At 42.5% G+C, this 144,179-nt stretch overlaps 1 protein-coding gene across 1 annotated transcript; it reads left to right on the forward strand.

The window, feature by feature from the left end:
• The first annotated feature begins 24,146 nt into the window (after nucleotides 1–24,146).
• On the forward strand, nucleotides 24,147–86,342 carry ABCC12 (ATP binding cassette subfamily C member 12). Its single transcript, XM_039241814.1, has 29 exons — nucleotides 24,147–24,265; nucleotides 27,152–27,307; nucleotides 29,811–29,958; nucleotides 30,249–30,482; nucleotides 31,763–31,936; nucleotides 32,388–32,535; nucleotides 35,910–36,058; nucleotides 38,512–38,619; nucleotides 40,673–40,948; nucleotides 45,142–45,213; nucleotides 47,520–47,644; nucleotides 53,963–54,035; nucleotides 55,737–55,940; nucleotides 59,383–59,517; nucleotides 59,625–59,706; nucleotides 59,781–59,855; nucleotides 62,681–62,770; nucleotides 63,457–63,560; nucleotides 65,471–65,668; nucleotides 66,453–66,679; nucleotides 70,637–70,774; nucleotides 74,676–74,832; nucleotides 79,122–79,211; nucleotides 81,283–81,472; nucleotides 81,900–82,059; nucleotides 83,084–83,162; nucleotides 84,157–84,270; nucleotides 85,854–86,018; nucleotides 86,123–86,342. Exons 1-29 carry the CDS (start codon nucleotides 24,147–24,149, stop codon nucleotides 86,213–86,215), a joined length of 4,083 nt encoding a protein of 1,360 aa, XP_039097745.1. The 3' UTR covers nucleotides 86,216–86,342.
• Nucleotides 86,343–144,179: the final 57,837 nt, after the last annotated feature.

Here is a 144,179-nt window from a genome sequence, read left to right on the forward strand (position 1 = left end):
AATTTCAGACAGAGACTCACTTTGGAATAAGAGCCTCACAGAACCACAGAGCTGTGGAAATTCTCAGAAAAAGTGTTTCTGAAAACTTCCATCTAGCACCACCATCAGTATTTGGGCACACAGACTCCTGATACATCCATATATATTTATTTACAAATGATGTACAGCATGTACATGCATATCACTGTCCTATTATATTCATACACAAAAATATAATTTTTATAATAATGCAGAAAATATAGAAAGGATTTCTAATATTTTCTTCCTGTACTCCAATGGGTTCTCTTGCCCCCCTCAACCCCAGGGGTGTGTTTACGCCCTGCTCAGTGACCTGGCCTTCCAGGGTATATGCGCTGTCTGAGACAGGAACTTGTCTGCTCATTTCTTCAGGCCCCCTTGGGCAGAGACTGCACAACCCCCCTCCATCATTTCACTTAGTTGTCTGACAGGCCAAACAATCGTCTTTATGTAGTACCAAAATACTGTGTCTCAGTAGAGATCCATCTCTGCCAGACCTTCTACGAACTTGGAGAAAAACCACTCATCAATCTGCTATGAACTTGACAGCATTCAAATCTGTTTGGATTGTGAAAGTAAGTCTGGGCTGTGTTTCAGAGACCTCCCGAGGAGGTTCTGAGATCAAGTGATAAAAAGGGAGAAGATCTTCATGACACACAAAGGGCTCTACAAATGTCAAGTGATATTATTAGCAGTGATTTGCATTTATGGAGGAAGGAATGGAGGCAAACAAAAGAGAACACAGACCTGCACAAAGGGAACCTCTGCAAGGTTGCTCACCCCCAAGGCCAGGGAAACTTCCTCAGGGATCTATTTTTCTATGAGCAACTGTGTACAGACCCTCCCCACTTCCCACCTCCCTTTTGGGCAGGAAGTGAAGTACCTGTTGGGGGGTGGCAGCCTTCTTAGAGAATTATATCCCAGGAAGCGGAGGAGCCAAAAACGGCCAGCGGGGGGAGGGACTGACCAGGATAAGAACAGGAATAGGCCTCGGGCAGGCTTGGAATACTATAGTAGAATGTGACGTAAAATCTGTGGGAATCAGGTGAAGGAGGTCTTCTAAGGTGTTTAAATAATTCTTAAAAATGAATCCAGATTTGTTATTTCTGAATTTAGAGAATTGCCTGCTCCCAGCCTTCCCTGGCCACCATGGAATCCTTCAGCCACCTCTGAGCAAGGCCCCGTGGCCAGGCACTTGAAGGATCTCAAGACATAGGAACAGACCTGCACTCTAGAGTTATCTCTGTGCGTGAGATAAACAGGATATTTCATAAGTAAGAATTAGCAGTCACTGTCGGTTTCTGATTAGTTTCCTTATAATTCAAGAGAAAAAAAGAGGTTAAAACACCTTTTATATTTGGTTAAATGAATGAGACTTTCTCTGTTTTGAAGGTTGGATCCACGCCCGCCCACTCTACCCCCTTCCCTTGACCTCAGAGTTGCTTCACCTTTGCAGGAACTCTGAGGGGCAGATGCATGCCTTCTGGGAAGGAGGTCTCAGCCTTGCTCCAGGCCAGTCATGGAGGGGCTCTCAATTCCTGACCCTCCTCACCTGTAGAATAGGGACAACTTGGGGGCATTTTCTTCTTTACTGATACAAAGCTGTGATATGACAGGCTAGGAGGGGTGGCCTTGCAAGCACACTGCATGAATTTGGCCATCACTGAAAGAGTAGGAAACCACAAGTCATCCGGGGAGGGGGTAGTGCCCTTTTTTTTTTTTTTTTTAAACATTAAGTATCTTAACTGTTGTCTTTTTGGTGCTAGGGGACAGTGCCCTTTAACGAGGCAGAGGGAATGTTGGTCCCCCAGAGTTCCCTCTCTAGGCGTGGTAAGAACGACAGTTGAATGGGGCAGTTGGAGAGGAGGGCTCCAGGCAGGTGGGACAGGGAAGCCAAATCTGAGGTCTGTGGACTAAAGAAGACTCAGGCAACAAGCAGCAGGCAGCACCCACTGAGCCCCCTGACTGTGGACCCTTCCTCCTCATCCACTCCTCCTCAGGACGCTAGCATTTCCTGCCCAGGTAAAGCTGTTCTCTTTAGCAATCAGCCCTGAATGTCCTTGTCTCCATCCCCAGGACTGGCTGTGGTGAGTGACACCACATCGAGCTGTGGCTGCCCACGCGGGAGTAAGCAGGGACAGGGGGCCTCCCAGAGCAGAGGTGAGGCTTGGGGCTCTTCCATTTTTGGAGCCCCTGGTATGTAAAAGAAAAAGTAGAAATGCCAAGCCAGGGTCCAAATCTGTGATATACAAGAACCTACACTGAATAAACGAAGTCTTTTAACATACTCATATACACCCTGCATGTACTGTTCACAATTTTGTCACAGGATTTATTGTTCTAAAAAAACTTAAATTCATGGTACATTCCTGTGTGGTTCACACAGATTCAAAATAGCATTTGTCATTGTCCTTCCATGTTGTCAGAATATCTCTGTGACTGAATGGGAGACCTCATTTGGAGACATCATCACAGGACACTGCATGGGGCTTTCTGGAAATGAGAGGCCTTGGGCAAAGCCCCTGCCCCCATTTCTGAGCCCCAGGCTTTGTATCTTCTTCCCTTGTGTGCTTTCTCCCACCTTCTCTCCACTTCCTCCCTCCCTCTCCCAACGGCAGCCCCTTCTCGGGGGTTTGACTACCCAGTTGGGTGCTGGGGACATCTGGACAGAGCTTCTCCTCTGAGCTAGAGGCTGGTCAGGGCCTGGAGGAAGGGGCTATGGGAGTTGGGGAGAGGGCACAAGACCATTGGATATTGGTAATTTTGGTGGCTAGAAACTAAGAATGGATTTATCAAGAAAGCAACAGGGAGCACAATCTCTTATTTGGGAAGGATTTTATGATTAACAGGGTATCTGCATTTGATTGATGCAGAAAGTCCTAAGGAAAGACTTCCATTATGGGCACAAAGAAAAATAGAATCCAGGTCTCAAACAAGTATCATTACTTGTTAATTTTCTGGGTTAGAGAGGCAGAAATGGAACACAATTGAGTTAAGTGAGCAGATGTGGAAAATATTGCTTCTTGAAATGCCCTCTAGATATTTTTTGTCCTCCCCCTTTGGAGAGCAAGAATAGAGAAAAATGAATCTACTATAAGGAAAACTCAGTGCTAATGTGAGGGTAAATGCAAAGTCCCCCAGATCCCAGGAGTCAGGGAAGTCAATAAGGAGAGGTGGGGATTGCAGCAAACTAAAGCATGCCTCCTGGCCAGAAAAGGGTTGCTGCTGCTCAGTGTGAGGTGATTGTGGCCACACAAGCATACAGAGCTCTTTGATAGTTTGTCACAAGCCAGGGTCTTTTTTTTTTTTTTTTCAATATGGCACCTCCTAATTCAAATTCAGAAAAATTAAAAAACTGTGCAGACCAAATAAAATGGACCTGAAGTTGTACGTGGTCCATAACCCACCAGTTTGTGCCTCAGTCTCCATTTAGAGACCTTCCTGCTTCTGCCTTGTCAGGCCTATTGAGGTCAGGTTGGGAATGTCCTGCCGGAAAACAGAGGGATGCACCAGGGACCTTTTCCTATCCCCTGCCAACCCTCAGATGCTCTGAGTGGAGAAAAGCTGCCAGGAACAGAGTCACGGTGGCTGCAGGGGCCCTGGCCCTGTCGGATCTCCGCTCCGGTCAGCTCCCATCAGGGACCCCCACCCCCACCCTCTGACTGCCAGCAAGCAGATTTGCCACTCCAGGCAGCTCCTCACTCCTGGCAAAGGATGGCACGACAGACGGGGATAGAGACGTTAGCCAAAGCAGACTTCCTGATTTAAAAAGTCTCATTTTCCCTCCGGGGCTGCCAAATTTAGCAAGGTGCCATTCCTGCTGCAATGCTTCCAAGCCGTCTTAGGTAATCATAACTCCGCATTCCCTGTGGGGTGCTCAAGGAAATTACCTCCCAGCACCAGTTTCCTATGCACTCTGATTACCTGAACAAGGCCAGGGAGGCCTGGTCTCCTGTGTTTGGCATCTTTGAGTCCGGACCCTTTAAGACAAACTGATGAGAGCTTGCTGCCAGGATTCTTTGCCATTAGGAAAGTGAGAAAAATTATAAAGGTCATACTAAGGGTTCTCCATGGAAGCTGAAGCCCACACTCTCGGGGAGAGGATCCAGATCATAGGGACCAGGCCCATTTCATTTGGACAAGAGAGAAATCGCAGATGGGTTGCTGGGGGTGAGCAGAGAGACGCAGTGATTGTCCTCATACATCCAAGGGCACATAAAGAGGCATAAATGTAGCCTGCATGGCACCTGAGCGCAGAGCAACTATTGCAGGAAAATCATGTTCAGTTCCACAGAAAGAAAACAATACATTCCCTTTAGGGCTACTTCTTTGAAAAAGGCTTAACTTTTTGTTTTGAAATGATTTTAAACTACATAAAAATAACAACAATAATGCTAAGAAATTCTAACTACCCTTCACTCTTTGTGTGAATTGCAAATTAACATTTGGCCACATTTGCTTTAACATTCTTTCTCTATGCATAATTATTATTTTTCTGACACATTTGAGAGTAAATTGCAGACATTTTGCTCCATTATCTCTAAATGCTTTAGTATATACTTCCTAAGAATAAGGATGTTCTCTTACATAACCATAATTATCACAATTATTAATTGTCAAATTGTACAATTATCAACATCAAAAAATTTTACTTTGATATAATACTGCTATGTACCCTACAGTCCATATTCTAGTTTCCCAAATTGTCCCAAAATAGCGTCCTTAATTTTTTTCTTTTTGGTTCAGGATCCAGTGCAGGGTTGCATATTGCTTTTAGCTGTCACGTCTCTTCACGTCTTTTTAGTTGCCATTAGTCTGGAATGTTTCCTAGCCTGTCTTTGTCTTTGATAATATGAACAGTTTTAAAGAGCACAGGCCAGTGGTTTTCAGAATGTTCCTTTGGGTTTATCTGATATTTCCTCATGATTAGATTCAAGTTATCTGTTTGCTGAACTACACATGAAGGCCATCTTGAGAAGTGACTGGGGTCTGTTGCCAAAGCTTGCTGGATCATGGTCTGGTTGGCTCCAAGGAAATTCTCACTCAAGACACTGAGTTTTTCACAGTTAATGTCTTCTTGGATTCTTTTAATTATTGGATTCTGTGATTCTTTTTCCCCCAAGTAATTTCAATTAGGTTTCAGAGCTGGTAGTGAGCTCTTTTTTCTCTTTCAGCTGCTCTGCTTTCTACCTCTAATTTGCTCAGACTAACCTTCTGTGAAGCCCTTAGGACACTAGAGGCAGGGGAAGTGGCCCAGAGGCAGTGGAAAGCCACAGGCAACTGGTCAACGACCACAGTTTAGCTGTTCATGCTCATGCTGTGACAGCAATGAGGATAAGAATGCACTAGAAAGACTCTGCATGCAAAGCTATGCCCATGTCCAGATTTCCCTCCTCCTGTCTCTCTGGCCAGAGCTGAATTGCATTTATTCAAGAAGACAAGGACCCATCCAAGAATGAGAGACCAGTTTCTTTACTTTTCTCTGTTTGAGCATCCCTGAGCATCCTCCTCCATTGTATTCCTGCAACAAATCTGGAAAAGCTGAGGGGTGGGGACAGGGCATGACTTTGGGTAGAGGAAGCTGTGAAAGACTTTCTGGTAAACAAAGGGAAGTCCCTTGGGGTGGGAGAGGGGACTTTTGCCCAGGGTTGAGTCTATGCAGGGGCCAGCAGATTGATGACTACATAAGTAGGAGGAGATCTAGAGCCCCTCACTGGTGTTTCCAGTTTTGTCTCTCTTGATTCTTGCCAGTGCCCTTGCCCACATGCTGCCCTTAAGAGCCCCACTGGGCAGGTGCCACACACCCCATCTCAACTGATTGCCTCACCTGGGCTTTCTCTCACGCTCTCCTTCGGGTCTCTCCTCTCTTTTCTAGCCACCAAGTTCTAATGTCCCTTCCTATAAGAGGTTCTACCTAACTTGAGTCTCCTCCCACACTGTACTGATCTCTCCTTCCTCAGAACTTGGGTAGCACAGGTGGTCTGCATTACTTAGTGACACTGAACGCAGCCTGACTCCAGGGTTTACATTCCTTTTTTGTAATGTTTATTTATTTATTGAGAGAGAGAGAGCATGAGGGAGGGGCAGGGGGAGAGGGAGAGAGAGAATCCCAAGCTGAGTGTAGAACTTGATGTGGGGATCAATCTCATGACTGTGAGATCATGACCTAAACCAAAATCAGGAGTTGGGCCTCTTAATCGACTGAGCCACCCAGGTGTCTCTTTAGGGTTTACATTCTTAAATATATGATTCAGTATTACAATGTCATGGGGCAATCCCTGCATAGCTTCCAGATCTCATTCCTTTGTCACCAGATGTAACTATCATCTTGAAATTAGTGTATATTTTCTCACTCATTTTAAAAAAGTAAACTATATTTTAAGGAGAACTTCAGGTTGCAGAAAAGTTGTGAAAATAATATGGAGCATTCTCTGTTACTGCATCTAACATTAGTATTAATATCTTACTTATATGTTAAGATGAATGAACAAATACTGATATGCCATTATTGACTAATATCCATACTTCATTTAGCTTTCAGTAGTTTTTGCCTAATGTTACTTTTTTTCCCCCCAGGATCCTAGTCATCACATTTCCTTAGGCTCCTCCTGGCTGTGAAAATTTCACAGGTTTTCCTTGTTTTTTGATGAGCTTGGCAGTTTTAAGTAGTATTGGTCAGATATTTTGTAAAATGTCCCTCAGTTAGGATTTGTCTGATATTTTTCCTATGATTAGACTGGAATTATGGGTTTGGGGGAGGAAGACCACAGAGGTAAAGTGCCCTTCTCATCCTATCGTATCAACATCCCAATAACAAAGAACACACCTAGTACCTGTATCTTAGTTTCTAATACTATTCTTCAATAAAAGCAATCAGGGCTACTTGGAAGAGTGGAATTTTCCTACAAATATATTTATCAGTAAATGAATATATTATTTTGCAAGTATGTGAACATTTCACAAATGGTTATCAGAGTGTATGTGTTTTCTTGCAATGCATTTTTCCTTTCAATTTATCATGTGTAATAGTCACATGGATTGATGTGTGGATAGACATTCATTTTTATTGTCGAATAGTCATATACAGTATTCATATTATACAACACACCTATTTTCCTATTGATGAATATTCAAAACACTACAGAGATGCTACAAATATTTCTATAGAGGGGCCACTGAGATATTTTTGCATGAGATTCTATCTTCTGCAGATTGTTTGCTTGTGTTTTTCTAGACTGAAGTTCAATGTTGACATTAGTAAATATTACCGAAATGAGGCTAGCAGAGGTAGGTGAGAACTCGTAAGGACAATAAAAAGTTGTATCTCAGTCTTTCATACTCATCATTATTCATGCATTTATTCATTTCATTTTTTATTCAATAAATTTGTGTTAAACATCTATATATACCAGGGATTGTTCAAATGTTAGAAATGTGGCTGTAAACAAGACAAATGTGAAGCCCACAGTTTGTTTGGGGAAATAGTTAAGGAAGTAGGGAAGTTTTCCCAGAGGAGAAAATGTCTGAATTGATCTTTGAAGGCTGAGCAGGAATTGGTCAAGTGAGAGAAGGATGTTAGATTTTTCCAGGTTGTGACAGTGGTGTATGCAAAGACCCAGAGGCAGAAGTAATTGGCAATTTGTTTAGGCAGCTGTAAGACATGCAGCATTGCTGGAGTGCAGTGTTAGGTGGTGCAAATGGAAGGTGGACTGTGGAGTACAGGGAAGATTGACAAGATGTTTAGGGAGTTCCTATTTGAATTAGGAATCTAGAGTTGGATACGTTGTATTCATGTTAGATAGAGATATCTATTCTATCTTCATGATAGAAGAGATTTTGAGCAGAATTCCTGACTACAAAACATCTGCCCCCTCCAGTTGTTTATAATGCCTGTTTCCACTTTGGAATATTTGTCATATATTATTATATATAATATAGTTTATTGTCAAATTGGTTTCCATACAACACCCAGTGCTCATCCCAACAAGTGTTCTCCTCAATGCCCATCATCCACTTTCCCCTCTTCACCCCATCAACCCTCAGTTCGTTCTCAGTATTCAAGAGTCTTCCATGGTTTGCTTCCCTCCCTCTTTGTAACTTTTTTCCCCTTCCCTCCCCCATGATCTTCTGTTAAATTTCTCCTGATCCACATATGAGTGAAAACATATGGTATCTTTCTCTGCCTGACTTATTTCATTTAGCATAATATCCTCCAGTTCCATCCACATTGCTAAAAATGGCCAGATTTAATTCTTTCTCAATGCCAAGTAGTATTCCATTGTATATATATAAATCACATCTTTTTGATCCATTTGTCAGTTGAAGGACATTTAGGCTCTTTCTATGATTTGGCTATTGTTGAAAGTGCTGCTATAAACATTGAGGTACATGTGCTCTTATGCATTAGCACTCCTGTATACCTTGGATAAATTCCTAGCAGCACTATTGCTGGGTCATAGGGGAGTTCTTTTTTTAATTTTTTGAGGAACCTCCACACTGTTTTCCAGAGCAGTTCCACCAGTTTGCATTCCCACCAACAGTGTAAGAAGGTGCCTCTTTCGCCCCAGCCTCACCAAGCATCTATAGTCTCCTGATTTGTTCATTTTAGTCACTCTGACTAGCATGAGGTGGTATGAGTGAGGTTTTAACTTGTATCTCCCTGATGATGAGTGACGTTGAGCATCATTTCAGGTGTCTGTTGGCCATCTGGATGTCTTCTTTGGAAAAGTGTCTATTCATGTCTTCTGCCCATTTCTTCACTGGATTATTTGGTTTTGGGGTGTGGAGTCTGGTGAGTTCCTTTTTTTTTTTTTTTTTTTTGATACTAGCCCTTTATCTGATATGTCATTTGCAAATATCTTTTCCCATTCGGTCGGTTGCCTCTGTTGATTGTTTCCTTTGTGGTCCAGACGCTTCTTATCTTGATGAGGTCCCAATAGTTCATTTTTTATTTGATTCCCTTGATGTGTTGAGTAAGAAATTGCTACAGCTGAGGTCAAAGAAGTTGTTTCCTGCTTTCTCCTCTAGGGTTTTGATGGTTTCCTGTCTCACATTCAGGTCCTTCATCCATTTTGAGTTTATTTTGTGTATGGTGTAAGAAAGTGATCTAGTTTCATTCTTTTGCGTGTTGCTGTCCAGTTCTCCCAGCACCATTTGCTAAAGAGACTGTCTTTTTTTCCAATGGATACTCTTTCCTGCTTTGTAAAAGATTATTTGGCCATATTTGTGGGTCCTATTCTGGGTTCTCTATTCTATTCCATTGGTCTATGTGTCTGTTTTTGTGCCAATACCATACTGTCTTGATGATTACAGCTTTGTAGTAGAGGCTAAAGTCTGGGATTGTGATGCCTCCCGCTTTGGTTTTCTTCTTCAATATTATTTTGGCTATTTGGGGTCTTTTGTGATTCCATACAAATTTTAGGATAGTTTGTTCTAGTTTTGAGAAGAATGCTGGTACAATTTTGATTGGGATTGCATTGAATGTGTAGATTGCTTTGGGTAGTGATTCATGAGCATGGAATGTTGTTCCATTTCTTTGTCTTTTTCAATTTCCTTCATAAGTTTTCTATAGTTTTCATCATACAGATCTATATCTTTGGTTAGGTTTATTCCTAGATATTTTATGTTTTCTTTTTGTGCAATTGTGAATGGGATTAGTTTCTTGATTTCTCTTTCTGTTGCTTCATTATTGATGTATTAAAATGCAACTGATTTCTGTACGTTGATTTTGTACCCTGAGACTTTGCTGAATTCATGGATCAGTTCTACCAGACTGTAGAGTGGAGTCTGTCGGGTTTTCCACATACAGTATCATGTCATCTGTAAAAAGTGAAAGTTTGACTTCATCTTTGCCAATTCTGATGCCTTTTATTTTCTTTTGTTGTTGGATTGCTGGTGCTAGGACTTCAGCACTATGATAAACAACAGTGGTGAGAGTGGAAATCCCTGTCATGTTCCTGATCTCAGGGGGAAAGCTCTCAGTTTTTCCCCATTGAGGATGATGTTAGCTGAGGGCTTCTCATAGATGGCTTTTATGATGTCTAAGTAAGTTCCTTGTAGCCCAACTTTCTCGAGGGTCTTTATTAAGAAGGGGTGCTGTATTTTGTCAAATGCTTTTTCTACATCTATTGACAGGATTTTTATCTTTTCTTTTGTTGATGTGATGTATCACATTGATTGATTTGTGATTATTGAACCAACCCTGTACCCAGGAATGAATCCCACTTGATCTTGGTGGATAATTCTTTTTATGTGCTGTTGGATTTGATTTACAAGTATCTTATTGAGGATTTTTGCATCTGTATTCATCAAGGATATTGGCCTGTAGTTCTCTTTTTTTGCTGGATCTCTGTCTGGCTTGGGAATCAAAGTGATGCTGGCTTCATAAGATGATTTTAAATACAGAGGTGAGAGTGGACACCCCTCCCTGTCATGTGTTCCTGATCTCAGGGGGGGAAACTCTCAGTTGAGAGGATGATATTAGCTATGGGCTTTTCATAAATGGCTTTTATGATGTTAAAGTATGTTCCTTCTATCCTGACTTTCTCAAGGGGGTTTATTCAGAAAGTATGCTGTATTTTGTCAAATGTTTTTTCTGCATCTATTGACAGGATCATATGATTATCTTTTCTTTTATTAATGTGATGTATCATATTGATTGATTTGCAAATATTTAACCAGCCCTGCAACTAAGGAATTAATCTCTCTTGATCATGGTGAATAATTTTTTTTATGTGCTGTTGAATTAGATTTGCTAGTGTCTTGTTGAGGATTTTTGCATCCATATTCATCAAGGATATTGTCCTTTAGTTCTCTTTTTTTTTCCTGGGTTTCTGTCTGGCTTGGGAATCAAAGTGATGCTGGCTTATAGAATGAGTCCAGAGTTTTCCTTCCATTTCTATTTTTTGGAACAGAGAAAAATAGGTATTAACTCTGTTTTAAATGTCTGGTGAAATTCCCCAGGGAAGTCAACCAGTCCAGGACTCTTATCTGTTGAGAAATTTTTGATAACAGATTCAGTTTCTTCACAAGTTATAGGCCTGTTCAGATTTTCTATTTCTTCTCTTTGAGTTTTGGTAGTGTGTGGGTGTTTAGGAATTTGTCCATTTATTCTAGGTTGTCCAGTTTGTTGGCATATAATTTTTCATGGTACTCCCTGATAATTGCTTGTATTTCTGAGGTATTGGTTGTAATAAATCCATTTTCATTCGTGATTTTATCTATTTGGGTCCTCTCTCTTTTCTTTTTGAGAAGCCTGGCTAGAGGTTTGTCAATGTTGTTTACTTTTTCAAAACACCAATTCTTGGTTTCATTGATCTGTTCAACTGTTTTTGTTTTTGTTTTTTTGTTTTTCTGTACTGTTTATTTCTGTCCTGATCTTTATTATTTCTTTTCTTCTGCTGGGTTTGGGGTGTCTTTGCTGTTCTGCTTCTAGTTCCTGCTATTAGATTTTGTATTTGGGATTTTTCTTGCTTCTTGAGATAGGCCTGTATTGCAATGTATTTTCCTCTTAGGACTGTCTTTGCTGCATCCAAAAGATTTGGATTGTTGCATTTTCATTTTCATTTGTTTCCATATGTTTTTAAATTTCTTCTCTAATTGCCTGGTTGACCCATTCGTTCTTTAGTAGGGTGAACTTTAATCTCCATGCCTTGGAGTTTTTCCAGACTTTTTCTGGTGGTTGATTTCAAGTTTCATAGCATTGTAATCTGATAATGTGCACAGTATGATCTCATTTTTTTATATTTATTGAGGGCTGCTTTATGACCCAGTATGTGATCTATCTTGGAGCATGTACCATGTGCACTTGAGAAGAAAGTGAATTCCACTGCTTTGGGATGTAGAATTCTAAATCCCTCTGTCAAGTCCAACTGGTTCAGTGTGTCACTCAGGGCCATTGTTTCTTTAATGATTATCTGTCTAGTTGATTGCTGTAAGTGGAGTATTAAAGTCCCCTGAAATTAGCACATTCTTATCAATAAGATTGCTTATATTTGTGATTAATTGTTTTATACATTTGGGTGCTCCCGAATTTGGCATGCAGACATTTATAATTATTAACTCTTCCTGATGAATAGACCCTGTAATTATTATATAATGCCCTTCTTCATCTCTTGTTACCACCATTACTGTAAAGTCTAGTTTTTCTGATATAAGTATGGTTACTCAAGATTTCTTTTGACTTCTAACGGCATGATAGATAGTTCTCCAACCCCTCACTTTCAATCTGAAGGTGTCCTCGGGTCTAAAATGAGTCTCTTGTAGACAGCAAATAGATAGGTCTTGGTTTTTTATTCATTCTGATATCCTATGTCTTTTGATTGGAGCATTTAGTCCATTTACATTCCGTTACATCCATCCATTAATAATAATACATTATTATTGAAAAATATGGGATTAGAGTCATTGTGTTCTTTGTAGGTTTCATGCTTGCAGTGATGTCTCTGGTACTTTGTGTTCCTTGCAAAATTTCCCTCATAGAGTCCCCTTAGGATCTCTTGTAGGGCTGGTTTAGTGGTGATGAATCCCTTCAGTTTTTGTTTGTTTGGTTTGGGAAAACCTTTATTTTTCCTTTTATTCTGAATGACAGGCTTGCTGGATAAAGGATTCTTGGCTGCATATTTTTCCCGTTCATCACATTGAAGATTTCCTGCCATTCCTTTCTGGCCTGCCCAGTTTTAGTAGAAAGGTCTGCTACTACCCTTATGTGTCTACCTTTGTATGTTAAGGCCCATTTATCCCTCGCTGCTTTCAGAATTCTCTCTTTATCCTTGTATTTTGCCAGTTTCACTATGATATGTCATGCAGAAGATTGTTTCTAGTTACATCTGAGGGGAGTTCTCTGTGCCTCTTGGGTTTAAGATTGGGGAAGTTCTCAGCTCTGATTTGTTCAAGTACCCCTTCAGCCCCTTTCTCTCTCTTCTTATTCTCCTGAAATTCCTATGATATAGATATTGTTTCATTTGAATGCATCACTCAGTTCTTGAATTCTCCATTTGTGCTCCTGGATTAATTTATCTTTCTTTTTCTCAGCTTCCTCTTTTTGAGTAATTTTATCTTCTAATTCACCTATTCTCCCTTCTGCCTCTTCAATCCATGCTGTGGCCACCTCCCTTTTATTTTACCCCTTATTTATATCATTTTTAATTCATCATGACTATTTTTTTAATGTTTATTTTTGAGGGAGAGAGAGACAGGGTGCAAGCCAGGGAGGGGCAGAGAGAGAGGGAGACACAGAATCTGAATTGTCAACACAGAGCCCATGTGGGGCTTGAACCCACAGACCGTGAGATCATGACCTGAGCTGATGTGGGATGCTTAACCGACTGAGCCACCCAGGTGCCCCTCATCATGAATATTTTTAAGATCCTCGATCTCTGTAGCAATGGAGTCTCTGCTGTCTTCTATGCCTTTTTCAAGCTCAGCAATTAATTTTATGACTATTTTTCTAAATTCTTGTTCAGTTATGTTGCTTATATCTGTTTTGATCAATTCTTTAGCTGTCACTTCTTCCTGGAATTTCTTTTAAAGAGAATTCTTCCATTTCAAAAATTTGGTTAGTTTTCCATCCCTTATAAGTTTTAAAGCTTGTTATGTGCTCTGCATCTGTGAGTACTGCTATATTAAAGGGGGCTCGTACACTGTCCAGGGCCTGGCCATTCAGAAGGTGTTTTTTGGAGAGTGTGACTTGCTCTCTGTTGTTGTGACTTTGGTTATTTTATTTCCCTACTCATAGTGATGTTTTGGACTCTCCACCAGGTGTGCTTTGGTTTGTTCCTTGAAGTAGCCCTGGAAAGGAAAACAGACAGACAAACAAACAAGAAACAAAAACATGCAAATGCACAAACATATAAAACAAACATGCAAACAGATAAAAAAGAACAAAAGGCAAATCAAAAAGCATAAAATCAGAAACCCCAGCTATAAGCAAAGAGCAGGGTGGAGGCAGTGTTGATGGAAGAGGATATACAAACAGAGAAATGACAAGTGCAGGAAGAAAGAGAAAAAGAACATTGTCCAAGCAGAGAGACTAAAAGACTTAATCCAGAGAGAGAGAGAGAAAGAGAGAGAGAGAGAGAGAGAGAGAGAGAGAGAGAGAAGAATAAGGAAGGAGGAAGGAAGCAAGGAAAAAGAAATGAAGATAAAGTTACCCAGAGAAACTATATGGCCTGATTATTCCAGAGAGAGAAAGGAAAATAAAGAAGGAGGTGTAGAACACGTATCAGGAGAATGGATTAAATATGTCTGTTTAAGCAAACCAATAACCAGAGTAAACAGCCTAGAGGAGGAAAGAGACAAGAAGGAGAAAAGGGAGAATATATCTGAGCAACAAGAATAGATCTAGAGTTAATCCAGGCAGTGCCACAGTGCTAGTCTGGAGGAGGGGGCTCTCTGGTTCACAGCATCTATCCAGCTACAGTAGATAAGAAGCTCCTCAGTGCAGCGGGGAGGTGTGGTTTGGTGTAGGCAGGTCCCACGTCCACTGTGGGTCCCTGGGACAATTTCTCAGGCCCTGCCTTGATGGTTGTGGGAAGAAAAATGGCGACCATCCTGTCCCTTCTTCATGGACCAGGTGTCTCAAATCACTCCTTTGGATCCATCCTCACTGTGCTGTGGGCACAGACGAGGTGGGCTGTCTCTCTCCATGGTCTCCTATGTACCATGCTTAGCTGTGTTTTAAACTCCCACTCTGTGCGCATTAATGATGCTGTGTGAAATGTAATCCTGTGAGCTGCAGCAATTCAGCGAAGGGAGCTGGATTCTCCTTCTGCACCCTGCACCCCTGGCCTACCACCGAACCTGGAAATAACTTCCCTTTTCCCCAGGTGTGCAAACAGGGCAGTCGGTCCCATTCAGAAGAAAGCCCTGCAGTTAGATATGGGATGATAGGATCACTCTCTGTCCAGTCCAAGGTGTTTCTCTTGTCCTGATACAGACCTGTGCTTTCCCAGCCACTCTTTCTCTTCCCTTTGTCTCTCCCCACAGAAGGGGATCCCTCCCCTCCATGCCTCCGCAGCTGGTTTTATCTCTCTCAGTTTGCAATTACGCATCTATGGGGCTGTCCAGTTTTCCCATTTTCTTCCTAGGAGACTATGTCTCCTTTCTTCCAAAACTCTTAGGGTTCAGAGTCCTTTGGCCTCAGCCCTTTTTTGTTGGAGAGACGCAGGAAGTTGGCCTCCAGTCTCGGATTTGTCTTTTTGAGTTGAAGACACTTTAATTTTCAAATTCTATTGTAAGAAAGAATATATTATTCCAGAGGAGTGATTTTTGTAATATAAGCAAGGGGTTTCTAGGCTTATTGGAAAAATAAAAGGGTATGTCAGTTTCTCTGCATCTATGAATGCCATTCATTTTTTATATACTTTACTTTCCCCACAGCTTTGTTGAGATATAATTGATGTAGATGTAGATGTGTTGTATAATTGATATGTAATACAAGTTGTAGATGTGTACAACATGTGGATTTGATAGACTTTATTGTGAAATGACCACCACAGTAACATTAGTTAACACCTCCATTACCTCACATAATTATCTTTCTCTTTTGAAGTGAAAATGTTTAAGGTGTACTCTCTTAGCAATTTTCAAGTATATAATATAGTATTGTTAACTAAAAAAACCATGCTGTACATTAGATCCCAGAATTTACTCATGACTAGAAAATTTTACCCTCTGAGCAACATGTCTCCATTTCTGCTACCACCCAACCCCTGGCAACCACCATCCTACTCTCTCTTACTATGAGTTCATCTTTTTTATATTCTACATTTAAGTGAATATCATATAGTATTTTTCTTTCTCTGTCTGACCTCCTTCACCTAGCATAATTCCCTCCAGGTGCATCTTTGTTGTCCCAGTTGGCAAGATGTCCGTCTTTCTCAAGGCTGAATAATATTCCATTGTATATGTATACTACATCTTCATAATCCATTCATCCATAAGTGGATACTTGGGTTGTTTCCATATCTTGACTATTGTGAAAGATGTTGCAATGGATGAAAAGGTGCAGATATCTTTTCAGGATCCTGATTTCATTTCCTTTGGATATATACTTAGAAGTGGGATTGCTGAGGGGTACCTGGGTGGCTTTGTCGGTTAAGCATCCAACTTTCGCTTAGGTCATGATCTCGCGGTTCCTGGGTTTGAGCCCCGCATCGGGCTCTGTGCTGACTGCCAGCTCAGAGCCTGGAGCCTGTTTCAGAGTCTGTGACTCCCTCTCTCTTTGACTCTCCCCTGCTCACGCTGTCTCTCTCTCTCTCTCTCTCTCCTAGAAATAAATAAAACATTTAAAAAAATTTTTTAAAAAGTGGGATTGCTGAAACATATGGCAATTTTATTTATTTATTTATTTTTTTTGAGGAGCCTCCATACTGTATTCCATAGTGACTGTACCAATTTACATTCTCATCAACAGTGTGGAAGAATTCCCTTTTCTCTGTGTTTTTGCCAACACTTGTTATCTCTTGTCTTTTTGATAATAGCCATTCTAACAGCTGTGAAGTGATATCTCTTTGTGGTTTTGATTTGCATTTCCTTAATAATTAGTGATGTTGAGCACCTTTTCATGTACTTGTAGGCCATTTGTATATCTATTTTTGCATAGATGTCTATTCAGTTCCTCTGCTCATTTATAATCAGATTTTTCTGTTTTGTTTATTTTGCTTTTGAGTTGTATGACTTCCTTATATATTTTGGATATTAACTCTTTATCAGGGGGTACCTGGCTGGCTCAGTCAGTAGAGCATGTGACTCTTGACCTTGGGGTTGTGTGTTCGAGATTGGGTATAGAGATTATTGAAAAAAATAAACAACAACAAAAAAAAGGACTGAGGTTAACCCTATGTCAGACATGATTCGCAAATATTTTTCCCATTCTGTAGGTTGTCTTTTCATTTTGCTGATTGTTTCTTTTGTTGTACAGAAGACTTTTAGTTTTATGTAATTCCACTTAATTGTTTTTGCTTTTTATTTTAATTTGCTTCTAGTGTCACATCCAAAAGATAATTGCCAAGACAAGGAACTTTCCCCCTGCTTACTTCTAGGTACTTTATAGTTTTAGTTCTTATGTTAAAGTCTTTAACCCATTTCAGGTTAATTTTTGTGAGTAGCATTAAGTTAGGAGTCCAATTTTATTCTTCTGCTGTGATTATCCAGTTCTCCCAACACCATTTATTAAAGAGAATATCCTTTTCCCATTGAGTATTCTTGGATACTATACTTGGATGCTTGTCAAATATTAGTTGACTGTATTTTCAAGGATTTATTTGTAAGCTCTCAATTTTTTTCTGTTGGTTTGTCTATTTTTATGACAGCACCATTGATTACTATAACTTTGTAGTATTGGAATCTACAGTTTGAAATCAGGAAGTGTCACACCCCCAGCTCTATTCTTCTTTCTTGAGATTGCTTTGACTATTTAGGGTCTTTTGTGATTTCATACAAATTTTAGAATTGTTTTTTTCTATTTCTGTGAAAAATATCATTAGAATTGTGATGGGAATTATGTCAAATCTATAAATAGCTTTCTATAGTATGGACATTTTAATAATATTAATTTTTCTGATCCATGAACACAAGATATCTTTCCATTTGTTTTTCTCTTCAATTTCTTTCCTCAAAGTGTAGTTTTCAGTGTACAGATCTTTCACCTCTTTGGTTAAGATTAGCCATGAGTATTTTATTGTTTTTGATGCTGTTGTGAATGTGATTGTTTTCTTCATTTCTTTTCAGATATTTTATTTTAGTGTATAGAAACACAATTGATTTCTGTATGTTAAAATTTTGTGTCCTGAAACTTTACTGAATCTATTGATTAGTTCTAACAGGTTTTTTTTTTTTGTTAGTCTTTAAGATTTTCTATATATAAGATAATATCACCTGCAAGCAAAGACTGTTTTGCACATTTCTTTTCAATTTGTATACCCCTTATTTTCTTTTCTTGCCTAATTGCTATGTCTAGGACTTCCACTACTATGTTGAATAAAAGTGGTAAGAGTAAGCATCTTTGTTTTGTTCCTGATCTTAGATGAAAAACTTTCAACCTTTCACCATTGAGTATAATATTAGGTGTAGGCTTGTCATATATGCCCTTTATTATGTGCCAGTATATTCTTTCCAAATCCAGTTTGTTGGGAGTTTTTTTTTTTAAATCATGAACACATGTTGCATTTTATCAACTGATTTCTCTGTACTTATTAAGATGTATCTTTTAATGTATTAGATGTATTATTTATCTGTATTTATTGAGATAATCATATGACTTGTATCTTTTATTCTATTAAAGCAGTGTATCATATTTGTTGATTTGCATATGTTGAGGCATGCTTACACTCCAGGGATAAATTCTACTTGATCTTGGTGTATGATTTTTTAATGTGTTGTTGAATTTAGTTTGTTAATATTTTGTTAAGAATACTTGCATCTATATTCATTAGGGTACTGGCCTGTAGTTTTCTTATTATGTCTTTATCTGGATTTGCTATCATAATTATGCTTGTCTCATAAAATCAGTTTGAGGGTATTTTCTCCTCTACAATTTTGTGGAAAGAGTTTGAGAAGTATTGGTATTAATTCTTCTTTAAAAGTTCGGTAGAATTCACTGGGAAAACCATTTGGTCTGGGATTTTATTTTGGTGGATAGTTTTGATTACTAGTTCAATCTCATTATCTTGGTCTGTTCAGATTTTCTATTTCTTCATTATTCAGTCTTGGCAAGTTGTGTGTTTCTAGGAATTTATCAATTTCTAGGTTATCCAATTTGTCAGTGTACATTTATTCTAGTGATCTCTTATTATTTATATCACTGTAGTGTCAGTTGTAATGTCCACTCTTTCTAATTTTTTTTAAAGAGTTTTCTCTTTTTTCTCCTAGTCTAGCTAAAGTTTTGTCAGTTTCGTTTATTCTTTTTTAAAAAAGCTTTTAGTTTCATTGATCTTTTCTACTGTTTTTCTTGTCTCTACTTCATTTATTACTGCTCTCTATTTTATTTCCTTCTGCTAACTTTGAGCTTAGTTTGTTCTTTAGTTTTTTGGTTCATTGAAGTGTAGAGTTGGGTTATTTACTTGAAATCTTTTATTTTTCTTAATGTAGGCATTCATCACTATAAATTTCCATTGGGGACTACTTTTGCTGCATCCCACAAGTTTGGTATGTTGTATTTCCACTTTTATTTATTTCAAGATATTTTTTCACTTTCCTTTTGATTTCTTTGGCTCATTGGTCAGAAATATGTTGTTTACATGTTCATATTTATGAACTTTCCATCTTTCTTTTGTTATTTCTAGTTTTATACCATTGAGGTCAGAAAAAATACTTGGTATGATATCAGTCTTCTGATTTGCTAAGATTTGCTTTGTGACCTATCATGATCTATCCTGGAGAATGTTGCATGTGTTCTTGAGAAGATGTTGTGTATATGTTTGTTAAGCCCACTTGGTCTAAAGTGTAGTTCAAGTCTAGTGTTTTCTTAATGATTTTATGCCTGGATGATCTAGCTAATGTTGAAAGTGGAATATTAAAGTAACTTCCTAATATTTTATTATTAGTATTAGTTTAATATATTTAAGTGATCCACCATTAAAAGATGTTTATATATTATCTATCTATCTATGATTGCTATAGTTTCTTGATTACTTGATCCTTTTATCTTTATGTAGTGATTTTCTTTGTCTCTTGTTATAGTTTTTTTTTTCCCCTTAGAATCTATTTTGTTTGATAAAAGTATTAAACAAGACCCTTGCTGTCTTTTGGTTTCCGCTTGCAGGTTTCTATCCCTTCACTTTGAGCCTATGTGTATCTTTAAAACTGAAGTGAGTCTCTTGTAGGCAGCATGTAGTTATGTCTTATTTTTTTCATTCAGCTAGCCACTCTATGCCTTTTGATTGAAAGACTTAATCCTTTTACATTTCACGTGTTTATTGATAGGTAAGGACTTACTAATGCCATCTAATTGTTTTCTGGCTGTTTTGTAGTTCCTTCATTTCTTTCTTCTTCTTTTGCTGCTCTTCATTTTGAATTAATGATATTCATAGTGGTATGTTTTGATTCCCTTCTCTTTATCTTTTGTGAATCTGCTGTAGGTTTTGGTTTGTGGTTACCTTAAAGGCTTACATAAAATAATTTATTGAAGACTGGTCTATTTTATGCTAATAGTAACTTAATTTTAATCACATACAAAAACCCTATCCTTTTACTCTCCCCCTTTTGTTTTTGATGTCACAATTTGTCTTTTTATATTGTTTATTTATTAAAAATTATTTTCTTAAAAATAATTTGTAATGTTTTTTATCTTTTTCTGAGATAGAGACAGCATGAGCAGGGGAGGTTCAGAGAGAGAGGGAGATACAGAATCTGAAGCAGGCTCCAGGCTCTGAGCTAGCTCCCAGCACAGAGCCTGATGCAGGGCTTGAACCCACAAACCGTTAGATCATGACCTGAGCCAGTCAGATGCTGAACCGACTGAGCCACACAAGCACCCCCAAAATTATTGTATTTTAACCTTTATATTAGAATTGAGTGTTAACATACTACCAAATTCGATATTAGAGTATTCTGAATTTGACTGTATACTTACATTGTTACATATATTCATGTTACTAATTAGTGTCAGTGTGTTATATATTTTAATGTTACTAATTAGTGTTCTTTAATTTCAGCTTGAAGAATTTCTTTCAGCATTCCTTGTTAAGGCAGGTCTAGTGGTGATAAACTCCCTCAGCTTTTGTTTGCTTGGGAAAGTCTTTATCTCACTTTTGTTTCTGAATGATAGCTTTGCCAGTTAGGATATTCTTAGTTTGTAGTGTTTTGGTTTTGTCTTTTCCCCCAGAACTTTGAATACATCATCCCACTCTCCTGGCCTGTAAGATTTCTGCTAAGAAATCACTAATAGCCATCATGGGGTTCCCTTGTAAGTTAGAAGTTTCTTTTCTCTTGCTGCTCTGTTTGATATGTGACAGTTTTATTATAATGTGTGTTAGTAGTTACCTCTTTGAGTTGAGTTTCTTTGGTGACCTATGAGCTTCATGAGCTCGGCTATTCAAATCTCTACCTAGATTTGGGAAGTTCTAAGCCATTATTTCTTTAAAGAAATCTTCTGCCCCATTCTCCCTCTTTTTTTCCTGAAATTCCAACAACTTGAAATTGTTTCTTTCGATGGTATTCCAAGATCACATAAGCTTTTTTCACTCTTTTTCAATTCTTTCTTTGTTCTCCTCTGACTAGAAAATTTCAAAGTTCTTATCTTTTAATTTATAGATTCTTTCTGTTGTTCATATCCTCTATTACATTTTTCATTTAATTCACTGTATTCACTTCATTAAATTCTGCTTGGTTCTTTTAATAATTTCTGTCTTTTTTGGGGTGCCTGGGTGGCACAGTCAGTTAAACATCCGACTTTGGCTCAGATCATGTCTCAGGGTTTGTGAGTTTGAGCTCCATGTCAGGCTCTGTGCTGACAGCTTGGACCCTGGAGCCTGCTTCAGATTCTGTGTCTCCCTCTCTCTCTCTGCCCTTCCCCTGCTTGTGCTCTCTTTCTTTCTCAAAAATAAACATTAAAAAATAATTTCTGTCTCTTTTATAAACTTCTTATTTTGTTCATGTATTGTTTTCCTGATTTATCTGAACTGTCTTTCTGTGCTTTCTTGTAACTCACTGAATTTCCTTAAAACAGCTGTTGTCAATTCTCTGTCGGGTTTGTTGCAGATCTACATATCTTTGGGATCGGACACTGGAAGATTATTGTTGTCCTTTGGTGGTGTCATTTTTTTTTTTTTTTATGTTCCTTGAAGTTTTGCATTGCTGTTTTCACATTTGAAATATCAGTTACCTCCTCCAATCCTTAATTACTGGCCCTGGGAGAGAAATACCTTCCATGATCCTTGCTAGGGAATCTAGAGCTTTCTCAGACCTACTATGGATACACCTGATTCATCTTCTTGCTCTTTTTTGTGGCAGAATTCTTAAACCTATATGCTTTCTTTCAAAACACCAGGTTGGGTGCCAACAGCTTCCCTTGTGGTTTCCCAAAAGTGGTGCTAAAGCTCAAGCTTGTGGTTTCTTCCTAGCCCATAGATTTGGTGTGGCTTTCTGTGTATGTTCACTAGCTGTCTCTCAAAGCTTCTTTCCATTGCTGCCATTGGCAACATGCACAGGGACCTGGCCACAGGATGTGTGTGTGTGTTTGTGTGTGTGTGTGTGTGTATGAGGCATGTAGAATGCTGAGGATGCCTGTGAACCAGTTGGAGGCATGTGTGAGTGAGGTATCCCCAGCGACTCATGGCAGGCTTCTTAATTTAGTCTCTGATGCAGTTAGTAGGATCCATGTTCCTTTAATGCTTTCTAAGAGTCCTACAGGCGTCTCTCCTAGCCTTTTCCTGCCCCTGTCATGTAGATAAACATTTAGTCCTCTGAATGTGGTGAGAGGAAATGAGCTTCTCTGTCAGCATCCTGCACAGCTGGATGCCAGCTTTGGAAGCCAGCTCTCACCTGAGAGAGAAATCATGGTCTGAGAAGATGTCTTTGTCCCTAAGCTGTGCTGCCTTGGGGAGGGGTATTATGAATAAAGTCAAACTATTCCTTTTCCCTCTCCAATTTATCCAAACTATTTGCTCCAATGGTATGGTAGAATTTCTCCACTGGGAGAATTTCCCAAAGGTTCTCTTGTCCATAGTGATTGTCTCAAGTGATATTTTCCAGGGGCCTCTGAACCATGGCCAAGAGGGGCTGGAGACAGATCAGGGGCCACTCCAGGACACACAGCCAGGGCCACGGCTGTACATCCATTACCTGATACATGGTTGGGGGCAAGATTCCTCTTGGGTTTCTTGGCATATGGTGCTGGATCCCACAGCTCCCAGAAAGGCACTTTTGCTTGTAGATAGATGCCAAATTGTTGTTTGGGAGGGGAGACACAAACAACAGGTATTTTATTCAGCCATGATGCTAGCATCACTACTACATATACTCTTGAGGAAGTCCCTTCCCTTCTCTAGGCCTCTTGTTTCTTATTCTGTACAATGAAAAGTTTGTAAAAGATTGTATCCAAGAACACTTCTAACTTTGTCATCGGCTTATCAGCCATTAAAACCTTGCTGGGAATTGGTTTAATTGATGTTTCTAGCAGTGAAAACTTCCTGAGAAAATTCATGGAGCTAGGACCTCCATCTGTAGAAAATAGTGAGGCCTCTGGTTGCAAGTGACAGAAACCAACTCAAGATAGGTTGGGTAAAAAGGGAGAATTCATCCTTAATATGTAGGGAGGGAGATGTTATGGAACTCTAGGAAAAGAATAGAGCTGGGTCTCAGGAAAGAATTGAAACTAGGAATAGGAAAACCTTTAGTGATTTTTCTCTACTCTTTAGGTTTAGCTGATTGGTAAATGGGGTGGTTGGTTTATGGTTGGGCAGGCACTCCAAAAAGAAGTGTTCTCTCTACCAAGATTGTTGTTGGGTTTTTTGTTTGTTTGTTTGTTTGTTTGTTTTTGTTTTGTTTTTGTTTTTGTTTTTTTAGAAACAGTGGTTCCAGATGTGGGGGGAACGTGGACTTGTCCAGATGTGCCTGGTCCTGAGAGATGGTTCTCATTGAGAGTCTCTAGCCCTTGGGTATGGAGCAACATGGATGCATAAGCTCCTGGGTATCTGAGAGAAGCAGGAAGAAAAAGTGGTGTGTGTGAGAAACTTTACTCTGCATGAAACAAATTTGTGTGATGGCAAACCCACCTTCCTGGAATTCTTTTGCTGGTCTGTGATTCAGGGTTGGCCACAGACTGGCTCCCAACAGACAATCGACAATATGCTTTTTGCTCCCAGTCAACCTAAAATGGGAAAGAAGAGGCACTGAATGTCTTTGCTAATAAGGAAATCTCAGAATGGGGTTGAGGGATGTGGCAGGGATTTTGGCCACACCTTCCTATCCTTCACCCTCATCTACCCCATAAATATAGAAATCTAATTGGTGAAAATAAGTCTGAGGGGTTGGAGCAAGGAAGCTTTTCTGGGTAGAGTGTGAGTGGCATAGGGTCTGCCTGGTCCCACTCCAGAGTGTTCTCATTTCTCAGTGACCTTCCTCATCTCTTTGCTGCAGAGTGAAAGCATTCATAGGTCAACAGCCCAGAGCTCCAGGCTTCCATCAGGATGGTGGGTGAAGGCCCCTACCTTATCTCAGATCTGGATCGGCGAGGCCAGCGAAGATCCTTTATAGAAAGATATGATCCGAGCCTAAAGACCATGATCCCAGTGAGACCCTATGCAAGGTAAGCCAGGAGGAGGATTGGAGGGAGGGTAGGGTAAAGCCTCCAGGAATAGTTTCTAGCCCATCAGGACAGTAGGCACTGGTCCTGTTCCCCATGCTGCTGCTCTATATGCTTGTCTTTTTGTCATCCATCCATCCATCCATCCACCCACCACTTCTTTACTCCTTTGGTGAGAGGGAGACAATAGCCAATGTTTAAGGAGACCTTTCAATATGCTGGGATCTGTTCAAGTACTTTATAAACATAGTCTTTTTCACTCTTTCACATAGTTCACTTCACAACCACTGTGGAGGTATTGTTATTATTTTATCTGATGGATGAAAAAGTGAGGCACAGGGAAATTAAGTAATTTGCCCAAAGTTAATCAGTTAGCTTTTTCCTTGTAACACACAAATTTTCTAACTGCTAACACTAAGAAGCCTAAAACAATTGCCATTTAATTATCTTACAATTTTATGGGTGGGTCAGCAACCTAGACTGAGCCCAGGTGGGTGATTCATCTGGTTTTGACTAAGCTTACTTATAAATCTCCTGGACAACAAGGTGCTGTCCAGGAGATTTCATAGCATTCTATTGGCCAAAAATTGTCACAAGTCACCTCGGATTCAAGATGAATAGACTAAACTTTCTGGTGGAAGCAGCTGCAAGTTCACATCCCAAGGGGTTGTTATACAGTTGGGGAGAGAGAATTGGGTCCATTTTTAATAAGCGGCCTGACTTTTAAGCTCACACTCATAACTATAAAATTATATGATATGATATGATATTATTATATTAATCATAATATTATAAAATGCTGCCTCTTCTACATGGAAAGGGCCCTGTATCCTGTCCTCTGAATGGTAAAAGGCCAAGTGGTATCTCTATAGTGGGGTGACACAGCACTACTCTCTCCTAGAATCTCTGGACCAAAGATGCAACTTGAGCCACCTAAGAGGAGAGGTGAAGGTTGAAAGCTGAGGGAACAGGTTACCATTATTAGCCCCAGGCACGAAAGCACTAACTACCCATTGTTTTGGCTAAGTTTATAATTGCTTTGCGGAGAGGCAATGTGAGGTGCTGCTTAAGAGAGTGATAGGACCCTTGAGTTAGCAAGCAGTGGGTTTGAATTCTTGCTCTACCACTTATCAACTGCAAGAGTTTGGACGAGCACTTTAACTTCTTGCCATGATGTTCTTGTCTATGAGATGGAATCATTACACTACGCTTCTGTACACCCCACTTATTTGTTGTAAAATTATACAAGGTAATACGTGACTTCATCATAAAAAACACCTTTTAGGAAATTTAACTACACGCTGGGTACGTAGTACCTTGTTAATACTATCTTAGCTTGGGTTCTCCAAATGCAGAGCCTAAGTGAAGAAAGTGGATTCAGGTAGCTCATTTAGGAGGTGAACCCGGGAGCAGGAGGGAATATTTAGGGGAAGTTAGGCAGGGACTGACACTAGGGTGTTATCAGTGTCACTGCTGTAGGGATGGGGACTGGATTCTACTAGGTCCTCCTGAGAAAGTATAAAATTTTCCACCCAAATGATGAGGCGGGTGCATTTATCCAGGGGTTCCTATACTCCATTAGTTAAGATTTGCCCTTGGGGGCATCAACCCCCTGCAATTCTGGGCTGCCCTTATGCTTCTGAGAAGGCACTGAAACAGGTGGTGAAAAGAGACACAGCTTGCATTTGAGATGGGATGCTGTCAGCTGGAGCCTTAGCTTGCATGACACTGTCCTCTATAGCTGAGATCAGGAGTACATGTGACAAAAGGCTGTGATCCAGGGCATCCTGACAGCATCTGCTGCAAATATAGAGCTCTTGCAGGGTCCAGAATATACTAAACACTCAGTAACCAGTAGATATCACTCCATGTCTCTGAATTTGTTCTGTCTTAGATGGTTAACTTCTCAAGGGCAAAAACAAAGACTTTGCCTCCTTCATTTCCTCTTCCTCTTCTTTATTTTCTTCTCCTTTTTCCTCTACTGGTTGCACTTTATCCTCTTTCTTCTTCTTTGTTCTCCTTTTCTTCCTGTTCCTTTCCATTTCTTTTTTCTCCTCCTCCCTTTTCTGTTTCCCATCCTCCTTGTTTACCCACTAGCTAATATTTATGTGGCCATAACACTTTAGATGTATTAATTCATTCCATCATCACAATAAACCAGGAGTTTGCCTCCAGCGTTTGCCTGATTAGGTAGCCTTCCCTCCCATGGTGGCCTGTCCTGCTCTGCACCTTCCCCATCTTCCTGAGAGCACAAGACATGCACCTGACTTCTGATAATCAGATTCTGGGTCTTAATTTCCTCATGACAAATGGATCAGGTATCATCTTTCCCATGGTCATGAGGCTTGAAAATTGGTAAATGTTCAACACTGGCTTGCTAAAATAATTCCCTGGTTTGTAGCATTTATAAATTCTTATGATGTGAATACTCCTACTATGGCCAATTTCAAGCCAATGTGATGTCACTGAATGAAAAGTTGGAAGGGGATGTGCAACAGCACCCTGTTATATGATATTTCTACCATACAGACACAACAGATTTATATAATCTAAATAGCACAGATACTAGTACAATCTAACAAAATAGTTAGGAAGTGATGAGTTTCAAATAGTTATTACCTTTGTCCTTAAGATAATTTATTTAAAATTACAAAATTTTTAATATTGTCTGTGTTTAGCAACTAACTTGCAAAACTCCTGGACGTCTTACAATCAACTCTCACAAGCTGCTATGAGCTGGTTCCAGCACATACCACTGCTCAAAGGGATAATGCATGGGAATCACGGGTTCTAAGTGTGGCTATGGTTATTACTAGTTAGGAACTCAAGTCAGGGACTCAGGGCAATGACAACTATGCCCTGGAACACAGAGTGTCTCATTTGTCTTAGGCTGGCACCCAACCCTGTGGATGATGCGGGACTGCTCTCCTTTGCTACATTTTCCTGGCTTACACCAGTGATGGTTAGAGGCTACAAGCACACGCTGACTGTGGATACCCTGCCCCCAATGTCACCATATGACTCATCAGACACCAATGCCAAAAGGTACCAGGATTCACTCGGGTCACCTCAGGAGAGGAGCTCACCCTATGCAGGAGCACATGAGCCCTTTGTGTGCTCCCATTTCCTGGGTGTGGAAACAGACCCCTCCAGGTCATTGGTGGCCTTCGTCAGTGGCTGCTCTCTGAAGCATGGGTTGGGCTGACTCCCCTTGTTGGCCCAATCTTTGGGGAGGCAGAATTGGGGAGATTTGGTGTGGGAGAAAGGACTGACTGAGAGCTACAGCCTGAGGTTCAGGACCATGCTGTCTGGGCTGTGGCTAATGGGAGGAACACTACATCTGGACGAAGGTGGCCAGAATTTCACTTTGCACTATGCTGGCCAGACCCACCTGGGATGCTGCTGCAGGCAGCTCTAGGCACTGCATTTTGTTTTGCTTTAAAAATCATTATTTGGCTTTGAGGGCACCTGGGTGGCTCAGTTAGTTGAGTGTCCAACTTCAGCTCAGGTCATGATCTCACAGCTTGTGAGTCCAAGCCCTGCATCAGGCTCTGTGCTGAGGCTTGCTTTGGATTTCGTCTCTCTCTCTCTTTGCTCCTCCCCTTCTCAGGCTGTCTCTCTCTATCTCAAAAATAAACATTAAAAAATCACTATTGGACTTTTATGTTGCAAAAAACCAAACGAATCGAATGAAACCACCAGTATTTGACAGTTTTGACTTACAAAATGTAAATTTCATTGATCCAACCTATTAATATTCATTCTAAAAATGTTAAAGCAACCAACCAACATTTAAGCAGTGGGAGTATCCCCACCATACTCCAGCTCTGCTCCCCAGAGGTCAGCATTGCTAAATGTTGGTGTTGATGTATCTAGAATTTTTTTCTGTTCTGATTAAGCACACCCTGTGGTACCATCTTCTGTTGATCAGTAACTCTTCTTCTTCCTCCCACTTATACATCATGGTTTTTTTTTTCTTTAAACAAAGTGAAGCACACTATATAATGTTTACCAATTTTGCTGTTTTTAGTAAACATTTACAAAGACTTTTCCATGTCAGCATAAGTATAAAGACATGAATTCTTTCTACCATCTGCATTGACCTTTGAGGTTGTGATGAATCATAATATGTTAAACAATGAGAAAGTTCTCAAAGCCTTCTGCACTTGTTTCTTCTGGGAGTCTTCTTATCTTTGACCACACGGGGTAAAGTGCAAGGCATAGCCTGGAGTATGTGCTCAAAGGGCTGGGAGTTTTAATCATGGTCTTGCAATTGTTTATACAACTGTGCTTTCCCTCATCTGTATGCTGTAGACATCTAAGTCAATGATAATTTCCCCAAATCTACAGTCCAGAGCAAGTTTCCAGCGAGCTCAGAGACAAGGTGCTGGACTGGACCAGTGCCTGTGGAGTACTGGATTTTCCTTCTACTTCTCTGGCCAGTACTTCCTGTCTGTTTTTAATGTTACCTTCCATCTACCCAATATCACCTTGGATCCTCTTCTGTTCCATTCTATGCCTGTTCCTAGATGAACTTATCCACTGCAAAGACAACACCATATGCAACCTTAATAACATGCTACTTCAGTCCATGTCTCTCTTCCAGACTCTAAATCCACATGCCCTGCATTCAATTGGACAGCTGCACTTGGATGACTCACAAGCATCTCATATCTAAAGCTGTGTTCTTGATCCTGAGCCCCAACCTGATGATGCTCTTCTCCTATTCCTCTTTTCCTCTTCCCAACAAACTCCATTTACACAGTTGGTCAAGCCAGAAAGTTGGGATCCTTGATCCTTCTTCCCTTTCTTCCACATCTAGTTCATCAGTACATCCTGTTGTCTCTGTCCATCCTTCCTCAAATCCACTTTCCTTAAATCCAAGCCACTTCTCCCTGGAAGTCACAGTCTCCTGCTGTGGTCCCCCTGCTTTAGCCTTTGTTCCTCCATATAACCCATTAGTTTCATAGCTCCCTGAATGTTTTTTTTTTTTTTTAGATGTGTAACATATCTTGTCACTAGGGCCTAAAAACCTGCAATGGCTTCCTTTGCTCTTGAAAAGAAACCTAAACTCCTTTCTGAGAACTATGAGGTCCCAGGGGATTTGGCTCTGCCTCTCTTCCCAGTATCATGTCAGTCATTCTCCTTCAGCACACTCCTGTCACACTGGCCTTCTTTCTGATCTCTGAGATGGACAGACTCCTCCCTGTCCTGGGGAAGATTACCCTTGTCCTTCCTCTGTCTTTTTTTTAAATCAGAACTGGTGTTGTGCCAGAGATGGGCAGTAGGAGCAGGAAATAAAGGCCTGGAAAGTACCCAAGTGTCAGATAGAAGACTGTGCTCATGCCAAGGCTTTGCCCCCCTGCTCCTCCTATATCCCATCTGCCCTGGAAAAGAAGAAAAGAAAATCACTGCTGCTTGTGTGGAGCCACCACTGCCAGGGATGAGGGTTGTGCTGAGCATCTTTGCGAGGTTTATCCATTGAAGTAGCTTCAAATAGCAAGTGGAAATGTAAGTCCCTTTCCTTCTTCCTGTTCTTTCATCACAGATTTCGAATCCTTTGGGATGAAGAGGTGGAAAGGGTGGGTCCTGAGAAAGCCTCTCTGGGCCGAGTGGTCTGGAAATTCCAGAGGACTCGTGTTTTGATGGATATTGTGGTCAACATCCTGTGCATTATCATGGCAGCCATAGGGCCGGTGAGTGAGGGTGGCCCTTCTTCTGCCTTGTCAAACAGGTCCCCAGACTGGCAAAGAATGTTATTAGTTACTTTCTCTACGAGCTGGTGGGTTTAGTACATTGTCATTATCTTTGAGCTCCTTGGGGGCAAATTTTCATAAAGCTAATCCTTGTCAAGCACAGCAGCAGCCACTGAAATTAATTAAAAAGTTTTCTTCATAAAATCAGCTTGCTGACATTATCTGAGGCTTTCTATACCAACCTCAACCCCCCAGTGGCCCTCTCCTCTCTCCATTGTGCTATTTTACAGACGGTTCTCATTCACCAAATCCTCCAACAGACCGAGAGCATTTCTAGGAATGTCTGGATTGGCATTGGCCTGTGCATTGCCCTTTTTGCTACTGAGTTTACCAAAGTGCTCTTTTGGGCCCTTGCCTGGGCCATAAATTACCGCACAGCAATCCGGTTGAAGGTGGCCGTCTCCACCCTGGTTTTTGAAAACCTGGTGTCCTTCAAGACGCTGGCACACATCTCTGTTGGTGAGGTAAGCTGGTCCAGAGTTTAATTTTAGAAACTAAATCCTAAATCCTGAATATGAGTGAGATATGATTCCTGGATGATGCATATGACTTCCTTCTATTTGTCCAATGTCCTGCCCATTGTATCCTAAGTGAGGTGATGGAGACTCAAAATGCTTGAGGAATCCAGTGAAAGGAGGGCTTCATTCAAGCTGGAGAATTTGGAAAGGCTTCCCTGTTTCAGTTGAGATAGGGTTTGGGGGTGACCTTATCCAATCCCTTTGATGGTCAGCGAGGACACTGAGGCAGTAAGGAACAGATCACAGGATTTAAAGGAAATGAATGAGCAATGGATCCAACAATTCTGATTGTGTAGTATTTGGGGTGCCAAAGCCATAATAAAGACTACGCTTACTGGACTTCAGAATTTATATATTCTTAAGCCCTTGAATCTTACCAATAAGATTCTTAGCATTTACACAGTAAAATGTCCCTAGTCAAGAGAATCCCAGGTGGCATGAGGTAAGAGAGAAGACTTGCTTCTTTCTTCTAGTTGCTCTTTCAGTATGTCCAAGCATCTTATGATGAACTCAGCTAGAAAGAATAAGAAAATCCAAAATAACAGTAGATTAAGTAAAATGAATTTATTTCGCTCTGTGCAAAAGGATTCCGGACCAGAGCAATTCAGGGCTGGTATGGGGACTTCTGATCCTATCTTTCTTTGTCACTATCCTAGCACATGGGTCCCATAATGGTTCAGGATGGATTTTAGAGGTCCAGCCATCCCAACCATGTTTCGGATAGCTGGTAAGAGGAGGAAGAGAATAGCAAAGATATATGTCTTCTAAGTTGAGTTGCCTCCCCTTAAGAATTAATTCCCAAACTGCCATTTGATGTTTTTGTCTTATATCTCATTGCCCTTAACACAGTCACATGGCCACACTCTTTCCACAAAGGAGGATGAAAAATGTAGTCTTTTAGCTGGGCATGCCACTGCTCTGAATAAAGCAAGAAGAAGCAGAGATAAAGGTTAGGCAGCTAGCTACCTCTCCAGTATTCTCTTAGATGGCAATATTACTCTTTGTGTCTTTCTTTATTGGGACTTTCAGTCTTAAAGACCAGCCTCTCCAAGATCAGATCAGGATGAAACCACAAAACTCATCATGTTGGTCCTCTGACAACACCCCTCCCCCTTTAAGGCAGTTTTTCTTCTCTACTCAGAACCTTTACTCATTCTGAAAACCTTCAGTTGAGGAAATATTTGTGTGATGCTTCCAAAGCCTGAACCTATGTGCTTTTTTTCCAGGTGCTCAATATACTATCAAGTGATAGTTATTCCTTGTTTGAAGCTGCCTTCTTTTGTCCCTTGCCAGCCACCATACCAATCCTAATGGTTGTTTGTGCAGTGTATGCCTTTTTCATTCTGGGGCCCACAGCTCTCATCGGGATATGTGTGTACATCATATTCATTCCCATCCAGGTAATGGCAGGTCTTTGCAACTATAACTGTTGTACACTTGTATTGTACACACATGCTCTCACTCATTTGGATAGATGCTTTCATTTCCAGGATGTGGATCTGAAGCCTGTGCCCCTACTTTGTGCTCACAGATGTGCTTTCTTTTGTTGGCACGGTGTATTTTAAGAACTTGAATTTGAATGTGCTGGGGGAGGGAGTCATGCTTTTCAGTTTGTCAAAGTCCCCAGCACTCTCTTTGCCTACTAGTAATTCATGTGTTTATATCACCTGCCTGATCCCCAGTGGTGTCCCCTGGTCCACATCAGCTGCTACAACTCCAGGGAAGGATGGCTGAGAATTCAATCCAGGTTCCCTTAGAACTTTTCCTGGCACTTATACTCCAATCTCTGGAAATTTAGGCCAACTGCAACTCAGCAATTCTCTCTGAACACTGTTTGTACCTTGATTTCAGATGTTTATGGCTAAGCTCAATTCAGCTTTCCGAAGATCAGCAATTTCAGTGACAGACAAGCGAGTTCAGACAATGAATGAGTTTCTGACTTGCATCAAGCTGATTAAAATGTACGCCTGGGAGAAATCTTTTACTAATACTATTCAAGGTAGGATGCACAGGTGCTTGAAGAACCACTTACCCTGTAGAATGTACTCTTATAAGGGTTCTTAAGGTTCTTGGGGCCAGGAATTCCAGAAGGAGGGCTGTGGGGACCCCCTGAGCAGATTTTCAGGCTTTCTAAGAGACTGCAAAGATTTTAATAGACCCAGGCATCTGTTCTGGTGAGCCCAAGGACGCAGCAGGTGAACAACATATGGTTTAGCCCTTAAGAAGGCATGTGGATGCTGGTACTGACCAGTTACCTTTTACAAAAATAATCCACTAGAACATTATGAGGAGAAGAAGAGCTACCTCAAGCTATTTCCTCCACTTAGAAGATGTCTACACATACACACGCACATACTCACACTTACATATATATCTCCTTGCCTGCAGCAACTTCATCATGATTGAATGATCCCTGACTTGATACTCTTTGCACAGATAAGAGAATGCATGTATAGCTTTTTTTTTTTTTTTAAAAAAGATGATATTAAAACCATTTCAGTCAAATATAAATGCAAATCTAATTGCAGGAACATTTACATAATTGCTGACATAGACTCAGGTGATTGGCCGGTTAATGATCTGAACCACTGTTACAATTGACTCTCTGGATCTACAATTACACTTTTAGACCAGCATGTAATTGGGCCTGAAGCTGTATATCTGTGTTTTAAAGAGTGGCTTTAGAAAACTTGCTTCTGAGCTTGCTAAAGAAAGTGCCACAGGTTGGGATGCTGGCAGACCCATGCGACCTTCCTTGAAGACCCAGAAACACTTTCTCACACGTTAATCTCACTTTAGCACAATGATTTGATTCCATTTTATTCCATTTGACTCAGTTCAATTTAATTTGACTCAATTTAACCCGAGTCAGCTTAATTCAATAAATATTCACCGTCTTCCTACTGTGTGCAAGGTCATGGGAGCTGCACAAAAGGATTAGAAAAGGAGTCCCTGATTTTAAGATGATGGGAGGATGAGCTAACTAAACTCAACAATAGCTATAAGTTTGTTGGCTCTCCCTCTGAATATATTTAGAATCTGTCTGCTTCTCTTCATTCCACTGTCACTCTAGTGCAAGCCAATATTCTCTCCCTTCTGGACTATGGAAAGAACTCTAGATGCAGTGCTTGTTTTCCTCCTTCCCCCTGAAATACATTATGTTCTCAGAAGCCAGTGTGACCTTTTAAAAATGTCAATCAGATCCTGTCCTCCCCTGCTGAAAAATCTTTGGTGGCTTCTTATTACACTTAGATTATTCCAATTTAGGACTTTTGACTTAAATCCAAATTCCTTTAAATGGCCTATTAGATCCAATATGATCTGGCCCCTGATGACCTCTCTGAGCTGATTGATCACATTTTATCCTAGTCCTTGATAACTTGTGTGAGCCCTGTGAACCTCCTGTCTGCCTTCATTTATGCCTCAGGATCTTTGCAGTTACTGCTTCTTCTGCCTGACATGCTCTCATGCTAGATGTTCACAGTGACTTTGTGTCTCCTCTTAGTATCACTGACTCAAGCCTTCTTCACCACAGTCCTAAGCAAGTCCATTCCCTATCAGTTCCTTTTATTCATCTCACCCTGTTCATTTATTTCGTGTCACCCAACAAATCTGTAATGATATAATTTGTTTATTTATTTATTGTCTATCTCCCTACTGAAAGAGAGCTGAGATCCTGTTTAATCCTGTTTTCCAACACCATACACAGCACTTGGCCTATAGTAGACATCAGGTTAAAATTTGTTGAATGAATTAACTATAGGATAAAATGGGGGAAATACCACAAGGGAAATGAAGAGAAGCTCCAAAGGGTGAGGGAGTGAGCATATCAAGGTTGGAGAGATCAGGAAAGGCATCTTGGTAGAAGTGGCATTTTAGAAAGGCCTTTCAGGATAGCAAGGATTCAGACACAAACAAAGCTGGGGAAGACCCCCAGTAGGAGCAAAGGCCTAGAGATGAGTATGTGAGGGTGTGCTTAGGGGAAAAAAAGAGGAGGCTGTGTATTCGAGAAGCAAAGGGCATATGACACCAAAGTTTTGGATTGCAGTAGAATTGGTTTCCAACTCTGCCTTGATCACTTAAAAGGCAAGTTACTTAACCTGCTATGACTTTCCTGTCCTGCCAGAGAGCATAATAACATCCTCTCTTGACTCTTGAATGCCGAGAACAAACTGAGGGCAGATGGGGAGGGGGGAGGGGAAGGGAGGTGATGGGCATGGAGGAGGGCACTATGTGGGGATGAGCACTGGGCGTTATATGGAAACCAACTTGACAATAAACTATTTTAAAAAAACAAAGTATGGACACACTCAAAGTTTTAAAAAAATAGCCTCTCTTTTTTCACATGGTGATGAGAGTGATCTATGAGGGCACTGTGCAATGCTCCACAGAGCACTCGGTAAGAATGGCATTGGTGCTCATGTTGCTAGTGTGAAAGGGTGTTTGCAGAAGAGGCTGGAATTGGATTTAAGAACTTTAAACACCAGGAGAAGGAGGCTTGAATTTAATTTGTGGGTAGTGCAGATGCATGGACCCCAACTGGACTTATGAAAGGGAGAAATGCTCTTGGGCTTTTGTAGCTTTCCTGGGATACAGGACAGGAACCCCAATCTGGTAGCCTTCAGGCTGGCACATATGCTTTGTTTGGTCTTTTCAGTATTTAAAACTTCTTTCAATTAGTTCCCAACATTTACAAGTGGAAACATGTCCCCCAAAATTCCAGATCCCAGACTTTGGAACAGTCAAATGTCTGGTGACCTGGCTGCTCTGCACTGAGGAGTGGCTGCCTGTTTCACTGAGTCATATGGTCCTCATTTTGCCACACTCCATACCCTCCCTCTGGTCTTACTTTCTGTCCACTCCCTTCATTTACATTGCTTGCCTGGCCTCTGTAGGCATCCAAGTGTATGAATCTTGACACAGAATCAGTATTGCAAGAGACCTCAGAAACCATCCAATATGGCAGCTGAGAGGCACTGAGCGTCTAGTGTGTGCCCAGGGCTTTCTGTGCCTCCTTTCATTTAAACTTCCTACAGGAGTCCTTAACGTTCATTTGCAGGAGGATCAGGCAGAGGTAAATACATTTATTCATATCTTCTTTTTTTTATGTTTATTTCTTTGAGAGAGGGAGAGAAGAGAAAGAGAGCGCACAAGCGGGGAGGAGCAGAGAGGGAAAGAGAGAATCCCAAGTAGGCTCCACACTGTCAGCACAGAGTCTGACATAGGTTTCAAAGCCACAAACTGTGAGATCATGTGTTGAGCCAAAATCAAGAGTCAGATGCTTAACTGACTGAGCCACCCAGGCACCCCAAGTGTAAGTGCATTTCTTAATGCTGCAGAATAAATCCATTGTGGACCATTTTCTATTTATAGATATAAGAAAGAGGGAAAGGAAATTACTGGAAAAAGCTGGATTTGTTCAAAGTGGAAACTCAGCCTTGGCCCCCATTGCATCTACCATAGCCATTGTATTGACATTCACCTGCCACATCCTCCTGAGACGCAGGCTCACCGCCCCAGTGGTAAGAACCATCTCTAGAGCTGGGCTCCTTTGCATTCCACACTGGACAGTGCCAATTGGGAAGCTCCTCCTTGCCTTTGACCAGCACTGGCATCAGAATAACCAATCACAGAAGGGCCAGAATTCTACCTTGACTTTTAAAAACAAATGCTTAGACTGACAAGGAGCTCAGGAGAGAGCCTACTGGTGACTCTTATCCAGTCTATGTCAGTGCAGGGGCAGTAGCTAATGTTGGAACACAGTCTGACATTTGGAAAACAAAACTGAAATCAAATGAGCACTTGGCTATTTTATTCATAATTATTCATACATATTACAAGACGGAAGTTTTGTGGGAGTTTTCTGCATGGGAGGAGTCATAGGTACTGAGAGACATAGTGTGATGTTAGGGTCAGAATCCCCCTTGTTTAAATCCCAACTTTGCTACTGCCTATGACAGAGGGCAATTCATTCAACCTCTGTTGCTTGGTTTTATTATCTGTAAGTGGGGTTATAATAGTCCCTGTGGTTGTGAGGACTGAAGGAGCTCTTTTATGTAAGGCATGTGGAACAGCGCCTGGTATGCTGTAAATGCTGTGTAAGTGTTTGTTGTTCTTATTAGCCTGATGCTCACCCAGGCCAGGCGAATTTGGACTGAAAGCCTCAGAGGGAGAGTTAGAATAAATGTGAGATACTCTGGGTTTTATATATATATATCTGGGGGCCTGTGCATTCAAAGATAAAGAAACTCTGGGCTAGACGGGAAACAGCCCCTGGCTGAACTAAACAAACAGCTGAGATATTAAATCCAGTGGCTGAAGGGTAAGTGAATGGACAAAAGTCAATAAAAACAAGACAAAAAAAAAAAAAAAGAATAAAACCCAGAGAGAATGAAATAAGCAAGTGTGCTCACAGAGCAAAAGTTACACCAAAAGTCATGGATTTTGAGGGGAAGGGGGATGTTTGAGAAGGCAGATGCTTTTGCTAGGGCATTTTTCGTGAGACTGTCAGTCTCATTACTGCTCTGTGTTTCTTTGTGAGGTGCTTTTATTTTTTCAGGTTCTTTACACACAGTTTGCTCATACACTGTGGGGGCTTGAATTCAGCTATGAACCCAAAGCCAGAATAAATGGCAATGACATACCAAAGCCTCAACAGAATGTTTTCTCAATTATTGTGACTATGTTCTATGATCCTAAACAAACAGAAACAATACTTTTCCCAGCAATGCACCAAGCACATTGAAAACCAAATTGATTGCCCATGGTTAATATTTCCAAAAATAATGATTTAGAAGAAATCTAGATCAGGAAAAAATTCCCCTGAATGCAAGGCTCATATTTCTCCAAATTCAAAATCCCTCACCTCTTCTATCAGGGCCACATCACTAGGAGGTCAGCACCCCAGGTGCTGACTTACATTAGGAAGCCTGAGTGCTCTGTTAAACAAGGCCTGGATTTTCTGAGCCAAGATAGTACTTTGGGACTTGGGGGAGCTGAGTTCTCTTTGGGGATGGATTTGGGACCAGATGTGATGAACGGAGCATTCTTCATTGTTGCCTTACAGAACTAATGAGGATTAGCTGAAGCCCAGGGCTCTGTCCTTGGGGCTCATTCAGCAGCAGGCAGGATCACTCTGGATTTGTTGATGGAAGTTGTGTTATTAATTTCTTAAATGGGTGGTTAGGGAGAAGCTGCTAATTACAAGTCAGGCAGATGAGAAGATGAAATCTGGGAGATGAGGTCATGTACCCCTGAGGTACCAATGGAGCGAGGAAACTTGTCTTCATTGAGGTTGTATGATGTTAACCACCTACCAGGCAGGACTCAGTGATAAAGGCCCCAGTGAGGAGGGGAAGTGATTTTGGGGAATAGAAGTTGAACAGAGGCTTTGACATTTGTCCCAAGTGTGTGGGGAGGCAGGGTGTGGAGGCCAGACCTCAGGGGTGGGAAAGCCAGAGGTCATTTTCCAGTAGCCAACGTGAATAAAACAGGTCCTTCCAGAAAACTTCTGCCTTCATTACTGGGGCTAAATATGGTATGGAAAAGGAGGCTCTAACTCTGAAGGGTCAGAGGCCTCTGAAGCAACTAGGGAAAGGAGATAATTTAGGACAGTCCATGGGATTTTGAGTGAAAGGTCTAGGACAAGTAAGGATGTGGATGGAAATTTCCAAGCACACTCAGTTAGATATCTTCCTCAGACATTATCACATTATCTTCTTTGGACTTACAGAGGCAAGGGGATAAATATCCCACTATTTTAATTAAAATCTGAAGCAAAATAGATTAAGATGTTGCTATCCATACTTTGCCAGCCCATGATTTGAGAGTCATGAAATGAAAAAAAAATGTTCTGGTCAGAATTCCAACTATGCCACCATTTCTCATCTCAGCAATTATAATTCGCATGGATAGAATGGTTCAAAGCCAAGGCAACATCTCATCCTAAACCCTCTATGTCTCTTTTGTTCTTCAGGCATTTAGTGTGATTGCCATGTTTAATGTAATGAAGTTTTCGATTGCAATCTTGCCTTTCTCGGTCAAAGCAATGGCTGAAGCCAATGTCTCTCTGAGGAGAATGAAGGTATAACTAATACTGGGTGAATAGGGAAGAGAGATCTTGTTTTGGGGTGGGAAAATTTTCAGATATGGGAAAGCTGTGTCAACCCATTGAAGGCCTGGGTCATTGGTTCAGAGAACATTGGCATGAGGCCCTGCATTCAGAGTTGGATCAGTAAATGTGCATCAAGGAGGGTACAAACAAAACTTTATAAGGTGGCCTGCCCTTTTAGTAAAGATGAAATAGAGTCTTCATACACGGACATGATGTTCCTGAACCCCTAGTCTTTTTACAAGTCATTAATCTTAAGTTGTTCCAGAAGTAAGGTTGAGTTTGCACTTTACCTACCTGGTTTGTCCTATGGTGGGTATGGTGATGGTAGTGATGAAGAGGGTAGTGGGGCAACACAGTTATGCACTCAGTTGCTTTATTCATTCATCCAGTCATTCATCAGAGATGTACTGTATGCTTCCTATATATAAGGCATTGTAGGAAATGCTAATAGAGAAAATAAAAGGAAGAGAGAGTCTTTACTCCCAAGAGTCTCCTGTTTCATGTAGGACCAGGTATCCCAATCATTGCTATACACAGTAAGGATACATAACATGCAGGAAGGGTACGTAAAGTGGTTTTTAAGTTCAGGCATGGGAAGGAAAAGGAGGAGGGTGTTCCAGAGAAGAGAACAGCATGTTTGGACATGTGTGAATTAATTGAATGATTTTATTCACACAGGCCAGCATTCTGGAAGTCACCTTAGGCATCCAAGATGCCTGTATCCCATTTCTCCCTTACTAGCCACATTCAACCAATCAAGAGCCCTTTTGAGTCACCTCCTGCTCACTGTATTTCCTCAATTTTAAGAAGCACTGTTTGTAAGATTGGATTGGAAAGTGGTATTGTCAAGTCATCACTTTCTGAACAAAACCCAAGAGTGAACACCATCATATTAATTGTATATATTATGATATCAGGTATCTTAGACTAGAGAAACAATGCTACTTCTTGAGTCCTCAGCTTCTTCTCTGTTCCTACTGACATCACCTTCATTCAAGGCCTTATCTCTCTCCCTACTGCCATCACTAAATTATCACAGAAACTTATGAACAAGTCTTCCTTTTCCATTGCTGTTCTCCTTAAATCCGTATTGCAGTCAGCCCCTACAGAGCTGTTGAAATATTGGTCTGACCACTGCTTGAAATCCTTGAGTTTTTGTTCTCTCCGGGATTGAACCTGAGCCTTCCATTAGCGGGTTCTCAGTTATGTCTCCACATGATTTCCTGATTTCCTCTCTCCTTCCTACCTTGAGCTCTATGGTAATCTTGAATTGCTTGTTTCATGTCCCCACCCTAATAAGCCATGCTGTTGAATGTTTCCTTGCCTTTGCTAATGCCATACCCTCTGTTATAAGGCTCTCATCTCCCCCTTCCTTCCCTCGTTTTTGCCTGTGCAGCACCTGTACAGACTCAGCTTGGGCACAAAAACATGGACCTCAGGATGGGGAGCCAAGTATCCCTTCTTTGGCAGTTACAGTGTTTTGTTCTTTTCACATTTCACTGAAATGATTGTGTATGTTCCCATCTTCCCCTAGGCTGTAATCTATTTAAGGACAGGAATCATGCCTTATCATAATTTCATTTCTTCTGTTTACCCCAGAATTTGGCAATGGGTAGACGCTTGGCAAATTTTTGTTGAACTGAGCTGAGTGGGTACTAGGAAGAAGACATGGCAGAGGCTGAGCGTGTGACCTTGGTTTCATAAGCATTAGTGCCAGGTAATGAAGCCACCACCCAAAGACTAGAAAAATCTGATTACCTTGGGCAAGAGGAAGAAATGTAGCTGAGATCAGCATTATCCAATGTGGGTGACCCACATAGACTTTGTGGATAAAGAGGCATCTGTCCTAGATAGCATGAGCTAGTACACTATTTCTGCTGCAGCTCCTCCTAGGGGAATATCTTCCCTAAATATCCTAAGTAGATTTGCCAAGATTATGATTTTGGGTCATTAGAAGATATATTTGGATGATTCCTGTAAATGCATAAAGTCTGCCCAGTTAATTTTGTCTCTTTAATCTTAGAAAATTCTCATAGATAAAAGCCCCCCATCTTACATCACCCAACCAGAAGACCCAGATACTGTCTTGCTTTTAGCAAATGCCACCTTGACATGGGATCAAGAAACTGGCAGAAAAAGTGATTCAAAGAAAGTGCAGAACCAGAAAAAGTGTTTTCTTAAGAAACAGAGGCTAGAGGCATACAGTTTGAAGTCATCAGCCCAGGAAGTTGCTGGCCCAGAGGAGCAAAGTGGTAACTCAAAATCGGTTCTGCACAATATAAGCTTTGTGGTGAGAAAGGTGGGTATGTGTTCTACAGGTTTGGCTTCTATCTTTCCTCCTTGTATCACAGAGCTATGTTTTATCAAGACCCAACATAATTCGTTTGAGCTGGAGGTGGTGTGGGGATGTCTCTAGACTATTTTCTTTCTGCAATTTAAAATTGAAAAAAATTTTAAATGTTTATTTATATTTGAGAGAGAGAGAGAATGAGCAGGAGAAGGGCAGAGAGAGATGGAGACAGGATCCGAAGCAGGCTTTAGGCTCTAAGCTGTCAGCACAGAGCCTGTTGCAGGGCTCAAATTAATTCATAAGCTGTGAGATCATGACCAGAGCCAAAGTTGGATGCTTAACCAGTTGAGCCACCCAGACGCCCCTTCCCAATTTTAAAACTATATACATGTGGAATGGACACATTCTCTTCAAGCTGACAAAACATGGTGGTTGTAGTAGTACTGATCTTCAAATTCCAAAGGAGCCAGTTGCAATGTTGAATGGACAATCCATTTCAACATTGACTATATTTTATAAATCTTTTTGGATTTCACATTGGAGTACTGTTATAGATAATAACTGACAATTATGAGTGCTTATTATTTACCAGGTACATAACTAACTCATTTAACCACCCCAATAACCCTAAGAGGTAGCTACTATGCTAACCTCACTTTATGTTTGAGAAACGTCATACACAGAGAGGTTAAATAAATCACCCAAGATCATACTGCTAACAAGTGGCTTAAGACAGCTTCACATCCAGGGCACATAGCCCCAGAGTCTGTGCTCTTAAGCACCATGCTTGTTAAAAGCCAATGAGATCAACAAGCAACCCAGCAAAGGAAGCCAGCAAATGAGTCTGTTGGCTGCTCCCCTTAGGAATGGGGAATAGAGTCTTTAGGCAAAGCTCTGCATTTAGGAAATGTTTGGCCCTCTCCTGCATGTGATTCTCTTGGACTGATAACTCAGCAGCAGTGTTCCTGGGATGGCAGTGTTTGTTCATTTTGCTGCAGAGGGCTCAGCATTAATCCTGTGTCTAGTATTTTAATTTCCCATCTTGTTGACTCACCCTTTCCTGCATGAGCACTATAGAGGGAGAGGTTCCTATTACTTATGCAATACTAAGCTCAATAGCTGGTGTAGAGTACTATTTCTTGTCACTAACAAGGTTGTCTGCATTATATACATTAGAAATGGTATTCCGTTGGCTGAGTGTAATTGAGCTAGGTTCTCTGTTAAGTCCTGCTGGGTGCAGCCCACTTTGTCTTCTCATCCTCTTCCCCCTGCCTATGATGTGCAGCATGTGGATTGTTCCAACAATGCCTTTGGAATTGCTCCAGAGTGGCCTCAGTGAACTACTCTTGTGTTTTAAAGAAGCTTCCTTTTAGCCCCTTAGTGGCTTTCCTTCTCATTATGTTTCCTTCTCATACCTTAGTGGTATTTCCTTCACAAGACCTTTGGGCTTGTGCATCAAGGACATGGTTAATGTTTTCTGAAACAAGTTGAAGACAGTGGGAGCAACACACTGTTGTGTGGATTTAGGTTATGCCTCCAGAACCTGATGTACCTGGGTTCCAGTCCCAGCCACTTGCCAGCTGTGTGACCTCGAGTATATTGCCTAACCTCTGGGAGTCTCTCTTCCTTATCAGCTCAATGGATATTTTAATAATAGTACCACTTCACAAAGTTGGTGTGAGGACTAAAGAGATACTGTATGAAAATGCTAAGCCCACAGTAAGTCTCAACTTATATTAGCTATTGCCTTTTTCCTCTTACAGTCAAATCCAACTTAAGTGCTGCCCTTAAATGTCCTAAATTCAGAGCATCCACGTTTTTCCAAATTTAGTTCTAGGATTCCATTGGACTGTAGCCTCCTTGAGGTCAGGGCAAGTATCTGTCTTGTTTGTAAGTTGTGACCTTATATGAAAGCAAGTGCCTGGCATGCCAAAGGTACCCAAAAGTGCTTTCTGAATGGACAGATGAATAATCAGAAACTCATGGGCTGAAAGCCTCATGGATTTTCTCTTGAAGACAGGGTAGAATCTAGAAGGCTAGAGACCTGGGGACCACCCAGGTGGTGGATAGAACTCGAAGGAGAGTCAAATGCCTAGAATCTGGATCCATACCCATGATCTCTTTGTCCCAAACTCTGTGTAATGCCCCAATTCCTTAAAGTACTTTTTAGTGGATTAAAATGGATCAGCTTTGGGGCACCTGGGTGGCTCAGTTAATTGAGCATCCAACTTTGGCTTAGGTCATGATCTTGTGGTTTGTGAGATCAAGCCCCACATCATGATTGCTGCTGTCAGCCTGTCAGCACAAAGCCCACTTGGTATCCCCTGTCCCCTTCTCTCTGCCCTTCCCCTGCTTGTGCTCTCCCCAAAATAAATAAATATAAAAATGGATCAGCTTCACTTATCTGCAGCATCGATGATAATGTGGATTGCATAAGGCAGGAATCACATCTGTCTTGATCACCGCTTTATCCCCAGTGCCTAGCATGATGCCGGTGTTCCATAAAGACTTGTCAAAGAAATTTATGGTGACAGGAAGCAACCTTCATGTGCTGAAGGTGGCAGACAGGTGATGGGCACTTCTGGTCTATCTCAGGTGGGAAAGGAGCTGTATCTGGCTCCATGATGGGCATCTTTGCTCTAAGAGATCACAGAGAGCAGGGCTTAATCAGAATGCTCTTAGCTTTTCCACTTGCAGCACTGCAGTATTTGCTTAAATAGGAAGTGGGCACGTGTCTGCCAAAAGTCTCCACACAGATTCTTGCTCTTCCTGCAGTGGTTTCCCTCCAGATATCTACATGGTTCACTCCTTCACCTCCTTCAGGTCTTACTAAAAGGTCACCTGTAGCAAATATTGTCAATGACCCATCTGTGTGCCTTGGCCACCTTCTACAGCCAGATCTGTATCTGTGCCATCATCCACAAAGCACCAGGACATTGATAGCCAAGGGAGCAGCTCTCAAACACTGACTGTTGACTATTTATCCTTGACTCCTTCAGCCATTGGGGAGGGGGGAGGGATAGAACCACTCTTAGTTTCCCAGAATTTCTTAGCAGGATTGAACTTCGCTTGCCTCCCATGGAAGCTGACATAATAGTACACCCTTGATGGGTCACCTTCCCTTTCCCATGGCACCCCCCAAACGAACTACCTTCATTCAAATCTTTGATTCAAGGTCTGTTTCTGGGAGTACTCAAGCTGAGACATTTACCTTTCCAGTAAGGTTCCACCCACCCCATCCTTATCTCCTCCCTACCTCCTCCCTGCTTTATGGGTTTCCATGACATGTACCTGACATACTCCATATTTTACTTACTTATCTGGTTGACTACTGGTCCCTCCAACTGAAACATAAGCTCCATGAGGGCAGACCAAAATGGTTGTCTGTAATATTCATTACTGTTTTGTGCTGTTGCTACTGTCCAGAGAAGCACCTGGGACTTACAATGATTTGTGGCTGAATTAATAAATCTGCAGCTATAGAATAATCCATGAGCTCAAAGTATTGGAATAGAATAGGTGCTTGGCAATTTCAGGTTACGCTTCTGTATGGTGGAAGGATACTTAAAAATCTTTTTTAATGTTTGTTTATTTTTTAGAGAGAGAGATAGACAGAGAGAGGAGGAGACACAGAATCTGAAGCAGGCTCTAAGCTCTGAACTGTCAGCACAGAGTCCAACGCAGGCCTTGAACTCACAGACCATGAAATCATGATCTGAGCCAAAGTCAGACGCTCAACAAGTTGAGCCACCCAGGTGCCCCAAGTGGAAGGATACTTTAAAAATGACTTTTGAAAAGCACTCAGCTCTCTGTACTTCAAAAGCTACTCATGTCCCCCTGGGTTGTGCAGCCTTTAAGTTCTATTAGATTTGCTTTCCTGGAGTGTGAGCATGGCACAATGCTCAAGTCCAAGGCCTGTGTGTCCCAGACCAGCACAAGGCTGTTTCACATCAGTGCTTGTATGTGATTTCTGGAAGCCCTCCCGGCACTCTGCTGTGCTATGCCAAGGAAAGCACTTAATTAAGACTTAGGTTTCTGCATCATCTAGGCTATATATTGGGTTTGGGGTATGAGACTGTAGCTGCCACTACTTAGACCCAGCAGTGACCCCTTGGCCAGCACAGTTTGGGGGCAACACCTTCAGCTCAAGACCCTCTAAGAACTGGGGAAATGACTGTGTCTTTTTTCTGTTTCTCTGGTAGGGGAAGATCTTGGGAATATGTGGGAATGTTGGAAGTGGAAAGAGCTCTCTCATTGCAGCTCTCCTAGGACAGGTAAGCTGTGAAGATGGAACATTGACATAACAGTGAAATGGTTCCCCATCTGCTGTGTTTGGGATCCTCTGAGAACAGTGGTCCCAGTGGCTGGGCTCAACTGCCCTGGGTGCTATGCAGACAGTTGATAGTGATTTTCAAGAGGTTAATGTGCTCAGTGACTCCACGCCCCTTTTCACACACTCTTGGGTTTAACTCCAAAGGACATATGTTAAACAGCATCTCCATCCTTGCCTAGAGCACCATCTTTGTCAAAAGAAGAGAAAAGTCATTAAATCCATGTTTTTTCCCTATGACTTGGGCCATCCTGATTAGAAAGGCCATCAAGACAGCTTGGCAGGGAAGGACCTATGACCCATCATGACCCTAGATCTGCTTTTCCTCTCATCCATCTCCATATCTCCAGTGTCTGCCCACAGCAGAAGTTCAGTCAAGTCTTTTTTGATGGAGTGGCTGAATGTATGCATCAACTAACACAACAATGTGCCTTCAACTTCTCTGCAGACCTCGTGGTAGGAAGAGGGAGGAGCCCAGGGTTCTCCTCCTTTGTCTGCTTCTTCTACCCAGGCCATTTACTATAGTCACAAGGCTCTAAATTGATATGGCTTCTCATCTCAAATGAGTGAATATTAAGTTTTCTTTCTCCCCACCCTGCTGTTTCTAGAGAGAAGCTTGGGTCCCTGAAGTAGGGAGAGGATGCACCTCTGAAGAAATGAAGACACCAGGCTCAGAAGAGCCTGCTAGAATAGGGTGACTTCTTTTGGCCTCAGCTGACCAATTTCTAGAAAAAGTGACAATTCCTTCCCTGTCCAAAAGAGGAGGTTGGGGCAGAATCACGTGAGCTCTGAGGTTACTTATGTCCTGGGATTCTGTGTGTGTGCTTGTCATAAATAACCCTAGAAGCAGCAGGTGTGTTACAGGTGACCCATCCAATTCTCTACCGAATCCCTTCAGTCTCTCTACAGCATCCGGTAAAAGATGAGGCAACTTCTGCTCAGATATCTCCAGCAATGGGGAACTCATTATTTCACAGCCATTCCCTCTTTGGAGAGTTTTGATATATGGAAATGGAGTTTGCCTCCTTTTAACTTCTACGCTTTGGTCTGCTCCTTTGGAATCTCTCAGAGAAAAAAGAATCTATCTCCCATGTAACGGGGTGAGATCAGACATCTCACCGTAGTCACTGGGATAGAGGGTGGCAGGGTGGCCCATGAGTGGGCTCCAGACTGCCTATGTTCAACATCTGCCTCAGCCTCATGCTCATTATTTATATTGGGTAAGTAACTGAGCCTCTCTGAACCTCAGTTTCCTTGTCTGTAAAATGAGGCTTAGGAGGGTTGTGATGAGGATTAAATAAGATAATGTATATAATAGTTATAGGATAATTCCCAGGGCCAGTCATGTTGGTCAGCATTTTGTATGCACTTAACCCAGTGCCTGGTAGAGCCCCTATTTATTTTGCCTGTTATTATTATCATTATTGTCATTGTCTTTTTCTCTTCTCCGAGTCTAATGTTCTGTCTCTAGGCCATTCCGACATGAAACTCACTCCCATCCCTTGACCTTGGTTACCTTCCTTCCCTGTCCACAACACACAGCTGCTGCTACATTGGCCCTGAGCACCATGGCATCTCTTGCATATGCCCTCTCCTGACAACTTTGAACATGGTAACACCACCAGCTGTCAGATGCCCACCATATGGGATCATCTTAAGTGCACTTATATGCTTGGGGTCACAAACTGAAGCACATACAAGGTTTTAATTGGATTGCTCAATGTGCCACATGAAACTGGATTTTCCACTCCTCTTGAAGAATAAGAAATTCTGGCTGCACCAGACCTGCATCCTTGGCACCCCAGGCCCTGCATTAAGTGTGCAGCTGAGTCGAGGCTTCTTCCTTCACCACGAGGACCACCATCGACAGCTATGCAGGCTATGCCCTGCCCCTGGGTCCTGGCTGAGGAGGGGGCGGATCCAGCCAGCACACCTGCAAAAGGGAGCCTTTTTGATGATGAATCCTCTTGGAGGGCATCTTGTTCTGGCTGCACAAAGGTGTCATGTGGCCTCTCCAGCGTACAGCAGGACTCACCACTGCCCCTTCTGTGACATTCTTGCCTTTAGATTTTTTACTTTGAAACCACCAATTTATACATTTGGACTTTGCAGTATGTGAACAAGATACCTTGTTGACCCTCTTGCACCATCATAATTAACGTTCATGGAATAAGTAGGTGGGTGGCAAGGGCCCTAAGGAGAAGTGTGTGAGGTTTGGTTTCTGAAGATATTCTGGTCTTTTTACTCCAGATGCAGTTACAGCAAGGGACTGTGGCCCTCAGTGGGACTGTGGCCTATGTTTCCCAGCAAGCATGGATATTTCATGGAAATGTGAGAGAAAACATACTATTTGGAGAAAAGTATGATCACCAAAGGTAATATTAACTTTGAAAGCATGAGCCACTTCAGTATTTGATTCCTTCTGCTATAGATGCTGATGCCATTGGTAATGATTGCTAAGTGGGTTCCTTTAATGAATTCTGATTAAATATTCATCAGATCCAAATGGGTGTTGGTTTTTCTCTTCCTGACCCATGAGTTCAGGAGAAGCGCCTTCAGCAGACCTGTGATCACACTCTAGGAAATGGATGGAATCGACACTTCATTCCCAGCACAGAGTAGCATATGTTCTGAGGTCCTCTGTAACAGTGCATATGTTGTCTGACTGGAGAAAGATATATCTGGCAATATTGCTTTAGGCCAAGTAACCCAAATTGCTCAAAATCGTGAGGAGCAAGTATGCAATTAATCAGCCCTGAAATTATTAATTGACATCAGTTCTATAAAGATGTATTGCTGTTAATGTCCTCAAAATTATCTAATGGAATAAAAACAAAGTTCAGGTCATAATTTTTGGATACATTTGTGCCATTATCTTTAAGTTCTGGAAAATAATAACTTTCTACGGTTCTCTGCTGGGTTTGGTATGCTGCTGTGTACATTCCCCTCTAATGAGAATTCTAAAACACCCATTTAGGAAGATCCTGGCATCATATCCCCATTTTACAGATGAAGAGGCTGAAGCTTAGACAGAGAGTTGACCTGCCCAAGGTCAAGGCTATTAAATGGCAGTCATTGAGTCCTGAATGCCAGGCCAACATCATTTATTCTCACTAGAGCTTCCTGACATCTGGGTCCCCCTGAAACCTCCCTAAGCTCCATGATGCTGATGTAAAGACCAATGGAGTTGGTTTTTAAAATCTGGCTGTCAGCTCTCCAGTGATGGTCTGGACTTTCATCTTATGTTTTGAATGCACCAACTGTCCTTGCTGGCTGACATTGGCCAGCATGTGTGAGTTTTCAGCAAGAGGCCTATTACTTCCTCTTATCTTCCCTGGCCATGGCATCCTGTTGCCAGGAGGCTCAAGAGTAGCAGGAAGGTCTGATCAGTGCAGGAGTCGTTTGGCACCAGTTGGACTGCTCTGCTCAGTGTTTCCTGGCCTGCCTTTGCCTGTGCCTCTTCCCTGCCCTACCTGGAATGGCTTTTCTTTCTGCAGTAGCAGTCTAGTAGGAAGAATTCCTATCTTTATTAGTTAGAGTGTCAGGGCAAATGTTTACCAAATACCTGCAACATGCAGGACCATTAAGAACAACGGGAGACAGAAGGGTGGCTCAGATGTATCTTTGCTCCTGAGGTGTTCAAGTCCAGAAGGAACTATAAGAGATGTACAGAAATAACAGTGCACCAAGAACGAATGTGCCAAGTGGCAGGAGGCTGTGCTGGATTTTTCAGTGACAGCAGAGTTCATGAGAGAGAAGAGTGGGTGGTGCTTGAATTGGGCCTGGTAGGGTGGATCAGGCACCCTTTGTATGTGGCATCTCTAGCAGAAGTTTTGTTCCTAAGGCGAACATAGTGGCTCTCAGGTCACAGGAAGGAAGGAAGGAAGGTGGAAGGAAGCTAAGATGGGGGTTGGGGGTCCCAAAGGGATGTAGATGTGCTGAGCAGTCTGAATCTCATAGTTAAAGTTTGGCAAAGGTAATAATATTAATAATAATCCCCACTGATAGAGAATTTGCAATGCATCAGAAATTGTGCTAATAGCTTTACATCTGTGTTCTTGTTTCCTTCTCACAACCCAATCAGAATTATCAGCCCAATTTTATAGAGTGGAGAGTGACTATCAGGGAGGTACAGTCAGTTCTCCAAGGTTACCTAGCTGGATTCAAATGCAGATTGTTCCGGGGGTGCCTGGGTAGCTTAGTTGGTTAAGGATCCGACTTGAGCTTAGGTAATGATCTCACGGCTTATAAGTGGGAGCCCTGCGTTGGGCTTTGTGCTGACAGCTCAGAGCCTGGAGTCTGCTTCGGATTCTGTGTCTCCCTCTATCTCTGCCCCTCCCCCTGCTTACTCTCTGTTTCTCTCTCCTTCAAATATAAATAAAACATTAAAAAAATAAAAACAAAAATAAAAAACCTGAGAAAAATCACTAAAAGAAGATTGTTCTGATTTCAAAGGCCCTGGTCTTTTTAAAATAAGTATTCTTGAGTACAGTTGACACACAATGTTACAGTCATTTCAGATGTACAACATAGTGATTCAACTTCTCTGTATGTTATGCTATGCTCACCCAAAGTGTAGCCACCATCGCATACTATGTATCTCTATTATAATATCATTGAGTAGATACCCTGTGCTGTACCTTTCATCCCCATGACTTATTCATTTTGTAACTGGAACCCTGTATCTCCCACTTTCTCTTCAGCCATTTTGCCCATTACCTCCCCCTCCAGCAATCATAAATTTGTTCTCTGTATTTATGTGTCTGATTCTGCTTTTTGTTTGTTTATTCATTTGTTTGTTTATTTATGTATTTTTAAAATATAATTTATTGCCAAATTGGCTAACATACAGTGTGTAAAGTGTGCTCTTGGTTTTGCGGCAGATTCCATGGTTCCTCGCTTACATACAACACCCAGTACTCATCCCAACAAGTGCCCTCTTCAATGCCAATCACCCATTTTCCCCTCTTTCCCTCCCCCCACTCATAAACCCTCAGTTTTTTCTCTGAATTTAGGAGACTCTTATGGTTTTCCTCCCTCCTTTTCTATTTGTAACTATTTTTTCCTTTCCCTCCCTCCATGGTCTTCCGTTAAATTTCTCAAGATCCACATATGAGTGAAAACATGATACCTGTCTTTCTCTAACTGACTTATTTCACTCATTTAATACCCTCCAGTTCTGTCCACATTACTGGAAATCACATGATTCCATTCTTTTTCATTCCCAAGTACTATTCCAGTGTATATATAAACCACATCTTCTTTATCCATTTATCAGTTAATGAACATTTAGGCTTTTTCTATAATTTGGCTATTGTTAAAAGTGCTGCTATAAACATTGGGTTACATGTGCCCCTATGAATCAGCACTCCTGTATCCCTGGGATAAATTTCTAGTAATGCTATTTATTGCTGGGTCCTAGGGTAGTTCTATTTTTAATTTTTTGGGGAACCCCCACACTGTTTTCCAGAGTGGCTGCACCGGTTTGCATTCCCACCAACAGTGCAAGAGGGTTCCCATTTCTCCACATCCTCACCAGCATCTGTTGTTTCCTAAGTTGTTAATGTTAGCCATTCTGACTGGTGTGAGATGGTATCTCATTGTGGTTTTGATTTGTATTTCCCTGATGATGAGTGATGTTGAGCATCTTTTCATGTGTCTATTGGCCATCTGGATGTCTTATTTACAAAAGTGTCTATTCATGTCTTCTGCCCATTTTTTTTCAGGTGTTGAGTTTGCTAAGTTATTTATAGATTTTGGATCTAACCCTTTATCCGATATGGCATTTGCAAATATCTTTTCCCATTTCATCAGTTGCCTTTTAGTTTTGTTGATTGTTTCCTTTGCTGTGCAGAGGACTTTTTCTTGATGAGGTCCCAATCATTCATTTTTGCTTTTAATTCCCTTGCCTTTGGAGATGTGTCGAAATTGCTGCAGCTGAAGTCAAAGAGCCTGTTGCCTGCTTTCTCCTTTAGGGTTTTGATGGTTTCTTGTCTCACATTTAGGACTTTCATCCATTTTGAGTTTGTTGTTGTGTATGGTGTAAGACAGTGGTATAGTTTCATTCTTCTACATGTTGCTGTCCAGTTCTCCCAGCACCATTTGTTAAAGAGGCTGTCTTTTTTTCCATTGGATACTCTTTCCTGCTTTGTCAAAGATTAGTTGGCCACACATTTGTGAGCGCAACTCTGGGTTCTCTATTCTATTTCATTGGTCTATGTGTCTGTCTTTGTGGCAATACTATACTGTCTTGATGATGATAGCTTTGTAGTAGAGGCTAAAGTCTGGGATTGTGATGCTTCCCACTTTTTCTTCTTCAATATTAATTTTGGCTATTCGGGGTCTTTTGTGGTTCTGTACAAATTTTAGGACTGTTTGTTCTGGCTTTGAGAAGAATGAGAGGCAATTTTGATTGGGGTTGCATTAAATGTGTAGATTGCTTTGGGTAGTATTGACATTTTAACAATACTTATTCTTCCAATCCATGAGTATGGAGTGGTTTTTCCATTTTTTTGTGTCTTCTCCAATTTCCTTCATAAGTTTTCTATAGTTTTCAGCATACAGATATTTTACATCTTTGGTTAGGTTTATTCCTAGGTATTTTATGTTTTTTGTGCAATTGTGAATGGGATCAGTTTCTTGATTTCTCTTTCTGTTGCTTCATTATTGGTGTATAAAAATGCAACCAATTGCATGAATCATTTTATTGACCCATTTGTTGTTAAGTGTCATGTTGTTTACACTTCATGGGCTTGTGGTTTTTCCAGAATTTTTCTTGTAATTGATTGGTAGTTTTACACCTGTTGTAATTATAAAAGATGTGTGCTTTGATTTCAGTCTTCTGAAATTTATTGAGGCTTGTTTTGTGTCCTAATGTGTGATGTATTCTGGAAAATGTTTCATGTGCACTTGAAAAGAATGTGTATTCTGTTGTTTTTGGATAGAATGTTATTTATATATCTCTGAGATTCATCTGGTCTACTGTGTCATTCAAAGATACTCTTTTCTTATTTATTTTCAGCCTGGATAGTCTATCCACCGATGTACATGGGATATTAAATTGTCTATTATTGTATTACCATCAAATTCTCTCTTTATATTCATTAATATTTGCTTTATGTATTTAGGTGCTCCAATGTTGGACACATAGATATTTACAGTTATATCCTCCAGTGGGATTGATCCCTTTATCATTATGTAATACTTTGTCTCTTATGACAGTCTTTGTTTTAAAGTCTATTTTGTCTAATGTAAATGTTGCTACCTTGCCAAAGCCCCTGATCTTAAACCACCATGTGCCAACTGCTCCTAAAGTTGACATATGGGCATGATGCCCAGGGCTATGCCCAGCTTCTGCTCTAGGGTATTGAGTGCTGCTAGGGGCCAGTGTGCCAGATGAAGGGTAGCTACTCATGATCTGCCTGCTCACTCTCTTGCTGGTGCCCTTTATTGGGAAGGTATGTCTTATAAAGTCTGAGTTGTGAGGTTTGCCCATTGTCATGCATTGAGAAGAGAGGATCCCAATGATGATGATGATGGTAATGATATCAGTTAACTAATAAATAAATTATTCAACTAATTAACCTTTGTGGAGGCAGGCAGCCTTTTAAGTGGGACAGAAACCTAGGGCCCAGTGGCTGGAACTGGCTGCTCTTTGGATAGGGCGTGAGCTTGAACTGACACTAGGCACACCAGGGAATTCAGAGCATGAACCAGTTCCTGAAGCAGCTATGTGGTGTACTCTGGTGCCCTGGGAGAGATTCTATCTAGAGTGGGGGAAGTCTGAGTGGGAATGAGGTACAGGGAAAACCAAGGGAGGGGAGTGTGAAATTTTCTCATAGCTTGAGGTCTGGACATCTCTGAGTTCTTATCCACTAACTTATTGACTTTCTTGGATCCCTTGCTCTCAGAAGTCCCCAAGGAGAAGGACTGGGGTCATGCCCAGTAGGTTATGAGACCCCCAGCTTTGCTGTCCTTTGCAGGATGAGGGGCTGATCCCAGCATCATAGCTACTAAGAGTTGGTTAGGGCCTTGCCCATTAGAGTCCCCACAGACTGGTCCAGGGCTAGACAGTACGTAATGCTGAGGGATATTCCAAAGGGCTGGAAGGTCTAAGGAACTGGAATCTTATTCCTGCTTGGCCTCTCTGTTCCTCAAATAGTATTCTCTATGCCCAGTGTCTCAGGTGTCCCTGCTTCCCTAACCTTGTAGGAGTTACTCGTGGATAGAGGAGCATCCTGGAGCAGATGTCAGAGTCATCATTAGTAATCATCCGAGAACCCTGCTATTACCCTCTACCAACACACATCTCTTCCATTCATGGTCGTGCATCCTTTGGGAGGCCTCCCATGGTGACCTCAGCCCATACTTGTCACTCCCTTCTCTGACTCCCAAGAGCAGTGCTAGCAGTTGGTGCCCCCAGTTTTTCCTTTAGAGGTTCCATGTACACTGGTATCATCTCCCCTTCAAGGCAGGAAGCCTGTGAGGGGAGGAGACATCCCTGACTCAACTCCACATCAGGTGTGGGGGGAATCAGTACAGGTCAAGGGGAAACTATCCTTGTACATCAAAGATGAAGCAACTGGCCACCTCCTTGCCTTACCCCAGTGACATCAGCAATGCCTTTCCAGGCAACCCAGGGCAGCAATGGGGTCTTTTGTTATCACACTGACTTCTGACATTTGTGTCCACAGGTATCAGCACACAGTTCGTGTCTGTGCCCTCCAGGAGGACCTGAGCAGCCTTCCTTATGGAGACCTGACTGAGGTGAGCAGAGCTGGGAGCTCAGCCCCACTGCAGTGGCATGGGTCAAAAGGGCTGAGGCTGAAAGGCCCCAATTACATCCACATTTATATTCCGTGGAGAACAGAAAGGTCCCAAGAAATGTGGGACAAGCCAGGTTCTACCATCCTGAACTCTCCATCTCAGTTTATTCTTGGGGGAATATTACAACGGATGTGGTACCAACTCCACCTGTGTTGGGTTCAGCATTGTCACTCCTGGGGCCATTCCCAGTCCACCTGTTATCTTAGGGAAGGTTTCTGGTGAAAGCTGTTTCCATATCTCATGGGCTGCCTCTGTCCTCCAAAGACAGAGGTCCAAGGGTACAGCATTATGACTGGAGTCTCAAGGGCCCCTTCTTGTCTCATTTGCTCTGCCATCCAAACATTACTCCCAGCTGCTTGTCCCAAGAGCTGCCTGGGTCCTGGGTGGAGCCTGCCAACTGGGGTGACTCGAAGGTGGTCACTGTGCCAACTTCCTGTCTCCCCATCCCAGTGTGTCCTCTGCTTAGTCTTACCACCTTGCCAAAAGTCCCAAAGGATACCAGAGAGCTAACGCATCTTGAAGAAAAACCAGTTTGGAACACATGGATTTTCTCTGCTAGTGCCCTTAATGTGCCTGTGTCAAGGAAATGGCCACCACAGCCATCCTGCCCTGGCATTCAAGACCTCTCTTGCTGCAGTCCTGGCCCACCTTCCCAGGGTTTGCTTCTACTCATACCCACCTGCCCACCTAAGTATGCACTTGCCTTCCAGCCTCTAGACCCTTGTATGTGCTATTGGTACCACCCTTTGAGTTCCAATCCCAAATCCACCCCCTGGAGGGGGAGACTTCCCTTTCTTGAATCCTATGGTCTGATGTAATTTTCCCCAGAATACTTGGCTTATGCTTCTCAGTATACATTCAGTTAAATTCTGCTTTGTACCATTATTATGTGTATTACTGATAGGCCTCCACTTTCTGTTAGTATGTGAGCTCACAATAGATAGGAGACTTTTTCGGTCCAGCTTCATGTATCCTTCCCCAGTGCTCAACCCAATGCCTGGCTCAACCTAATGGGGGCTCACTTCGGGGTCAGTTGGACAGAGTAACCTACAGTAGGCTTTCTAGCTTTTCATCTTTTCTACAAATACTTACTGAGTGCCTTCTCTGGATCAGGTGTGGTGCCAGGCTTTACAGATATGGTGGTGAACAAGGTAGACATGCTTTCTATCTTTGTAGAACTTAGAAGTCCTAGTGGGGGTTGGGAAATGATCCACAAGCAAGCAAATAGAGAGTCCCCTTGTCCATCTGCTTCCAACCACTTCTCCCTCCTGTTCACCTGTCCACGATCCCAGACTTTTCTGCTCAACAATTCCCTTTGGTGTTAATGGTCAAAACATAGCCCTTCCCTATGGGATATGAACTGGAATGGGGCTGTTATAAGGTAGATCGTTCTCACTGATAATTGGAATGAGTTTTTCCCCTAGTTGCCACTGCCCACCAGGCTTCCTGCAGAAGCAAATATTCTACTTCCCAAAGCATCTGATGTATTCCGGGGTCCTCATAAGGGATGAGGGATCTGGAACATAGTAAGGGTCAGTCTACAGAAGAGTCTTAAGAAGCTTCAAGAAGTTCCTATTCCCTGAGGACTGCAGGGTGGGGGTAGAGCCTAGAGATAGGCAATAGTATTGCTCCTGTCTACAGATTGGGGAGCGGGGCCTCAACCTCTCTGGGGGGCAGAGACAGAGGATCAGTCTGGCCCGTGCTGTCTACTCGAACCATGAAATCTACCTGCTGGATGACCCCCTGTCAGCTGTGGATGCCCACGTGGGGAAGCATGTCTTTGAGGAGTGCATTAAGAAGACACTCAGCGGGAAGACCATCGTTCTGGTGACCCACCAACTGCAGGTGACTGGGGCTGGCAGGATTGATGAGGCCACAGGATGAGTGTGGCACCTAATGCTCACAGACTCTCCTCTTCTGCCTAAACCTGCCTCTCTCATCTGAGGCTGTCCTCACCTGGACAGGGTCAGGGAGGAAGCAAGGTGTGGAGGCTACACTCATGATTCTCCCCAGCCATCTCTGCTTGCATATAGCCCTGCCTGCTCCTCTCTGTGCATAGCCTCTATTGGTCCTAACTTTGGATTCAGTGGGGCCAAGACCTTTCTTCTACTAGAAGGTAGAGTCTCTGGGAGCAGTGGACCCCTATCTATGGGGTGGACATAGGGCACCTCCTCCATCTCTGGACCACTGATGGTAGGGAGATGGGAAGCCAGGTGGAAACAATTCAGACCCACCCTTCCACCAACAAGGGCTGGGTAGGTCTGAGCCCGGAGAGTCTGGGAGGGGGATAGGGGGCCCAAATGTCCCTGGTATCACTAGCCAGGGGTAAAGGCTGGAAACCAGGACTTTTGGGCTAAGACAAAACTCTTCTTGCTCACAGCCATTCTCTCAGGCTTAGACATGAATCTTGCTGAGGGGTTACTGAGCTTGCCCTGATTGGGCTTGGCAGGTTGGGGACAGTCTCACAATGTCAGCCTCATCGAGGGTTATGAATGCCTTGAGGAATCCAAGGAATCCAAGACTCCTCTCCACCCTGAGACAAACCAGATTTCCCCCTGCTTCTGCCTGCCCTCTCCACAGCGAGCCCCTAGAGGTGTGTGGTATGTTCGTGTGTATCTGTGTGTATATATACATTGGTACATCTCCTGCTGGAGGAGAGATCCCCAGGACTGACCTGCATTGAGATGACTGTTGGAGCAGAAATCCTGTCCTTTCCTCTCCTGCCACCTATGGGGAAAACGTTTAACAGGGGCCTGGTCTGGGGGTAAGAGGCAGATCTCATAGCCTTTGTATGGTAAGTCAACCTAGGGAAGGGGGAGGCAAATGAGGTTTCTATGGCTACAGGATGTTCTGGCCAGCATTTCTAGGATCTTCTATCATTGTCTAGAAGGGCCAGCTTGAAAAGGGGGAAATTTCTTAAGGACCCAGGGAAACCATTCCTTCCCATTGCTGTAGCTCTGCCTCCAGCCTCTTTGCTGAGGACTGGGGTTCTCAGAATAAGCTCCAAGCATCTTAATTTTGGGTTGACTCTGAGTGGGCTCAATAACCTCCAGGAAGCATCCAGTGGGGTTGGTGTTGACAAGTTCCTCAGCTGGCCACTAATCAAAGTGGAGGAGAAGGTTGGGTTTCTTCTGGACCCCCCACAAGGTCAGTGGAAATGGGTTCTTGCCCAGCCAGGGTGCTAAATGTTGTAATCATGGCTCTGCACCATGAAGGTCCAGTTCTTGGAGACCACCTGTAGTGGGGAGGGCTGTCTTCCTAAGGGGTCCTGGGTATCTAGAGGGGGACTTGTGGCTCCTAATAAATGTGGGCCATAGCTGTCCTTGCAGGAGTCCTCACTGGGGAGAGTCATCACATCTGCCCAGCGGAGTCTTTCAACCTTGATGACTAATACCATGACCTCAGGCAAGAACTATTTTTTCCTCAGGCCTAAGTCTCCTCAGAGTCTACCTTTTTCCAAGGTCATTGTCTTTCACTTTTTGAGTGTTGAAAAATGCAAGCATCCACCAGATGGCACTGGAGTCTCAGTCCAGCTGTCCATTGTTGGGGAGGAGGGGGCTCAGAGCCCCTGAACTGGAGTCCCTGGGCTTTCTAGAACATTTCTCCACTGCTTTTACTCTCAGGCCCACAGCTGATCCAGATGTTTCCCAGTGCTTGGGCTGAATGATTGCTCTTCTTTTACTTGAGGAAACAAATGAAATAAGAGCTGTTTGCCACTGTAATCCAACCCAGTGTCAGATTTTGTGAATTTGCAGAACAAAACTGCTCAAATCATTCCAGGTCTCACTGGTGTGAACTAGGGAAGTGGGGAGCTCACTGTCTAGAGGACCTTCACCAGGGGCTCACTGGGCTGCATTGTGCACCTACACACACGTAGAAAAGGCCCTGGGGCTGTTCCAGGCCTCATACCAGTGCCTCAGTTTCCCTATCTGGAGAATGGGCTGGTAACAAAAGCTGCCACTTCCTTTACTGGCTTGTGGGAGATTGAGAGACAAGAGACAAAACAAGATTAGGCTTTGAAAAGTTAGAAGATGCTGTATACAGGTGAGAGGTTATTTTCAGGAAAAAGACTCCCTCAGAAAGCATCTCAAACGGACATTAAAAGCCAAACTGTTCCTGTTTGGGCTATCCGGGAAAGTGGACAAGAAGCTGAGTCATTAGTCCAAGGGAAGCAGAAAGGCTGGAGCTGTGCAAGCTGTCAGAACGGCTGTCATTTGGCCTTTTGGGCATCTTCCCCTTTTCCCCAACACCTCATCGGGAATACAATGACCAAATGTAGCCACTTCTCTGAAGCTTCACATCAAGAGCATGAAAAGCTGATTTGACCTTGGGTAGACCCCAGGTACAGGGGAATACTTCTGGCCTGTATTGCAAAGGCTTCTTTAGGCTAAACTGTCTTAAATCTCATAGTATCTTGCCCCAGTACAAGGGGCTTCCTGATCTTAGATGGGTTGACCTGGCCCTCTGGAGAGAGCTCTATCTCATTCCAAATGTGAGGAAACCCCTCTTAGCAGAACTCTTTGATCTCAGGAGTGATATGCAAACGAAGGGAACTCAAACTAGAAAAATAAAAGTGCTTTGGGAAAAATGTAGGATGTTATATTAAATGTAGTTATATTTTTATTGTACAGATAAAGTTGGTGTAAACTCCTGAAGCCAGGGGGTATGGCGTGGTGGCCAGGGTCCAGGGTCTGCTCTTGGGCTAGATGAAGATGATGAGGTGGGCCTGTGACTTTATAGCAGCAGAGGGAGGCTGTTGCTGAGGTCACCTTTCCCCTCTCCACCAAATCTTATCTTGCAGTAACTTGTCAATTTATATTCCAAATCCCCCTTGCTCCCTGATCAGATTTCTTAGCACAGCAGCTCATTTAGGGAACAATAGGAAAGGAAGAGTCAATGTACTTTATAGTGACAACCAGAGGCTCCCTTTGTACTCATGACCCCAGTGTTCACTAGATCAGTGCTTCTCAACTGGGGGCCATTTTGCCCTTTAGAGGGCATTTGTCAATATCTGGAGACATTTTTGCTTGTCACAAGTGGGATGGGGGTTGCTATTGGCATCTAGCAGGTTAAAGAGCAGGGAGGCTGCTAAATATCTTACGATGCACAGGACAGCCCCCCATTCCTGCCCCAACAACAAAAAATCATCCGGCCCTCAGTGCCAATAGTGACAAGGCTGATAGCCTCTGTGCTAGAGGAACTTGGGATACCCTGGATGGGTGTTTGGTACCGCGCTCTTCTCTTAGCAGGTAGAAGTTCACTATAGATCACTTTAATATCTCTGCAGCTCTTGGAGTCTTGTGATGAAGTCATTTTGTTAGAAAATGGAGAGATTTGTGAAAAGGGAACCCACAAGGAGTTAATGGAGGAGAGAGGGTGTTATGCAAAGCTGATTCACAACCTCCGAGGGTTGCAATTCAAGGTAACTCTTTATACCAGGGCACAGAGATGGGGTCCTTTCCTCGAGATCTCCAGCCCGGGAGAAGTTCTGTCATTTAGCTTTCAGAAGGCATGTCATTTTGTCTCCAGGATCCTGAGCACATTTACAATGCAGCAATGGTGGAAGCCCTTAAGGAGAGCCCCACTGAGAGAGATGGAGATGCTGGTACAATCTGAGTTCGAACTGCTCCTCTCTTATCGCCTGTGGCTCATGAGTGGACACAGATCTCTCTTTATTTCTCACCCTAGTTTTGGCTCCAGGAGATGGGAAAGATGAAGAAAAAGAACCTGAAACAGACTCAGAATTTATAGACATAAAAGGTATTTGCTATTTGTTCCCTCAGTTACATAGTCTTAAATATTGGGTGAGCATCACTATTCTGGATAGAGAAATGTAGGCACAGTGTATGTCCTTCTGGGCAGTTAGAATTATACAGTTTACTGTCATGTGAGCCTTGGGGTTCAATTGTCAGAGTCCAAACTCTGGCTCAACCAGTTGCTAGTTTTGTGAGTTTGTGCAAGGTACTTGGCCACTCTGAATCTTAGTTTCTTAATCCATAAAATGGGGAAATAATAGTACCAACTCATACGTTCTTGCAAAGATTACATGAGAAACTGCACATAAAATGATTGGCCCCGTGCCTGACATATAGTAACCCTCAACAGTTATTACTGTTGTTAGTGAGAAAAGGTCAAAGCAAAGATTGATTAGAGGCAAAAGTACACAGAGGAGTTGTTTCACACTCTTTATGGGGAGCATTGAGAAAGGATTTTGCAGTAGTGACAAGATTAGGACTAAGCATTCTTCTTTGTGCTGGGCACCACACTAGTCTGCATGGACAAAAATATGCCCCTTGTCTCAGGATCTCCTGGTCTGGTGGGGGTCACGGGCAAGGGGATCATCATGGGAAACTGGGCTAAGGGTAATGGGGACTTGGGGTGGGCATAACAAGTCAGAGAGGGCACCGCAGAGGGGGCAACCTTGGGACTGGTCCCCAGAGTTTTCCAGGGTCACTGTAGTAAGAAGGTGGGGGATGGGAGGATTTGGAATTGAGGGCAGGATGGAATTCTAGGAATGAAGAGAGGAGAGATGTGGGAGATAAGCCTGGTGTGGGCCAGCCTCACCAGACTGCCTCTTCTCATCCCCACCCCCTCATCCATTCAACATTTACACACCTACTCTTTGCCCTGCCCAGGGCTGGGCACCAAGCATACAGGGGTCTACATCTACCACTTCTTACTTCAAAGTGCCCATAGTGAGGTGACTTTCCAAGTTAGAGCTCTGTTCCTCAATAATACATAGCTGGAAAAAAAAAAAAAAACCCTCAGTGTATTTCATCAAGCTTAAGATACCATCCATTTTAAGATCACCATCGTTTTATGTACCACTTAGAAAGGAAAATCTTTGCCAATTAGATGATATGGCATACTACTGAATAGAAGGCACATCCTGATTTCAGAGATGTTAAAATGTGAAAAAAATGTGAGTCTTTGAATCGATGAAATTTGGCACCGTTAATGGTGCTTGTGACAAATGCATGCATGTTTGGAAAGACAACATATTTTTATCACTCTGGAGGCTGCCAAGGCTGAAGTGAGGTACTCACCATCTCTTCCATGCCTTCCCAGGAAAGCTCCAGGCTGCCCAGGATGTGAAGTCCTGTGACAAGAGTAAACCCTGCTCCTCTTTCCCTTCTCACTCCCCTTCTTTGGAAGGGAAAGCAAACATGTGAAATGCTCTGAAAGCTATAGGAAGGGAGCCAGTTAAAGGTGGAGTGTCCAGCATGCCTGGTATCAGGGCCTTTTTTTTTTTAAGGCACAGCAAGGTGAACAGAGAATCCGCAACATTCCTGGCCAGGCTGGCAGGCTGCAAGGGGATTTGACCACTTCCTTTTGTGTTCCAGGATGCCTTTCATTTGGCTCTACCGACCCGCTTAGGCATCTCCCTCATTTTACAGGCCCAGAGAGAAACACAATGAGAAAAAGTCAGGCTGAACATTTTCAAAGAAGCACAAAGGTTCCTAGGTGGAGGGTATAATAGTAGCTCTATTCATGGAGGCACCTTTGAGGTATGACTGCTATCCTCCTCGAAGCGAGGTGCAGAGAGCCCATGTGCAGGGGGCAGCCTTGTGTCTAGTTCCATTTATCTCTGTTTATAAAAGCTACATATGGTGTAGGATTCTGCTTTGGAGCTGACATTTTCATGCTTCTCTGTGAAGAAGAGGAAGGGGACGAGTACTTGGTTCTGACTGCTGAATGTTTAACCACACATCCCTGTACCTCTGAATGTGGTTTCCATGAGAATTTGACAGTCATTTTCCTTTCCCTTTGGAAAGTGGAGAGGACTTGGGACAGCCACATGGACAGAATCAGGAGTCCATGCAGTGGCTGATCAAGAAGGATGCCCCGGGTTTCTTCTGCGAGGCGTGAGCTCTGAGAAGACAAGAGCCACCTGCTTCCTGGTCACCCTGCAGTAAGTGCTGTGGGTGCCTTTAGCACTTCAGCACATGCAGCCAGATTTCCAGCTGGACTCCTTTGCCCAAGGGCTCTCTCTGGAAACTGCCAACCTCAGGTCAAACTAGAAGTGCTGGTGAATTAACCCCCACAGGGAGGAGCCCTCATCCAGTGGCCAGTGGGAGTTGTAGAAATATCCCAGATCCCTCTGGTCAGGTAAAAAGCCTGTGAGGTGTGTGTTCCACACTGGCTCTGACATTTTTCTACCTGGGATTAAGCTCCAGTTGCCCACAGGAGTCTCTGGCTTGATGAGATGTCTTTTTGCTGCTACCTTTCCTCCCCTTCAGACTCCCTAAAGCTCCTGAATAAGCTGCATGCACTCATGCCCCTTTCTTAGAAACTGTTACTGGAGAGCTATACCAAAACAACCCCATATCCCAGGGGCGAGCACATAGTAGGTGCTTAATAAATATTTCTTGAAAGACGGAAAGCCACCTGCCTTACAGGGCTGTGATGAGGAAATAACATGAGCAAAAGTGTACTGGGAATTTCAAAGCATAGGATAAATGGAAGGAAGGGGGAGAACTGCCCCCTCTTCCGATGGGGGTGTGGGGTATGCAGGAGGGGTGTGCCTGCCCTTCTGGGCTCCTGCCCCACCCGCAGGTGCCACAGGACTCTGTCTGTCTCTGTAGTTCCTCTGCACCAGCTCGTCCAGACTGAATCTCCTCAGGAAGGAACCGTGACCTGGAAAACGTATCACACATACATTAAGGCTTCTGGAGGTTCGTTATAAAACAATGGGTTTCTTGATTTAATTTGCATTAAAAACATCCTTTCTCAAACTGTTGGGTTCACATTTTATAATTTCCTTAACAATTACTCCTTTTATGCTAGACCCATTTGTCAATGCTTTTATTCCCTCCTCCCCCCACTAAAAATCTGAAGTCTGTTAATAAAGCCTTTTAAATGGAATCACCCTTTAGCTCCATTAAAGCTGCCAGATGCTATTTATTGAAACTGAATGAGCAGCAGCATGAACCAGCCATGGTTCTTCTGCACCTCGCTGCCTCATCACTGAGTGCAGGGGCCATCCGCTCATAGCTTGCCTTCAGTGCAAGATCCCATCTCGGCATGCAAAAATACCTTACAGTTTTATTTCTTGTCTCTCCCCAGCAAGACTGTTGTGTTTTTTTTTTTTTTTTTTTGAAGAACACTGAGTTGCTTCTATTAAGGTGCACATGGTGTTTTTTTTTCAATATATTGGCAACTTGGACCCATTTTCCAACCAGGTAGAACACACGTCCCCATTGGGGTTCAGGGTCTCAACCCCCGACTTGTGGCAGCAACCTGGAACATGGCTCCCAGGGGTGGGGCCCCTTTTCCTGCAGGCTTTGAATTTTTCATCAGGGTTGGACCTGCTGCAGACCCCTCCTCTGTAACCCTCTGGACCTCTCCCCTCCTCTTGCAGGGTACCTCCTCTCTCTCTTTGTGGTGTCCCTCTTCCTCCTGATGATCGGCAGCTCTGCCTTCAGCAATTGGTGGCTGGGTCTCTGGCTAGACAAGGGCTCACAGGTGAGTTTCTCTTTGGCCTTGGGAATGTTGAGTTGTGCATACAATGAACCTGCCACTGCCCCTTTCCTGGAAGTTGAGATCAGCTGCTTACACACTTCAAGTCCTGAAATCCCCTTTGATTTTTCAAGACAAGCAGGGCATCTGGATTTTTATGTGTCACCTTCAGGATTGGCTAAGAAGATCATGGTTGTGCCAGGCAAACGCAGCATGTCTGTGGAGTCATGCCTGTGTAGGACAGAGTTAGTCTTGCAGCCTCCACTGTGAGGCACTTCTCAGGAAGGCCCTGGAGGGGCCCTGGGGAAACCTAACATGGATTTTAATCTTCCTGCCTCTGAACAGAAACTGACATCTTATTGTTGACACTGGGGTGTCAGAGGGTTCCTTCTCTCTCTGCTCTCCAAAGTCCCTCTACAGGAACGGGATACACAAAAGCCAGATTTAGTCCCTGGTTGCGCGGCAGAGCCGCTGTGTATCTTTCTGGGACACTGGGTATCTGCCACCCAAGGGTCTTCTCTTGAACACCACCCTTCCTGGGAACAACTAAGTCTGCTCTTGCTGGAGCTTGCTAAAAACTCTCCCAGCTTTTGCCTGATGGTTTCTAAGCTTTCCTGGAGCCCCTGGAAATGCTGTGAGCCCATCCTCCAAGATTACATTTTGGTATAGTTCTGTTTCTATGACAACCAAAATGAGAAGGCACTGGGGAGACATAGGCAAGGGAGAGGTCACTACAGCTCTCCTGGAAGTTGGCACAGCTTTCTGGGGTCATTCCCAAGGGGAGAAGCCAGTGGGTGCCCTGCACTGTGCAGAAAGAGAGCCATCTCTGGAATATTCCCCCAGATCCTCACTGGCTCATGAAAAGCTCAGGGTTTCTGGTCTGGATGGAACCTCCTCCTAGGTGTGGTGCTTCCCCAGTGGGCCAGTGCCATTGGCTAACTGAGCATGTGGTCATGATGTCAGACCCAGGCATCTGCCTGGCCCCCCAGACACTGTGGGCACAACCTGATGCATAGTGAAGACTCCTCTGTTCAAGCTGAGCCTTTCATCAATTAGCTCCCTAGGGATGCTTTTGCTTTTATGGATGTTCATCCATCAGCCGTCACCTCTGGTTTACATTTTCACTATTGCTGTAATCAGCAAAATGGCATTTAGAAGAAAGATGCTTGTTTGCTCCCCAAAGGCAGTCTTGACTTTTAGCACATGGCTCAGAGAAAAATGGAACTGCCAATTTCTCAAGAGGAGGAGATGGCCTCTCCCAGAAATGCTAGCAAAAATGTGTATTCTCCCCACAGCAGGATGGAGCCGCATGCTATCTTCTTGAATCTTCCCAGAGGCCTGTGGTTCACCTGGCTCCCTCCTCCCCACCAGGGACTTCAGGGTAGTGAACCAGTGCCTTCCAAATGCCACTCAAGGAAAGGAAACGGGGTGGGGGGGGTGCTCTCCCCATTCTACAGAGAGGTCCCCCACATCTCCTCAAGGCCTGGTGGCTTCTGCCAGGCAGGTTCTTGATACCCTGTCCTCTTTGGACTGCCTGAGGGCTGTTCAGCCAGCCTCTTGGCATCCAGATTTCTTGTGCTTCCTTAATCTTCCTGGCCCAACATCACCTTTTGTCTCCTGAGGCATAGTTAGCTTCTGGGACAGAGCTATCTCACTACTGTACCTGCCTGGTTTGTCTGTTTTGCTTTTCCTGCTGACTGTGCTGGGCCTTCCTTGTAAATCAGGTGGCCCTTGGGGGCTGGCTGCCCAGCAGGAGGACCCATGCAAAGCTCAGAGGTCTTCAAAGGGAAGCGAGCTGATTTCTTAGCAATTATGTACCTCTTTTTAATTTCTTCTCTCTGGGAAGCTCCTCTGGGAAGTTCGCATTTTCCTGACAGTTTACCAATTCTTGGTGCTTCTCTTGTTTTCCTCCAAAGATGACCTGTGGACCCCAGGGCAACAAGAGTGCATGTGAGATTGGCGCAGTGCTGGCAGACACTGGGCAGCATGTATACCAGTGGGTATATGCAGGGAGCATGGTGTCTGTGCTTATGTTTAGTATCATCAAGGGCTTCACCTTCACCAAGACCACACTGGTGGCATCCTCCTCATTACACAACCAAGTGTTTGACAAGGTACTTCTCCCAGGGGATGCAAATGAATCCAGGTATTCAGTCAATAGCATTTATTGAACACCTATGATACATCAGGCACTGGGCTGGGCTTGGGGTCAGACACGATACTCAAGATGCTTACAGTCATGCCTGAGAAGCCTCCTAATATGTACTATCAACTGTGAGGGCAAACTCCAGGGACTGAGGGGATATGTCATGGGCCCTCAGACTAGACTCGGGGTGGAAGTGAAGGTGGTCAGGATGGTTTCTTTAAGAACATTACAATGCAACAGCAGTGTATAGGCCAACAGGCCGTCTCCAGCTCCAAAGAGCCCTGAGTACCTTGAGGGCCTTAAGAAGTCTCTGGCTGCCTTCTCATTCTACTGCTGCAGTAGGCAGCAGCCACTGAATGCCAGGGGTCTGGCCAGAGCCCACAGATGTGGCTCACACTTTGAGGGCAGACAGACACAGGGGCACTTGGCTTTTTATCGCTCCAAAGCACAAAATCCCACCCTCCCCACCCTCCTCCCGAGGTACCCCAGGCTGCATCCCAGGTTTGGAGGGAGGCCCAACCTGCAGGGGCTTTCCCTGGGGCTCCACACAGAGGCTGAATCTTTCCCACAATCCCTCTTATTCATGGGGGCCATAAGAATGGGGAGCCATCCTCTCCTTCCCAGGATGGCCTGGTACCCTGTGTTGGGCCCTTGAAAAATGCTCAGGCTGCTCAACGTATCCCAGCTCCAGGAGAGTGGCCAGGCTTTACTAAACACACACCTCGATGCGGGCTCTCTGATTTTATCCACAGATCTTAAGGAGCCCAATGAGCTTCTTTGACACGACTCCCACTGGCAGGCTAATGAACCATTTTTCCAAGGATATGGATGAGCTGGATGTGAGACTGCCGTTTCACGCGGAGAACTTTCTGCAGCAATTTTTTATGGTGCTGTTTATCCTTGTGATATTGGCTGCTGTGTTTCCTGCTGTCCTTTTAGTCCTGGCTGGCCTTGCTGTTGGCTTCTTCATTCTTTTATGGTAGGTCGATGCACTATTTAAAAAGGAGCACGTGAAATCTTCATATATTTGGTTAACTCTGCACAATGACTGGGTAGTGTCGGGTGATGCTGAGTCCCTGCTATATTTTCTGAATGGGGGAGCACATTGATTTTTAGTGGTGATGAAATGCCAGGTGCTATGCTTAGTGGATTTGCATACATCTGGCATCATTTTTTAATCTCCGAGCAACCCCGAGAAGTGGGCATGAATGGGAGGTTAAGTCAGTGGTCTTAGGCCAGGAAACTAGTAACCATGCTTGCTGTCTGTCTGCTGTTATGTTCTTAACCATGGGGCTCTCTCTGCCATCCTGTGGCTTGAGAAGAGAGGTAAGACCAGTCCTTAGTCACTCTGAGCTTTGGAAACTAGCCCCCCACCCTAACCACTAATATGGTTAGAGAAAGGCCTCAGGCAGCTAAGCAGTGAGGAGTCCTACTGAAGCTATGCCCCATTTCTACTTCCTCACCCACCTTGGAGGGAAGCAGAAGGGTGGATTGAGCCCAGCCCTCCGGGACCCCAGCCTCCTCCCTGTTCCTAGGGAGACGTGGAGTTCTCTGCAGGCAGTGTGGTAGGTATTGTGTAAAGCCAAAGGTTTGGAAATCAGAGAAATTTGCAACAGAACCCCAGCCCTCCTGCAAAACTAGCTGGAAGACTTTAGGGAAGCCTGTGTCCTCATCCCTAAAGGTAATCATTAAAATATACATCTCACTTGTGCCAGGGGAGTCTTGTGAGGATCCAATGAGACTGCAGGGCTATAAGTGGCTTATAAATTAGAAAGGGAATACAGTTGACCCTTACACAACATGGGTTTGAACCATACAGGTCCACTTAGATGTGGATTCTTTTTTTATATATAAATACAGTACCATACTATAAATGTATTTTCTTTTCTCTTCCTGATGATTTTTTTTAAATAACCCCTTTCTCTAGCTTACTTTATAGTAAGAATATAGTATACGATACATATAATATATAAAATATGTATTAATCAACTGTTTATGTTATTGGTAAGGCATCTAGTCAATAGTAGACTATTAGTACTTAAGTTTTGGGGGAGTCAAAATTGTTATAAGCAGATTTTCAATTGCATGGGGGTTTGACATCCCTAACCCTTGCATTGTTCAAGAGTCAACTGCACAGTGTTATAGAAATTTTTCATAAAATGTAGCAATATGTTTTTTCTGCTCCTAGATATGCAAAGTCTTTGGCTGGACACTGAGGGTCTTAAAGAGGGTCCCCTCGTTGTAAGGGATTCAGCCCCCAAATCCTAGACCTGCCTCCACCTGTAAGCAAGGTTGTGTATTTTCATCCAGAACACCAAGCTCAGAGCTGAGTTTTAGAAATACCATTTTGGCCACTGTGGAGGATGGATGGAGTTATGGAAAGATCACTAGAGGACTATAGGATGAGAAACTCCTGAAATGTAGAGTCTGAATGAGAAATGAGACAGGTGGCAGCAGTGAGGACAGAAAAGATTTGTGAATCATTTCTGAAATGGTCTTTGGGGTTGGGGAATGGGAAAAGTCAAGGACAAGTCCAAGATGGGGAACAACATAAAGAGAGATACAGGTGATCTGGGAAGAAAAGTGGTTCGGGTATTCAAGACTGTGGGCTCACTGTTGAATGTTTCAGGTTTGTGGGTCAAGTCTGCAGATGGTGCCAACAGACAGTGAGAAGGGAGGGTATAGGGATGCACTGGGGATGGAGAGGGAGACTCTGCATCCTTGGCTTCAGTGCAGGAGCTGGTGTGACCTTAGGAACTGGTGTGACTTTGGGAGCTGGTGCCCTGGGCTCTCTCTTTGGTCTCCCATTGTCACCTTGGTGACTCCAAGAAAGGTCACATGGCCTCAGTGTCCAGCCTCAAGGATTTATTGTGATGACCCAGTAAAATACTTTCTGTAAGTCCTTTGCAAAGTATAAAGCATGTCTTGGATACCACTTCTTATAATGGTATCCTTGGCCTGGCATTCATTTTTGTAATCCCCATGTTTGTCTGACCATTGTTCCTGCCTATTCTCCTGTTTATGCTGTTGATTTACTTAGCAAAAGGTTTTTCTCTTATTTGTATCCCTACTTCTTGCTGCAAAGATAGGCCAGACCAGGGCTGACTGTGAATGAATCACCCAAATATTTCCAGCTAACTCACTTGAGCTCTGAGCTAATGAGGCTTTCTTTCCTCTCCCCTGGGTGAGTTTTAGCTGAGAGTCTGGAGGGCAGATTAGACTGTCATGGGCCAGCCTGCCAATGTGCATGCCTGAGGGCAGTAGTCTGGCACTCTGCAGGGTCCTGGAGCTCCAATACCCAGGGGAGTTGCACCCTGTGGAGGAGTTTGATACTAGAGTCAGCCCCTGAGGCTATGATTAAAAATGACCTTTGAAAATGCCTTTAGAAGACCATGCATTGGCAGTTGACATACCAGATTTTCCACCAGAATTGGAACAGATCAGTTTTTCTTTGGTTGGGTCCCAGCAAGTGGTTGACTTGTATTAGGAGCTACACTGTATGAAAATTTCTGGTCTTCAAAGACCAGAATCATATCTCCTGCAGGAAGACACTCGTGATACAAGACACACTCAAAACTGAGACCACAACAAGGAATGGCTCACATTTCTTTCTTTTTTTTTTTTTTAATGTTTATTTTTGAGAGAGAGACAGAGCATGAGTGGGGAAGGGGCAGAGAATCCAAAGCAAGCTTCAGGCTCTGAGCTGTCAGCACAGAGCCCGATGTGGGGCTCAAACTCACAAACTGTGAGGTCCTGACCTGAGCCGAAGTCGGATGCTTAACCAACTGAGCCACCCAGGTACCCCGGAATGACTCACGTTTCTGAGACACATTTATCTTTTTCTTTCTTTTTTTTTTTTTTTTGTAGTTTCAAGTTTTATTTAAATTTCAGTTAGCTAACATATAGTGTAATACTAACTTCAGGAGTAGAATTTAGTGATTCATCACTTACATACAATTCCCAGTGCTCATTATGACAAGTACACTTCTTAGCACCCATCACCCATTTAACCAATCCTCCACCTGCCTCCCCTCCAGCAACCCTCAGTTTGTTCTCCATAGTTAACAGTTGGCTTTGTGGTTTGCCTCTCTCTCTCTCTCTCTCTTTTTTTTTTTTTTACCCCTCATGTTCATCTGTCTTGTTTCTTAAATTCCACATATGAGTGAAATCATATGGTATTTGTCTTTTTCTGACTGAATTATTTCACCTAGCATTATACTCTCTAGCTCCATCCATCCCATTGCAAATGGCAAGATTTCATTCTTTTTTTATGGCTGAGTAATTATCCATTGTATATATAGACCACATTTTCTTTATCCATTCATCGGTTGATGGACACTTGAGCTGTTTTCACAATTTGACTATTATAGATAGTGCTACTATAAACATTGAGTGCATATATCCCTTTGAATTAGTGTTTTTGTATTCTTTGGGTAATACCAAGTAGTTTGATTGCTGGATCATAAGATAGTTTTATTTTTAACTTTTTGAGGAATCTCCATACTGTTTTCCAAAGTGGCTGCACCAGTTTACAATGTGAGAGGGTTCCCCTTTCTCTGCATCGTTACCAACATCTGTTGTTCCTGTATTGTTACTTTTAGCCATTCTGACAGGTGGGAGGTGATATCTCATTGTAGTTTTGATTTGTATTTCCCTGTTGATGAGTGATGTTGAGCATCTTTTTATGCATGTGTTGGCCATCTATATGTCTTCTTGGGAAAATTTTCTATTCATGTCTGAGACACATTTTTGAGACATCATCTGTCCCACAATGAAGATGGCGTCTTCTAAGGGAGAGTGGTGGGCCAACTCCTTCTCCTTAGTTAGATGGCACCCGTCTGACTTAAACTTTGTCTTGAGTGCATAGTTGGACCCGCATGTGCTAAGGGTGAGCCCTCAGAGACCCCATTTTGTAGCTTTCTTGATTTTCCTACAGCATTTTCCACAGAGGAGCCCAGGAGCTCAAGAAACTGGAGGATATCAGCCGGTCTCCCTGGTTCTCCCACATCACTTCATCCATGCAGGGCCTGGGCATCATCCACGCCTATGACAAGAAAGAAGACTGCATTAGCAAGTAAGTACTGCACTGGGCCCCTGCCCACTTCACACCTGACCCTGAATGGGAGGTCCCAGGAACAGATGGCTCCTCTGACTCTGAGAAGGGAAGTCTGGGCTCCTGGGGACTCACCATAGTTGAATTTCTGACAGAATTGAGAAGGAGTAATCTAAAGTACAAGGCCTGTCCTCCTAGTATCTGGGGCCCCAAAAGTGGTGAGTTCATTCAATGGCAACCTCAATGTGTGATTTTACATGTTTTATTTTTTGCAGTAGAAGTAAAATGTGTCCAATTCAGGAAAGTAGGAGAAGGCAGAAAAAAAGAAGAAAAAAATCACTCAAAGGTCCCTAACCAAATCCTATTAATATGTTCATCTATTTCCTTCCAGTTTTCTCTTTTTTCTATTTGAGTATTTATAATCATGATTGTCCCATTTTATTTTTAAATGATATTTTTAACATTATATTTTTTATAAAAATAATTTTTTTTTATTTTTTCCCTGTATTTGGGAGAGAGAGAGAGAGAGGAGAGAGAGAGAGAGCAAGCATGGGAGAGAGGCAGAAGGAGAGGGAGACAGATTCCTAAGCAGACTTCACACTTAGTGTGGAGCCCAATATGGGACTCGATCCCATGACTCTGGGATCATATCCTGAGCTGAAATCAAGAGTCAGACACTCAGCTGACTGAGGCATCCAAGCGCCCAGTAAAAATAAATTTTAATGGCCACATTATATTTCATTTAATGGATACACCTCTTTTCTTTAAAGTGTAGGGACTAGATGAGTGAATTTCTCTGGAGTCTTCCAGCTCCAAAGTTCTAAAACACAGTATAAATCATATCAACCATGTAGGCTCACCATGATAGCAAAGACTTGCAAGTTTTAGGGACTTAACACAATACACATTTACTCTTCCTCAAGTCACAATTTAATGAGAGTCAATAGAGCAAGGGAAAGGGATTTTGTTCCCCCTTGGGGTTTTCCATTCTGAGAGCCTTGGGGCGGGGAGAGTCTTCTTTATGATCCTCTGTCTAACTGGAGGGTAAGGTGGGAGAGATGGGTGCAGGATCCCATGGGAAACTTTTACAGGTTAATTCCAATGAAGATACTCATCATTTCTGCACATTTATTGGCCAGATTTCATTCACATGTGCTCACCAAACTGCAAGGGAGGCTGGAAAATATAGTCTAGTTGGGTCCATAGGAGGAAAAAAAAATGGAGTTTGATGAATCTATAACAGTGTCTGTTATAGACACACATAGGTGTTCCATTTGCTTTGTTTTATTTTTTTCCATATTTTTGTGCCTTAAAAATGTAACACAAACTTCAAGTTTGGGTCTAATTCTTTCTCTCTCTCACTCTCTCTCTTGCCACACTTTGCGGTTACCTAGGATCTCAGTGTAGACTTGGCATCCCTGCTTGCCTTTAGTTCAATCAGTGGCTGTGCTGTTTCAAGTTTAACTTAAATGTCATCTGTCAGGAATCCTGCATCACACATTGACACTTCCAGTGTCTTGGCCATGAGGAAAGGCTCCTGTCTGTAGAATCATTCATCAACTTACTCATGACAAACAAAACAGATACCAGCTTTGTCTTCCTGCAGATTTTTGTTCAAGGTTTCCAAGGGAATCCTACGGGCAGCTGAGTCCTACATGATTGATGGTGTCCCCTTCTTTTAATACTTTCTTTCCTATCATGGACTTTCCAGAGGGCTTGGGCTTCTGACATGTATTGTTTTGTTTCACCAGACAAAAATGCTACAGATTTAAACAAATCCTTGGGGTCAAATTCCAATTTGATCCCGTCCTTCTATCTCTTGTTCCTGTGCAGTCTGACCAACCACACAGATCAGACCACAGACGACTTCTAAGTCACCCATCATCTAAATTTGTAGGCATTATAGCTGTAGGATGGAAACAGCATGGCATTTGGAAGAATATTTTAACTAAAATCTGGGGAAAATAAGTTAGAGGGAAACAGAAGGGGTACGATGCTACAGGCCCAGCATGGCTGGTCAGAGATGTTTCCAGACAGAGTCTTTTGAAGAGAGTTGGAACAGGATGGAGAAGCAATGCCCAAGGATGTTCATGACTGTGCCAGTGAGGGGTTTAAGCATTGAAGCCCCTTTCCCAGTAAGTCAGGGGAACCTTCAGTGGCATTTGAATCTGATATCTCTCATGGTTAATTGTTAGTTCAGCCCTCTTACAATTTCAGTCTGGATGTACACTTGACCCTTGTTCTACGCAGGTACAGAGTGTGTCAACCCCTCACACAGTTGAAAATCTTCATATAATTTTTGACTCCCCCCTACATAACTACTAATAGCTTTCTGTACCTATGATATAAACAGTTAATTAACACATATTTTGTATGTTATATGTATTATATACGGTATCCTTACAGTAAAGTAAGCTAGAGAAAAGAATGTGTTATTAATAAAATCACAAGGAAGAGAAAATACATTTACAATTGGCTTTATTGATTTTATTGGAAAAAAGTCCATGTGTAAATGGACCCGTGTAGTTCAAACTCATGTTATTCAAGGGTCAACTGAATTCCCCCCCTACATGCCCAGAAGCCTGAAGTATTAATACTGTGCTGTGTGTATGTGTCAGGTGCACGGAGAGGGCACATGTGCTACTGGGAAGCCTCTGGTCTATTCTTTTAAACATTCTCTCCTTTTTCTCTGAGCCTGGTTCCCTGAGGCTGGTGCAGTGGAATGAAGTGAAGAGGACACATCCTCAGGTCATGGTCTCCTTCCTGCTGCTCATTTCTGCCATTCCAGCAATTGTGCAGATGTGTTGTGGCAAAGTGGAGGCTCCAACAGGACCAAGGTCCTGGCAGTTCTGCTGGGCATTGCTCATGGGCAAGGTCTGCCTGGGTCTTCCAGAGAGCTCTTTCTCAGCAGAGCTGCATTGCCTCATGCTAAGGGATACTGCATTAAGACTGCAGCACCAAAAGTCATCTTCTCTCTACCCTTAATTCTAGGGACTGCAGGATTGGGTAGGATCTGCCTTCCATGCATCTAGGGAATGAGCAACTCCGGGGGTGGGTCTGCCCTCATCCATAGCAGTGTCATCTCTCCATCCCTCTGCCTGGTGTCCTTTTCCTCTTTGGTTCAGTGGATACACAGAAGGTGTTACAAGTTGTCAGTTTTTTCTTCTTGAGGAGATCCCCAGCTTTGTAAGCAATGGCCTTGAATCTTCTGTCTCTGATTTGATGAGAGGAACCAAGTACCCTTCATTCCCTTCTTGACCATCACACACATTGATTCTCCCTAAAGGCAGCCTCCACTACATTCAGTCCTTATCCTTTTTATCAATCAAGGAGCCAGCTGTCAATTCCACACGGCCTTTGAGGGAGTGACTGACTCCAAAATAGGAGTCTTTTGAAGGTAGAGCATGGGATATTGAGTACCTTTTGTTCTCAGATGTGGGTTCTAGTTGCCAATTCTGGGAAAGAGAAAAAGAGCCCACTCAGTACAATACTCTACTGCCACATGGGATTTCTTAAAGTATGTGCATATTAAAGATGCCTATGGCAGCCGATGTTAAAGAGTATGGATATATGCTTAAAAGATTCCTATGTAAGAATGTACTAGTTCTTGATTAAAAATTCCTCTTCATGGAGCCTGGGTGGCTCAGTCAGTTAAGCATCTGACTCTTGATCTTGGCTCAGGTCCTGATCCCAGTGTTGTGGGATTGAACCCCATGTCAGGCTCTGTGCTCAGCATGGATCCCACTTAAGATTCTCTCTCTCTCTCTCTCTCTCTCTCAAATAAGGGGGGGGGGGAGAAAAAAATTCCCCTTGCCTTAATTTTCTAGTAGCCGTAACCTTAACTCTGTGGAAGTACAACTGACTCCTGTTTTGTCTGATTTTTTAATTTTAGGTTTAAGATGCTAAATGATGAGAATTCCAGCCACCTCCTATACTTTAACTGTGCTCTCAGGTGGTTTGCTCTAAGAATGGATATCCTCATGAACATCGTTACCTTCATCGTTGCCTTGTTGGTGATTCTGAGCTTCTCCTCAATTAGTGCTTCATCCAAAGGCTTATCTTTGTCTTACATCATCCAGGTAACATGTAGTGTAAGGTTAAGCTTGGCCTGGAGGCTCTGGAATAGGGTATTATTAGGGAGGAGGGATGTGAGAAAAGATCCAACTCAAATGGGTTCAACGAATAAAGGGAATTTACTGGCTCACATCATTAAAAGGCATGGCAGTTGTGTGGGCTTCAGGAATAGTTGGATCATAGCCCCTGGCTTTGTCCTTATTCTTTGAAGACTTCCTTCATGGTTGTACAATGGTGACTGGTATTCTCTGAGAGCTGCAACAGGAAGGAAGAAGGAGGAAAGCTTTTCCTACCCTAGCCACTGAGAAAAGCCCTGAGCTTTACTTTTACTGGATTAGTTTAGGCATACCAGAATGAATTGGTGCCTGGATAGAATTGGGATGATTGGTGCCAAAGGGTGGAGTCACACATCATCCTACCCCCAAGTCACAAAGCTGTCCCACAAGAGAGAGCAGGAAAAAGGATGCTGGAGAGGCAGTCATGATGTCCATGACAAATAATACTGACTTCTCTTTTTGTTTGCTATGGTGTTTTTCTTTTGAAAAAATAAAAAACAGTAATAGGGAAATAATAGTAATAGAGAATAATCACAATCATAATAATCAGGAAATATATGCCATTTGGGGTACTATTGTAAGTCATGTATGTGAATTAATTCATTTATTCCCACAACAACCTGATGAAATAGATACTGCCATAATCCTCATCTTACAAATGAGAAAACTAAGGCTGAGAAAGATTTGTCCAACATCACACACTTTCCATGTGTTACAGCTCGGCTTTGAACCTAAGTCATCTGGATCTGACACCCATCTGAATGTGAATCTTGAGTGTGTGTGTGTGTGTGTGTGTTGGTCTAGGGATAGTGTCCAACTACCTCTGGTTGGGAGAAAGATGGGGGCAGATAAATAGATGGGTCTATACACAGACTACCGATCAGTCTTTCTGTGGCTCCTTCTTACACCTGGAGTCTGTCTGATAGAAAGCTCTGTAAGCCCTGACAGCACATTCTGCCTCCATTCTATTAAAAGGCTTTTCTTCCCCTTTCCATCTTCCAGGAATCTGTGACTCTTTCGTTTATCTCTCTCTGACCCCCTTGCCCTTAAAGTTCTATTCCTTTTTGAAAATCTCTCTGACATCATTTTAATGGCATTTTAGGAAGGGGGAGGAATAAAAATATATTCTCAGATCTTTATCTCAAGTGGGAAAAAATGAATTTTTCTTGGGTAGCCAGTTTCCCTTATTGATGGATGTTTTTATTTGTTGTTGCCTGGTAAGATTAAAGCAGATGATATCAAATAGATTCCCTTACTTGGTCCAAGGTAAACAGCTTTCCTCAACCAAGAGCATGATTTTTGGGGGATAGCATCAGCTTTCCATGAGATTGTTTTCAAATATTCCTGTAAGACTGAAGACTTTTCACACACTGAGATCTAGGGGAATACTTCTCTAGCTGGTTTTGTGGCTTTGCTGAACATTAGACCCCTTTGGAGAATACAGAATCCAAATGAGAGAGCTTCCATTGAGAACAGAGGAGACTCCCTAGATGGATGAGAAATTGGTGTGAAGTCCCACAGAGCAGAAAGTGAATGTAAATTAACATCACATAACATCATGGAGGAGAATGAGCACTTACTGGGCCAGCACTGTGCTGTTGGGGGAGTTCTAAATTTGTGGAGGGCTTCCCGGGGACTTGAGGGGCTGATACCCTTGAATTTAATAAAACACACATAAGCCCTTTTCAAGGGCAAGTTTCATTCATTAATTCACCATATAGCCACTGAGCACCTACTGTGAGCCAGAAATTCTGCTAGGTACTGTGGATTCAGCAGTGAACAAGCTGGATAGGTCTCTGTCCTCATAGAGTTTATGGGATAAAAAGAGGTATGAACAAGGGATGGAATAAATAAATGCACAAGTAAATAAATGAGAAGGTTTTGGAAATTGTTTAAGTGTTATGAAAATAAAAGCAGGGTAATGTGACTGTTAATGAGGAAGCAACATGAGATTCTATAGTCATGGGAGAACTCTGCCAGGAGGTAATTTCCAAGCTGACAAAGAACCAGCCAACTAAGATGGAAGACAGAAAGCTTCAGGCTGAGAGGTCAGGGCAAGGCTTGGGGTAGGTAGGAGCTAGGTGCATTTGAGGAACTCATAAGGTCATGTAACTTGTGCAGAGTAGAAAATAAGGTCTGAGGCTTTGGCAGGGATAGACCATGTAGGGATTTGTCAGCTATAGCAATATAAGGTTGCTTATATTCTAACAAGGGATTTCTTAACTGCAGCACTATGGACATTTGGGCTGGATGATCCTTCTTGTGAGAGGCTGTCCTTTGTGTTTTAGGATGTTAGCCTCCCTGATCAATAACTAGGAAATCCCAGTAGAATTCCCTCCTCTAAGGTTGTGACAACCAAAGGTATCTTTAGACATTGCTAAATGTCTCCTGAAGGGCATAATCAGTGAGGTCAAGAGCCATTGCTCTAAGAGAAATAGAAAGCCAGTGGTGTGTGTTAAGCAGGGAGGCAACAAGGGAATCATGCAAAGAGTGTGGACCTACCACTCACTGCCATTCACCTGCTTGGGACACACTGCCTCCTTGTTAAGGCCACCTGCTGCTACTCAGAGCTACCCAAATCCTGAGTTTGCCTGGTGGACTTCTTTCTGTAAATGCCTCTGCTCACACAGTTCCTTAACTGCCCTAACAGAGGCAGCCCCACCCCATTCTGGTCATTCTTTCACATTCTTTTTTATTGGCATCTTACCATTTTTTGAAATGACTTGTGTCTTATCCTGCCAGCCTGCTAGAACATAAGCCATGTGAGTGCAGGGATTTTGTCCGTCACATTCAGCCCTGGAAAACTATCCCTTCCCCAGCAGTGCCTGGCCCACAGTTGCTGCTCACCTAATGAAAGAAGACCTGGTCCTGCCTTGAGCCCCCTAGCCCAGTTTGTGACTGAGGCAGGTGCTGTTGGTGCACCAACCTTCCTGGGCAGCCTGGTTGGCTTCCTGCTGCTACAGGAAGATGCTCAGTCCAAGTCCAGGGCAACCTGCAAGTGTGGGGAGTTCCCCAAGCCAGGAGTGGCCCCAGCAGTGGTTGAAGTGAGTCAGTGGAGTTGTAGCCCAGCTTCCTCAGGACGACTCCAGTGTGTTCCATGCAGTGTCCTAGAGCTTCCAGTGGGATCAAGTTTTGGTTACCCCCAGCTGAACCTCTTCAGGACTTACTTTCTCTTCTATGCATAACTTCTCCCAGCTCCCACTGGTTCTTTGGGGGTCCACTTCCTGGATTAATTTCCTAGGGCTGCTGTAATCAATCACCATAAGCTAGTGGCTTAAGACCAGAGAAGTTTATTCACTTACAGTTCTGGAGGTTCGAAATCCCAGATCAAGGTGTAGGCAGGACCTTGTTCCCTCTGCATGCTCCAGGGGACGAGCCATTCCTTGTCTTTTCCAGCTTCTGGTGGCTGTTGGCATTCCTTGGCTTGTAGCTGCATCACTACAATCTTTGCCTATGTCTTTATATCTTCTTACCTTTTGTGTCTTTTCCTCCTCTGTTTCTTATAAGGACACTTGTATTGGATTTAAGGTCTATCCAGGTAATCCAGGATGATCTCAAGATCCTTACTTACACCTAAAGTTCCTTTATTTTCAAATAAGGTAACATTCACAGGTCTCAGGGATTTGGATGCAGACATATTTTTGGGGGGAGGGGAACTCCATTCAGTCTGTTTACACTCAAATTTCAGGGTTGGCTTCTGAGGGATTCTGGCCTAAGGTAGGTGACCTTAGCAAGCCACATTCCCCACTCTGAGCCCAGATATTCTCAAGTCTGAAGCAAACAGATGGGCTAAATGATTTCCTTCCACCCCTGATGATCTGTGGGGATGGGATTTCAGTGGATGCTTGGCTGCCTATGGGGTAAAGCAGGGAGGGCATGGAAGTGAAGGACCATGCCAGTTGGCAGCAAGGGGCAGATACCCAGCAGCTCTGTGGCCCTGGGAGATTCCAGCTTAGACCAAGAGTGATCAAGTGGTACTGTGGTGGGATGGTTCTTGCCATCTGGAGTGCCAGGGAAAATGTCATTGCCCATTTATTTCCAAATGCAGAGGAATGCTTAATGGGAAAACACTGCAGTATCTTTACTTCTGGGCACTTGGCTGGGAATGCAGGCATGCCTTTATGTGGCTCTGAGTGAGGCTGGTGAGGGATAATTCACAAGGGCTACCTTGGAAGGTGGGACAGCAGAACCCAAGGGAGGAAAGGGATCTAACACAGCTGTTTGCTTCTCTTCAATAGCTAAGCGGACTGCTCCAAGTATGCGTGCGAACAGGGACAGAGACCCAGGCCAAATTCACCCCTGTGGAGCTGCTCAGGGAGTATATTTTGGTAAGAAATTAGTGCATGCCAGAGAAAGGCCTAGTTAACTCTGGCAGAATTTATGCAGGCATTGATTTTTTGACCTATGAAACAGGTCTTTTTAAAAACTAAAAATTGTTGGGGGCGCCTGGGTGTCTCAGTCAGTTAAGTGGCAGACTGTTGATTTTGGCTCAGGTCATGAGCTCACAGTTGTGAGACTGAGTCCTGCATCCAGCTTTGAGCTGAGTGTGGAGCCTGCTTGGGGTTCACTCTCTCCCTCTCTCTGCCCCTCCCTGGGTTACACACACACATGCTTTCTCTAATATAAACAAACAAATAAATAAAACAAAACCTAAAATTTAACCACAACCCTCTTCTTAAAACCCATATTTGCCATACAGTATAAAGTCCTTGAAGTTGAGGAAGAGATTCCTTTTTAAAAAAATTTTCCTCAAGGGCAGTTTCTGCACACAAAAATAGAAATCAGTGGCTAACTTTAGTTTCTAAAGATTACTATTTGATTGACTAAAATTGTAAATTGAAAAAAACAATGGTTGAACTCTTCTTTAAAAGCTTTTATTTTCAACTTACAAATCCTGCTATTCTTTGGAAAGTCTAGACAAGTCAAGCAATCACTTTTAAGGGCATTTGAATAGCATTTGGCCCCATTTACAAACTTAATTAAACTCTTTAAAACATTTTAAAGTGCATTTTAGAATTTAGCACATTCCATTTCCTTCTTAAGTATCTAGATTATCTGATTTAACGAACAAACCTTCCAGAGGTTATATAAATCTAATAAATTACACTTATAAATATAGTGAGCTTTAAATTTGCATAACCATCCCAATGCTGTGGATGAACAGTAAGCTTTTGACTTAAAATCATGTCTAAATAAATTATTCAATTATACATTTTAAATTAGAATCACAGGCCCTTATGTTACTAATATTATTATACTTAAAACACCAAATATGCAGATTCCTTAAACTGAAAATACTGTTACAATTTTGCTTCTCTTAAATATTCTTGTTATTAATTCTAGATCTCCTGGGGTTTAAAAATATTCACTATGTAGGAATACAGTTATTTTCTCAGCTAATTGTGGTTGCTTATCACAGATTTGGGCTGGCCAGCCACCCCACAGGACACACAGGGGCCTTCTCATGGTTCACAGGGATTTCATAACTTTAGAGAAGGGGTTGGTCTTCTAACACAGTTAAGTAGAGCAATTTGGCCTAGACTCTTGCAGATATTGAAATTGTATCTGACTGAATTCTGCAAATCTCAGGGTTTGGTCTGGATTTGGTACACAGCTTCACGGTCACAGTACTAACACTTGCCCAGGCTCACAAGTCCCCATATGTGCTGTCCCTTATAGTTGTCCACCTCTCAATTCACTAAGCTCCAGCCACCTGACTTTTTTTCTATTCCTCAAAGTGCCCAAGCTTGTTCTGGTGTCAGGGCCTTTGCACTGTCTACTCTACCTGAAAGGCTCTGGACTCAAATTTTCTTATATCAGTATTCCAGGTCTCAGCTTGAATGGCACATCCTCATAGATGCCTTCTTCAACCCTTAAGTTAGTTACTTTTACTCTGCCTATCCCCTTTCACTATACATATTGTCTTCATTTTTATTTATTTTTTATTTAAAAAAATTTTTTAACATTTATTTCCGAGAGACTGAGAGAGACAGAGTACAAGCTGGGGAGGGGCAGAGAGAGAGGGAGACACAGAATCTGAAGCAGTCTCTAGGCTCTGAGCTGTCAGCACAAAGCCCAACATGGGGCTTGAGTTCACAAGTGGTGAAATCAGGATCTGAGCCAAAGTTGGACACTTATTGGACTGAGCCACCCAGAGGCCCCAATGTTTTTTTTTAAATGTTTTGTTTATGTTATTTTATGTTTTATTGTCTTTATTTCTGATTTCATTTCTTGTTTCTTATCTGACTTCCCCATTGGAGTGCGACTTCTTGAGTGGATTTCTTGATCTAGCTCACCACCATGAACACCAGGGCCTCGAACTGTGGGAATGAATGAATTAATCAAATGAATGAAAAGGTGAATGATTATTAACCTGTCATTGGTTATTCTGCTTTCCAGACCTGTGTTCCTGAATCCACTCACCCCCTCAAAGTGGAGACTTGTCCCCATGACTGGCCCAGCCGTGGGGAGATAACATTCAGAAACTATCAGATGAGATACAGAGACGACACTCCCCTTGTTCTTGATGGGCTGAACTTGAACATTCAAAGTGGGCAGACAGTTGGAATTGTTGGAAGAACAGGTTCTGGTGAGGACAGTGTTGTTTTCTTTGTATTTCCCTGGGGATGCTGGTTGAGCCATACCAGAGTGTATGTGTGGTGGGTTGGCTGTTTTTTTCCCCCCTCAAATCTCTTTACTGTAAATTAGGATTTCAGGTTGAATGGATGTGTGGAGTTGGAAACAAACACACACCAGTTTTTGAATTAATTAAATGAGAATCATTCTGGTGAAACGAGGCCCAGAGGATGAGTCGTGTGTTAACAGCCCCTGCAGGAATGGGCAGGTTAACTGTGTCAGGGCAGCTGATTGCCTCCACAGAGTGAGGCCTTTCTGTCTGCATAGTCATCTGCACAGAGCCATTTAACCACATTACAAATTCCCCTGATTAGATACTTGGATATGATGGAAGTACAAACTGATGTTTGATTTGCTGTTCTTACTTTTATTATTCCCAGGAAAGTCGTCCTTGGGAATGGCCTTGTTTCGTCTGGTGGAGCCAGCTGGCGGTACCATCTTCATTGATGAGGTGGATATCTGCACTATAGGTTTGGAAGACCTCAGAACCAAGCTGACTGTGATCCCCCAGGATCCTGTCCTGTTTGTAGGTACAGTAAGGTAGCTGTTTTTGATCGTTGTGCATTCCTATTTTGGGGGTAGTAAAATCAGACCAGCCAGGAACTTCGTTAATTGCCCACAGTGGGGCTAAGGGAAGCAGCCATCCTGAGGTACTCACAAGCACTTCTAGTACCTGTTCCTGACTGAAGCCTTAGGAGGAACCAAGGACTAGGGCCTTGAACATTATCTGTATTTCATGTGTTATATCACCAATAAGCAAGATGCTCACACATAGGGTGAACAGATATCCCCGTTGACCTTGAAGAGCCCTGGTTTATGCCTGTGTCTTAAGCATCCTATAAAGTTAGCATTGGCCACCCTCAAAAGTACCCAGTTAGTGAAATAAAATAAGTGGTTACCCCATATATGTAGCCATCCATAGGGAAGTGTACCAATTTATTCTCACTGAGAAATGAACAGAAGTTGTTCAAGTACAGAAACAAGAGAGTTGCAGCTTCTATGGGGCTCAAGATCTGATGTCAAGGGACAAGGGAAAAACCAGTTTTCTCATTTAGTCCAGGGCAATGGCTGCATCCCTGATGAGAGAGACATTTCTCCCCCTGAGCACCATTTAGAATTGTAAGAAAAATACATTCCATGCCTTGAGATACTAGACCTATACCCCCAAATGGGACACCCTGGGTAAAGTCCTGGGAGCCACTGCTGTACCTCTTGCTTCTGAAGGCAAAGTGAATCCTCCCCGCTGCACCTTCTTTGCCAAGAATTTGCATAGAGTCAAAGGTCTGCTGTCTATGGCCACTGTGAGGACCAAATGTGTCTTCCTGAGTGCCTGACCCAGTGCTGTCTCTCCTGCCTTGGTAGTCTCTGCCCCAGCATGGGGCTTTGCCCTCTTGGCCTGAGATTCGTTATTTTATGGACCCTTGTCCTGGGCTAAGCATTGCTTTTGGGGGCATGGAGGTCATCATACACATCACCCCTCGTTCTCTCCCACATGCTGCAGAAAACATGTTCCCCATCCTGTCTTTCTCAGAAATCCAGCTCCCTGCTCTTTCCTCTATTGTAGGTACAACTTGGATCCATTTGAGAGCCACTCAGATGAGATGCTCTGGCAGGTTCTGGAAAGGACATTCATGAGAGACACAGTAGGTCTTTGGCACTGGCCAGGATAAGTCTGTTTCCCAGCACCAGGGCCCAGGTTTGGATTTGACAAGCCCTAAGCCAGCATTTGGCCAGGCTTATTTGCTGGTATCACACCAGAGGAATACGATCCTTATTTACTCTTTGTTGTTAAAAGCAACAATAGATAATATTTTTAGGCCTCTGCAATGATCTGGACAAGAGCTCTGCATGTATGATCTCACCTCACTTGGTCCTGTCTTGACAGCAACCCTCTGAGGTTGGGACTCCTACCCCGATTTTTAGAGGTGCAACAGTTAAGACTCAGAGAAGAAACATGTGCAAGCTAGTAATTGGCAGAATGGAGACTGGAACCCAAGTGCATCAGTCTCTAGAGCAGATGGGGCATCCTGCTGCTCTGCCAATAGCCTCCTTTGCTTATGGGAACACATAAACCACAGGAAGTTGAGAGGGTATGGCAGGCTCCAGGAATGGCCAGTATGACCAGTTTCTGTGAGACGGTGTCCTGCCCTAGAAGAGATGCAGGTGAGTATGGCCATCTCTGCAACAAGGAGGGGATTTTCTCCCCCAAGACGGGGTACCAAGGTGAGCATGTTCCAATGCCACTGTGACTGGATAAATCAGATGCTGTAGTACTTTTCCTTGGTGACTAGAAAACTCCCATCCCATGTGTATTTTGTCCATGGAAATAGGGACCCTGAAAGCCATTTACACTTCATTTGTGTTTCTCTGGACCCACATGTGTACCATTTGTCCTATTTTCTCGAGGTGTCTACAGGGTTCTATGAATCATACTGTGATTTTAAATTATTAATGTCTGCCTACTCCCTGGTCCTTCCCTGGTGACTGTTTACAATGCTGAAATGATTGTTTTGTACTTTCTATTCCTCAGTAAAATAAAGCCAGCTGATGAATGCATGAGTGGGGCAATCAATAGAGACGATGCAGGACAATTTTATAGATCATCAGCATAAATGTGGCATTTTCTGTGTTTTATAGATAATGAAACTCCCAGAAAAATTACAGGCAGAAGTCACAGAAAATGGAGAAAACTTCTCAGTAGGGGAACGTCAGCTGCTTTGTATGGCCCGAGCACTTCTCCGTAATTCAAAAGTAAGGAAACAGCATGGAAAAATGAATTGGTCAAATTTTGGATATTTCCCCCAGCGCCACTCAATCCAGGAGGTAGAGCTACGTGTTTGTCTTTTGGCAAAGAGAGAACAATTGAGCCATTTAAAAACCGATCAGTTTCTTTTAAGACAAAGTTGTAAGGGGTAAAAAATTGAAAAATAACAGCCATTTAGAGCAATAGCACCTGCCTCTGCTGGGCCTCCCCCTGGGAAGCCTTACTTAGGTATTCTCTCTTTCTCCTAAGTGCTCTGAGTATGAGAAATCTGCCTCTCGACTCTTTTTTGCCTTGTCCCTGAACAATTCTGAAGCCTGATAAACAATACCCAGAATGCCAAAGAAGGCCTTCAGAATGCTAAGATATGAGAATTGTAATGTTTATACTCATTTTTCTTAGTGACATAGTCATCCTTGGTTACTGATTTCAAGGAAGGGATTGCTATTGCTTTGGGAATCCCATTCTCTGAACCCTGATCAAAGTGTAACCCAGCCTGTGTGCTGTGTAGACGTGCTAATGGCCGGAGCTGGGAGCTGGCATCACCATGCATTCCAGGCTGACTGAGGCACTATACACTGCTAAGTGGTTTGTGGGTTATCTTTGCATTTCATGCTCAGAAGAAGGTATAAACCCCTTTTATAGAGGAGGACACAGAAACTTTGGTGATGGTGGGGAGGTCTCAAGTATTTTAGTCAAGATGAAGCAGAGTTAGAGCTTAGCTCAAGCCCTCTGACTTCCAAACCAGCACTGTGGTAGGCAGAATAATGCTCTCCCCCTCCAAAGATGTCTGAGTCCTGATAGCCCGAACTAGTGAATATACCCCCATACCTGGGAAAAAAGGGGCTTTGGAGACGTGATTAAATCAAGGATTTTAAGCTGGGGAGACTATCCTGGATTACCTGAGTGGGCCTAGGGTAACCATGCAAGTCTGTATAAGAGGGAGGCAAGCGAGTCAGAAAGAGAAGCAATGTGACAGTGGGGGTAGTCATTAGAGAATACCAGGAAGAGGGCACGAGCCAAGGGACACAGGCAGCCCCGAGCATGTGCAACAGGCAAGGGAACAGTTTCTCCCTCGAGCTAGCAAAAGGGATATGACCCTGAAAATACCTTGACTTTAGGGCTTCTGGCTTCCAGAAAAGCAAGGCAATAAATTTGTGTTGTTTTAAGCCTCTGAGTTTGTGCTCATTTGTTATAGCAGTGATAGGAAACTAGTACAAATGCTGTTATTATAGCTCACACTGACTCCTGTTAGCATGGTAGAGAAAGCCTCCTACCACTTTGCAAGTCTAGAATAAAACACTTAAAAAAGATAAGTAAAGAACATACCACCTTATTCTTTTAGCCAGTCCCTCTGAAGGAGATGGAGGTGCTATGAACTGACTTTTATTTTGCTGCTGTTGTTCTAGTCTTTTGAGATGGGCTCTTAGCTCATGACTTTTCAGCTCTTCCTTCTCCTCCTCCTCCTCTTCCTTCTCCTCCTTTTTAAAAGATAAATAGAGCTGAGGCTGTGAGTTTCCCTCAGGTGCAGCTTTGGTTTAGTGTGACTTTTACCATGTGCCTTCCTCAACAGATCATTCTCCTTGATGAAGCCACCGCCTCCATGGACTCCAAGACTGACACCCTTGTTCAGAGCACCGTCAAAGATGCCTTCAAAGGCTGCACGGTACTGACCATTGCCCATCGCCTCAACACGGTTCTCAACTGCGACCTTGTCCTGGTCATGGAAAATGGGAAGGTGCGGAAAGTTATTGGCTTCACCTCCTCAGAGGCTTTAATGGTTTGGGCTCTAGGTGAGCAGATATTTTCTGCCAATTTCAGCTCTTTTTCTCTGACTTTCAGGTGGTCGAGTTTGACAAGCCAGAAGTCCTTGCCGAGAAGCCAGATTCTGCTTTTGCAATGTTACTAGCGGCAGAAAATAAAGTCCGGCTGTGAATGTCCCTGGGGGGGCCACATTAGCTGATTTTAGAGGAGGAGGAGGAGGCTTCAGATGAGTCAGTGAGCCTGCAGGAGGAAGGCCTGCCATCTCTGCAGGCAGCCTCCACCCATCGTCCTTCCCCCCCCCCCCCCCCCCCCCCCCCCCCCCCCCCCCCGCCCCACACCAACCAAGAGGGTGGTTTCCCGCCTTACCCAGCCCATGCTTCCCAGCCTCACCGGGTGGGTTTGGAGCTCGTTCTTGGTGGTGAACAGAGAAAGAAGAAGCTAATGGATTAAAAAACCTGCCCCCACCTCCTAAAACACCAAGGTCCCCGTCAATGAAGTTGTCCCCATCAACACCACCTCAGTGCCTGAGAATGGCGACAGTGTTAACTTTTAGTTAAATCTGATCAAACTGTAGGGAAAATGCCTACAGATGAAATTTGTAAAAGATTTTCTGCCTTGTTATCAGAAAGGAAAAGAGCAGAGTTTTCTCCTCGTTGAACTCTTCTATTTTGAGTGTGTGACAAGCTGTAACTGCAAGATCAGTAGCATGCAAGATTGATTACAGTGTTTGGCAAAAAAAAAATTTCTTTTTAAATCATATTATATGTTCCATTTGATCTATTAGAATAACGAGGAAAACAAAAGGTTGGAGTTTCTCTATAAATGACATTTTTATAACTTCTATATTGGTTATTAAAATGCAGTAGGAAATTAAACTGCCCTGAAATGTTGCCTTGCAATTATTATGCTGAAGATCTTCCATTTTTGTACTGTTTCCTCTCACAGACTCTCATTGCTTTCTCCATTGACTCAGTGATAAACCCTCACAGCATCTTCCAAATAAAAGGCTTGCTTACCAACCTCAAGGTTTGCTATGTCAGAGGCAGGAAAGATATGTTCCCAGTAGCCCAGGAGAGTGAGTGCTGTTAATTCATGGTAAGAGCAAAAGAAAAAAAAGAAAAAGAAATTCCAAAGGGCTCTTGCTTGCCAAAGGCACACCCACAGTCTGACTGTTTATCTTCCTTTGGGACTGAAGGCCCCAATGATGTTTTCGTGAAATTTTCTGGACTCACTTTCCAGCTCCCAGATTGAGCTCTAGATGTGGTATAGGGCAGTGGTGGCCAGCAAAGCTCCTATTTGACATCTCCCACTTGCCTCTCCTTCTTAGTCTTGATCACATACTTTTCCCCATTTTTCCAAACATGGAAGAAGGCAGTGCCTGACATATATGAATACTCAAGAATCAGTGGCATGAGTGCATTAAGTTAATCACTTAGCAACAAAAAAGAGGGACAGAGATTATATTTGAACACTAACCAGGCTGACCCTGGAGGCACTGCTCCTAACCCCCCTGAAAGAGGGGCCTATAGCAGAGGCAGTGATGATTGTCAGTATTACACACAGAAGAGAGTGACTTCTGGAAAATGACTGTTATTTGCATGTGTAATGACAAGGAACAGTCTTAGTGAGCCCACCACCACCCACACCTCACCATCGCTGAACTGTCATCAGGGAAAGACTGTGTTGAATCGTAGTAACCAACATTTAGCCAGTAGTCCTCAAAACACAGGCTTAGTTACTGAATCCTTGCTGTGTCCCTGTGGGTCAGATACTAGTATTATATTACTGATGAGGAAACTGAGACTGTGAGAGAGTAGCATGACCAACTCAACCCAAGAAGGTTGCCTTTAAAATGTGGGTTCTTCAGTTCTACATAATACTGCTAGAAACCGGAGATCCACTAGGTGAGGAGCCCAGAATTTAGTGTTGTAAAACCTGGGTATTGGTCAGCATAGACTCAGTTACGCTGTGTAACACACAGCCCCTGATCTCAGTGGTTACTTCCTATTCATGTGACGTCACAGGTTAGCTCTTTATTTGCTTTTTGTCTTCTTTACTCTGTGGCCCTGGCTGACAGAGCAGTCTCTGCCTAGCACATCACCAGTCTTGCAGTGGAGTGCAGATACATGACAATCATATGTAACATATGCCACTTCAACCATGTTCCATAAGCAAGTCACATGGCCACTCTTGAGTTCAGTAGTGAGGGGGTGTATATACTCTGCCTGCAGAGAAGGGCACCATGAAGATATGGTGGAACTTGTCCCTGCAGGAAGTTGTATCATCCATCTCTTGGGAGGATTAGCAGATATTTAGTAACACTACAACCTACTGCAGCCTGAGTTTGAGTCTTGGTTTTGCTGCTGAGCTGCTATGTGATCTGGGGAAAGTAGCTTGCCCTTTCTGAGCCTCCATTCTCTCATCAATTTGGTGTTTAGACTGAGTGCTAAGGTTCATTTCAGTCCTGACTTTAACTACAGGAGGGAAAAAAGGTGGATATAAAAACACTGCCTAAACAGTAGAATTTAGACTTTTAGGGGAATTATAGTGAACCCTAGCTGTAAATAAACATATTTTGTAAAGGTTATATTTGTAAGTTGAGCAAAGTTTAACCAAGTTCTGAGTCTTCCTTAGTGCCTCCTTTGATGCTCTTTGGACATAAGAACTTCTTTGAAATTTTATTCTCATTTTATTTTGGTGGTCCAGTTCTATCTGCCTGCCTATTGAGTGATCTATGAATTAGAACCTCTTGAATATTTTTCTTAGAAGACAGCAGAAAGAAAAACTACTTACAAACATTATTATAAATTAATAACAAATTGCCTGTGACATGTTTCAGAGTCAGTTGTGTCCTGAAGCCAATTGTGAAATGGCTGATCTGGAACAGGGGTGGACAAACAATAGCCCATAGGCCAATCCAGCCTGCCACCTGTCTTTATAAATAAAGTTTTATTGGAATACAGCCATTCTCATTGGTTAATGTATTACCTATGGCTGCTTTCACATTCCAATGGTAAAGCTGAGTATTTGCAACTAAATGCATGTCTCCCAAGCCAAAAACATTTACTAACTTTACAGAAAAATTTTGATCACTCTTGTTGAGGCATTTGTACAGTTATACAATTCAGGTTAATGAGATGTGAAAGGGAAGTCAGCTGGAGGTTGTGAGGAGGGGCAGGTTCTGGAAAGCATTCTCTCCCACTGCCTGGTGTCCATGTGGTATCTGAAGCTGTGGCAGCTGTCTTATGGCCACAGAGGAGGTAGAGAGATGGACAGAATACAGACAGGTCCTTGCTTACTACATTGATCTGCTGGTTTACCAACCCTAACCTCACTCTACCTCTCGTTATACCAGAGAATGCATTTTCCTTATTGTTCAAGCCAACTTGACTTGGCTTGCTGTTACTTGCAACCAAAAACATAAACAAAAACATGCAGAAGACAGTGATGTCTTCCTTCCTGGGACATTGCTGATTCTAACCAGAAAGAGAATCTGGGTCCCTGATTCTCACCTGTCTTCCCCTGCTTTAAGATGTGGCCCAAATGAGCATTAGGTCACGTCCATGCAAGGAAAAGTTTCCAATGCACATCTCCCCCTGAAGATTCTTGCCGTAAATGAATATTTCCCTCAACTTTCCTCCCTGCTGCTTAAGATCAGAAAGACTCTAAAAGAACTCACAGATTTTGTTCTTGCTATTTGAGTGAATGGATCTGAAAATGGCCCAGAATTGTTGGTAAAAATGTGAAATATTCTCTGCTAAGAATTGGAATCGCTTTGGCAAGAACAGCATGATTTAAAATGAATTGAAAAGCTCAGAAGGTCAGTTTAGGGTCAAATGGACGATCAAAGAAATCACTTTTCTTTTGGCCCTGTGTAGAAGGTCACCTCTGGGTGAGGCTAAATCGGACACTAAAGCCTTCAAATAAATGCTAATTTCCATAGAGAAGGTCTGCCTGGCTTTACAATGTGCATGTTCATGGCTCCTGCTGAAAAGCTTTCCCTCTGGTGGGACCAGCATTAAAGGGTCAGGTTGAGTCTGTTTTATGGTTTTTGCATGAAGCATGGTGGCAGACAGGCTGATTTTTACCCTCAGCTCCAGAAGCCCCTGGAACTCTAGGACCCCTTCAACCAGCAAAAACTATATGCAAAAAAAAACCCAATTTTGTTTTTACATTTCTTTAAGACATTTTTTAATGATGTTAAAATACATATAAAATTTACCATTTTAACTAGTTTCAAGTGTAAGACTCAGTGGCATTAAGCACACTCACACTGTTGTGCAGCCTTCAGCACCAACCATCTCCAGGACTTTTTCATCTCCCCAAACTGAAACTCTGTCCATTTAACAATAACTTTGTATTCCATCCTCTCCAAGCCTCTGGCAACCACCATTTTACTTTCTGTCTCTGTGAATTTGACTACTCTAGGTGCGTTATATAAGTGGAATCCTATAGTATTTGTCTTTTTGCCACTGGATGATTTCTTTTAGCATAACGTCCTCAAAGACATATGTCAGATGTTCACTCCTTTTTAAGGCCATCCTAGGAAGTACAAAGTTGTATCTCTTTTATCTCTTTGTGGTTTTGATTGTCCCTAATGTTTAGTGACAAAGAACATCTTTTCATGTGCTCATTATCTATTATCATAGCATGTAAAACTCTTAACGGAAGACATAGTATTCTACCATCTTGCAAAGTTCCTTCTCTAAAACAGCATCTTGAATGGAAATTCTAACTGTGTCAGAATCTGGACAGGAACTTCTAGAATATAATTAAGCACCTGATATATGGCATAACATTACGCCTTTAGGATAATGCATGAGGTAGAAATGGTTCTTCCTGTTTGCTCAGGGAAATCATGCAACCTGCCCAAGCTTACCCAGATGGTAGGTAGAGGAAAGCCCAGAGTTTACTCTTCCAGTCCAGTCCCTTCACAGATTAGGAAACTGAGGCCCACAAAGCCTAAAACTGGTCTAACGTTATCCAGAGAGTGAGGGAGAAGAATTAGTGTACTGAATTCCAACTTAGTGCCGTGTCCATGGCACCACATTGATTGATGCACAGACTGTTCTCAAAAAGGCCAACAGTGGCCCAGTTCTGTGACCCGCATCATAAAAGAAATAGAAAATAACAGTTGTTTTCTCCAGGGAGCTTATAATACTACTGGGGAGATGACTTAAAAATGCCAAAGAGAGTACCATAAAATGTAGCAGGATGGAGTGTAAGGTTAGATGTGAGTCATTCATTCATCATTTCATTCATTCACTCATTCACTTATCTGATTCTTCACTTTTTTGATCCATCCTTCCATCTAAAAAAGTGAAAGGTGAATGAAGGTTGGCAGAAATGAAGATGATTCTGGAAACCACCAATGGCCCTTGTAGGCCAAGTAGGGGCCGTGAAGGTGATGGAGACTGGGAACAGTGTTCCTAGTTGGGGAAGTCATCCAGAGACCTAGAGATAAGGATAAGCCTGATTGAGGGAGACAGTAGGCAACTGTCTAAGTAGGGCTGACAACTGTTTGGAAAATTGTCAGGTACTTCACTGTCTGCATCTCCAAACACAGTTAGAGACCACCAATGGCTTGGATACAATTGGTGATGGGAGAACAGTTTGTTGTAGAAACAATTAGGGCAGCACTGGGAAGAGGCTGTTAGCAATCATGGGAGTCTGGCCAAGGAAAAGCAGGGCTTCCACAATCCCAGTGCAACAGAGCCAATAAGCTATGGAGGACAGAAATGGATTTGTTCCAACACATCATTCCCTTCCTCAGGGCAGGATGGGCAACTCAAGAAGAAATTGCCAGTGGCACACAAGGGTCACATTTGCCAGTTGGTCACATGTACCCTACCCCCATCAGCAGGATGCTTTCTTCCAGGCATGCAGTGAAAGTGACAGGAAAGCCAAGTTCCTTCTGCTGCGTCCATTTCAACTGTGTGCCTCTTTGCTTCTGCAATCAGTAAATCAGAGATCATCTGCATAGCAGGATCATTTAGGAAATGATGAGGCCACTCTGTGCAGAGAGAACATTTGGCTTGGCAACCAAAAGGATTCTTTGGGAAGTGGTCATAATGGTGCTACAAATTCCTCAGTTTTCTCTGACATGGGGATTTTAGAGCCAAGTGTCTTCATTCTAAGCAAAGGGAACATGTTAACATCCAAATTTACAAACTGAGGACAAGGACTCATGGTACAGAGAAATAAGGCTGGGCTTATTTCTAGGCAGGGTTCTAGGAAATGCTGTTAGTAGTCTGCCCAGGTCCCTCTTGTTGCTTGTTTGAGCATGCTTTTGGTCTACTCCTTTAACTCTTCTTCTCAGGACTGCCTTGGGCTGCTGGAGCCACTCATGAGCAAAACCAGAAAAGCCTAGAAGCAAACCCAGCATTTCAAGTCTTCAGAACCTTTGGAGACCACCACCCACTCTAGTCTTAGCCCTAGGACCTAGGCAGTTCAGATGAGGCTGACACCCCAAATTACCTGTAGAGTGAGGCTGGGCCCCAGGCCAGGGTTATACGAATCAGATCTCCATGGTGCTCTGAGAGGTTTGGAGTGGGCACATGACACAAGCTGGGCCAGTCAAGATCAAATCCTGGCACTAAGGGGAAAATGAGGAGTTCTCTTTCTTGGACAACAGACCTTTTTAGCTTCAAGCTTCGTGCCATTTTGATATTGCAAGGTGAATGCCTGCCTGAGAATGAAGCTAACACAGAAGAAAGAGTTGACACATGGAGAAGATGTTACCATGTGCCTTGAGCATTTCTTATCTCCTATGAGGTAACACAGTCTCTCTTGGTGGACTTGTTACTGAAGACCTGCTTGCGGTGCTGACCACAGAGCTTCCTAACCCTCAGAGTACCCAAATGCCCCCACTGTGTCAGAGCCATGCTGTGTTATGCCCTAAATGGGAAGAAGGCCCTCAACAGATGCCCCCACCCAACCTATGGGGCAAGGCTGGGAACTAGATGTTCTTCCAGACCCAGGCCTCACCTGCAAACACCACCTCCTGCAGATCAGTCCCTGAATCATGGCCTCAACCCAGGGAGGTCCTTCTGCTACACTGTCCTATAAGCATCCTGAAGCACATAAATAATAAGACACTTATTTAGCACCTGCCATATATGTGCCAGACACTGTTTCATTAGTTTTGCCTGATGACCTCATTTCTCATAAAAGCTCGATAAACACATGGGCTTGTTATCCACATTTTGCTGAGTCACAGGCTGGCTTAGTTACTTGCCCAAGAATCTTGCATTTTTAAAGTACCATTAAGTTTTTTAAATGATTTTACATCTTTAATCTATTTTTATTATCACAACAGTTTCTTGAATTAGAATTATTATCCCTCATTTAGAATTATTATTATTTTTTATTATTTTTTAAATTATTTTTTAAAAATGTTCTATTTCTGAGAGAGACAGACAGCGTGAGCAGGGGAGGGTCAGAGAGAGAGGGAGACACAGAATCCGAAACAGGCTCCAGGCTCTGAGCTAGGTGTCAGCACAGAGCCTGACGTGGGGCTCGAACCCATGAACCGTGAGATCATGACCTGAGCCAAAGTCAGATGCTTAACCGACTGAGCCACCCAGGCACTCCAATTTTATTATTATCTTGGATGTGGGGTTCAATCCCATGACCCTGGGCTCATGATCTGAGCCAAAATCAAGAGCCATACATTCAACTGACTGAGCCACCCAAGCACCCCTAGAATTTTTTTACAAAGCATAAAAACTTAAGATAAATTGCTGATAGTCAAACTATGAGTCTTAAGTCAGAGTTAATTCACAAAACTCCAAAAGCTCAGGGTTGGCAGAGACTACTAAAGACACCCAATTCTGACTGCTCATCTAATGGAGGGGAGACAGAGGCTCAATGGAGAGAGAAGTTTGCCTAAACCCAAGTTGGCATCTGGAATGTTAATCTCCCAGTTCTGGTATTATATTCTGCTCCTTGGAGAGTGTATGACTTTCTCTCTCTCTCTCTCTCTCTCTCTCTCTCTCTGTGTGTGTGTGTGTGTGTATGTGTGTGTCTTTGTCTCCACATCTCTCTATCTGTCTGTCTGTCTGTGTGTGTCTCTTTCTCACACATACACACAAACAGTACAACAACTCACCCTCTCAGAAAATACTCCTTTCTACCCTCACCATGCCCCATCCCTTACCCAGGATGTCCTCCCTCTAAATTCAGAAGGAGTAAAGTGACTGTGCTAGTCCTGGTCCCTCTGATAAGCCAGCCAGTATTTCAGCTCAAACCCAGATGGCTTTATTTTCCTCAGGAAGTGTCTTCAGTGTCCAAGGGACTTTCAAGTTTCCCTCATTTTTAGGGGAAAATAATGTGATGGAGGAGGTAAGTACATGATGATGGGACAAGCATCGTTTAGGGATGGTCAGGGCCCCTGTGTGACATGGCTGCTAAGAGACTTGTCTTCTTCTTACCTGATAGACTGAGTGTCTGGTCTTGGAGAGCCAAGCAGGAGGAGGGTGGGAGTGGAGCAGCCACAGTCAGCAGGCCCTGTGTGCTATCACAGCACAGAGAAGGCATGAGGGAAATAGCCAAGGGGAGTCCATAGTCAGAAAGAAAAACCCACATGAATGAAAACTATCAACTGCACTTGAGAGATAAAGAAAGCAGATCAGCAGAGGCAAAGCAAACTCCCACTGCTAGTCTAGCCTCTTCCCTTTCCCTTCCAAAAAGCTAACATGTGCAGATTGATGAATATCTCCTAAGTCAAAGTCGGCAGCACAAGTAGAATTAATGAGGGCAACCTCTGGAAAACAGTGTGGAGGTTCCTCAGGAAACTAACAATAGAACTCCCCTATGACCCAGCAATAGCACTGCTAGGAATTTACCCAAGAGATACAGAAATGCTGAGGCATAGGAGCACATGTACCCCAGTGTTCATAGCAGCACTCTCCACAATAGCTAAAACATGGAAAGAGCCTAAGTGTCCATCAACAGATGAATGGATCAAGAAGATGTGGTTTATCTATACCATGGAATACTACATGGCAATGAGAAACAATGAAATCTGGCCATGTGTAGCACCATGGATGGACCTTGAGGGTGTTATGCTGAGCGAAATAAGTCAGGCAGAGAAGGACAAATATCATATGTTTGCACATATAGGAAGATTAGTAGGAACTTGACTGAAGAACAAGGAGGAGAAGAAGGGGGGAAATGGTGGGGGAAAGGGAGAGAGGCAAACCATGAGAGACTCTTGAATGCTGACAAAAACTGAGGACTGATGGATGTGGGGGGGAGGGGGGAGTGGGCATGGAGGAGGACACTTGTGGGGATGAGCACTGAGTGTTATGTGGAAACTAATTTGACAATAAACTATTTGTAAAAAAAAAAAAAAAAGAATTAATGAGGGCAAGAGCATGGAAATCCATTGTATTAATAGACCCCAGCAGAAAACAGATATTCAAATGACTTTCATAAATGAGTCCATGCTAGGAACAGAAAAAAGATGCAGAGAACAATAGATGGTAGGGGAGGAGTCTCAGGGAGTGGTGGGAAGACTTTGGAAATGATTACCAAAAGTTATTTATTTAAAGCCCTTAGTGACAGCAACTCAAGAGATGAACTGTGTGATTAAGCTGCAACATATAAACATGGCCATATTCAAGGTATTTGTACCAGAGAGGAGAAGGAGGATGAGCAGAAGAAAATTTAAAATCAAGAAAATAAAGAGCATGACTCCACAAAAGTACATCTGCAATTGTATGCAAAGCGGGATCCATGGAGGCAGAGTTCCACTGGACATTGATGGATGCAGTAACAGAGAAGCACAGTTCATTGAGACTCTGGCACCTGCATTAGGATGTCTAGTCAGATCTGAGCAGTGGTTAGCATTTTCAAGGAAAAATGGATATAACATGAGCATTTCCTAAGGCCTCAGGCCTCACAATTTCCTGTGAATTAATTAAATCACAGGAGCCAAGACAATGGAATCTCAGGCTAGGCAGTGTGGGTTGGTGACTTTCCCCCAGTGGTGCCTATTTTCTTCATCTAGTGAAGAAAAAAAAGATAGTCTGGATTTTAGCATCTACCTGTAGCAGAGTCAGTGGTCTCACCAAACATTCCATCGTGCCTTCCTACCTGCTCCATTCCTGGCCCCCTTGCTATCTGGGAGAGGTTTTTGCAATTCTCTTACAATTTTGGTTAATAGGCTTAAATGGAAGTGACACATGTCAACATAAACTGATACACGGAAGAGCAAGTGCAAAAACTCTCTAGATATATCTTTCACTGTTCAAAAATGAATGCCACATTCAAGATGGCATTCCAGATGGTGAAGCCTCCAACATCCTGGGTCCCTGAGTAAGTATGTGAAGAAGAATCTCCCCCTTCTCTTCCTTTCCTATCACAGGCTAACCTGAATAGGTCAGGTAGTACAAGTGAGAAATAAATTTCTGCAATGTTAAGTAAAAGATAAACCTTTGTTGGCTTGAGATTTTGTTACAGGATCATGGCCTAGTATACTCTGACTAATATACTACCTAATGGGCACCAACCACTATCCAAATTGATACTTGCCAAAGCACTGTTACATAGCAAGCTGTCTTAAGATTCTATTATTTCAATTTAACAAGCATTCATTGAGTACCTACTAAGTTCCAGGCATTGTGGTAGCCCCTGTGGCTACTGAGATGAGTAAGACCTAGGGTTTTTCCATCTGCTTGGGGAGACAAGTTCATGGGCACATAATTATGATGTAGTGAGAGAAGTTTTACTGCATTGGGTTCAAAAGTACCATGAGGAAACCAGAGTGGAGTCCCAGAAGCTCAGGCGGGGGTCAGGGGTTCAGAAATACCCTAAAGAGGTAGTGTCTGAGCTGGGCTGAGGAGGTATATGGCTGTATCAGGTAAAGAAGACTCATAGAGCACTCAAGTCAGAGACTTCAGGAAGATTAGAACACATTCCTTTTGCTTCTTTATTGGACCAACTTACCTGCTACGTATCTTTTAAAATCTTCTCAGGCATTGCTCCTTCTTGACAGCCTTTCTCACCTCTGCTCCCCCTCCCTCATCACCCACCACCACACACAGAACCTCAACCATAGGCTAGGTTGCATAGCCCTTCTCTCTGCTTCAGTAACACTCCAGTCCCATCAAAACAGCATTTTGTAATTTTCCACCACCTTGTCTGTTTTCCCCAGTGTGTTAGAACCTTGATGTCAGGGTCTGTCACTTGTATTCCTAGAGCCCAGCAGAGGGCTCATTCATTATACTCAAATAAGTTTTTTTTTAAGTAAATAAAAATAGGAAAAGTGAACAATCCAATTAGAAGCAACTCAAGATTTCATCACAGGCCTAAGGGAATCTGGCTTCTCTCTGGCTCCAAGTCTACGTGAAAATAGGAGGAGGAGATTGGAGGGGATGGGCTGCACAAGGCAGGTGTCTAGGGACCTAGAGAAAGAGTGGTCCAGCTGGGAAAAATCAGCTGGGCCAGAAAAGGGCCAACCTTTAAAAGCGAGAGGTGGGGGCAGCGATTCAGTGAGGTGAGGTCATGGAGGTGTCACGAGCTACTGACTTTGTTCAGTCATTAGTGTGCATTGACTATTGACCAGAAAATAGTATCTCTCTTTCCTATGATTTCTAATTTCTCCCGGAGCCTCTCTGGCTTTCTGGAATTTCTGTTAACATATGTAAGCATCTCAATGATAAATTCCAGTGTCACAATTGTTACTGGTAGGCTAAGATCTAAAGATGATCCTGCATCTGAGAATCAACAGATATTTGATAAGCCCTTGCTCTGGATGAGGTACAGGGATAGGAGTGGGGAGGACACCATAATAGATGGGACCTACCTGAGTTCTTGAATAGTTACAGTATGCTGGGGAAATGGGCATGTTCTACTCTATCAATTGACCCCTCAGGGTGAGGGTGGAGTGCAGAACAACCCCAGGCAACATCAGGCATCATAGTGGTCCGGAGACTAGAGCCAGGCTGGGCAGGTGCTCATGATGAAGCCTTAGGATAGGAGAGAGCCAGAAGGGAAAAAAGCTGTTTCCTATGGACAGCAATAAACTTCTTCAGGGAAGTCAACTTCTGTGCTCAAGTTTAAGGAAGAAAGGCAAGGCCAAAAATGGAAGAATTATTGAAAGTCAGAAGTCAAGAAAAAACGAAACAGTAAAAGACTAGAAGAACAGGATAGGAAGAGAAAGAAGATCCAAGACATTTAGCTGTGAAGTAGGCTAGAGGTCCCAATGTCCATTTTTATTGGTCTTTATTCATAAATTTTGTGGGTGGATGGATATATTTGTAGACTCAGTATCTGGATGTACATCTATGCAGTGCTTTAAGCCATAACCCACAAAACCCAGTCCCAGGTAAGTTAGAGGGTGAGAGAAACCACAATCAAGAGTAATTTCAGGGACACTTGCATAGCTCAGTTGATTGGGCATCTGACTCTTGATTTCATATCAGGTCATAGTCCCAGGGTCATGGGATTCAGCTCTACATCAGGCTCTGCTCTGACTGTGGAGCCTGCTTAAGATTATTTTCTCTATCTCTCTCTGTCCTTTGCCCCCCGCTCAGGCTCTCCACCCCCTCCACCCAAAACATTAAAATTAAAGTAAAAAATAGTAATTTCAAAGCAAGTACTCCTATCCTTGATTTATATTTTTCAGATGTAAAGGAGGACTTTGTTGGCCTTTAACACATTTCTATTTTTTCTCTCATCCACTTTGCTCATGTACTATAGCACTCCAAACTTATTTTCCAAACCACCCTGAAAATCTTCAGCCTCTCATTCCTGCCTCCTTAAGACCTCTTGTATTTCCTTTCTTCTTCCTTTCTCCGGATTCTGCACTACTGAGACTAAAGAGCTGGCCTGCCGAGAGGTGCCCTTCTCAGAGAATAGAGAGCAGGCTCAGCCAGAATGCTCATTAGTAAGTAGGGGGTCAGGGAAGACTGGGAATATCCATCTTTTAAATGTTATATCCCTTCACATATATTAACAGACCACCAAATGCCAAATGTGAAGCAATGCCTGGTGGAGGCCTGAGGATCTGTGTGCAGGCTCAGACAACATTCCTGAGTCTGCTGTGTAACATCATGTAGATTTCCTGGTAGAGCACTGTGAAGTGTCCCAGAGAGAACATTCCAGTCCTGCTAGGGCAAAATTAAATCTCCCAGTTCGTGCTAAAATTTAGAGGATGTCTCCCTGTGCCTCTGTGATGGTCCAGATTCTAGATGTAGGTTTGACCCAGCATTTCATGGTTGATTTCCCCCCTCATTGCTTCCACATTCTCAACCAACATTATTAAATACCTGTGCTTTGATGGTAGGGCACACCTTAGATTTTCCAACTATAAAATGATCCTATTTTATAACACTGCAGGCACCGCATTGCTTGAATGCTTCTTAGTCCTGGAATCAATCCTGCTCAAGCCAAGTTGTTGGGAAAAAAAAAAAACCTCCCCAGCCATTTTCCATTCATCTCAAACGTTGAATTTCCTAACATAATTGCCCAATCGTGGGGTGTCTTTGCCTCTTCGTCTCACAGCTGGAGGAGATTGGTACCATTTCCCTACAGATAGAAGTAGAACAGGAGGGTTAGTTCCCTCACAGTAAAAATATAATTTTTTCATGAAGTGTGAATTTTCTAGGAATTAGCCTAATCCAAACACTGTGCTTGAAATATGAGAACAGGAATTCAAAACAGGTCTTGTGACAACAGATGAACCTGTTTAATGACCATGTCACCCACTTTCCAGAAGACTGGACCTTTGAGAGGGCTCTGTCTGTGAGGAGTCCTAATTTCAGGTTTTTCTAGGTGGCCAAATATTATTTCTTAGCCAGAATCTTTCGTGTCTCATGCTTTCTTTCCTTGAGAAGTTTATCTCTACTTCTCTCCTTGCAACAACACTGTGACAAATGTGTGTGCTGCCCAGGAATCAGAACAGGGCTTCCCAAAGAGTGTTCTCTGGAACGCTGTTCTCTAAGATGAACTGTAAGGAAAGGGTTCCTCAATGAGAAAGGCCTCAGACTATGGACATTTACAGTGCAGGTTGACTGTGTCTTAGTCTGAGCTCCCCAAGAACATTTACAGAGATAAAGATTCCTGATTCCTAGAAGATGAAGAACAGGGGAAGTGAGACAGGAAAAGAAAAGCAGCCCTTAAGGGTGAGTTAGAGGACCAGCTACCACTGTGAACTGAAGCTTAATCCCACTGGAGAACTTTGCACCCAGACATAACTCGGATCTATCATCTCATCCAAAGGTGGTGTGGGGGAGCTGGGGTGGCTCTACACCACCTCCATTCCTCTTTGTTTGAGGGCTCCTCCTCAGGAGTGTTCATTCTTGGCATTTCTTACTTGCTTTGGATGAGGAGAGTGGGCTCCAAGGATTAAACAAGGCCCTCAGGAATAGATATGTATGCGCTGACTGTGGAAGTAGGGCTGGTGTGCACTGAAGGAGGGAGAGGGAAGGATATGGGCAGATGCTAATGGTGTCTGCCAAAGATCATCAATTCATACACTGTGACAAATTTTGGATAAACAAGGCTCAAACACTTAGCAGGTAGACATATAAAGCCAGAGCTGAATGTGGTGCTTCTATTATGAGGATAACAGGTTTTTCAACCAGGGAAAAGAAGATACTGGAGAGGTGGGGGTAGGTCAATTATTTTTTTTCTACAAGTGCTTCAGCCTTTTTTTATTATTGATCTTGAATTTTTCTTTCATGTTCTCCATACATCTTTGGAAGCCTTTCTTTTCTGGAAGCCAGTGGACAGATTTGGCCCAGTGAAAGGAAAAACTGTAGTGGCTGGACCAACCACCAAAGGGATAGAGGGACAGTGAGCTTCTCAGTGCTGGACATAGTTTACCAGTATAAGAATTCTGTGTGTGTGTGGTGGGGGACAAGGGATATTAAGTGTGGGGATATTTGTTAGAAGGCCAGACATTCAGGCTTTTGAGTTTGTATTGTTTTAAAGTCTTCATTTTGATTCTTCCTCCAGGATTGGAGGGCAGGAAGAGAAAGAAAAAAAAAGCCAGGGCATTTCTCCCCTGTGTCTTTGCTTACTTTGGCATCTCTGTCTGTGTCAGTGTGGCATCACACTGAGCTGTTTCTCTCAGTGTCCCTTTGGCAACCTCGGCCGTGATTTGGTTTTTACCGGAAGGCTCTACCTTCTGAACTTCAGACAAAGGTGGAAAACTCACTTCTGCTCCCAATTACCAATTTACCCATTGTCTGAGGGGAAATCTACCCTTTTCACAGAACTAGGGTTGAAGGGGAGCCAAGGAGGGTAGTGGCCTAAGGTCCTAAAGTCATGGCCTGCTGTGGCAAAGGCCATTATTTCTCTTCCATTACCACCATGTTAGAAGTACCACAAGTAATCCAGCCTGTGCTGAGATTTTTAACCAAGCCTCAAGCCTCCAGATTGCTGAGGAGGTGGGGAACTTTTTGCACTCTTCACTCAGAAAGTTGTGCTTTTCTGTTGATAAGAAATAATAGTTGTCCTTTGTTCAAAGAGTCAGAAAAATGGATTAGCCCCTTGGGAATGTACAGATTTGGTTTAAATTAATCTTCCAAAGATGTATGGAGAACATGAAAGAAAAATCCAAGATTAATAATAAAAAAGAGCTGAGACACTTGTCAGAAAAAAAAATTAAAGAAAACAAGAAAATCTAATTCCCCAAATCCCAGGAGCGATTGCCTTTCTTCTCTCTGCAGTATTCTGTATTCTAACAGAGCAGCCATCGGTATGCAGTGTTTCCAGGACCCTTCTAATTCTGTTTACTCGGTGCCTTCTGACACTTCTCAGGTAAGAGATGTCCTTTTATATTTTAATTTACTCAATGAGACAAAGTTCTGTGCTGGCTCCAGGGGAAACAACTGCATTAGGAAGTAGGGAAGGAGGCTACGCTTGTCAACTACCTGTTTGCTCCAAGATCCACTTCCTGCATTCTCTATCCCACTTGGTGTCATTGGAAACTACATTTCCCAGACTCCCTTGCTCCGTGGGTGGGGTGATAGAAGAAGAAAAGCCAAGGTATTTCTTCCCATCTCCCTCTGCTTATTTTGGTGTCTCTGGTAGTGGCTGTGTCTCCTCCGTTTCAGCTTCCACCAGATAGTCCTTCCTAGATACTTCCCAGCAGTTTCTGTCAAGGTTTAAACTCCTGCCAGGAGGCCTGGCTTCTGGACTCTGTAGACCTATCTCTTCCCAGTGTCCTTCCAGCCCTCAGGTGATGGTGACTTGCCACTGTTGCTAATGTCTGGCTTACCGTACTGTCTTCTGCTTGGCATCTTGATTCTGGCATTATCTGTCACAGTTTCCCCATATCAAATGCTTCTGCTTTGGAAGACCTGGACTGACTTGCTTTTCTGACTGGACCCTCATTACTATAGTGGTCTGTACTGTGGGTGGGGGACAAAAAAGTCCCTGTTACCCTCCATTGGTCAATGAGATGAGAAGATGATTCTCCTAATTGAGGAGTGTGCTAAATAGAAACCAGGCTACAGAGAACAAGGATGTGGGTCAACATTATTATCACATAATAGTCATAGAGGCTCCTCAATGCTGTAGTTTCCACAAGTCATTCCCTCTACCCTGACTCAGAACATTCTGGTATAGTTTATATTATTTATTATGATCATATTTTACAGCTATGGAAATTGAAGGCTAACATGAAAGGTCAGTGTGGGGTTTGAACACAGGCAGTCTGAATCCAGAGCTTATACTCCTGACCCCTACTCTGATGCTCTGATATAGTCTCCACATGGTTCCCAAAATAAACACTGCCCAAGTTCCTCTATTTCTGATCTTCTCAGACCTGTCCTGTTTTCTTTTGGCTTTAAATGGAAGTTGGGCAAAGAAGAAATAAAAACATGTCTGATTTTTGCATCTTAGCTATCACTTGACTTCTAACCAAGATAAGTCCCTAACAAACTCTGCCATAAAATGGCATAAACAGTCCTTAGGTCCGGATGCTTAAGCTGTAACTGAGGAGACTGCTTCATAGATACCCACTCTCTCTCCAATCCAGTAGTAACCAGCCATCTTTCACACTCTCTTACCATCTATAGGAATGTCTGAGGGCATTTGTAAGATGCTGAGTGAGGTTAAGGGTAGGCTTCACTCACAGAATGGACAAAGCTCATTACTCTATGAGGGAGTTGAGCCATTACACCAGCTTCATTAGCAAATGTCTCTAAACAACTGGTGACCACCACTAATGCAAACTTCTTCCAAGAGTGTTTCAGGCCGTACACTAAAAGGCTGTGCCCCTACCCATTCCCTGGGAGCTAGGCCTCATTAAGAAAAGAACTTAGTTGTGTCCAAAAGTTCCTCAGAATGACAAATTAACTAAGCTTTTTATAACTGTGGCCTTGGGGATGAGGAGGAACTGGGTTATTCCCAGAGTGTCTGCTCCACTGATGCAGGACGCCTGTTGTCTTGCAAAGAGCCCTTGAATGGAGTGACTGAGAAGGAACAAGGTACCTATTAGGGGAGAAAAGAATTTTCAGAGATTGAACTGGGGCTGACCTGGTTTCTTGCTGGGGAGCTGTTTGCCTGGTGCTGCAAGTAGAATGTAAGAGGGAATATGTTTCAGGTTTATATCATCATCACTATCATCATCGTCCCCATCAATGACATTATCATCCTCAACCCCAAATAATACTTATTAAGTCGGTTATTACTATAGCCAAATAAACTTGGGGTAATTATGAAATTTAAGTCCGCATCTAGACTCAGGCCAATCAATCAAATATCCATCAACCATTTTCCTAGTGTCTGTGATGTGCTGGACCACTAATTCCCTAGCCTGGCTGCACATTAGAATCACCTGGACCTGGGCTCACATCAGACCAATTAAATCTAAATGTCTGTTTTAGATGAATGGATCAAGAAGATGTGGTTTATCTATACCATGGAATACTACATGGCAATGAGAAACAATGAAATCTGGCCATGTGTAGCAACATGGATGGACCTTGAGGGTGTTATGCGGAGCGAAATAAGTCAGGCAGAGAAGGACAAATATCATATGTGCACGTATAGGAGGATTAGGAGGAACTTGACGGAGGAACAAGGGGGAGAAGAAGGGCGGAAATGGTGGGGGAAAGGGAGAGAGGCAAACCATGAGAGACTCTTGAATGCTGACAAAAACTGAGGACTGATGGATGTGGGGGGGAGGGGGGGATGCGCATGGAGGAGGACACTTGTGGGGATGAGCACTGAGTGTTATGTGGAAACTAATTTGACAATAAACTATTTGTAAAAAAAAAAAAAAAGAAGAAAAAAAAAGTAAAAAATCTAAATCTCTGTTTTTAGACTTAGCATTTGTATTTTTTTAATGTTTATTTTTTAATTTATTTTGAGAGAGAGAGAGAGAAAATCCCAAAAAGGCTCTGCATTAACAGTGCAGTCCTGAAGTGGAGCTTGAACTCATGAACCATGAGATCGTGACCTGAGCCAAAATTAAGAGTTGGAGACTTAACCAACTGAGCCACCCAGACATCCCTGTATTTTTTAAAAGTGCAACTAGAGACTCTAATGTGCAACTAAAGTTGAGAAGAAATGTGCTAGGAACTATAAAAAGATAAACAAAACAGAACACCTGACCTCTAGTACTTACTGCCTAGTTAGGGAGATGTATGCAGTTAAATAACAATGTATGTGTTAACTGATGAAATAAGACAACAATTCAAAGGGACAAACAAGTTAGGAAAGTGTGGAGGGAAGAATTGTTTTAAGAATTTGTGAGAGCTTTTTGGAAAAATTGGAAATTGAGAAGGGTCTTAAGGACAGTCAGATAGCAGTTGGATTATTTCAAGCTGAAGTGGCCCAATAGTCCTAGAAAAGGAGATTAAACATGTTATATTCTGGAAGCAGTGGCTAGATCAAGAACACATTAAATGGTGAATTACTACAAGAGAAGATTAAAAAGGTAGGTCACCAGTGGGATTGAAGTTGAAGCCATTAATTATTTCCATGACTCTCGTCCCTAGCGTTCTTGCAATAACCAAAATACAAGCCTTTCTGGCTTCTTATCTTCATATCACCACCAGCCTTGACTATGCTGCACAACAGACTTCTAGAACTTCTTCATCATGCATAACTGACATTTTGTATGAATTAAACATAGTGCTTATAGTTAACAGTACTGTATGTTCATTTAAAAATGTTTAGAAGATAGGGGTGCCTGGGTGGCTTAGCCGGTTAAGCGTCCAACTTTCGCTTAGGTCATGATCTCGCGGTTCGTGGGTTCGAGCCCCGCGTCGGGCTCTGTGCTGACTGCCAGCTCAGAGCCTGGAGCCTGTTTCAGAGTCTGTGACTCCCTCTCTCTCTGACCCTCCCCTGCTCATGCTGTCTCTCTCTCTCTCCTAGAAATAAATAAAACATTAAAAAAATAAATAAATAAAAATGTTAAGAAGATACATCTCATGTTAAACATTTTTACCATACATACAAAAAGGGCACAAGGAAATTTAGAAGTGGTGGGTATATCTATTACCTTGATTGTTGTGATGGTTTGTTGTGAGTATGCATATGTTCAAACTCATCAAATTGTACACATTCTGTATGTGCATTTTTAATAGATCAATTATACTACAATAAAGCTTCTTTTTTTTTTTTTAAAGTTTAATGATTTTTGAGAGAGAAAGCATGCAGGAGGGACAGACAGAGAGAAGGGGAGAGAGAATCCCAAGCAGGCTCTGCATTGTCAGCATAGAACTCGATGCAGGGCTTGAACTCATGAACTGTGAGATCATGACCTGAGCCAAAACCAAGAGTCAGATGTTCAAGTCACTAAACAACCCAGAAGTCCCAATAAAGTTGTTTTTGAAAAGAGAAAGGAAAGAAAATGGCCTTGACTTTAAGCTAAGGTGCTTGGGTAATGGAAGAATTATTGATTTCTGAGTAGGGGAGTTCAAGACACAGAGATTTTTAATTTTTGTTCATTGGGGGTTTGCATTAATAATATAATGAAATGTAGTATGGACTGGAGTGGAACAGAAGGACCTTCAAACCTACTGTATTATGTCAGGAATGAGAAATTTGACCACGAGAAAGTCTATATGTAGAGGGAAAGCTAGAGAAGAAGCTCTGGAATAAGAGTCACTGAGTCCTAGTGACTAGTGGGATATCAGAGTTACTGGCTTTGGCAACTGACTGGGTGGTGTGTTCTTAACCAAACAGGAAGGCAGCCAACCTGGTGTAGTAGAGGCTCAAGCTTTTTGGGACAGCTGGACTGAAGTTCAACTGCAGCTCAGCCACTCACTGAACAAATGAGCTTAGACCGTGAGTTTTAGTTTCCTCATTTGTATAGAAGGTTTACGATATCTGCCTTCATGTTAGCTGGGAAGATTAAAAATAATGTATATGTAATGTCTACCATAAGGCCTTGAACAGAATAGTAATACAATTGGTGTTATTATTTTTAGTATAATTACAAAACATAGGGGAAGATGTTAGGATAAGTAGACCTTCCATTGAGTTAAGTTTTAGACATATTATACTTGCAAGGATATCTCAGCAGAAAAGTCCAACAGGCAGTAAGTAATATGGGCTCAGTGCTAAAGGCAGGGCCTGAAATAAAGGTAGGAGGGTCATCCATTTAGAGGTGACAGCAGAAATTCATGGAGGTGGATGAGATTTCCCAGGGAAAGTATACACAGAAAGGGGGTTAAAGAGTGGGTTTGGGCTTTATATCAGTCAGGACTCACCTTGCAAGTGATAGGACCCTAACTCAAGTGGCTCAAGGAAAAAAATGGAGACAAGAGAAATTTATCAACTCTAGTTACTGAAGTTACAGGAGGTTCACACATGGCTGCATGTCTAATGCAGGTGCTTGGAAGATGTCATGGGTGTCATGAGGATTCTCTCTTCTGCTCTCCTGGAAGGCATCATTCTCAAATTTGTTTCTGCTGTGTTTTTGCTGGGGCAAAAATGACCCCAAGGCTTTATTCTATACCTTAGATACCAACAGTAAAAGGGCATATCTTTCCCAGCAGTTCCAGCAAAAAAGCCAAGACTGATTCTCATTAGCTCATTGCTCTTGTGCCCATTCCTTAGACAATCCCCCTAACTTTATCTGAGTCTGGGTCACATGACTCCCTTAGGCCTGAGGAGTGGGCTCAGGGCCACTGAAACAACATGAACTGAGAGTAGAAAAGGTGTGTCTTCACAAAGGAAAATTGGAGGTGCTGTTAGTCCACTAGAACAGCAGTCTACAGGCCAAATCTTCCCTCCTACAGTCCATTTTTATAAATAAAGTTTATTTGGAACACAGCCATATCCACATGTTTATTCTGTGTCTACAGCAGCTTTTGAGCTAAAGCAACAGAGCTGTGTCATTACTACTGAGGCTATCTGTCCTATAAAGCCTAGAATATATACTATCCTACTGTCTTGTCCCCTAACAGACTTACATTTTTCTCCACTATCTAGAGCTTTGAGCTTCTCCCTGTGGGTTTAACATCTTCTGAGTCTTTGTAACAAGCCCTGGGAGAATTGTCCTTTTATATGCTGTTAAAATTTAAAGGATATATTGGTCCTTTACAAAACAGTTTGCCAAGCCCTGCACTAGAACCTACGTCCATAAGAACTGGAACATTGTCTATTAAATGTACTGCTGTATGCCCAGTGTTGGCAGAATGCCTGATAGATGGTAGGTACTTAATGAGTATTTGTGGAATGAAAAGGGAAGTGGATGCTGGGTTCAAATAAAGATTGGATGTCTGCTACCAAACAACAGAGAAGGGGGGGTCAACTTGAGGGACAGGAGGGAGAACAGAGGAGAGGAGAGAACAAGAGCCATATCTCTGGAGCTGCATGAGAACAGCTCAGAGAATCAAGCCAGCTGCAGGAAGGGGAGAGGAACCTCATGGGTCTGAATGGTAAGAGGGCCCTCAGCATGCTGAGCTTTCCCAAAGCCAGGTCAGTGGATGCAGCATGTTAAAGGGTGGGTTGAAGAGTGGAAACAGTTCAGATTTGGGGATTTGAGAGGAACAGATGCTGAGCAATGAAGGGTCATGTGGGAAGGGGACAATCTTTCATGTTTAGGATGATAGGAGGGGGGGCTGGGGTTCTTAAAATGCCTGGATCCCTCGGGAAGGTCGTCTCTCTCTTGATCATGGCTTGGAAGTGAACTTCTGAGAACCCAGCCTGTCTGCTCTAATATCCATCCTTCAAATAGCTGGGAAGCATGCCACACAAGTCCAATATCACACACCATTAAAATGATCTACTGTCCCTTTACTGACTAACTCACATTTTTCCTCCAAGATCCAGAGCTCTAGGCTTTTCCCTGTGGGTTTAACATCTTCTGAGTCTTTGTAATAAACCATGGGAGAATTGCCCTGTACACAGTGTTAAAATTTAAAGCAGGAACTTTCTTCTGAGTTCTTATTCCTGAGACTGGTCTTTCTTCTTTGTTTCTTGAGTTTAATTCAAAGACCCCTCTTGCTAACTTTATTGGAGTCTATTAATCAATGTCAAAATCACCCATCTCAGGGGTAAAAAATTCCAGTTACAAAATAAATAAGTCACAAAGATGAAAAGTACAGCAGAGGAAATATATTCAATAATATTGTAATAATGTTGCACGGTGACAGGTAGTGACCACACTTACCATGGTAAGCAATGAGTAATGTATAGAATTATTGAATCACTCAGTGTCACTTATCATCAGGGAAATAGAAATCAAAACCACACTGAGATACTACCTCATGCTGGTCAGGGTGGATAAAATGAACAAATCAGGAGACTATAGATGTTGGCGAGAATGTGGAGAAACGGGCACCCTACTACAATGTTGGTGGGAAAGCAAACTGGTGCAGCCCCTCTGGAAAACAGTGTGGAGTTTCCTCAAAAAATTAGCAATAGAACTCCCCTATGACCCAGCAATAGCACTGCTAGGAATTTACCCAAGGGGTACAGGAGTGCTGATGCATAGGGGCACATGTACCCCAATGTTCATAGCAGCACTCTCAACAATAGCCAAATCATGGAAAGAGCCTAAGTGTCCATCAACGGACGAATGGATCAAGAAGATGTGGTTTATCTATACGATGGAATACTACATGGCAATGAGAAAGAATGAAATCTGGCCATGTGTAGCAATGTGAATGGAACTTGAGGGTGTTACACTGAGCAAAATAAGTCAGGCAGAGAAGGACAGCTACCATATGTTTGCACATATAGGAGAATTAGGAGAAACTTAACGGAGGACCATGGGGGAGGAGAAGGGGAAGAATAGTTGGGGAGAGGGAGGGAGGCAAACATGGGAGACTCTTGAATGCTGAGAACAAACTGAGGGCTGATGGGGGAGGGGGGGATGGGAAGGAGGGTGATGTGCATGGAGGAGGGCATGGGGTGAGCACTGGGTGTTATATGGAATCCAACTTGACAATAAACTATGAAAGAAAAGAAAAGAAAAAAGAAAAAAAGAATTATTGAATCACTATGTGCACACTTGAAACTAATATAACATCGCATGTCAACTATACTTCAAAAATAAATTTTAAAAAATCACCCAACTCAGTTATAGTTGTATTTAAATCAATTCAAACATTTGCAGAGTCCACTGAGGGCAGGATTCCCTCCTGAGGAATTCTTCACATGCTGGTTTCCTCTGCGTGAGTCTGAAGTGAACTAAGGCTGGTGAAAGAAGCATCCAGCAGTGTCTCAGGACTCAGTAGGCATTCAAAAATCCATTTCCCCTTCCAAAGTGGGCCTGGGATGAGGCTGGTGCTTCCCACTGGCCTTTGATCTTTGGAAGGGGAATTTCAGAGGGCTTTGACTAGCTAGCCTCCCTTCAGGGAAAGTAGTCTTCACATTAATTCATTACCTGGGGTTAGGCATCCAGGGATGCCCTTGGTATGCTGCTTCAAATAAGCTCTTGCATTTAGGTTTTCCTTAAGAAAAGTTGTTTAAGCTGTCATCCAAGCTAGGAGTTTCAGGTTTTGTTAAGTCATTCCCCAGGAAAAGAGAAGACCTTCTGCTGCTAAGGCAGGGTCCTCTCTCAAGGGTGCCATTATACTCTTCTCACTCTGGCTGGTGGCGGATGCTTGTGTGGGTGTGAGGATAAAAGCGAGACTGTGAGCTCCTGGGTAAGGCCTGGGCTGCCTACCCCTCATTCTTTGACATCTGATTCTTCTGGACAAAAATCAAGTCAGAGGTGGGACCAGTCTCCACAAGGCACACTGGGCCAGTGAACATGAGAATTTACTGGAGTCATTCTCTGTCTTCACCAATATCCAGCTATGCACCCGCACTCCAGGGGCTGATTGACCCCAATGCCTCCCACCCCAGTACCTCGGGCCCCACACAGTGTCAGTGTGAACCTAGGACTAACCTAGGCTCTAAGAAATAAAATTAATAAAGGTGAGCTAGGAGAGTGGGGTGAGCATTTTTCAGGCTCCTACTAACGTCTGGAGACGTTGGAACAAATTTGGAACAATCCAAATTCTAAAGCCCTTCTTTATGGGATCCTTTTGCAGTCTTGTGTGTTTCAGCTTGCTGCCACTAGGGGCTGCTGTGGTCAGGGAATAGAAACGAGAGCCGGGAACTGTTTACAAGGGAAAAAGAGAAAAAAGACAAAGCAATGATTATTTCAGTTCGTGAATATTTTTGTGACTGGGGTGGTGTGCGGTGTGCTTGCCCTCTGCCCCCATTTTGCAAGTATGTGACTCCCTTCTTACAGAGTGGCCCTGCCAGGACGGACCCATTAGAAGGTCCCCTCCGTTTGATCTGCAGGCCTTGTGATGACAGGTGCAGGCTGCAATGGCTGATGCAGGCCGGGCTGGACTCCGTGCTTCATCCAACAGAGGACCTAGAGAGGAAAAGCTCTTCTGAAGATACAGAATGGAGCTGAATTTTCCATTACAACTGGGTAATGAATATGGAAGAGAGCAAACTAGATTGGGAGGCAGGGTGTGATCAGCCCATCTCCCAAGATTCTCCACAAGGAGAACACCAAGATAAGGAGCTGTCAGTGCTTCAATTTAATACTGCCTGGCATTTACTGGGCACTTACTATGTTCAGGATACCCTACTATAGTTCAACAGCATTTATTTAAGCCCCCTGGAAGAGACAAGTTAGAAATTTGTAAAGTGGGGTAGGGCAGGAGTTGAGAGGTTTTTGAAGACAACTTACAGGAGCAAAGAAAGGAAAACCTGTGCATTGTATTTATTTAATTTACCAGGAAACAGAAACTGGAAGGGGAAACAGTGAATTAAAAGGTAGAGTGTATGCTTTCTTTATTTCTTATGGCAAAAAATCGTGAAAGCTGGAAAAATGAATCGCTGCAGAAGAATGATGTCTTTCATATTGCTAAAAGGTCATGGTGGCATTGTTTTATTATTGTTGTTGTTGTTGTTGTTGTTGTTGTTATTCTTACCTTGGACATTTTTTTTGCCAGTGTGAGCAATTGTCTGCAAAGGACTTGCATTGTTACTTGTCAATTTAGCTCAAAACCAAACAAAACAAAATAAAAACCCCTTCTTCCCTTATTGGAAATAGACCTGAAATTGGCAGCATTAATAATGGGATCTTCATGCTGCAGCGTTTTGGTCTGGGCTCAAGCACTCTTACAGTTTGGCACTTCAGGCCCCAGAAAAGGATTTTTGTAAGGGCAGAATCCAAGCAGGACTTCCGCATTTCCTCTCTGCAGCCCTCCCCCAGGAGCAGACAGCACTGGAGGGAAACAATGACAGCCTCCAGCCATCTGCATTAGATTCTCCTCTTGCAGCCAGGCAGCCACCATCCAGGCATGCTTTGGTGTTTGCCCTGGCCCTCCAGATACAGTAGGAGATCTCTGGACATAGTCAGAGTCGGGACCTATGTGTAGAGGGACAGGGGAGCAGTCTTGGCAATGTGTGCTCACTCCTGAAACTTCTTTACTCTCTATTGCCTTGTAACAGTATACGATAAGCCTGTGGGGAAAATGTGTGGAATGAGTCTGGTCCATTGTCTTACACGTAGTAGATGCTTGCAAATATCATTCCCTCTTCTCCCTTCCTTGTGGACTTGCTCCCCTGCATCAACCATAAGTTGTCAATCCAGGGATTTCTGGTGAGGAAGAACTGGCCTTTTACCTGGTGTTTCAGGAATGTCCAGTGTGGTCAGCTCAAGGGGGGAGGGCAATTTCCTCAGGCACTCCAGGGCCAAATAGGGGAGCTGCATCCAGGTGGAGACTTGGATGAAAAACTGGTAAGTCAAAAACACACCTAATGGAGAGGATGTTGGAGGGCGAGAGACCTCATTTTGCTGAGAGTAACAGCAAGGGGCTTTAAGTGTCTACGGGTTCTGCATGAGTTATGTATTTTCTGCTTGTAAAACATTTGACAGGTTTTTAAATGCATCAAACTGAGCAGATTTGTTGTGAAATGCAGCACACATATGCTGAGCATTTTAGTAGAATCATAGCCACCAGGAATGCTTTTCTTCTGGTGTAAAAATACAAAGACAAATACCTCCTCTTTCCTTTGATCACAGTTCCCAGCACAGAGATCTCTGGATTTACATAAATAGAAAGATTAATTTGTATGTCTGGAAATCACACCCTAGCAGATTTCTCAACTTTGTCTTTTTTGTTGAAGGCTCAGCATTCAGGGACTCAGAAATGCAAGTGACCTACAAAGACTATTGACACTAACTTGTCTGAGGCATTTCATCTATATCCTCCCTGTCCAAAGGGTGATCCAAGAACAGCAAGCACTGGCATCACCTGGAAGCTCACTGACAATGCAGAATCTCAGCTGCACCTCAGATCTAACAAACCAGAATCTGCATTTTAACAAGACTTCTAGGTGATTCACCAACAAATAGTTTGCAAAGCATTGTTCTTCAGCTCTGACAGTTGCTACCCACTTCCCCTGAAGACCGGAAGAGAGCCAGCTCTTCAAAACTTTTCTACTCATTAGCCATCATGAGCTTTCTGAAGCATGAGCTTTCTGAAGCAGCATGTACTATGTCAGCCCCCTCTTCTCCAAGCAAAGCACTTAATTGACTCACCCAACAAATATTTGTGGTCTGCCGACTCTGTGCTAAGTGTTCGTGGGGGAGGAAATAAATGTATGTGAAGAGAGGGTCTCTGCACCCCACTGTCCTCCCTTATCCAGACTCCTGGTGTATTCAGTTGGTTCTCAGATCCTATGGCTTTCTGACCTTGTTGTTATTCTTCTTCATCTCAGGTGTCAAAGTAATTCTTTTAGCATCAATTCATCCAAAAATGTTTATTGAATCCCTCTTAAAATCTGACACATAAACAAGATCATATATTTATTTTTTATTCTTTTTTCTAACCCTATGATCCAGCAGTCCCACTTCTGGGTATTTATCTAAAATAACTGAAATCAGGATCTTGAAGAGATACCTGCCCTCCCACGTTCATTGCAGCATTATTCACAGTAGTCAAGATGTGGAAACAACCGCAATAACTATCAGTGGATGCATGGATAAAGAAGATGTGGAAACGTTAGAAAATGGAACCTTAGAAAAGAGGGAAGTTCTGCAATATGCAATGACAGAGATGAACCTTGAGGACATTATGCTGAGAGAAATAAAGACAATCACAGAAGGAAAAACACTGCATGATTCCACTTACATGAAGCATCTCAAGTAGTTAAATCCATAGATTCAGAGTGGCATGGTGGTTTCCCAGGGTTGGAGGAAAGGGGAAATGGGAAGTTAACTAATCAACAAGTACAAAGTTTCAGTTAAGGAAGATAAAGAAGTTCTAGCGATCTGCCGTATAACATTGTACTTGTCATTAGTAATACTGTATTTATACCTAAAATTTTGCTAAGAGTGTAGATATCATGTTGGGTGTTCTTTCCACCATAAAATTAAACTTAAAAATCACATATTTCCAGTATAGACTGAAAAATTAATAATTTAAGGGCTTCTGTACTCTGTACAGAATTGTCTGGAGTCTCCAGTGTGAATCCCATACCTACCACTAATTAGCTACCACTGATGTACTTAGGGGCAAATTCTTTTATTTCTTTGGGCATCTTCATCTTCAAATGTGATTATTGGAATACATCACTAAGGTTCCTTCATGTTATACGTTTTCTCCAGACACTATAAAAAAGAAGAAAAAGAGACACTCTGACACATTGCATCACTTGGGGAGCATCACTTCCTATCCACCATATTTGTTGAGCACATCCCTCCCTCAGTTCCAGCACATTCCCAGGCCCTGGATAGGTAGCAGTGACTAGAGCAAACAGTCTCTGCCCTCATGAATCTTCCATCCTAGGAGGGAGAGACCAATGAGAGAGGGCCCATAAATGAGCCTCTTGTCTAGCAGCTCTGGCCACGTACTAAAGCTCAGGCAGGGTGCTGCTGGAAAGGAAATAGGAGAGTCAGGAGAGAAGGGTTTGCTTCTTCTATCACTATAGTCCTCTCAGTTTTTTATCTGTTTTGCAAGCAGACTTCTTAAGACTGAGGGAATGAAGAGTAAAATGGAAGCCTTTGTTTTTTTTGCCAAACTGACTCTTTCATTTAACACTGACTCCCACCATGAGAACTACGTTGCCTTTCCTGTGCAGAAAGAAGAGGGAAAGAAAGAGAGGAGAAGCAGAAACCTGCAGCATTAGGGAAGCAGTAATCTTTCACTTCTTGGGCAGCAGGAAAGAGTCCATGAAGTGGGCTCTTAGGTGTGATTTACAAAGGCTTGCTTGCCAGGCCACTCCACTGGGTGCTCTGGAAACAAAGCTCTGCCATAAAATGGAAAATGCATGTTTACAGGCTGCCCTGGTGCAGGTCTGGGGGTGAGTGCTTAAGAGCTGACTCACTGACATTTCCCAGGAAGGTTCTTTCAAGCATCTCTGCTGCAAACAGTGAGAAACAGAGGATGGCCTTTCTACAGGATGCCTGCCATTTTGCTGGTGTAGAGAATCATTTGCAGGAAGAAATGCAAGTTGAACAAGTTTGGTGATGAAGAGGCATTTCTAGGATGTTCCTGTACAAAGCCTGTGTCCTTTCCCTCAGGCAACTCCAGCTGAATGCAGACATCAGTCCTAGTCTGCCAGAAGCTCCTCTGTTTGGCCAAGACTGTCCCCAAAGGGGAGGAAAGGAAGTCATTTCCCAATGGGAAAGTGGTGACCTTTAAGGAAAGGAATGGATGGCAGGTAGTCAAAACTCGTGGATATCCACGACACAGTTGGTCCAGTGTCCATCTCACAAAAGACAACCAAAAGAAAATCCAGAGGAAGATGTCTAAACCTCTTCCAGTTTTATCCTCTTTGTCTTTTGAATATATCAGAGGCATCACATATGAATCCCCATCTGGATTAGCATGTAGGGACCTGGTCCCAGCCCCACAATGTCCCAGCTTGGTTTCTTTGTCTGTAAAATGGGGCTAATCTTGTCAGCTTTGCAGTGTTGCTGTGAACTGAATGAAGAAATGAGTGTAAATGTTTTTGAAGAGCAGAGCTTATCATGTAATTGAGAGATATTAAGCTTGCTCTGAATAGGCCAGCTGTGCCTGATCACCAGCTTTTCATTCCCTCCTGTCCTCACTGCCCCTTTTAATTTGCGTTTGCTCTGATTTATTTAGTTGGTTAGTTTTACTCTGCTTTATTCCTCAGAGGGTTTGGCTTTCAAGTGGCAGAATCTCCTCCTTCGTTCCCCGGCAGGCTGGTTTTTGCTCACATCTCTGCCTCTGTGATTTCATGAGGGTGTTTGTGCTCCTCTGGGTTTCACTTGCAGCCTAGGAAGTGCTGGAACAAGTGTGGAGCTCACCCTTCGAGGGGCAGCCTTTCCTCAGCACCCAAAAAGGACCAGGGTACCTTTTTCTCATCCAGGCTCCACAGAATTATTCCCAATCTGTTGCCCCAACACATTTACCTCTTCCTCCTCTTCTTCCTCCTTTTTCTTTTTCTTCTAAGTGTTACTGCATTGGGACTACTGGGACCCAACAGGCTGAGTAAGATACTGTCAGGATCCTTGTCAGGTTTTTGGGGTCTTGGTATAATACACCTTCCTAACCTCTTCTACTCCAATAAAATATGTCATTTGGCTATAGCAGTTGTAGGCTGAAACTCTCATAGGAAAGAAAGACAGAAAAACAACACCATGAGTCTTCTTGAAAAGAACACCCAACAAAATACAGCCAATTAAAAGAGAAGTCGAAATAAAGAAGGAGGGGTGGAGAAGCCATGGAAAAGGGCAGGTTCTGAACAACAGAGTCATTTAAATGTGAACCAGAACTAAATAAATTGTGAATTATAATTATAGAATAGACTACAAATGTCATAAACCCTGAAAATTAAGAAAAAAATAACTGACAAAATAGGGGGTAGGCAATACTGATTTCCATATAATCCATAGAATCCAGTAAGTAAATATTATTTGAAATCGATATATATAAACAACACCTAAAATTTGATATAGATAGCTTAAAAAAACTTAGGCATTTTTCAAGTTTTAATTATCATTTTATTGTAATCCAAGGGACTCTTTTAGGAATTAATACCTCTGAAGGTACAGTGCTTATACTTGAAATTTATAAATTCTTTTAGTTCTATGCCATTTTTCCCTCTAAATTCGAGTACAAGGAACGCACTTGTTGGAATGAGCACTGAGTGTTATATGTAAGTGACGAATCACTAAATTCTACTCCTGAAACAATTATTAGACTATATGTTAACTAACTCGTGTTTAAATAAAATTAAAGAAAAAGAAATAGTATGTGTGAGGTAAAAATATCTGTATGCTTAAAACTATAGAAATCTTATGAAATAAATTGAAGAAGACACAAAGAAATGGAAAAACATTCCATGCTTATGGATTGGTAGAACAAATATTGTTAAAATGTCTACACTACCCAAAGGGATCTACAAATTCAATGCAATCTCTATCAAAATAGCATCAGCATTTTTTACAGACCTAGAACAAACAATTCTGAAATTTGTATGAAAACAAAAAAGATCCCAAAGAGTTAAAGTAATGTTGGAAAAAAACCAAAGCTGGAGGCATCACAGTTCCAGACTTCAAGCTGTATTACAAAGTTGTAATCATCAAGACAGTAAGGTACTGGCACAAAAAACAGACACATAAATCAATGGAACAGAATAGAGAACCCAAAAATGGACCCACAATGTAAGGCTAGCTAATCTATGAATATCCCATGGAATAAAGACAGTCTCTTCAACAAATGGTGTTGGGAAAACTGGACAGTGACATGCAGAATAATGAACCTAGACCACTTTTCTTATACCATATACAAAAATAAACTCAAAAGGGATGAAAGACCTAAATGTAAGACAGGAAACCATCAAAACCCTAGAGGAGAAAACAGGCAACAACCTCTTTGACCTTGGCTGCAGCAATTTCTTACTATACATGTCTCTGAAGGCAAGGAAAACAAAAGCAAAAATGAACTATTGGGACCTCATCAAGATAAAATGCTTCTGCACAGCGAAGGAAACAATCAACAAAACTAAAAGGCCACTGATGGAATGAGAGAAAATATTTGCAAATTACATATTGGATAAAGCGTTAGTATCCAAAATCTATAAAGAACATAACAAACTCAACACCCAAAAACCAAATAATCCAGTGAAGGAATGGGCAAAAAACATGAACACACACTTTTCCAAAGAAGACATCTAGGTGGCTAACAGACACATGAAGAGATGCATAACATTACTCATTATCAGGGAAATGAAAATCAAAACCACAATGAGATACTACCTCACAACTGTCAGAATGACTCAAATTAACAACTCAGGAAACAATGAATGTTGGTGAGGATGCAGAGAAAGGGGAACCCTTTTGCCTTGTTGGTAGGAATGCAAGCTGGTGCAACCACTCTGGAGAACAGTATGGAAGTTCCTCAAAAACTTAAAAATAGAACTACCCTATGACCCACAAATTGCACAACTAGGTATTTATCCAAAGGATACAAAAATGCTAATTCAAAGGGGCACATGTACCCCAATGTTTATTATAGAAGCACTATCAACAATAGCCAAAGTATGGAAAGAGCCCAAATGTCCATCAACAATGAATGATTAAAGAAGATATGATATATATATATGTATATATATCAAAAAGAATGAAATTTTGCTATTTGCAACAACATGAATGGAACTAGAATGTATTATGCCAAGCAAAATAAGTCAGTCAGAGAAAGACAAATACCATATGATTTCACTCATATGTGGAATTTAAGAAGCAAGATGAACATAAGGGAAGGGAAGGAAAAATCGTATAAAAACAGAGACGGAGGCAAACCATAAGAGACTCTTAAATACAGAGAACAAACTGAGGGCTGATGGGAGGGTGCTGGGTGGGGGGATGGGCTAGATGGGTGATGAGCATTAAGGAGTGTACTTGTTGGGATAAGCACTGGGTGTTATATGTAAGTGATGAATCAGTAAATTCTATTCCTGGAACCATTATTACACTATATGTTAACTAACTTGGATTTAAATAAAATAAAATAAATTTAAAAAATAGCATGTAAGTTATCATTCATTTCATAGAAATGTATTTTACTTGATTTATCTGTCTTCATATCAGTTTACATGCAAAAGAAAAAGGTATTTGGAATGATAATCTTATAATTTAAAAAATATTTATATTATTTTAATTATATCTATTTCTAGGGGTTAGATTTGGTATAATTCTTTTACTTTCTTCTTTGTAGATTTGGCATTGCTTAAAATCTTTAGAATAAACACAACTATATTTTTTAAGCCAAATGGAATCATTACTCTCAAAAAAAAGCATCTTAAAGGAGAGGACTCTGGGTTCATTGAAAAAAATCTGCTGTATAGATGAAAATTTAAGATTAGATTCTTAGGATAGCATACATGGTTACTCATGTTTACATAGACTCAATGTATTTTTAAATTCTCCTAATTTATAGCTCAGAAGCATATTTATTAAGCTTAAAGTCTTCCAATTTGGACATTATTTCTGTATGTTAACATATGGCTATGCCATTGTTGAAGTGTGATACCCTTGCTTTCTTAATCCATGTTGGGGTGCACAGCTGGAGATAAACTTGGGGCAGAGGGTGAAGAACAAGCTCCTACTTAAAGGCAAATGAGTTTATTAAGATCAGTACTACCAGAGCAAAGCAAAAAATGAATATACAATGAATGAATGGTAAGAGGGAAGTGCTGAAGAGAAAGACTCCTGTAAGAGTGACAGCAAGCTTAACATTGTGACTTAAGGCCCTCTTTTTAGGCCTCCACCACCTCCAGTTTGGGCTTGATATAGAGACAGTCCCATGCTTTAAGACTCTCTCTTGTTCAAGTTATTTTTCCCTGGGTGGCAATTTTCCTGCTCTCAATTCAGGGAGAGTGAGCTAAGAGCAAGTGTGTTGCTGGGAGAAGCCTAGCCAGTGGAAATCAGGGTGAGGATAGGCTGTTTTTCCTAATCTCTAGCCCCTACTAAGGAAAAGCCCTGGGGAGAGTGGATAATAGTGCCCTCTGTAAAAGTGGGTGGATTTAAATTAGAATTGATATGGGCAAATTACATTTCTCCAAATTTATGCCAACATTTTCACCCAAGCTCAAATACTGCTGCCACCCAAAGCATTGATGTTTATCTAGGGCCTTCCAAATTTTACCAAAAAGCAAGGAATAAATGACCCAAGTACCTTTCTATTGAAACTATGGGAAATCATTGAAATTGCTTGTTATAAAAAAAAAATCAGGCAATACACGCATATATTTTTACTCATGGAGAAATATGTGGCTTTCTTTTGTGTATATTTTAATATAAACTGTATCATATTGTATGTATATATATATATGCATCTAAAAAGGTCTGCAAATCTCATCTCAACAATGGTGGCCTTTAGGGGGAAGGGAGGAGGCCAAGTTTGGGCATGGGGAGCAGAGATCTGAGAAACAGGACATCTGTAAGGTTCTCACATTTCCTCTCTTCTCTTTCTGTCTTTTCCTTCCTTTTATTTATCTTTTTGAGAAATACAGTCATACTTTACTTTCACAACTAAAAATTACTTTTAAAGATTTGGGAATAATATTTTCCAGAAAAGTCTAGTTGTACATTTAATAATTGCCTAGTCAAATTGTTTTGCTGTATTAAAAACCAATTTCTGCATAATAGCTATGTTTTATGATGCACCCAATTCCATATGGTCACTGGGATGAATAAATATATCAAAGAAATTTTTTTTATCTTATTTTTTTATTTAAATAAATATTATTATTGGATGGATGGATGGTTGGATGAATGAGGAGCTGGATGGATGGATAGAGAGGTAGATGGTTGGGTAGATCGTTGGTTGGATGAATGAGTGGATGGAAAGATGGATAGATGAATGATAAATATGATATGAGAGATAATTACTTGTTAGATTAAGGATGGCCTTGAGCACAGGTTATAAATTTGAAAAAAAAAGAGTTAAAAATACATTCTTATTTACTTCTGGCCAATAATAAAATTTGACAAAAGCAGTATTTCTTGTCTTTAAAAAATTCAGCAAAATAGGGAGTTGGAAGATGATCTAAGGCTAATACTAAGCTGAAGCTGAGACTTTGTAGAGGTGCAGTAGGGGAGCAATAAACTGTTTCTTCTCTTTCTGTGAAATGAGAGGAAAACATACAAATGAACACCAAAATCATTTAGGAACATAGTATGGTGATTACAGAAGTTACAGGGAGGACAATAGTGCCCAGAAGTGTAGCAAAGCAGTCAGAAAAACTAGATCTGCTACACAAAGGTGGGTTTTATTCCAAAAGGGACAGACAGTCCCTGGCAGCCAAGTTTGCTCTCCACCCCAAATATGATAATGACATCAATAATCTCGTAGAAGGAAGCAAGAGACTCATCCTCTCATGGACATTCAGTGAGAGGAGACTAGAAAAGTCCATTGTTGTTAGACCAGGATGAGAATGATGCTTTTTTCTAAATGATTACCTCCCAGGGCACCTGGGTGGCTCAGTCGGCTAAGCAACCAACTTCAGCTCAGGTCATGATCTCACGGTTCATGAGTTTGAACCCTGCGTCGGGCTCCGTGCTGACAGCCAGCTCAGAGCCTGGAGCCTGCTTCGGATTCTGTATATCTCCGTCTCTCTCTATGATGCTCCCCTGCTCACGCTGTCAATCTCTCTCTCAGAAATAATAAATAAATAAACCTTAAATAAATGATTACCTCCTACTCACTTTCAACTTCCCAGCTCAGGGTCACTGCTCTCTCCCCCCACACCCCTAGCAGGGTCTCTATATTTTTGCAGGTCTGGATGTGGAGAAGAATGAAGACTGAATGTGAAACCTAAAACTTTATGTTTCACATAAAGCTGTGTTTCCCCAGCCTACCAGGGAAAACAAAACCTTTTCTCTAAGTTCTAGAAGGCTGTTGGCAGGCATCTGGCCAGAAAACACCTCCTGGCTTACACAGCAAAGAATCTCCAGGGCCACAGCTTGAAAAGCTCAGTGTTGTAGAATGCCCTGAGGCTCATGGCTTTTCCTGGAGCCATGGGCATTTTCAAAATGGGAATGCCAGGGCAGAGAAATTGACATGAAATTAGAGGGAACAAGAAAGAAATAAGTTTGCCTATTTCGTACAACCATCTCAAGAGGGCAGACTGAGGCTCTGGGTGCAAAGAAGAAGAAAAGAGAGAGAAAAAGTCCCCCTCCCTCCCTACTCCCACCTCACACAAAGGCTGGCAATGATTGACTTTGGAAGTGCCATATACACATCTCTGCTTAAAACACATGCTGTCAAACTTGTTTTTCTGCGCCTTGAAAAATTCTGTCAAATGCCATAAGCCATTCTGTCAAGAAATCTCTTGTTTTTAACTGCCAGGTCCTTTGCCTTGCCTCTTTATTCTTCAAAGCATTAACCTTCTTCTTGGGCTGTTGGCCAAATATGATGGAGGAAATGGATGTTCTAGTTGGTCGCCCCAATGATGGAATGTGCTATTTGGCAATACATAAGCCACAAGTCTCAAACTCAACTGCCTATAGGAGCTGGGCAGGTAACATAAATGAACAAGGCAGGCCTGATGGTAGCTTTGGCAAAGTAGATGATCCTCATCCTACCAAAAAAGGGAACCTTGTCCTGAGCTCTAGCTGACTGTTGACCTGCAAATCTGGTGTTGCCAGATCTGCAGATCCATTTCATCTGTTTTAGGAGCAATTATCTTACCCTTTCTATTTCTCTGATTTTTATGTTTCTTTGGGGCTGCTGTTCAGCTTGCAGTAACGCTCCAGTGGCGAAGCTGTGCTACCTCCTTCCCACACCCCACCTTTAGGGAATTGTTTTGTTTTTCTCTTATTCCATGACTCTAAAATGTGATTTACCAGAAGTTACTTCTGGTAGCTGCACAACAACTGCACAGTAATTACACAGTTATCTTCTCCAAAACTTTTCCAAGAATGGGCACCTAGCCCAGGCTGAAATGATTCTAGTTCCTCACCCTCCTGGCCACAGTGAATGGTCCAGGGCCTGGTCATATGACCCAAGTTGGACAATTAGTATCTTCTCTCTCTCTCTCTCTCTCTCTCTTTCTCTCTCTTATTGGATCTTGGGTGAAAAAGCCTTCTTTTCATTGTGAAGGTAGGAGGGTGTCAGCTAAGAAATCTTTGGTAGCCCTCATCTCAGCTTTGTAGAAGATCCTACCCTTAGGCAATTATGCAAATACCAGAGATCAGTGAGAGAGTCCTGAGGGCAGCCAGGTTCCCAGCCTCTGTTGTCTCAGAGAGCAGCTCCCTTCCTGTTATTTTCAAAGATTGATTCATATGGGGAAATAAACTGTCCACTTTTGCCTAGCCAATTTGAGTTGAGCTTCTGTCACTTGTAAGTCAAAAAAACCCTGACAGTTATGTGGACTCTGGGGCTGGACTGCTTGGGTTCAATCTACATCTGAGACTTGCTCTGTGATCTTGAGAAAGTTTGTTGGCTTTTTGTCTCAGCTTCCACAGCTGTAAAATGGTAACAAAAACAGAACTTACATTGTCATGTTGATGTGAAGATGAAGAGAATCAATACATGTAAAGCCTCCAGAACATAAATGCTGTCAGCAAAGTGTGATCAAATGACAAAAAATTATTCTGAGAGAGAGAGGGATTAGATCAGTCTGTTTGCAACTGGACCCAAATAGTCTGCACTTCTGCTCAAAGAAATATTTGAAACCTAAAAAGGTGATTCCTCTTTTATCAGGTTCTCACCCTTCAAAGAAACTGCCTAAAAAAGATGTTTCTCTTTTCCCTTCCCAAAGAGAAGGAAAAAAAGAGCTTTATAAAATCACATTCATGTTATATCAAGAAATTAGAAGACAAAGTAGACAAGAACTCTAGAACAAGGTAGAACTCATTAATATTCTGAGAGGAACAGAAAGTTGAAGAGAGAGTAGAGTCATTATAACACATTTAAACACCCACTGCAAAGAGAAGTTACTAATGGATGAGTGTAGGTATAATTTAATGCTTGCATTTATGAGAAAATCCAGGAAATGACAGGCCTGTAATTTTGACTTCAGAGAAGAGGTAATGGAAATGCTGCTCAGGCTTAGAGCAGCAGAGTGCTGTACAAGTTATTATTTAATTAGGAATTGTAAGCACAGATTCAAACAAGGGAAGCGCTCTCATTTTGCATGCAGTAGGTTCACTGGCATTCTGAAGAAATAAAGAGGCAGAAGAGAAGGGAGTTACTAACTTCTTCAAGAGGACTTATCTGAAATGCAGCCAAGGGTGAGAATCTGAGGTCATGAGTCCAAGAAAACCTTCTTTTTTTTTTTTTTTTTTTAATTTTTATTTATTTCTAGGAGAAAGAGAGACAGCCTGAGCAGGGGAGGGTCAGAGAGAGAGGGAGATAGAGACTCTGAAATAGGCTCCAGGCTCCGGGCTGGCAGTCAACACAGAGCCCGACGCGGGGCTCCAACCCACGAACCGCGAGATCATGACCTAAGCAAAAGTCGGACGCTTAACCGACTAAGCCACCCAGGCGTCCCCCAAGAAAACCTTCTTTGCAACCCAACCTGCCTTTACCCTCAGAGCCCTTAGTGTTGGTCTCAACAGAAACAATGTCATCTACAAGAACAGAAAGAGAAAAACAAACTTGGGTACTGATTTCCATGTTTTAGGAACTAAACTGAGAAGTGAAGGGATTAAATGTCAAAGTTATTGTAGTTTTGATAGGAGAATCAGCTTTGTGAAATCTAATGATAAAATATTGGGTTGAGGCTATGACGTTAGAGTGTGGCAGCTCTCCTCTTGGAGATCTTCAGGAAGGGATGTCATAGCCATCTGAAGACAAGAAAAGTGAGCGAGACAGGTCCATTTAGGGTGACTTTATAGCTATTTTGCTAACTTCCACTGCCTGCCCAACACAACATATCACTATGAGTTATACCGACATTAACAGACTGTCATGGAAAGTTTCAGCACTAAATCTTTTTTAAAGACAAACAAAGCTTTCATGAAAATTTCATGTTACCTGGGAAGCCCTCACTGTTAAAGTAGTGGGGGAAGGCAGTTAGAGCACTGAAGAAACTCATGGCTCTGTTTGACATCACTGTTTTTTCAAGGATGGATAGCAGCTTTTAAAAAAAATTGGTTATTTCCACATAAATGGCCAACAATGGATAGAAGGATAGAAAAGACGTGGACCACGTACATTGATGTATGATTCAGCCATAAGAAAGAGTATATCCTGACATTTGTGACAACATGGATGACCCTTGAGCACCTTAAGCTAAGTGAGATAAGTGAGACAGAGGAAGGCAAGTATTGTATGATATCACTTATAAGTGGCACTCAAAAAGTCATGAAGAAAACCGAGAGTAAAATGGTAGTTACCAAGGGATGGAGAGGAGGATAAGAGTGATGTTGCTTAAGGGCACAAACTTGCAATGAGTAGTAAACAAGCATAGTAGAATGAATATAGGCAGTACTGTATTATAATTATGGAATGTGATTGATATTGCTACAATGGCAATCCCATCACAATATATAAATATATCAAAGTAACACACAATGTTATATGTCAAAATTATCCAATAATTTTATTCACTATGTCAAATTTTTCCAATGAAAAATAGTTATTTCTAGGTCAGACATTTTTCCTCTTGGAGGATCAGAAAAAGGGTGGGTTGTCAGTCCAACATTTATTTCATTCAGTCTTATTTTTAAAAGGTTGAAAAAAAAGTAAATCAGAGACTTACCTGGAGAATCCATGGAGAATGCATTTTATGGGTCAGTCTAATTGGTCTTAAAACAACTTAGCCTGGTCACAAAGCCAAGGGCCCCATTACTAAAAGTATTTTTAAATTGTCTCAGAGGACAGCAATCTCTAATTCAGAGAATAGTTGTGTGTCTCTTAGGGTCTGAAGGCTCATCCCATTGCATAGTTGTCAGTTTAATCTCTAGGCTATACCCATAAAAGGTGGCCAAATGCAGAGAAGCGATATTATTTCAGCCAGATGACACAGATTCTTTTCTCAGCTCTGGTTCTGATTCTGGTAAAGTTAGACAAGTCACTTTTCCTATTAAAGTCAGTTTCCTTTACTATAAAGTTGAAGAAATAAAGAGTGGTTGACTTCTAATTTCCTTTTCAGCATTAAAGATCTATAGAATAAGCCCTTTCTAGAAAAAGAAGCTATAGTGTGAATTCTATGAAAATGTACTTTGGGAGAAGCAAATTTAATAATGAATAAAATGTTGACTGAGAAGGCTGGACAGAGCAAAGCCAGCACCAGGATTGATTCAGACCAGGAAACAGTAGAATATGTTATGGAGGAACATGATGTCAGGGAAAGGAAGTTACAAGCCTTGAAAGGCAAAGGCAGGAAGGAATTAAGGAAAATGAGGAGCAAAGCCAACGCAAATAGCATTGGGTTCTACCCCAAGTTCTTCTCCTTGAAGCCTTCCCAGGCCAGTCCCATCTATGGTACTTTGGACAGTTCAGACTTCTCTCAAAAACCATCAAGTAGCTCCTCATGGCCTGGAGAATAAAGTCTAAAATCCATATCCTGTCTCTAAAATTCATCTTCTATCTATCTTTCTAGACCTCTCTTTCAAGAGGTCTTTCAAGATCTTTGATACTATTCTTCATTTCAGGAGTATTTTATCCATCAGGTCCTACAGAGTTTTCAGGAGCCTGTGACAATGTTTGAAACCTGCAGTGAAGGTGGAAAAAATAATGAGCCTCAAAATATGAAAAACAAAAAATAAAAATATTTTAAAAACAAATGTTGACAACAAAATATTACATTTAATCTGAGAACTGGATGCATTTTAATATGATTACCATGTCTTGGGGTGGAGTTTTCAAAGGAAAAAGTGCTTGGGGGCTTACAGATGTTTTACAAGAGAAGATTTCTGTTTAAACCAACATCTAGAGGGCTCTCTCCCCCTCCTTCCTGCTTCTCTAGTACTTTGGAGATGCATCCATCACACCACTAATTCACTCTGCTCTATGTCAAAGTCACCTGTGTTCAGCTGATGCTTTTTGAAGGCAGAAATCTCTACCTGGGGGCTCTATGGGCCCATAGGTCAATAGACAAGTTTTTTAGATCAGGAGATTTCACCAAACGCTTGATTTTTGTCTTTTTTTAAAAATTTAGATGACATAGCCACAGCAGCCTCACCTTTGTGCCAAGTTATAGGTGACCAGAGCAGAGTAGGCAGGGCATGCTGTCTCTTGTTTGCCAAGCTGTGCTGTGCCCAATTCAGCAACTTATTTCAGCAGCCTGGCAACTGTAGGCACTGAGTTTGGGACCCCTTGTCTTCTTTTTTTTTTTTTTTTTTTAATATTTTATTTTATTTCTAGGAGAGAGAGAGACAGCGTGAGCAGGGGAGGGTCAGAGAGAGAGGGAGTCACAGGCTGAAACAGGCTCCAGGCTCTGAGCTGGCAGTCAGCACAGAGCCCGACGCGGGGCTCGAACCCACGAACCGCGAGATCATGACCCAAGCGAAAGTCGGACGCTTAACCGACTAAGCCACCCAGGCGCCCCTGGGACCCCTTGTCTTATTCCTTTCTGTTTAACCCATCTTACCCCTCTTCATACCCAGCACAATGTTTTGCATAGTTCAGGGAGTTAACATGTATTTGTTGCATGAATAAGTGATTACAAGGTTTGGGGCTTGATGTCCTCAGATTTCACTGTCAGAATCAGACTTTGAGTTGGACAAAGCAAACTTTAGCCCATTTACTAATAACATGAAACTATTTTCCCTTTTCCAGCTGGTTGAGGGAGGGAAACTAATAACAAGCTATGTGGAGTATAATTGGATCATTTTACTGAAAATGATCACAGCAGTAACAAATTATATCTGTATGATGGATCTCCAGCATTACTGATTTTTTTTTGTCAAATTTGCAGGCAAATTATTGTCTTAATTCCAAAGTGATGTATCCAAAGATTTGTTAATGCAAGAGTGTCAGATGCAATGGAAATTTGTAATGAAATATCAACTGAAAGCAAGATAAATGCATACCATCTAGTGCTTCTATTTTTCTTTTATTAAACAAAATTACCTTCTCTCCTAAATTGAAAAATACCCTTTAAGAGATGAGAAACTCAGCTGAAAATAATGTCAGAGAAGTTTAAGCATTGCTGATCAGAGATTTAAAGCCATCATTTCAGAAAACTGAAATTTTTTCAAAATTTCAAGTTTGCTTCTGAGATTCAAACTACAGATGTCAGGTTTTAGAAATATGTTTAAAAACAGACTATTCCATAGTCTCAGCTGAGGAATTTAAAGTGGTATTTTCAGTGATGGTTTGACCTGAACCATATGTATACTGTAGTACTGACAAAATTGGTCTATGTCAGTATGAGAGAGCATCTCAACGTTCCAAACAGACATTAAGCTCCTTGAGGGTAGGGACTGTCTCTCACCACTTGGTCTGTCTTCACTTCCCTGCTGCAATGCTCTGTGCCTAACTGGTGCCTGAATATTTATGATTACTTGGCTAATAAACACAGCCAACCCACTTTCCATAAAATGCAACAAACCTTTATTCTACTCTTTTGGAAAAGTAGCAAGTTCTAAAACATGGGAGGTCTATGGAAAATGAGCAGATATATAAGGAGAGTCTTTGTATTAATAACTCATGTATGGAGAAAACTGCAATTGGAGAACAGAACACTGCCAGTGCATTGGTTGAGTTTCTATATCCCTGTAGAAATATTACCACCTTGGTAATGGGAAATGGGATTTATTTTTTAAATAGTTTATTGTCAAGTTGGTTTCCATATAACACCCAGTGCTCAATCCCACAAGTGTCCACCTCCATGCCCATCACCCCCTTCACCTCCCCCCACCCCATCTGCCCTCAGTTTGTTCTCGGCATTCAAGAGCCTCTCATGATTTGCCTCCCTCCCTCTCGCCCACTATTTTTCCCCTTCTTCTCTCCCATGGTCCTTCGTTAAGTTCCTCCTAATCCTCCTATATGTGCAAACATATAGTATTTGTCCTTCTCTGCTTGACTTACTTCGCTCAGCATAACACCCTCAAGGTCCATCCATGATGCTACACATGGCCAGATTTCATTCTTTCTCATTGCCATGTAGTATTCCATTGTATAGGTAAACCACATCTTCTTGATCCATTCATCAGTTGATGGGCACTTAGGCTCTTTTCATGGCTATTGTTGAGAGTGCTGCTATGAACATTGGGGTACATGTGCCCCTATGCATCAGAACTCCTGCATCCCTTGGGTAAATTCCTAGCAGTGTTATTGCTGGGTCATAGGGGAGTTTTATTGTTAATTTTTTGAGGAATCTCCACACTGTTTTCCAGAGGGGCTGCACCAGTTTACATTCCCACCAATAGTGTAGGAGGGTGTCCATTTCTCCACACCATCGCCAGCATCTAGAGTCCTCTGATTTGCTCGTTTTAGCCACTCTGACTGGTGTGAGGTGGTATCTCAGTGTGGTTTTGATTTGTGGGAAATGGGATTTATATGTGGGCCAATTGCACCAAGTCAGATGTAGTTGTTCAGTTTCAGATAGAACATGACCAGCAAAATACTCCAGTCAAGGAAATAATGAGCTATTCAAGTAGTAGAAATCTATTGTAGAATTATTTCACATATCAAGAATATACCTGGTATTATCCTTTAAACATGATATGTATTTCTATTTCTTGACCAAATGGTCATTGAAACCAGGAGTAAGTGAGGCCCAGATAGACAAAAGGACATGATAGTTTCTATAATTCTTTAAAAAAATATTTTCTCCCACACACCTCATCCAATCTCCATGGTGGGAGTAAAATCCTCGGCCTCTTTTCTTATTTAAGGTTTATTTATTTTTGAGAGAGAAAGCATGCACATGAGAGGGGGAGGAGTATAGAGCGAGCAGAAGAAAGAGTCCCAAGCCTGCTGTAAGCTGTCAGCATCAGCCCGACATGGGGCTTGAACTCACAAACCACGAGATCATGCCCTGAGCTGAAATCAGGAGTCAGATGCTTAGCCAACTGAGCCACCAAGGCACCTCCTGCCTCTTGACTTTGAGCTAGGCCATGTGACTTGCTTTGGCCAATGAGATGTTAGTAGATGGGACTGCAAGCAGAGGCTTGAGGTATGCTTGAGTGATTGGTATACCTGCTTGCACTTCTGCTATTGACTTGAGAAGATCATGCCTGTGTGGCTAATGCCTCCTTAGTTTAGGCTTTAAGCTGAGATCTGTGAAGCAGAAGCACCTTATAGGTCTGTGAACATATAAGTGAGGGGCCATTTGAGTAAAGCAATAACTGTGCTGTGGTGCAGCAATAACTGACTGATACAGGTATCCTACCTGTCCAAGGTCAAATAGCTAGTGGGTGGTATTTTATGTAATTGTACCAGGAAACTTGAAGATACACAGCATCTCAGTTCTCCATCTTAAAGAAAAAGAGAAGGAGAACATGTTGCTGGGAAATATCATCCTTGAGGACTCAGAAAGCCAGTGGTAGCACAGAGTTAGAGGCGAGTATGGGTGTTGATTCTAGAATTCTAGATCTGTGCTCCTTTAACACAGATGTGCTCTGAAGGAGAGTGTACATGTACTGTTTGAAAAATTCTATCATCAAAGGGTCACATGAGCAAAACAATGAATTACAGACCCCAAAACTCTGTCTTCCCTATTCCACCTCTTTCTCTCTTTCCCTTTCTTTTCTCCTACTCTCTCTCTTTCTTTCAGCTTGGGGATGGAGTATGGTACAGGTGACAGTACACTAGATAAAGAGTCAAGAAAATTATGTTCTGGGGCTATCTTTGCCACTTTATCTCTGAGACTCTGGCTAAGTTACTTCAACTCTTGGAGTTTTGTTTTCCTCATCAGTAAAGCACAGTTGGTAATACTACCTTCTCAGAGGCATGGATGGGATTTATGAAATAACAATTCTAAAGTGCTCACAACAGTGTTTGGCTCAAGTTCTGCCTCTAGAGAAAGGCAGATATCGTTTCCTTTTATAAGCTCCTGCAGCAAAAAAGGTTACATACTTCCCCCTTCTGTCAGGTAAAAATGTGCAGAGCCAGCAGATGCTAGCATCTTCCTGTCAAGAAAATCGGCACAGAACAACTTCCCTGACTGAGTTAAGCAGGTCACCAGGGTCCTGTGCTTCTTCTATAAGAGTCCTATGTTCTTCTAAAACCCTCAAGTAAGTTATTCTTCATAGAAAGGTGATGCCACTCATTCTCCAGTCCTAAAACCCTCAAGTAAGTTATTCTTCATAGAAAGGTGATGCCACTCATTCTCCAGTCTGGTGTTTTGACTTTACTTCCTGACACACACATCAGGCCCTACTGGGTTTCATTCCTATAGTCTTAGCTAGATTTGGACCTCCCTACTCACTTTTATTCAGCAAACATGTCAGAGGCAACACTCACCTGTGAGGCAGCCAGAAAAATCCTTTCCTTATCCTCTAGTAGCTCATAATCCTTCTGAGGAAAGGACTTCAAGTAGAAAGTGTTCATTTATTCAGCAGGTATTTACTGAACATGTACTATATGCCAGGCTCTGGGCCAGGCCCTGGGAATGCCGTAGCGAATAGAACAATGCTCCTGGAGACATGTAGAATGGAACAGCTTTGTCCAACAGAAGTAGAATGTGAGCCATATATATAATTTTAAGTTTTCAAGTTGCTGTATTTAAAAAGTAAAAACAACCAGGTGAACTTAATTTTAATAATATATTTTATTTAAACTAGTACACCCAAAATGTTACCATTTTGACACTTGATCAAGATTTTTACCTTCTTATTGGATTGTATGGTAAGTCTATTTTTAATTTTATGAGAAACTCCCATACTGTTTTCTACCCAAAGGAAATGAAAACACTAATTGTAAAAGATATATGCACCCCTGTGTTTATTATTAGCATTATTTACAACAGCCAAGATATGGAAATAACACAAGTACCCATCCATAGATGAATGGATAAAGAATATGTGGTACATGCACACACACACACACACACACACACACACACACACACTGGAATATTACTCAACCATAAAAAGAATGAAATCTTGCCATTTGCATCTACATGGATAGACCAGGAGGGTATTATGCTAAGTGGAATAAGTCAGTTAGCGAAAAATAAATGCTATATGATTTCACTCATATGTGGAATTTAAGAAACAAAACACATGAACAAATGATGAAAAAAAAGACAAAATCCACTGTTAAATACATAAAGCAAACTGGTGGTTATCAGAGGGGAGGTCAGGGAGGTGGATGAGATAGATAAAGGGGATCAAGAATACACTTATCTTAATGAGCACTGAGTAATATTCAGAAAAGTTGAATCATTATATTGTTACCTGAAACTAATATAGCACTGGATGTTTATGACACATCAATAAAAAAGATTTTTACATTTTTTTAGTCATACTTACTCTTGAAATCTGGCGTATGCTTTATACTTAAGCACATCTGCATTTGGACTGCCACATATCAAGCACTGGGTGGCCTTATGTGGCTATTAGCTATTATATGTAGGACAGTGAGGGTATAAAGAAATAGGTGAGCAATGGGAGGCCATGGGCACTGGTCTGGGAAGAGGAATGAGGAGGGCAGGAAGGGCACAGACAGCACAGGTGCTTTCTGAGGAGGCAGGTGGAGTCAGGCCTCTGGGATGAGAAGCAGAGAGAGATGGTTAAAGCAGCAGCAAATGAGACATCACTGCTGTGCCAGGAGTCAGCTCAACCAGGCTGATGGGGGAATATGGGAGAAGAGAGTGAATGAGAAGTGCTGGAGGAATTCCAACTCTGGAGTGGCACAAATCATCCCAACCACAAGAAGCATTCTGAAGAGAAAAAACCTAGCTGGGGGCACAAAGAGCCCAAAACATGCCTTTGGTCTCTGAACATTGATTCATTTTTTTCATTGATGAACAAATATTTATTGAACACCTACTACATGCCAGCATCTATGAATGAGTGCTGAATAAGATGGTCCCTTCTCCATGGAAATCACGCTTTGTTAGAGAGGTAAACAAAAAAGTGATAAATACATGATACAGTTTCAGGTAATGGTAAATTCATGATGGGGTGGGGAAGGAGCACATGAAATACATGGTGGTTACTTGGTGGTGAGTTGGATATTCTCCATTTGCCCTGCAGACCCATTCACCACCTTCTCTGCCTAGCCCTGTGTCCTAGGAGGCTGACCTCTGTGGAGCGCAGCAGCAGACTTGTCCTCTGGCTCCTTGCTGGGTCTGGCCAGTGAGGAACAATTGACAGGAGATCCAAGAAGGGGAAGGAAAGGTTAGTGTCTCCCAGGGCCCATCTCTGTCACAGCTGGGACCACAGTTTGGGCAGTGGTTGAATGCCTTTACCTATGACCCCACCTCTTGTCAGAACTGTTTACACCATTTTCTCCTCACACCCATCCCAGCAAGGGATTGGTAATGGCCCCCATCTGGCTCATTCTTGGGCGCTTCACTCTTCCATCTTGATTGCCATAACCCATCTGCATCTCTGTAAAACCCACGTTAGTTAAACTGTCTTCAATGCCCACTCTGAGTGCTGCCACTTCATGCTTGACCAGGGAAGGTTTCTTTGAGTTTTGGCTTGAAGGACAAAGGCCAGTCAAGGTGATATCTATTTAAGAGTGTTCCAGGCATAGTGGGTGCAGGAGCAAAGGGCTTGCAGAGAACAAACTAGGCATGTCATAGGAACAGGAAGAAAGCCGGAAGGACTGGAGCTCAGCAAGAGGCAAGAGAGGTAGGAGTGGGGGTGGAGAGTTAGGTCAGAGGTGCACAAGGTCTTTTGTGTGGGACAGGAGAGTGGGGAGGAACTCGCGCTTATTCTCTCACTCTTTTTTTTTTAATGTTTTATTTTTGAGAGAGAGATAGAGACAGCATGAGTAGGGGAGGATCAGAGAGAGAGACACACACACAGAATCCGAAACAGGCTCCAAGCTCTGAGCTGGCTGTCAGCACAGAGCCCGACGTGGGGCTAGAACCCACCGAGTCGTGAGATCATGACCTGAGCCAAAGTAGGACGCTTAACCGACTGAGCCACCCAGGCGCCCCACTTTGGGGCTTATTCAAAGTACAGTGGAAATGTGAGGGAGGGTATTGAGCTGGAGAGTAACATGATCTGATTGAGGCTTTTAAAAGACATGGCCTGTGCCAAGGAAGAGAAACCAAACCAAATAAAAATTAAACCCCAAAAAGGATAGGGACACATCAAAAAGTTACAGAAGCCAACCTGAAAAATCTTCCAATGGCCAAATTCGAACAAAATAAATAATAATAGTGTTGGATTATCATATATTATATATATGTGAATATATATATATACATAAATCCACACTGACATAAATAAATAATTGAATAAGTAAATAAATGGAGAAAAGCTGACTTTTCCTTACAGAAGAATTCTAATTAATAAATGGAAAGGAATGAGAGAAATAGAAAATCACCATTAGAGCATCACAGTAATCACTGCTGCAGGCAAGATCCACCAATGAATGCTAAAATTAATGAGGAAAAGTTTAAGGAGAAACGGGATATTTGCGTAGCCTCAAAGTATCTCCCTTCAGATACATATTAATTACTGTGGTGGCTTTAATATATATCTACAAGTTCTTTGACATTCCTTTCTCCACCAGGCAGAGCTTAATTCCCTTCCCCTTGAATGTGAGTTGATTCTCTGACTCACTTCTACTGTATAGAGTACAGAAAGGAAAAATAGTAACTTTACAATGGACATCACTGTGTGTGTGCTAGTGATGCAAGGTGGCATCACCAGCAAAAAGACATGTTGCTCTCCCCTAGCCTTTGTTGTGTGGGCTCCTTGCCTTTGTGGTATACTTTCCCAAATCTACAACCTCAAAGTCTAATCACTAGAAATCATCAGCCAAGTTCAAATTGAGGGACAGTCTGCAAACCACCTGACCAACTTTTCAAAAGTTCCAAGGTCATACAGGACAAGAAAAGACTGAGGAACTAATCACAGATCAGAGGAGATTAAGGAGACATACTGACTGAGTGTCATGTGGTGTCCCAGATTGGATCCAGGAACAGAAAAGGGAAATCTGAATCAAGTCTGTGTTTAGTCACTATTATTGCATCAACATTAATTTCTTAGTTTTGATAATTGTACTGTGTTCGTGAAAGACATTAACATTTGGGGAAAGCTGGATTAAAGATATATGAAATTCTGTTCTCCTTGCAACTTTTATATAGAAAAAAGTCTAAGCTTACTTACAAATAAGCAGTTAAAAAATACGTGGTTGTATTAGTTGTGGTTCTCCAGAGAAACAGAACTATTAGGATCTATAGCTATATGATCTATAACTATATCTATACCTATTTCACCTATATTATCTTTATCTCCATCATCTGTATTTATATCTGTCATTTATATCTTCTGTATCTATATCTATATAGACAGAAGTTTATGGGGCACTGGCTCACACAATAATGGAGGCTAAGCCATCCCACGATCTGCTGTCTGTATGGTGGAAAACCAAGGAAAGCTATTGGTATAACTCAGTCTGAGTCTGGAAGTCCCACAACCATGGAAGCTGATGGTTTAATTCTTAGTCCAAAGGCAAAAGAGAGCTGTATCAGCTCAAGCAGCCAGGCAGAGGGACAAATTCTCCTTTCCTTCTCTTTTTGTTGTGTTCAGGCCCAGGACATCAGAGGATGCCCACCCCCATTGTGGAGGGCAATCTACTTTACTGAACCCACTGATTCAAATGCTAATCTCATCTGGAAAGTGCTCTCAAAGACACACCCAGAAATAATGGTTAGCCAAATATCTAGATACTCTGTAATCCACTCAAGTTGGCACATAAAATTAACTGTGACAATGGTCCAAGATGAAAATTCATGTATCAGCAAGGAATTTATATTTAGTCATATCCACCAGAGGATCACCTGAGAAATTTTAGTAGCAGCATTTTTACCCTGCAGACCCAACTGCCCCAGCAAGTCTGCTTCAATTAAGAGATCATCTTCAGAGGTCTTTAACACAGGGGCCGAGGGATGAATCCTTCCCCATGCACCTTCCTCATTCTCCATCACCCCATTGAGTTGCAGGAGCTCAGGTTGTGACCCTCTGGGCCTTGGTGGTTCCATCTATAAAATGGAGTTTGGGCTGTAGGATCTCTAAGGCCTTCTGGGTTGTGTTCAACTTTGAGAGCAGATTTACTGGGTGTCAATCACATCACAAGTCACTGCAGCCAGGTAAAGAGTCAGAAAACATGTTCTACTTCTTGCATGGTAGGCTCACCATGGTAGAAGGCAGCTGTAACAACAACTCTTAAAATAAACTAACACTTGAGGCACCTGGGTGGCTTAGTTAGTTTGGCTCAGGTCATGGTCTCATAGTTTGTGAATACAAGCCCCACGTTGGGCTCTGAGGTGACTGTGCGGAGACTGCTTGGAATTCTCTCTCCCTATCTCTCTGCTTCCCTGTCTCTGTCTCTCTCTGTCTCTGTCTCAAAATAAATGAATAAACTAAAAAAAAAAACATTTAAAATTAACTAACAGTTGCTAAACTTTTACTGTGTGCTGGGTACTTATTCTAAGCACTTTGCATATATTTACATACTAAATCCTCAGCATACCACCACCACCACCACCACCACCACCACCACCATCATCATCATCTCCACTTTATAAGTGGGAAAGCTGTGGCACAGGGAGGTGAAAGGAGTTGCCTGGGGTTACACTACTCATAAGCCAAATAGCTAGACTTGAACTCCATAAGGGCATGAACTTGTTCTGTGTTACACAGAGCAGGGATGAGGGCCCTCGGGGAGATGATGAAGTCCTGGTAAAGGCAGGGACAGAGCCTATCTCCTATCCCAAAATGCGGATGGCACCTGCCAGCTGGTGTCCACCTCCACTCTCTACCCAGTACGCTGAGGAGCCACGTTCATAGGCCTGGCCTGGGTCCTGGCACAGAAACACTCAAGGGAATGAGCATGTTAGCAACTCGCTTTCTCCAGAAGCAGCTTCCTTTCAGCTGTCTCCCCAGGCACTTGGAGAGTATCTGTATCTCACATACTCTGCCCCTGCCTCCTCCTTATCTCCTCCAACCTGGCTCTTTATGGATGGTGTGTGCTCATGCGTGCACACTCTTCATTTATTTTGTTTCCTCTGTTGGTTTTATAAAAATTACAACGTGATAAATACTCATTGTGAAATATTCAAATAGCACAGACATACATAATGGAAGAAGTTAAATCACGGTCCTCCTTCCCCAATGCCTCTGTGCCCATCCCTGAACCCCACTCTCTGGGGATAGCTGGGTAGTTGCTATAAGCAGGCATTTTTCTTAGGCACATTTTTTTCTTTGGCCAAAATAGGGCCCACGAGAACCAGGATTGCTTGTCTTGCTCACTGTTGCAATCCCAGGAGAGGGCCCAGGTAGGTGGCTAATCATGTTTGCTGAATTCTGGATGAATGAAAGATTTGTTCTGCAACTTACCTGATTTTCTTTCCAAGAAACAGGGCTATCTCCCTACATCACTTTTCAGGGACTGCCGAGAATTCCATAATCCAGATGTACCTTACTGTATTTATCCATTTTCTTTTTGATAAACACTTGGGCATTTTGCAGGGTTTCTACTACAAACAAGGTGCAGTGATCCCCTTTTTACAGGTTTCTTAGAATGCTTCAGTAAGGGAGAATCTCTGTAATGTAACTGCTTGGTCAAAGGGAATATAGGGTTCAAATTGTGCCCCAGAGATATGGCAGCGGGGCAGAGGGCCTCTGAGGGCTGTAGGCTCTGTGAGGCCATAGCTGCTTCCTTACAAAGGGTTAAATCAACATCTCTCTGCTCAGGTGTGAACTGCAGCTTAGAAGAAGAGCAAATTCCTCTTGCAGGGCCCTAGCCAAGGAAAGTGTCAACCTGCAGGTAGCTGTGGGGGCAGACAAGAGCCTCCCTACCTGGACAGTTAGGATTCTTTCTTATAACTCACAAGTTTTACAAGTGCTTGTGATTTTCTTTTTTTTTTTTTTAATGTTTCCTTTTTTTTTTTTTTTTCTTAGAGAGAGAGACAGCATGAGCAGGAGAGAGTCAGAGAGAGAGATTCTGTTTCAGAATCTGAAACAGGCTCCAGGCTCTGAGCTGTCAGCACAGAGCCCGACGCGGGGCTCAAACCCACGAACCATGAGATCATGACCTGAGCCGAAGTCTGACGCTCAACCAACTGAGCCACCCAGGCGCCCCAAGTGCTTGTGATTTTCAAAATACCTCACTCGATTAGCTTCTTTGGAACTTATAATTCCCGTGATTCTGGCTGGAAGAGGTGAATGATAGCCCAAGGTCACACACAGGTCAGCAGGAGTGAAACCAGCTGTACGCGGGGACTAGCAGGGCATTTGGAACATATGCTTTTCCTTTTTTTTTTTTTTTACAAATAGTTTATTGTCACGTTGGTTTCCATATAACACCCAGTGCTCATCCCCACAAGTGTGGTGGGGAGGGGGGGTGATGGACATGGAGGAGGAACATATTCTTTTCCTAAAGCAATTTTTTAAAGGTGAAAATGTCCTCAGATTACTTGATAATGACCTTGTCTTAGGAGGAAAAGAGAGTGAAGCCTATCTGATATCAAATATGCAATAAGTTCTGTTGGCCCCTGAATGAGGGTCTACAAACAGCTCCTCTGAAGGGACTTCACAGTTGGAGAAAAGTCTTCACAAAATAGAAACAAGGTCACAGGGACATCAATAAGAAATGAATGTCCTTTTGATTTTCTCAGCTTGAGTCTTAGGGAAGTTAAAGTATTGCTTCATATAAAGATACCACTGATGGCTTAAAAATTATTTAATTTTGTCGGGGTTGACTCTCAATTCAGTTAAATTAATTTATTTAATTTCCTCATCAGACAGTTTAAGAACAAGATCAACAACAACAACAACAGCAACAACAAAACATGGCCTACAATGGACACCATTTCTGACTGAAATCTCTGGGACAACTTCCCTTATTCTTCATCCAAGAGAACCCCCAGAGTCAACCCCAGGGCTTCTGTAGGAGTAATTAGCCAAAAGACCAGCCAGCCCCCCTAAATTCAAGGTGTTCCTATTGGTAGTTGGTAAATCTGGAGCTATTGAAGCCCTTTCAAGGACAGGCTCCCTGAGAATGACGCTGGTATATGAGAGAAGAGACATAGTCCTTGAATCCAGCTGCTCCTGAAGCCAAACTGTTCCTAGACTTTGCAGCCAAGACAGTCAATAAATCCCATTTTTGTTTAATCTAATTTTATCCCCATCACTAAAGGACTCCTCATTAATATTTACAAAATGTTAAGTATAAGTAGAATAATAATTATAATTTTTACCAATAATTTTTAAATGAGGGTATAATTTATACACAGTAAAATCCAGATCTTAAGCATTCAGTTCAGTGGGTATTGACAAATGCATGCACACCCCTCTCAGACATGGAACAATGTCATCACTCTTGGAAAATAAATCCCTTGTGGCCCTTCTCTCTGTCCCCAACCCTCACATTAGGGGAAACTACTCAGTGAAATCATACAGCATGTGCCCTTTTGTCTGGCTTCTTTCATGCAACAAAATAATTTAAAGTTCATCTACAGTCTTGCAAATAACATCCAATATTTTCAAACACTTCTGGTTTGTCAGGCACTGTGTACGGCACTTTGTATTCTTACAATCCTTGTAATAATCCCATAGTGTGTTATTATCTCCATTTTGCAGCTGAGGAAACTAAGCTTAGAGAGGTTAAATAATGTTCTCAGAGCACATTGCTGTTCAATGGAACAGTCAATTTAAGCTGCTATGTCTGACTCTAAAGCCTGAGGTCTGAAGCCACTGTCCCCCATGCTGGGCAGGTCAAAGGCCTAGACTCTGTCCCCAGTACTGGGGAGGACAAAGGCTCTGTCCCCTGTGGTGGGGCAGGTCAAATGCCAGGGTTCTGTCCCCCATGCTGGGCAGGTCAAAGGCCTGGACTCTGTCCCCAGTACTGGGCAAGTCAAAGATCAAGGCTCTGTTTCCCCTGTAGAGCAAGTCAAAGGCCCAGGCTCTGTCCTCCCATGCTGCACAGGTCACAACGGGTCATTAATCACCTTACACGTGCCCTGTTAGGCCTCAGGACTGCTGATTCTGTCCTGTTTTCAGTCTCCTTGCTGCTGGGCTGGAGTATCATCTTTATTCCAGTCCGGAGGGAGTCACCTTCACCAACCCTCCATGGGAGCAAGCTTAGGGCAGAGAGAACTGGGTGAGTGAAGGTGGCACGGCTTTTCCGGTGAGTTAATTCTCCAGCTCCATCCTCTGAGTGATGATCGTGTGCAAAGCCTGACCCATAAATACAGCTACATTTTTGGGCCTGTCTACGAAAAGAAAGATTATCTATAGCTATAAAAAGGGTAAGGTGCAATTAAAAAAAAACAAGTGCCACCCAGATAACCCAAATTAAACACAAGCCTTTTCTGTCTAAGGTGACACCTGATCAAAATGGAATTTGGGAGCAGGTGGGGAATGATTAGTCATGACTCACAGATAAATTCTAATGTGAGCCCGTAAGACCCAGGGGGCACACCCCAGCACAGTGGCCAGGAGGTGACTGGGCGGCTAGACTCAGAGTGATGAGGAAGGGGAGCAGCCAAGCTGTTAGGGAAACTCTCTGTTCAGAAGAGAACAGAGACCTGCTCCAGATCCTGTGGACTTCCTTCCCCACCTCTTCTAGACTCTTCAGCCTAAGTTCCTTGAGATCAGGGCCAGGAAAAGATCATTTGGGTTCTCAGGGAAGGGACTGGGGTAAAGAGAAGAGCAAGCAGCTGTGGACACATGAAATTGGGAGGAATCTGGACCAATTAAATTGAGAAAATGAAATAAGATGGGCAACAACCCTTTTTCCAGGTCTTGAAGGACATAGAGTATTTCCTTTCTGTGTGATCTTGAGCATGTTGCTTAATCTCTCTATGTCACTGTTTCCTTAGCTGTGGCTTGGGGATAATAGTAGTACATACCCTATCAAGTTGTTGTGAGGCATAACTGAGTTAATACATATAACATACTAGCATAGTTTTTGATGGAACTATGTAGGCACTCGATACATGTGCATGGTATTGCTATTACTTCTGTTACTGGGACTGTGAAAAGAAGATTCTGGACTGGGAGTCTGCCAGTGTAGTTTCTCTCATAACTTGCTGTGTAGTCTTAGCAAGTCACTTCCTCTTTCTGGGTCTCAGTTTCACTATCTGTAAAGCCAAAGATCCATTCCAGCTTACATATTTTAGAGTCTACATTCCTTGGACAGACAAATTTCAAGCAAAGCCCTCCAGTTCTCCTTCTTGCCCCCCCACTCCTACTCATCCCCAATTTCTGAACCTGTCTAGAGATGTCAGCAGGTGTCTCAAGGGAAAGCCAGGACAAATACAAACCTAGTTTGGAAGACTACATTTTCCCAGAGGGCAAATGCATCTGTTGGCTGCTTCCCTGAGGATGATGCTTTAAGTCAAATGCCCAAGTCCTTGCTTGGATACTGACCAACTGCTTGACATTCCTGATCCCCAGATTCCCCTTCTGTAAAGTGGGAGTAATAGTAACGCAGTCTCACACACCTATTGTGAAGAGTAAATGTAACTTTACAATTGAAGAGTTTAGTACCATGCCTGTTGCAAAATAAGTGTTCAACAAATAACAGCCACTTTTCTAATACCATGCTCATCTCCTACTCCTCCTTTCCAATCCCAGTTCTCGAGTGCAAGGAGCAAAGAGACTCCTCCTTCACTGCTTTTGGGAGCCATCTGTTTTGGCACCCTTCACGTGGACACATGCTCACATGTGTTCACACAGGCACACTCACATGCACACCCACCCACCCATTCCTCCCTTGATTACCTGGCTCTAGGGGCACTTGGACTTGGCTGTCCTGTGGGGTGAGGGCAAAGGCAAGGAGCTGGCGTGCAGCTTCTGGCCTGAACACAATGATTTGTAGGCCAAACTGGGCTATTTCTGCAGATTCACCAGCAATGTTGACTGCTTAATAAATACAGCCTGCAAATCAGGAGTCGGGTAAACTGTGTGCTCAGACCTATATTTAAGATCATCCTTGGACAGCAGTTGGCAGTCAGAAAGCCAAGTATATAATTTTCGATTAGCACAGTGCAAGCTTCCAGGTTTTCCCAGGCTACAACCATCTCTTCTGGAATGTGCTTTGTGACTGGCTGTAGCCTAAAAACAAATGAGCCCTGGACTTTTGCAAGAAAAGAAAAATATTTTGTATGTGAGGATTTCTGAGAACCCCACTCTGTGCTCTTGACATACACAGCCTCGTTGTGGGAATAATGCCCTGGTCCAATCCACTCTGGGGGTTCCTCACCCTGTTCCTCTTTGACTAGGGTGCTGCCTCTTGCTTCACTAGGGCACATCCTCCTCTTCCTTTGGACCTGGTTTTATTTCCAGCTCTGCTTTATCTTGCTTTGAACTCCCAAATGACCATCCTTTTGTGCACATACTGATTTCTACATTCTTTAAAAGCAACAAACTCCACAATAGCAACAGTAATAATAATGATACTTATCAGTAAGGGGCCACTTTCTATATACCAAGTACTGTACTAGATGCCTTATGAGCATTTAATTCATGAGCAGTCCTTCTGGGCCAGGTACTACAAACAGTTCCACCTTGTTACTGAAGAAATGAGGATTAGAGAAATGAACCAACATGGCTGAAATCTCCCCAGAAGTGACTGGTGAACTTGAACTTTGAACCATGTGAGTCTGATGCCAGAATCCACGTTCTTAACTTCCATGTATCATTGTCTTAAAGAGTAATATGTGGTCTTCAGCGGTAATTTTCAAATCATGGCTCATTACCCATGAAGTCATTTTAGTGAATCATGTACCCTTTAAAACAGACCAAACTAGGCCACACCAAGGAATATCAAAGTGTATCATTCACAATATGGACATGTATTACTTCAAGACATTTTTATTTTAGTTTGATGTGCACAGTTGTACTTGTACTTGTTTGCTATGTGAAGTGTATGTCCAAAGTTAAGTCACAACCAAAACCAGTTTGAAGGTCTGTGGTAGATGGAGTCCCTCTGGGAAAATGCTGGATGTTTTGAGTTGAGGTCCTGCCCTCTCTCTTCCCTACCTTTCCTTTTTTTTTTTTTTTTTAAATGTTTTATTTATTTCTAGCAGAGAGAGAGACAGCGTGAGCAGGGGAGGGTCAGAGAGAGAGGGAGTCACAGACTGAAACAGGCTCCAGGCTCTGAGCTGGCAGTCAGCACAGAGCCCGACGCGGGGCTCGAACCCACAAACCGCGAGATCATGACCTAAGCGAAAGTAGGACGCTTAACCGACTAAGCCACCCAGGCGCCCCTCTTCCCTACCTTTCCTAATTATAATAATATTAACAGCCATGATTTCTCATGGCTCTGATGGACGTGAAATTGCTCAGCAAATCATAAAATCATAAGAAAGTTCCAGGTTGATTTTTATTTTTGCTGAGTGATTTTGTTCACATCTCTGGCAGTGGATGGAGATGGATAGGTTTTCCAGGACCATCTTCATGGGCTCCAGAGAATCTCCCATTTCACTGCCCTGTGGCTGCTGCAGCCTGCCAGCCTTATGGGTACCACTCCTTTCAGTTAGAAACTCAATGCCCAGAGGTTAGCTGTTTAGGTGGCAGGGATGGAAAAGCTTCCAGTCCTTTGGGAAGTGTTTCCATGAGGATTTAGTCTTTCAGCCTTTTCCCAGATGTTGGAGGGCTAGCCAGGGCCTCAGTTCATCCACCCACAGCTGGGAGAGCTTCGGCAGGAATCTGCTGGTCCCAACCTCAAGGCCTTTGCTGGCTGTCCATTCACAGGTTAATTGATTCCTAAGGAATCTCAGGCTTCACCATCAGAGCCAAGAATCACACCAGCCCTCTGGGTTTATGCAGAGCCTTTCTTCTAACAAGTTCAAAGTACTTTCTTGGATGTTTGGCTTATTTTTTTCAATGTCAGTGTGGAAGGTGTGGTTTTGCTAAGAGTTCTTGATACTGAGGTGGGGAAAAAGACCTTGATTACCTGTTTAGAGTGTAGGTTGGGGTCAGATTTGCCTGCAGCATAGATTTCCAAATCTTCCCATCTGATTTTTGCCTTCTTAATCCAGTTTTTATTAGCACAACCCTAAAGAGCCTTTTTAGACAGTTTCTCCTACTTGTCTTCCACTTTCCCTAACACATACCACAGATACACTGAGCATCTATTTACACTTGCTGTCTGGATCTCTGTGCCCCTCGAGGGTAATTTTGCCCTGTTAAGAATGAGTGCTCTAGAGAAATAGTGTTGCTAGGACCTAGCCTCTTTAGATCTCAGCTTCATGTCTGTATTCTAATACAGGATAACAAGAATACCTCCTTGTGGAGTTACTATAAGGATTGAAGGCCATACTGCAAATAAAGTACTTAGCACTATACTTGGCACCAAGTAAGCGCTCATAAGTGCTATTTCATAATTACTAGTAATAATCATAAGAGTTAAGGTGTATTGGGGAATTATTGTCTGGTGGACTTTAGAGTTTTTCATAAATTCAGTGACTTAGTTCTCATAGCAACCCTGTGAAGTAGGGACTATTATTGTCATTTTACAGATAAGAAAATTGAGGTCCAGACAAGTTGACTTACCCAAAGTCACAGAGCCAGTAAGTGACAAAGACAACATTTGATTACAGGAAGTCTGGCCCCTAAATTTACACTCCTAATCATGATGCTGTGTATATCAATCATGTAAGCATATGTTGGTAGAAACATTAGGATTAATCCTTTAAC

This window comes from Hyaena hyaena, unplaced genomic scaffold (genome assembly GCF_003009895.1).
Source record: "Hyaena hyaena isolate Hyena2069 unplaced genomic scaffold, ASM300989v1 scaffold_7, whole genome shotgun sequence".
NCBI lineage: Eukaryota > Metazoa > Chordata > Mammalia > Carnivora > Hyaenidae > Hyaena > Hyaena hyaena.

Coding starts and splice junctions, on each gene's coding strand:
- ABCC12 (XM_039241814.1), top strand. CDS start 24,147: ATGGTGGGTGAAGGCCCCTACCTTATCTCAGATCTGGATCGGCGAGGC. Junction 54,036..55,736: donor CTTATGGAGACCTGACTGAG/GTGAGCAGAGCT, acceptor TCCTGTCTACAG/ATTGGGGAGCGGGGCCTCAA. Junction 74,833..79,121: donor CTTTGTCTTACATCATCCAG/GTAACATGTAGT, acceptor TCTCTTCAATAG/CTAAGCGGACTGCTCCAAGT.